Source organism: Cherax quadricarinatus, unplaced genomic scaffold (genome assembly GCF_038502225.1).
Source record: "Cherax quadricarinatus isolate ZL_2023a unplaced genomic scaffold, ASM3850222v1 Contig128, whole genome shotgun sequence".
Lineage (NCBI taxonomy): Eukaryota > Metazoa > Arthropoda > Malacostraca > Decapoda > Parastacidae > Cherax > Cherax quadricarinatus.
The window spans coordinates 164099-308277 of NW_027195154.1; the positions used below are offsets into that span (position 1 = coordinate 164099).

The 144179-nt window shown below is 43.3% G+C and overlaps 1 long non-coding RNA gene across 1 annotated transcript; it reads left to right on the forward strand.

The window, feature by feature from the left end:
- Nucleotides 1-25645: 25645 nt before the first annotated feature.
- On the forward strand, nt 25646-117859 carry LOC138851214 (uncharacterized). The gene is made up of 3 exons (XR_011391067.1): nt 25646-25771; nt 48807-48946; nt 108263-117859. It is a non-coding gene; the product is annotated as an uncharacterized lncRNA (long non-coding RNA).
- Nucleotides 117860-144179: the final 26320 nt, after the last annotated feature.

A 144179-nucleotide genomic window follows, 5' to 3' on the forward strand; every position in this document is an offset into this window, starting at 1 on the left:
TATTCAGTCTACAGTATATAACATGTTTGTTTGTTGTTTATAGTGTTTATTATACCATATTAGATCAATTCTGATAGATAAATAAGCCGTATCGTTGATATATAAGTTGATATAAGAGTAATAATGAATTGATTTCAACTGGCACTCTCTGTAGGGGGAGTACTGCCGAGTGTTCCCATATGGCTCCCGATTGGCTGGCACTCTACTGATAAGCTCCACCTACTCTTATATGATGCCAAATAATCAATTATTATATTAGAAAGAACAATGCAAAGAAAAAGCGATAAAAAACAAGAACAAATTTCCAAAAAATACATGGGTTGAGAACAGACGCGCTACCTACATCGCCGTCACCATACCTGATATAAATGACTATAATTTTTTGTAGAAACTTACTCCCAGTTCAGTACATCCACACTTACTACTGTGCAATCTACATCTACAGGGCCTTAAACTCTAATATCAACCTTGACCTAAAACGCTTTCTTGATAGTTGTGACAGAACCCACAGGCATAACACCAGACACAAACATCTCTACGACATTCCCCATGTCCGACTAAACCTTTACAAAAATTCAATGTATGTCAAAGGCCCTAAAATCTGGAATACCCTACCTGAGAACTCTAGAACTGCAGACACATTCATCACCTTCAAAACTACCAATAGAAAACATCTTATCTCCCTGATACACCCCGTCAACTAACTACACGAATACCACCTGGTGGTTCACACTTACACTCGCTCACTCATTGGACCATAAACAGAAATATTAATCTCAGTCTTAAAATAATGAATCGTATGATATTCCAATACTGAAACTATGTACTGTGCCAAAACAAAAGCATTCACATTGCTAAACTCACAAACTAGTATTTAGTCACTTAGCCATAATACCAACTTACCTCATAATTTGTAATATTTTACAATTAAGAATAAAACTAAGTATGCCCGAAATGCCTAGCCATGCTAAGCGTTCTAGTGGTACACTCTGTAATCACAATTTTACTACATGTAAACCAAACAATAACCAAATTTCTGTAAACTCAGCATTGTAATCCTTATAGAGAATAAACTTTGAATTGAATTGAATTGAATTGAATTCTTGTACCATTGTGTTGCCAAAGAGTTAAGCTATTTTTCTATATGAATAACTCATTTACATAATTTTTCGATTTTTTCTTGAGAGCGCGCTGAAAATTCCCAACTGGAGCCTAAATTTAGGAGCCAGGAACATTTTATTTAAGTTACGACATCAAAGTAGTAACACTTGTACTCACCCACGCCGCCTCTCTCTGTAGGTAGGGGCGGGAACCTCTGCTCCGACCACATTTGATTCAGCCTTTCTTTGTAGCCAGGTCCCAGCTTTCCTTGGCCTGCCTCTCACTCCCTGTGCCGGTGATGACTCCCTTCCCTCTCTACTCTCCAGTCTCCCCTCCCCTTGAATCGACCTGGAAAGGCACATCCACCTGGGCAGGGAATCTCCTCAGATGGTTGCATTTCTGTTTGTAGAGTTTTGCGCTGTCACTGTAGTGATACTGGTCCTGTGGGGAGCAGCAGCAGGATAATACTGCACCACCTCTAGGGGCCCTTAACAACAACAACAGTTTGGTGTGTGTCATGGGCACCAACACATGATGTGTGATTCTCTCCTACTTTATCCATTTATCAGCGATGCAGATTACATGGTGAGTTTAAATATGTGGCCTGTAGTTATAACTTTTCTCTTGACATATGCAAGACATCACCATCCCTGTAGAAGCCATTATTAGATGTACTAGTCATTATATTTTGTTGTTGCAGAAATACTATGAAGATTCTATGTTCAATAAAGCCTAGAGATAAGGCCTGTGTTTCTATCACAACAATTTATTGAACATAGAATCCTGGGCTACCTGGTGGTGATCCTGCGCTAGACTACATCACAACATGGAGCGTTTATTGAAACCTGAGAGACTAGACTGTGACCCCAGCTTATCAACGGCTGCTCAGGAATGGAAACACTGGTTTAAGACTTTCGAAAACTTCTTGGGAGCCCTTCCTAAAACAGATCTAGATAAACTAAGTCTGCTCATCAATTTTGTGTCACCTAAGATATATGAGGCTATTTCTGAGTGTAATACCTACGAAGATGCTATCAAAACCCTCAAGTCTCAGTATATTAAACCTACAAATGAAATCTTTGCACGCTATCGCCTTGCAACTCGCCGCCAGCAGATTGATGAATCCTTAGAGGAATACTTTCAAGCACTGAAAATCGAGAGACTGAATATAGATTTCAAAGGACCTCTACCAAGCACAAATCAGAATAGGTATTTCCTTAACATAGTAGATGAATATTCAAGGTTTCCCTTTGTATTCCCCTGTGCAAATATGACTGCTTCAACTGTTATTAGTTGTCTTTCACAGTTGTTCTCTATTTTTGGTATGCCAGCTTATATCCATTCAGACAGGGGATCCTCGTTCATGAGTAACGAACTTCAGGAGTTTTTGTCTAGCAAAGGTATTGCCTGCAGCAGAACAACAAGCTACAACCCTCAAGGCAATGGTCAAGTGGAGCGGTTCAATGGTACTATATGGAAGGCAGTTACAATGACATTGAAGTCGCGCAATCTACCTGTTCAACACTGGCAAACTGTCCTACCTGATGCTCTTCACTCTATTAGATCATTGCTGTGCACAGCTACTAATGCAACCCCTCATGAAAGACTCCTCAACTATTCACGTCGTTCTTCTACGGGAGCCTCTGTGCCCACTTGGTTATGTCATCCTGGACCCGTTCTCCTGAAGAGTCACCGTAGGATGAACAAGACGGATCCTTTAGTGGAGGAGGTAGAGCTCCTGCAAGCTAATCCACATTATGCCCACATTCGCTACCAAAATGGTGAAGAGACTACAGTATCTACAAGACATTTAGCCCCAGTTGAAATCCCCATTAGTGTGGAATCTCAAGATACACCAATAGATGTGAAAGATGCTTCGTTTTCTCCTGGAAAGCCCCTTGAGACTACCGCTACGGAAATAGAGGATTCTGCTCCAGCAGTTAGTCAAACCCCGCTGGAAAATATTGAACCTGGTGAAGAGGCTCAAGGGCTACGAAGGTCGGGACGTGTACGTCGCCCACCTAACAGTTTGGGAGATTACTGTCTCTGATATTTTAGAAGGGGGAGATTGTAGTGATACTGCTCCTGTGGGGAGCAGCAGCAGGATAATACTGCACCACCTCTCGGGGCCCTTAACAACAACAACAGTTTGGTTTGTGTCATGGGCGCCAACACTTGGTGTGTGATTCTCTTCTCTTCTACTATCCCTATATTAGTGATGCAGATTACATGGTGAGTTTAAATATGTGGCCTGAAGTTATAACTTTTCTCTTGACATATGCAAGACATCACCATCCCTGTAGAAGCCATTATTAGATGTACTAGTCATTATATTTTGTTGTTGCAGAAGTACTATGAAGATTCTATGTTCAATAAAGCCTAGAGATAAGGCCTGTGTTTTTATCACAACAAAGATCTAGATAAACTAAGTCTGCTCATCAATTTTGTGTCACCTAAGATATATGAGGCTATTTCTGAGTGTAATACCTACGAAGATGCTATCAAAACCCTCAAGTCTCAGTATATTAAACCTACAAATGAAATCTTTGCACGCTATCGCCTTGCAACTCGCCGCCAGCAGATTGATGAGTCCTTAGAGGAATACTTTCAAGCACTGAAAATTTTAGGTAAGGACTGTCACTTCCAAGCAGTGACAGCTGCTCAGTATTGTGAAGAGTCCATCAGGGATGCTTTTATCAGTGGCCTGCAATCACCAATAATAAGGCAGCGTTTATTGGAGAATAAAACTCTCGACTTAGCCGCTGCCTTTGACCAGGCAAGAGCTCTAGATTCAGCCCAGAAGAATTCTGAAGTATACAGTACCACTCAGCCTTCTCGAGTGGTAAGTGCTGCAATTCCTGACCAAGACTCTTGCAATGAAGTTACTGGGGAACCTGTCTCAGTGACAGCAGCAGCAGGTACGGTGTGTTTCTTTTGTGGTTTTTCAAGACATCCACGTCCAAAGTGTCCTGCTCGTGAAGCAATGTGCCATAAATGCCACAAGAAAGGTCACTTTGCTAAAGTATGTCGTGCTAATGCATCAACAAGAGCTAGTGCCTCCACACATTCCAGTGATCATGCGACTCTAGCAACAGTGACTTCTGCGGCTACTCCAAATTCACTGTCAAAGGCAGTTGTGAAAGTATTCATCAAAGGAACAGAAGTAGATGGTCTTATTGATAGTGGCAGCTCAGAGAGTTTCATCAACCTTGACTTAGTTAAACGGCTCTCCTTGACTGTACATCACTCATCAGGTACCGTTTCCATGGCATCAACATCTCTCTCTATTCAGACCTTAGGGTTTTGTAAGGTAAATCTCAGAGTTAATGGAAAGGATTATCAAGATGTACATTTAGCTATTCTGCCACAACTGTGCTCTGATGTTATCCTTGGTCAGGACTTTCAGAAGCTGCATGGTAGTGTCACCTTAACATATGGAGGTGAACTGCCTCCTCTTGTTGTCTGTGGACTTAGCACTTTAAGGGTAGACCCACCAAAGCTGTTTGCAAATCTTACCGCGGATTGCCATCCTATATCAGCTAAGTCACGCCGCTATTCTTATGAGGATCGGATGTTCATTGAGAAAGAAACTCAGAGGCTGCTGAAGGAGGGTATTATAGAACCGAGTGATTCCCCTTGGCGTGCACAGGTTGTTGTTGTTAAAGATGGTTATAGGAAACGGAGACTGGCTATCGATTACTCTGAGACAATCAACAAATTTACACTTCTTGATGGGTACCCTCTACCTCGAATTGACGATACAGTGAACAAAATTGCTCAGTACTACGTGTTTAGCACAATTGATCTGCAGAGTGCCTATCATCAAGTCCCTATAAGGAATGAAGATAAACCATACACAGCGTTTCAGGCTAGTGATGGCCTGTATCAGTTTACCAGAGTCCCTTTTGGAGTCACCAATGGGGTAGCCTGCTTCCAACGAATTATGGATTCACTCATTCAGGAAGAGCAACTCATGGGAACCTACGCGTATTTAGATAATGTTACCATTTGTGGCAAGACCCAGGAGGAACATGATGCAAACCTTGATAAGTTTTTGGAAGCCGCCAAGAAGAAAAATATCAGTTACAATGAGGAAAAGTGCACTTTTTCAACTAAAAGGCTTAGCATCCTTGGTTATGTAGTGGAAGGAGGTTCAATATTCCCAGACCCTGAACGACTACGACCTCTACGGGAACTTCCAATGCCTCAAGACAAAAAGTCACTCCGAAGAACTCTTGGTCTCTTTGCTTATTACTCACAATGGATCTACAACTATTCAAGTAAAGTCCGCCCATTGAGTGCTACCACATTTCCTGTGACAAAGGAAGCAGAAGCCGCTTTCCATACTCTCAAACAGGACATTGAAAACTCAGTAGTTAAAGCCATTGATGAGTCCCTACCATTCGAAGTGGAAACGGATGCATCTGACATTGCCATTGCTGCAGTCTTATCTCAGGCAGGACGACCAGTAGCCTTCTTTTCGAGAACTTTTCAAGGATCAGAGAAATGTTATGCTGCTGTAGAAAAGGAAGCCCAGGCCATCATAGAAGCAGTTCGCCACTGGAGGCATTATTTAACTGGTAGACATTTCACCATAAGGACTGACCAATGGTCCGTGATGTATATGTTCGACAAGAGGCACAAAAGTAGGATAAAGAATGACAAGATATTACGCTGGAGGATGGAACTATCGTGTTATGACTTTGATATTCTGTACCGACCGGGTCAAGAGAACATCTCACCTGATGCATTCTCTAGGTCCCACTGTGGAGCAGCATGTCATGATTTGCAATCACTCTCAGCTCTCCACAAGGCTTTGTGTCACCCAGGAGTTACACGCCTGTACCATTTTGTCAAATCAAAGAACATGCCCTACTCAGTGGAAGATGTGCGACAAGTGATCAGAGCATGCAGAGTATGTGCAGAGTGCAAGCCAAACTTTCATCAGCCAGAGAAGACTCATCTCATAAAATCCACCCAGCCTTTCGAAAGATTGAATATAGATTTCAAAGGACCTCTACCAAGCACAAATCAGAATAGGTATTTCCTTAACATAGCAGATGAATATTCAAGGTTTCCCTTTGTATTCCCCTGTGCAAATATTGCTGCTTCAACTGTTATTAGTTGTCTTTCACAGTTGTTCTCTATTTTTGGTATGCCAGCTTATATCCATTCAGACAGGGGATCCTCGTTCATGAGTAACGAACTTCAGGAGTTTTTGGCTAGCAAAGGTATTGCCTGCAGCAGAACAACAAGCTACAACCCTCAAGGCAATGGTCAAGTGGAGCGGTTCAATGGTACTATATGGAAGGCAGTTACAATGACATTAAAGTCGCGCAATCTACCTGTTCAACACTGGCAAACTGTCCTACCTGATGCTCTTCACTCTATTAGATCACTGCTGTGCACAGCTACTAATGCAACCCCTCATGAAAGACTCCTCAACTATTCACGTCGTTCCTCTACGGGAGCCTCCGTGCCCACTTGGTTATGTCATCCTGGACCCGTTCTCCTGAAGAGTCACCGTAGGATGAACAAGATGGATCCTTTAGTGGAAGAGGTAGAGCTCCTGCAAGCTAATCCACATTACGCCCACATTCGCTACCAAAATGGTGAAGAGACTACAGTATCTACAAGACATTTAGCCCCAGCTGAAATGCCTATTAGTGTGGAATCTCAAGATACACCAATAGATGTGTAAGATGCTTCGTTTTCTCCTGGAAAGCCCCTTGAGACTACCCGTATGGAAATAGAGGATTCTGCTCCAGCAGTTAATCAAACCCCGCTGGAAAATATCGAACCTGGTGAAGAGGCTCAAGGGCTATGAAGGTCGGGACGTGTACGTCGCCCACCTAACAGTTTGGGAGATTACTGTCTCTGATATTTTAGAAGGGGGAGATTGTAGTGATACTGGTCCTGTGGGGAGCAGCAGCAGGATAATACTGCACCACCTCTAGGGGCCCTTAACAACAACAACAGTTTGGTGTGTGTCATGGGCACCAACACATGATGTGTGATTCTCTCCTACTTTATCCATTTATCAGCGATGCAGATTACATGGTGAGTTTAAATATGTGGCCTGTAGTTATAACTTTTCTCTTGACATATGCAAGACATCACCATCCCTGTAGAAGCCATTATTAGATGTACTAGTCATTATATTTTGTTGTTGCAGAAATACTATGAAGATTCTATGTTCAATAAAGCCTAGAGATAAGGCCTGTGTTTCTATCACAACAGTCACACATGGTTCTTTATTCTCTACATGGACGGCTCAGCGCAAACTTCCCCTCCTTTTATGTCCTCTGCTACTTTCATCGCTGATCTTTCTCTGAGTCAAATCTGGCAGTCAGATCCCACTCACTCGGTCCTAGGTGGGGAGCTCTTCTCCATTCATCAGGATTTGATTTTCGTTCTTCCTCACTTTCCTCTTCAGTCTGTGGTTCTCTTCTCTGACTCTCAATCATCCCTGGCACTTCTTTGTTCTGCCTGTCCACAGTCCCGCCATTTCTTCGTCCGACAGATGCAATTACTTCTGCACTTCTTGTGAAGTCCGAGTTGGAGCATCTCCCTTCAGTAGGTGCCAGCTCATGTTGGTGTTTGGGGAAATAACGTGGCTGATTGAGCGGCCTTCCCTGCACACACACTTCCTTTCGTTACCCCTCTTGCACTGGGCTGCAGTGATTTCACAGAGGCTGTTTGGAGGGAAATCTGCCGTTCGTGCCAGGGGGATCTGGCAAGCTCTCTCTCTTCTTCGTCACTGAGCCCTGTCCGATCTTTCAGTGGGCCCTGCCCTTGGGCTCGCTAAGTTAATCGCTCAGTGGATGTAGCACTGACTCGCCTCAGGGATTTGCATTCAGGTATAGCAGCTCAAATGCACCACCTTCGGATGATGGACTCTCCATATTGCCCAAGGTGTCCATCTCAGCCTGAGATAGGGGCGCACTTCCTACTGTGGTGCCCCCATTACCACTCTCCTCCGTGCAGCTTTCCACACATTCGGAGTACAGTCTTTGACCTTACGTTGCCTTCCCAATGGGGAGGGGTTTGACCTTTCTGACCGTTAAGAGATCTTGGCTTGCATCTGCGCATTCTCTCTTGCTTTGGGGAGCAATTAGACATATAATACACACAGTTATTAACCCGTAAACGGTCCAAGCAGATCTACGTTCACATGCGTAGTGCTCCAAAAGTAGATCTACTTTTTTTTTTAAATATTTTTCAAATATAACAAAAAAAGAAAACGTAGATCAAAGTTTTTTCACGTTTTCAAATGTAAAAAAAAAAAGATCTAATTTTTTTACATACTATCAAATGTTGAAAAAACATATATATATACGTTTGGACCGTTTACGGGTTTTAATAACACTATGTAACACAATTTTTGTTCCTGGCAAGAAAATGTTATTTTCTAACTCCTTTTATTGTAAAAAAATAGAAAATACCCATTATTCCTTTTGAACTTTGTTTTTTTGTGGCTTACAGGATGATTTTTTTACAAAAAAAAAAATGGCTAAATTTCAGTATCTTTTGCTAGTGTTGGATGTATAACAAAAACTTATAATAAAATAAATAAAATTTATATAAAATGTCAGAGAGACATTTGGGTGAGTGTTGGTAATCCTTTATTCAGGTACAACATAATGAATGCTCCTAGCTGCAAAGAGACAAAACACACAAATTAGGATGCGCAACCTGACGTTGTGAGTACACATTGTACCTCCAAGTCCTAATATATCTTTTTCCGAGACACAACGTGAATTCCTTGAGTTTGCCTCTCACCATACCATAACTGGGTGCCTCGTTGTGCTCCCGGTTTTCTGGTGTTTTCACGGTCGCTCTTACGTGCTAGAACTTTAATTTGTGTCATCAATCCTATACGATACATCCCTCTAGCGCCTGGAACCAATCTTGGGCGGAAAACATTATATACTGAGTCAAAAAAGGAGAATTAGTGTGCATTACCTAGCAGAGTTTACTGCCAGAGGGGAATCATAGGCCTGTTTCCCGTGTGAAAAAAATAATAATAATTGAACTTTGTGTCAGAGGAAAGAAAGTCTCCCTGAAAGCATTGAGTATACATAGAAAACCTGGAAGCTTTCTACAACAGATGGGAACATAAAAAGTCTGGGCTGAATGGTACTGCCCTTGATACTGGCCATGTAGTCACAAACTGTAAGGCTGGAGGTGATGTCCTGGTAGTCAGTAAATGTGGGGCTGATAGTGCTGTCCTGGGAGACAGTAATGGTGAAGCTGGAGGTGCTGTCCTGGGAGACAGAAATGGTGAAGCTGGAGATACTGTCCTGGGAGACAGTAATGGTGAAGCTGGAGATTTTGTCCAGGTAGTCGGGAATTATACGCAGGAAGGAATACATATAAATGACCTCATAGAGGACAGGAGCCATAGTAGGGAAACAAGTGTAGTCAAAGATAAGATAAAACCAATATTGCAAACTAGAAATACCGCAGGAAATAGCAAACAAGAGGACTCCAATAGCAATAGTGAGGATAAATTACCAAAAACAACTGGTGGGAGCTCCATTGTTGGTGCTAGGGAGGATAGGAATAAGACAGGGAAACATGCACCAACAGGGAATAAAGTCACAGAAACCCAAGGCAAACGGAAACCAAGCCTGTGCACATACTATGCACTTGGTATCTGCTGGCATGGGAAATCTGGAAAAACAGATGGGACATGCAACTATGACCACCCTAGAAAATGTCATGCCCATATGACAACAGGAAAATGCAAACTCCCTTCCTGTAAGCTTTTTCACCCTGAAATGTGTACCTCTTCAGTACAGGAAAGACTGTGCTATAACTTAAATTGCCAGGCATACCATCTAAAGGGGACAAAAAGATACAAAACATCCAGGCCATGGGAAAACCTGGGTAGCCACAGCCACTCAAGAGGGAGAGGTTTTTTAGTGCCAGGAAGGAAAAAAAACTGGCAGGAAATGGCAGAAATCGTACACCAAATCCAGTCATTCCTGGAGTGGAACCACAGTCGATGGCCTCCACTCCAAACCAACAGTTACAGATACTAATGCCGGAAAAAAAATCCCCCCCCAGTACCAACAATACCACCAGTCCGATAACATTCTTCTTTGCAAATATACAGGGTCTAAAGCCAGCAACAAACAACAAAATGCCTTTCATCCGTGGACTGCTTGCAGAGGCAAAGGCAATGTTCGCGGCTTTCACTGAGACCCACATAAAGGATCACTTGGACAACGAAATATGGATCCCAGGTTACAACCTATACAGATGTGACAGAGTGAACAGGCAAAAGGGGAGGGTTGGCCTGTACATTGCAGAGTCACTTGTTAGCACAGAACTGCTTAATGCCTCAAATGACGTAGTGGAAGTTTTAGCAGTAAAGGTCGAGAACCAAAACCTAGTCATTGTGGTAGTCTACAAGCCTCCGGATGCAACATCCCAGCAATTCCAGGAACAGCTGTTAAAAATTGACCACTGTCTGGAAAATCTTCCAGCTCCTGCACCCAACATCTTGCTCCTGGGGGATTTCAACTTAAGGCACCTAAAATGGAGGAATATAGCAAATAATATTGTTGCAGTAATAACACCAGGAGGCAGCTCTGATGAAAACTCACACTCACACGAGCTTTTAAATCTCTGCACAAAATTCAATTTAAACCAGCAAATAATAGAGCCTACTAGACTGGAGAATACACTAGACCTCATATTCACTAACAATGATGATCTGATAAGAAATGTCACCATATCAAAAACAATATACTCAGATCACAACATAATTGAGGTTCAGACATGTATGCGTGGAGCCCCAGACCGACAAAATGAGACTAGTCACGAGGGAGCATTCACCAAATTCAACTTCAATAACAAAAACATAAAGTGGGACCAAGTAAACCAAGTCCTAACCGATATAAGCTGGGAAGATATACTAAGCAACACAGACCCAAACTTATGCCTAGAACAGATTAACTCGGTGGCACTCGATGTATGCACAAGGCTTATTCCTCTAAGAAAAAGGAGGAGTAGATGTAAAATAGAAAGAGACAGGCGCTCCCTTTACAGGCGACGGAAAAGAATAACAGAGCGGCTAAAAGAGGTCAATATATCTGAAATGCGCAGGGAGACACTGGTCAGAGAAATAGCAAGCATCGAACTTAAGCTAAAAGAATCCTTTAGGAGTCAGGAATCGCGGGAAGAACTAAAAGCCATAAATGAAATCGAAAGAAACCCAAAGTATTTCTTCTCCTATGCCAAATCAAAATCGAGAACAACGTCCAGTATTGGGCCTCTACTTAAACAAGATGGGTCCTACACAGATGACAGCAAGGAAATGAGTGAGCTACTCAAGTCCCAAATATGGCTCAGTTTTTAGCAAGCCGCTAACCAGACTGAGAGTCGAAGATCAAAATGAATTTTTTATGAGAGAGCCACAAAATTTGATTAACACAAGCCTATCCGATGTTATCCTGACGCCAAATGACTTCGAACAGGCGATAAATGAAATGCCCATGCACTCTGCCCCAGGGCCAGACTCATGGAACTCTGTGTTCATCAAGAACTGCAAGAAGCCCCTATCACGAGCCTTTTCCATCCTATGGAGAGGGAGCATGGACACGGGGGTCGTCCCTCAGTTACTAAAAACAACAGACATAGCCCCACTCCACAAAGGGGGCAGTAAAGCAACAGCAAAGAACTACAGACCAATAGCACTAACATCCCATATCATAAAAATCTTTGAAAGGGTCCTAAGAAGCAAGATCACCACCCATCTAGAAACCCATCAGTTACACAACCCAGGGCAACATGGGTTTAGAACAGGTCGCTCCTGTCTGTCTCAACTACTGGATCACTACGACAAGGTCCTAAATGCACTAGAAGACAAAAAGAATGCAGATGTAATATATACAGACTTTGCAAAAGCCTTCGACAAGTGTGACCATGGCGTAATAGCGCACAAAATGCGAGCTAAAGGAATAACAGGAAAAGTCGGTCGATGGATCTATAATTTCCTCACTAACAGAACACAGAGAGTAGTCGTCAACAGAGTAAAGTCCGAGGCAGCTACGGTGAAAAGCTCTGTTCCACAAGGCACAGTACTAGCTCCCATCTTGTTCCTCATCCTCATATCCGACATAGACAAGGATGTCAGCCACAGCACCGTGTCTTCCTTTGCAGATGACACCCGAATCTGCATGACAGTGTCTTCCATTGCAGACACTGCAAGGCTCCAGGCGGACATCAACCAAATCTTTCAGTGGGCTGCAGAAAACAATATGAAGTTCAACGATGAGAAATTTCAATTACTCAGATATGGTAAACATGAGGAAATTAAATCTTCATCAGAGTACAAAACAAATTCTGGCCACAAAATAGAGCGAAACACCAACGTCAAAGACCTGGGAGTGATTATGTCGGAGGATCTCACCTTCAAGGACCATAACATTGTATCAATCGCATCTGCTAGAAAAATGACAGGATGGATAATGAGAACCTTCAAAACTAGGGAGGCCAAGCCCATGATGACACTCTTCAGGTCACTTGTTCTATCTAGGCTGGAATATTGCTGCACTCTAACAGCACCTTTCAAGGCAGGTGAAATTGCCAACCTAGAAAATGTACAGAGAACTTTCACAGCGCGCATAACGGAGATAAAACACCTCAATTACTGGGAGCGCTTGAGGTTTCTAAACCTGTATTCCCTGGAACGCAGGAGGGAGAGATACATGATTATATACACCTGGAAAATCCTAGAGGGACTAGTACCGAACTTGCACACGAAAATCACTCACTACGAAAGCAAAAGACTTGGCAGACGATGCACCATCCCCTCAATGAAAAGCAGGGGTGTCACTAGCACGTTAAGAGACCATACAATAAGTGTCAGGGGCCCGAGACTGTTCAACTGCCTCCCAGCACACATAAGGGGGATTACCAACAGACCCCTGGCAGTCTTCAAGCTGGCACTGGACAAGCACCTAAAGTCAGTTCCTGATCAGCCGGGCTGTGGCTCGTACGTTGGTTTGCGTGCAGCCAGCAGCAACAGCCTGGTTGATCAGGCGCTGATCCACCAGGAGGCCTGGTCACAGACCGGGCCGCGGGGGCGTTGACCCCCGAAACTCTCTCCAGGTAAACTCCAGGTAATACCTTGCGTCTTATCTGGGCCTGCTCACCATGATCCTGTGTGGGCACTGGTGACGCCTGGCTGCAGCACCCATGAACCATCTTTTTGTAGCCACTGGCCGCCACTCATAGGTTCTCAGTCACCATGGCATGGGCGGTGGTCTCTTTGCTATCTACAAGACTGACAGTTTCACTCAGTGTCCGTGTGTCAATGCCTGTTATCCCGAGGACCTCCTTCTTGATGTCATCATCTGCCAGACCAGTTAAGAGAACCAGTTTGACAATCTCTTTGGTGTAGTCCGTGGCGACGGTGCCAGAACAGGTGGCCACCCTACAGGTCCCAGTTTTGGTCCACTGACAGACATTGGCCAACCCGCATAGTCTCGCCACACACTGCCTGACGTACTCCCCTGGTTCCTGCTTCGTCTGAAGCAGTGCTGCATGTCACACACTCAGTGCCACACTCACCACTGTGAGATGTTTCATGGCATCTAAGACCGCTGCCTCGGGACTACTGGCTATTGTTGGCGTTTTCCGGAACAATGCGGCTTCTAAATCAGGCTCGCAGCAGGCCAGGAGCTGAGCGGTGACTTGAATGGGTGTTAGGTTGGTCCCATTTCTAAACATTTCCCACCAGCGGGTAAATGCGGCCCAGTCATCTTCAACAATGCCTTGCTGTAGAGTGGGGCGGTTGATTTTGGGCAGCTTCTGTCGCATGTCCCTGGTGTCATGCACATTTTTCTGATGTAGCTGCATCAGTGCAATACATGTCGGCATGTCCTCTGCCATCTTCACCTCTGTACATCCTGCCGCCTCACAACTCAACGAGACCGCCATCACCCCCAGGTGTGCCTGGACAGGCTACCACACCAGCTCCTTAACCCGTGTAGTACATAAGGTAATACCTAGGAACATGGCCAAAGAGACATTCGGGTGAGTGTTGGTAATCCTTTATTCAGGTACAACACAATGAATGCTCCTAGCTGCAAAGAGACAAAACACACAAATTAGGATGCACAATCTGACGTTGTGAGTACACATTGTACCTCCTAGTCCTGATATATCATTAACTGGCACAGTATGGAAGGAAATCTACAGTGGGTGTGCACTGCCCTCCCCTGTATAATATGTGACTATTAACTTATGTATTTTTTTTTATATTTTATTTAGAACAATACAATACAAGAGATAGATAAAGACAATAACAGGTCTTACACAGAATAAATCATTAACAACCACACAAACATGAACTTGAGATAACACAAATATCCCTCCTCACCCATACATGAAAACCCCTACACCTATGATAACCAATAAACGACTAATTCCAATTGCATTGTTATATGAATAACAAAACACACCATAATATGCATATATTGTCACTTTGTAAATTATAAAGTAGGACACCTTATACGTTAAATACAATTAACATAATGTATTGAGAATAAGGTAAAAACAATATGTTCATCAAACACAGAATATATTAATAAACAAGGATCCAACACACTGACACCTCTACAAGCATCTAAAACATGCATATGAATAACATACATAGAACAATGTCCCACTGCAAAATCAAACACATATATTGAGTATACTCGTCACAAACCATGAATACACATCATACGCCCAAGTTCATACACATTCACTCGCTACATATCAGGAGGCAACCCCGTTTCCACCCCTGACAGCCCATCAACATAACACATTATACCATCCCTACCCTGCCCCACCCACCTAATTTACAATTTTAATAAAACCTCTAATGTAAGGTCTCTATATCCCTCAGAGAATGCCCGCTCCCACCTCCTCCCATAAAGTTCTCTATTACGGCACAACGTTTTATAAACCGTAACAGCCAATACCCTCCTCTTCACCTCACTTACCCCTTTCCCCCTCATTCCCCACATAATGTAAACATAATCTACCATAATGTACCCCACAGCCCTAATAATACTTTCATCCATACCCCCCACATCAAGACTCAATGCCCACAGAACAGAGAAGTATTGACCACTTATCTTATGCAACACCCTGCTCAACCAACCCCTGACGCTCCCCAACCCCTCACAAAAATACACTACATGGAATGCAGAATCCTCCCCGCCACATATTCCACATACCCTCCCCCCTCAACCACCCGTCTAGCTCGTAAGACCACTCCCGATGGTAAAATCCCATGCAAAAACGATACATCACCTCACGTCCACGGGGTTGTAACCTTAACCTACCAAACCTTCTCCATATACATCCCCAGTCATACATGGGGAAAATCCCCTCCACCGGAGCCACAACCCTTTCCGCTGACATCCTACACAGCCTACTTATTTTTACCTTACCCAGATCCCTAACCATCACCACTGCCCTCAAAATAGTTTCTCACTCCCTCAACTCCGTCCCAGAAAACATGCGTTTCAATTTATTGTGTACCTTAACCAACCCCCCCCCCCCACTCACACCCTCCCTCATCACCTCCCTTTTAATGAAGATACATTTGACCCTCCTCTTTAAGTTCATTAAACCCAACCCCCCCTGACGCACAGGTAACATTACTACATCCCTTTTAAGCCAATCACAACCTGAACCCCACAAAAATTTAAAAACCCCTCTAAGTATAGTTGCAATTGCCGTCCCCGTTAAAGGGAACACGGCAGCCACATGCAAAACCTTGCTATATAATAAAACGTTAATTACAATGGCACGCTGCACAAGGGTCAAATGATAAGGCCGCAATGCTCCCAATTGACCCAGAATCCTTTCTACCAACCTGACCGAATTATTAACACGTGCAACCTCAAGATCATCTGCATAGATTAGACCACAAATTTTTAATGACATCACCCGCTTCTTTACGACTGCACTACCCCACTCGACCCTCTCCCCCCAAGTTCCTAACCCCATAACCATGGACTTCTTCGAATTTACCCTCATACCAGTTGCACATGCAAACGTGTCGACCACTCCATCTAAGGCGTTTATGGACATCCCCTCTCTAACCAATACAGTGGTATCATCTACATACCCTATGAGAACAGGCCAAACGCCCCCAGTACCCCCCCAACCCCTCCACTAACGCCCATATGGCGCTCCACCATTCTATAAAAGGGGTCCTGTATGCATGCAAATAAAAGCTGTGACATAGGACACCCCTGTCTAAGACCTCTGCCCATTACAATCCTCCCCCCTAATCTTCCATTAATCTGTACTCTCACCATTGCCCCTCTATATAACGCCTCTACCCATCCCACTATTTCTTCCCCATAGCCCTATTTCCTATGGATAGCTCTCAACGCCTCTCGCTCCACCCTATCATAAGCTCCTTGCCAGTCTAGTGCAACCAAACCCCCCCCCCCTTCCCCCCTTTTTCTTCCACGAAATCCCTTAAAAGACCATGTCCCACCCCCATAGACCTACCTGGCAACCCAAACTGGGTTTCCGATACAACCCTCCCTACAACACACTTGATCCTATTTCCTAAAATTTTCGCAAATAACTTATAATCCACGCATAACAACGATATTGTTCTATAGTCCCTGAGCGAACGCTGTTCCTTACCCTTCCTGGAGTTTACCTGGAGAGAGTTCCGGGGGTCAATGCCCCCGCGGCCCGGTCTGAGACCAGGCCTCCTGGTGGATCACAGCCTGATCAACCAGGCTGTTGCTGCTGGCTGCACGCAAACCAACATACGAGCTACAGCCCGGCTGATCCGGAACTGACTTTAGGTGCTTGTCCAGTGCCAGCTTGAAGACTGCCAGGAGTCTGTTGGTAATCCCCCTTATGTGTGCTGGGAGGCAGTTGAACAGTCTCGGGCCCCTGACACTTATTGTATGGTCTCTTAACGTGCTAGTGACACCCCTGCTTTTCATTGGGGGGATGGTGCATCGTCTGCCAAGTCTTTTGCTTTCGTAATGAGTGATTTTCGTGTGCAAGTTCGGTACTAGTCCCTCTAGGATTTTCCAGGTGTATATAATCATGTATCTCTCCCTCCTGCGTTCCAGGGAATACAGGTTTAGGAACCTCAAGCGCTCCCAATAATTGAGGTGTTTTATCTCCGTTATGCGCGCCGTGAAAGTTCTCTGTACATTTTCTAGGTCGGCAATTTCACCTGCCTTGAAAGGTGCTGTTAGTGTGCAGCAATATTCCAGCCTAGATAGAACAAGTGACCTGAAGAGTGTCATCATGGGCTTGGCCTCCCTAGTTTTGAAGGTTCTCATTATCCATCCTGTCATTTTTCTAGCAGATGCGATTGATACAATGTTATGGTCCTTGAAGGTGAGATCCTCCGACATGATCACTCCCAGGTCTTTGACGTTGGTGTTTCGCTCTATTTTGTGGCCCGAATTTGTTTTGTACTCTGATGACGATTTAATTTCCTCATGTTTACCATATCTGAGTAATTGAAATTTCTCATCGTTGAACTTCATATTGTTTTCTGCAGCCCACTGAAAGATTTGGTTGATGTCTGCCTGGAGCTTTGCAGTGTCTGCAATGGAAGACACTGTCATGCAGATTCGGGTGTCATCTGCAAAGGAAGACACGGTGCTGTGGCTGACATCCTTGTCTATGTCGGATATAAGGATGAGGAACAAGATGGGAGCGAGTACTGTGCCTTGTGGAACAGAGCTTTTCACCGTAGCTGCCTCGGACTTTACTCTGTTGACGACTACTCTCTGTGTTCTGTTAGTGAGGAAATTATAGATCCATCGACCGACTTTTCCTGTTATTCCTTTAGCACGCATTTTGTGCGCTATTACGCCATGGTCACACTTGTCGAAGGCTTTTGCAAAGTCTGTATATATTACATCTGCATTCTTTTTGTCTTCTAGTGCATTTAGGACCTTGTCGTAGTGGTCCAATAGTTGAGACAGACAGGAGCGACCTGTTCTAAACCCATGTTGCCCTGGGTTGTGTAACTGATGGGTTTCTAGATGCGTGGTGATCTTGCTTCTTAGGACCCTTTCAAAGATTTTTATGATATGGGATGTTAGTGCTATTGGTCTGTAGTTCTTTGCTGTTGCTTTACTGCCCCCTTTGTGGAGTGGGGCTATGTCTGTTGTTTTTAGTAACTGTGGGACGACCCCCGTGTCCATGCTCCCTCTCCATAGGATGGAAAAGGCTCGTGATAGGGGCTTCTTGCAGTTCTTGATGAACACAGAGTTCCATGAGTCTGGCCCTGGGGCAGAGTGCATGGGCATGTCATTTATCGCCTGTTCGAAGTCATTTGGCGTCAGGATAACATCGGATAGGCTTGTGTTAATCAAATTTTGTGGCTCTCTCATAAAAAATTCATTTTGATCTTCGACTCTCAGTCTGGTTAGCGGCTTGCTAAAAACTGAGTCATATTGGGACTTGAGTAGCTCACTCATTTCCTTGCTGTCATCTGTGTAGGACCCATCTTGTTTAAGTAGGGGCCCAATACTGGACGTTGTTCTCGATTTTGATTTGGCATAGGAGAAGAAATACTTTGGGTTTCTTTCGATTTCATTTATGGCTTTTAGTTCTTCCCGCGATTCCTGACTCCTAAAGGATTCTTTTAGCTTAAGTTCGATGCTTGCTATTTCTCTGACCAGTGTCTCCCTGCGCATTTCAGATATATTGACCTCTTTTAGCCGCTCTGTTATTCTTTTCCGTCGCCTGTAAAGGGAGCGCCTGTCTCTTTCTATTTTACATCTACTCCTCCTTTTTCTTAGAGGAATAAGCCTTGTGCATACATCGAGTGCCACCGAGTTAATCTGTTCTAGGCATAAGTTTGGGTCTGTGTTGCTTAGTATATCTTCCCAGCTTATATCGGTTAGGACTTGGTTTACTTGGTCCCACTTTATGTTTTTGTTATTGAAGTTGAATTTGGTGAATGCTCCCTCGTGACTAGTCTCATTTTGTCGGTCTGGGGCTCCACGCATACATGTCTGAACCTCAATTATGTTGTGATCTGAGTATATTGTTTTTGATATGGTGACATTTCTTATCAGATCATCATTGTTAGTGAATATGAGGTCTAGTGTATTCTCCAGTCTAGTAGGCTCTATTATTTGCTGGTTTAAATTGAATTTTGTGCAGAGATTTAAAAGCTCGTGTGAGTGTGAGTTTTCATCAGAGCTGCCTCCTGGTGTTATTTCTGCAACAATATTATTTGCTATATTCCTCCATTTTAGGTGCCTTAAGTTGAAATCCCCCAGGAGCAAGATGTTGGGTGCAGGAGCTGGAAGATTTTCCAGACAGTGGTCAATTTTTAACAGCTGTTCCTGGAATTGCTGGGAAGTTGCATCCGGAGGCTTGTAGACTACCACAATGACTAGGTTTTGGTTCTCGACCTTTACTGCTAAAACTTCCACTACGTCATTTGAGGCATTAAGCAGTTCTGTGCAAACAAGTGACTCTGCAATGTACAGGCCAACCCCCCCCCCCTTTTGCCTGTTCACTCTGTCACATCTGTATAGGTTGTAACCTGGGATCCATATTTCGTTGTCCAAGTGATCCTTTATGTGGGTCTCAGTGAAAGCCGCGAACATTGCCTTTGCCTCTGCAAGCAGTCCACGGATGAAAGGTATTTTGTTGTTTGTTGCTGGCTTTAGACCCTGTATATTTGCAAAGAAGAATGTTATCGGACTGGTGGTATTGTTGGTACTGGGGGGGGATTTTTTTTCCGGCATTAGTATCTGTATCTGTTGGTTTGGAGTGGAGGCCATCGACTGTGGTTCCACTCCAGGAATGACTGGATTTGGTGTACGATTTCTGCCATTTCCTGCCAGTTTTTTTTCCTTCCTGGCACTAAAAAACCTCTCCCTCTTGAGTGGCTGTGGCTACCCAGGTTTTCCCATGGCCTGGATGTTTTGTATCTTTTTGTCCCCTTTAGATGGTATGCCTGGCAATTTAAGTTATAGCACAGTCTTTCCTGTACTGAAGAGGTACACATTTCAGGGTGAAAAAGCTTACAGGAAGGGAGTTTGCATTTTCCTGTTGTCATATGGACATGACATTTTCTAGGGTGGTCATAGTTGCATGTCCCATCTGTTTTTCCAGATTTCCCATGCCAGCAGATACCAAGTGCATAGTATGTGCACAGGCTTGGTTTCCGTTTGCCTTGGGTTTCTGTGACTGTATTCCCTGTTGGTGCATGTTTCCCTGTCTTATTCCTATCCTCCCTAGCACCAACAATGGAGCTCCCACCAGTTGTTTTTGGTAATTTATCCTCACTATTGCTATTGGAGTCCTCTTGTTTGCTATTTCCTGCGGTATTTCTAGTTTGCAATATTGGTTTTATCTTATCTTTGACTACACTTGTTTCCCTACTATGGCTCCTGTCCTCTATGAGGTCATTTATATGTATTCCTTCCTGCGTATAATTCCCGACTACCTGGACAAAATCTCCAGCTTCACCATTACTGTCTCCCAGGACAGTATCTCCAGCTTCACCATTTCTGTCTCCCAGGACAGCACCTCCAGCTTCACCATTACTGTCTCCCAGGACAGCACTATCAGCCCCACATTTACTGACTACCAGGACATCACCTCCAGCCTTACAGTTTGTGACTACATGGCCAGTATCAAGGGCAGTACCATTCAGCCCAGACTTTTTATGTTCCCATCTGTTGTAGAAAGCTTCCAGGTTTTCTATGAAAGCAGCTTTGATGTTGTCCTCTTTTAATACCCTTGTGATTTTAGTCCACAGATTTTCCTCATTTGGGCATACCCAAAAACACTTCTCTGTTTTAATACTGCTTGTAGCTAGTTCTGGGATATCTGCACAAGGAGCGTGACACCAATTTCCACAAAAATGACAATTTATTCATGTGGAAGCCCGTTTGTTTGACTGACCACAGACTACACACAGCTTCATAATGATGTGAATGGTTGATTTACTGCAATTCTACTAGCAACCTCTTGAATATTATATTAATAACCTTAAATGAAGCTCTAGCTATTTGTATTTCTGTTTCTAACTCTTTTTGTATATTGGACAGCTTACCGTCACGTTCCTGATTTTTAATGTTTGTGTTTATAAGGGCGCCTACAAACCCATCCGTTTACAGTCTGCTTTATTGTCCAACGAAACTGTTTGAAACCAGTCCCGGGTTCGGACCAGTCAAGGGTTCGGACCAGTCAAGGGTTCGGACCAGTCGATCTGCTCTGATCAGTGGGTCACTTATTTAAAACATACTGGTCGGTGATTTGAGCTAACACATGAAGGATCTACTGGAAATTATCTACCCGAGTAATATGTGATTTGACTGATACAAAAGTATAACTTGCGTGTTGAAGAGCCGGTGATATCTGGCAGCTCCTACAATGACGTACAGTCGACCTCTTTGTTTATCAATCGCTGTATCTGGCTTTTCTATTTTTGTTTTTTCCGTCTCCACCACAATAAATGCTATATTATCACTATAGTTGACTGGTGCAAATTTTGGAGGAAGGACGCTTTTTCTGTAGTAATAATTGCTTCTCGTTGTGTATATTGCGACCGCTGGTAACTACAGGTTATATGAAATTCACAGTAACGTCTGGTATTTCAAGAAAAAGAACTAATGAAAGTCACTCCACTCCACTAAGTACCATTATAATACTGGTTAGTTGCTACTACAACACTGTATTCTGCTATTCACTGGTATCACTAGATTATATGCGAGTACACTAGCAAGCCAGGATGATTATTAAAAACAGCTGACCTGTGGTAAGTTTCTGGCGACTTCTGGCACCTGCCTCTATAGGCTTATCACTTCATTTACAAATTCACCTGTTTTCAAATGACACTTTAGCCTTTATCATCAATATACTAGGGAGCCACTGTAGTATACACTATACACTATGTATACTCAATGCTTTCAGGGAGACTTTCTTTCCTCTGACACAAAGTTCAATTATTATTATTTTTTTCACACGGGAAACAGGCCTATGATTCCCCTCTGGCAGTAAACTCTGCTAGGTAATGCACACTAATTCTCCTTTTTTTACTCAGTATATAATGTTTTCCGCCCAAGATTGGTTCCAGGCGCTAGAGGGATGTATCGTATAGGATTGATGACACAAAATAAAGTTCTAGCACGTAAGAGCGACCGTGAAAACAAGAGAAAAACCGGGACAACGAAAAACCGGGACAACTACAGCTGTTGCCTGTCTTTCACCCAACCTTCCCCTTACCTTCATCAAGTTTAGTAACCTCACCAAAAAACCTTTTAATAACTCCCAATGCTGTTGATAAAACTTCGCCGACAGTCCATCGATTCCCGGTGCTTTGCCCTTTCGCATGGCACTCAAAGCTCTCCATATTTCCCCCTCAGTTATGTCCCCCCCCAAAGCTTCCCTATCACTGTGTCCTAACCTACATGGCACACTTCCACACACCCTCTCTAAATCCCCTAATCCTACCCCTTCCTCCTGCCAATACTTTTCGTACCACTTATCCGCAAACAACCCCATCCCATCCGTAGTGTGGATAACCTGTGTCTCCCTATACCCTCCCACCGACTCAAGAACCTCCAAACATGGAATAGCTGTCGCCTGCTGACGTTGTTTTTGTCTGCGCAACACACACGAGGACGGCCTATCTCCCCATAACACTTCCTCCACCCCCGCCATAACTTATGTATTAGGGAGGTAATATGTGTTCCATCGGCCTCACGCTCTCTTTGTTTACACTCACGTTTCTCCTCCTCACCTACAGGTGGCACACCGGCGCCGCCAACCCGCCAAATTTGGCTCACTCTATGTCACCCCATCTTCATCGCACAATAAATAAAATAAAATTTATACAAATTTTATTTTAAACTTTCTGAAACATATTTACAAAGTTAAAAATGAAGTTTTTTTTACACTTGCGAGCATGTAACAAATCACTTTCCCATTAAAAACCCCCAAATGCAGTCTCCCATCATGTTTTCATTATAAGATCTCTTATATCTGTGTTCAAAGTTCATTATATCTTGGTGGAAGCGCTCCCCTTGCTCCTCTAAGTATACTCTCATATTCTCCTTGAAATTGTCAAGATGAGCATCAAGAATATGGACCTTAAGGGGCATCCTACACATCATTTGGCCATAGCTTTTTGCCAAGGACTCAACAAGTTCCACATAATTGTCAGCCTTGTTGTTGCCCAGAAAGCCCTGTGCTACAACAACAAAACTCTCCCAGGCTTCCTTTTCCTTCTCTGCGAGCTTCTTTGGAGATTCTGAGCATTCCATGCTTTTCCTGACAATGCCAGCCTTCACCTTTGCCTCTGACAGCTTGGAAAGGAAGTCATGAAGATACATAAAAGCTGCAGACTCTTTGTCGAAGAGCTGTAACAAACTGTTTCATTAGCCCTAGTTTGATGTATAATGGAGGGAACAGAACCTTTTGAGAATCAACCAGTGGCTTATATCTGATATATCTTCCTACTGAGAATTCAGTTCTTGGAGGCCAGTGTTTCCTCTGGTAATGTGCTGCTCTGTCTCTACTATCCCAGTGAGAAAGATAACAGGGAAACTTTGTAGTCCTTCAAGTCCCATCATAAATGCCACCATTTTGAAGTCTCCAGTAATTTTCCAGCCATACTTATCATAGTTCAAAGCTTCCAGTAGATGTCTGACACTGTTGTAGCCAAGAGAAGAGTTGAATATTTGTTCCCATTGTGCAGAAGTAGAGCTTTTAGGCTTCTGGAGAAGCTGTCACTGAAGAGTCTTCACTCATCTGGATTGCATGCAATTCCAATTGCATCAAACAGGCCTGATGCATCATTACAGTAGCACAACATGTCTTCATTAGTGAAAAAGCTAGAGAAATGTTGGTGATGTTTTCTTTGGCTTGTCACTTGCACACTTTCATCCACCAAGTCCCACTCCTTGAGCCTTGTAATCAAAAACTCAGCATTTGACTTTATCAAACCAAGATCTCTGATAAGGTCACTGAGGTCTGTTTGGTTTGGGTAGTAAGGATTCCTCCCAACAGCTGCATCTGTGAGATCATAGTCTTGTTCATTGCACTCTTCATTTTCTGATTTGCTGCTTTCTTCTTCTGATGGTTGACTTCTTTCTGGAGGTGTAGGTACAGGAAGATCAGCACTGTGTGGTACTGGTACAATAGAAGAGGAAGAATCTGGATAAGAAATAGCAGGTGCATTTTTCCCAGTTCGGTGTTAGGAAGGATCCACCAGACAGAAGTAGCAGTTGGCTGAGTGATCAGTGGGTTCACGTCATATTCTAGCAACACCAAACTTCATGGCTCTTTTTTCTCCTATATACCATCCTGTAAAAGAACACAAAAATTAGTTTCTGTTACATACATTTCATTTAAAAAAAATGTTCCTATTCAAGATTTTACAATTCACATAACTAATGACTTTCTTACCTTCCAATGTTTTCTTACAATGTTCACAAGCAACATGAGGCGCCCAGGTCTTGTCTTGGTCCACAACTGGCATGACAAAATATGCTTCATAAGCTTCACACATTTTTTAAGATGCTGCTACAGAGAACTTCTTTGCTCTTATCTTAATGAATTAACCCCATATGTAGCAGAATGCATCTGGAGAATGACTGCAGCCTCTTGATGCCATTTCACTTCTTCCGATGTGTCTTCTCAGACAGACAGAGCTGAACTGAATGCTGGTTTGTGAGCCACTGCTTTTATATTTGCCAGCAAAACCCTAGAACATAATAGTTTAACATCAGTCGTTCTTGAAAGTGTTCCAGAAGTGTCCTGACAACAAAAGCAAAGTTCTGGGACCAAAGCTGCGTTTTTAAATTTTGTTTAGTTATAAAGAATTTAGAAATGATGTTTATTTCCCAGGAACACGACAAAAATGAAATTTTATTAAATTGTGTAATATAACAATATCTTCATTTGCATAAGTACACGTACTAGACATTCAGGCCTAGCTGACATCAGTCACATGTTCAAATATAGAAAACCGTTTGTTATGCAGAGCATTTTGGTGTTGGTCGCATCCTGCGACAAAACTGATCTAATTTGCGGGAAATACTCTGCCTAACAAATGGCTTTCTATATAGTAGTATGTCACTGATGTCTGCCAGGACTGTATACCTTGTACATGTGCATAGGTAAGTAAGTAAGTTTATTCAGGTATACACAAATACAATTACATAGATTATCATACATAGCAGCAAATGTGTAAAGAAGCTACGATAACCCAAAAAAGTCAGACAAACCATACCACGGGCGGGGATAGAACCCCGCCCGTGGTATGGTTTGTTTGCAATCGTGTCATTACGATTTCGTGAGTCAAGTCAGACAAAGTGACATTTCCATTCGGGTTATTATTATAATTTTCTTCAACCCAAATTGAAATAAATCACTTTGTTTGACTTTTTGGGTTATCCTAGGTTCTCTACATATATTGTGCTAGGTATAATAATCTATGTAACTGTATTTGGGTATAACTGAATGAACTTAATTAACTTTGGTCGAAGCTCCTTTTCAGAGCGCCGGAAGTCAGGGCTCGATACGACGTACACTGTCAGTGGCCCTATAAACAACAACAACAACAACAACAACACTTGTGTTGGTGGGTGGGTGTGACAAAGTCAACAATAAACAGTGTTTGTGGTGTCTAACACAGGTGAGTAACACCTACCTTTGTTACAATATAACATTCATGTGTTAGATGATACATAGAGAGAGTTTGACCCATGAAATATAATATATTAAGGTGACGAGGCGCCAGACATGATCATATCTCCGTCCGTCTTGTTGAGTGTTAGGTGCTCAGGTGTTGAGTGTGTTAGGTGCTCAGGTGTTGAGTGTGTTAGGTGCTCAGGTGTTGAGTGTGTTAGGTGCTCAGGTGTTGAGTGTGTTAGGTGCTCAGGTGTTGAGTGTGTTAGGTGCTCAGGTGTTGACTGTGTTAGGTGCTCAGGTGTTGAGTGCGTTAGGTGCTCAGGTGTTGAGTGTGTTAGGTGCTCAGGTGTTGAGTGTGTTAGGTGCTCAGGTGTTGAGTGTTAGGTGCTCAGGTGTTGACTGTGTTAGGTGCTCAGGTGTTGAGTGTGTTAGGTGCTCAGGTGTTGAGTGTGTTAGGTGCTCAGGTGTTGAGTGTGTTAGGTGCTCAGGTATTGACTGTGTTAGGTGCTCAGGTGTTGAGTGTTAGGTGCTCAGGTGTTGAGTGTGTTAGGTGCTCAGGTGTTGAGTGTGTTAGGTGTTGAGTGTGTTAGGTGCTCAGGTGTTGAGTGTGTTAGGTGCTCAGGTGTTGAGTGTGTTAGGTGCTCAGGTGTTGAGTGTGTTAGGTGCTCAGGTGTTGAGTGTGTTAGGTGCTCAGGTGTTGAGTGTGTTAGGTGCTCAGGTGTTGAGTGTGTTAGGTGCTCAGGTGTTGAGTGTGTTAGGTGCTCAGGTGTTGAGTGTGTTAGGTGCTCAGGTGTTGAGTGTGTTAGGTGCTCAGGTGTTGAGTGTGTTAGGTGCTCAGGTGTTGAGTGTGTTAGGTGCTCAGGTGTTGAGTGTGTTAGGTGCTCAGGTGTTGAGTGTGTTAGGTGCTCAGGTGTTGAGTGTGTTAGGTGCTCAGGTGTTGAGTGTGTTAGGTGCTCAGGTGTTGAGTGTGTTAGGTGCTCAGGTGTTGAGTGTGTTAGGTGCTCAGGTGTTGAGTATATTAGGTGCTCAGGTGTTGAGTGTGTTAGGTGCTCAGGTGTTGAGTGTGTTAGGTGCTCAGGTGTTGAGTGTGTTAGGTGCTCAGGTGTTGAGTGTGTTAGGTGCTCAGGTGTTGAGTATATTAGGTGCTCAGGTGTTGAGTGTGTCAGGTGTTGAGTGTGTTAGGTGCTCAGGTGTTGAGTGTGTTAGGTGCTCAGGTGTTGAGTGTGTTAGGTGCTCAGGTGTTGAGTGTGTTAGGTGCTCAGGTGTTGAGTATATTAGGTGCTCAGGTGTTGAGTGTGTTAGGTGCTCAGGTGTTGAGTGTGTTAGGTGCTCAGGTGTTGACTGTGTTAGGTGCTCAGGTGTTGAGTGCGTTAGGTGCTCAGGTGTTGAGTGTGTTAGGTGCTCAGGTGTTGAGTGTGTTAGGTGCTCAGGTGTTGAGTGTTAGGTGCTCAGGTGTTGACTGTGTTAGGTGCTCAGGTGTTGAGTGTGTTAGGTGCTCAGGTGTTGAGTGTGTTAGGTGCTCAGGTGTTGAGTGTGTTAGGTGCTCAGGTGTTGACTGTTAGGTGCTCAGGTGTTGAGTGTTAGGTGCTCAGGTGTTGAGTGTGTTAGGTGCTCAGGTGTTGAGTGTGTTAGGTGTTGAGTGTGTTAGGTGCTCAGGTGTTGAGTGTGTTAGGTGCTCAGGTGTTGAGTGTGTTAGGTGCTCAGGTGTTGAGTGTGTTAGGTGCTCAGGTGTTGAGTGTGTTAGGTGCTCAGGTGTTGAGTGTGTTAGGTGCTCAGGTGTTGAGTGTGTTAGGTGCTCAGGTGTTGAGTGTGTTAGGTGCTCAGGTGTTGAGTGTGTTAGGTGCTCAGGTGTTGAGTGTGTTAGGTGCTCAGGTGTTGAGTGTGTTAGGTGCTCAGGTGTTGAGTGTGTTAGGTGCTCAGGTGTTGAGTGTGTTAGGTGCTCAGGTGTTGAGTGTGTTAGGTGCTCAGGTGTTGAGTGTGTTAGGTGCTCAGGTGTTGAGTGTGTTAGGTGCTCAGGTGTTGAGTGTGTTAGGTGCTCAGGTGTTGAGTGTGTTAGGTGCTCAGGTGTTGAGTGTGTTAGGTGCTCAGGTGTTGAGTGTGTTAGGTGCTCAGGTGTTGAGTGTGTTAGGTGCTCAGGTGTTGAGTGTGTTAGGTGCTCAGGTGTTGAGTGTGTTAGGTGCTCAGGTGTTGAGTGTGTTAGGTGCTCAGGTGTTGAGTGTGTTAGGTGCTCAGGTGTTGAGTGTGTTAGGTGCTCAGGTGTTGAGTATATTAGGTGCTCAGGTGTTGAGTGTGTTAGGTGCTCAGGTGTTGAGTGTGTTAGGTGCTCAGGTGTTGAGTGTGTTAGGTGCTCAGGTGTTGAGTGTGTTAGGTGCTCAGGTGTTGAGTATATTAGGTGCTCAGGTGTTGAGTGTGTCAGGTGTTGAGTGTGTTAGGTGCTCAGGTGTTGAGTGTGTTAGGTGCTCAGGTGTTGAGTGTGTTAGGTGCTCAGGTGTTGAGTGTGTTAGGTGCTCAGGTGTTGAGTATATTAGGTGCTCAGGTGTTGAGTGTGTTAGGTGCTCAGGTGTTGAGTGTGTTAGGTGCTCAGGTGTTGACTGTGTTAGGTGCTCAGGTGTTGAGTGCGTTAGGTGCTCAGGTGTTGAGTGTGTTAGGTGCTCAGGTGTTGAGTGTGTTAGGTGCTCAGGTGTTGAGTGTGTTAGGTGCTCAGGTGTTGAGTGTGTTAGGTGCTCAGGTGTTGAGTGTGTTAGGTGCTCAGGTGTTGAGTGTGTTAGGTGCTCAGGTGTTGAGTGTGTTAGGTGCTCAGGTGTTGACTGTGTTAGGTGCTCAGGTGTTGAGTGTTAGGTGCTCAGGTGTTGAGTGTGTTAGGTGCTCAGGTGTTGAGTGTGTTAGGTGCTCAGGTGTTGAGTGTGTTAGGTGCTCAGGTGTTGAGTGTGTTAGGTGCTCAGGTGTTGAGTGTGTTAGGTGCTCAGGTGTTGAGTGTGTTAGGTGCTCAGGTGTTGAGTGTTAGGTGCTCAGGTGTTGAGTGTGTTAGGTGCTCAGGTGTTGAGTGTGTTAGGTGCTCAGGTGTTGAGTGTGTTAGGTGCTCAGGTGTTGAGTGTGTTAGGTGCTCAGGTGTTGAGTGTGTTAGGTGCTCAGGTGTTGAGTGTGTTAGGTGCTCAGGTGTTGAGTGTGTTAGGTGCTCAGGTGTTGAGTGTGTTAGGTGCTCAGGTGTTGAGTGTGTTAGGTGCTCAGGTGTTGAGTGTGTTAGGTGCTCAGGTGTTGAGTGTGTTAGGTGCTCAGGTGTTGAGTGTGTTAGGTGCTCAGGTGTTGAGTGTGTTAGGTGCTCAGGTGTTGAGTGTGTTAGGTGCTCAGGTGTTGAGTGTGTTAGGTGCTCAGGTGTTGAGTGTGTTAGGTGCTCAGGTGTTGAGTGTGTTAGGTGCTCAGGTGTTGAGTGTGTTAGGTGCTCAGGTGTTGAGTGTGTTAGGTGCTCAGGTGTTGAGTGTGTTAGGTGCTCAGGTGTTGAGTGTGTTAGGTGCTCAGGTGTTGAGTGTGTTAGGTGCTCAGGTGTTGAGTGTGTTAGGTGCTCAGGTGTTGAGTGTGTTAGGTGCTCAGGTGTTGAGTGTGTTAGGTGCTCAGGTGTTGAGTGTGTTAGGTGCTCAGGTGTTGAGTGTGTTAGGTGCTCAGGTGTTGAGTATATTAGGTGCTCAGGTGTTGAGTGTGTTAGGTGCTCAGGTGTTGAGTGTGTTAGGTGCTCAGGTGTTGAGTGTGTTAGGTGCTCAGGTGTTGAGTGTGTTAGGTGCTCAGGTGTTGAGTATATTAGGTGCTCAGGTGTTGAGTGTGTCAGGTGTTGAGTGTGTTAGGTGCTCAGGTGTTGAGTGTGTTAGGTGCTCAGGTGTTGAGTGTGTTAGGTGCTCAGGTGTTGAGTGTGTTAGGTGCTCAGGTGTTGAGTATATTAGGTGCTCAGGTGTTGAGTGTGTTAGGTGCTCAGGTGTTGAGTGTGTTAGGTGCTCAGGTGTTGACTGTGTTAGGTGCTCAGGTGTTGAGTGCGTTAGGTGCTCAGGTGTTGAGTGTGTTAGGTGCTCAGGTGTTGAGTGTGTTAGGTGCTCAGGTGTTGAGTGTTAGGTGCTCAGGTGTTGACTGTGTTAGGTGCTCAGGTGTTGAGTGTGTTAGGTGCTCAGGTGTTGAGTGTGTTAGGTGCTCAGGTGTTGAGTGTGTTAGGTGCTCAGGTGTTGACTGTGTTAGGTGCTCAGGTGTTGAGTGTTAGGTGCTCAGGTGTTGAGTGTGTTAGGTGCTCAGGTGTTGAGTGTGTTAGGTGTTGAGTGTGTTAGGTGCTCAGGTGTTGAGTGTGTTAGGTGCTCAGGTGTTGAGTGTGTTAGGTGCTCAGGTGTTGAGTGTGTTAGGTGCTCAGGTGTTGAGTGTGTTAGGTGCTCAGGTGTTGAGTGTGTTAGGTGCTCAGGTGTTGAGTGTGTTAGGTGCTCAGGTGTTGAGTGTGTTAGGTGCTCAGGTGTTGAGTGTGTTAGGTGCTCAGGTGTTGAGTGTGTTAGGTGCTCAGGTGTTGAGTGTCTTAGGTGCTCAGGTGTTGAGTGTGTTAGGTGCTCAGGTGTTGAGTGTGTTAGGTGCTCAGGTGTTGAGTGTGTTAGGTGCTCAGGTGTTGAGTGTGTTAGGTGCTCAGGTGTTGAGTGTGTTAGGTGCTCAGGTGTTGAGTGTGTTAGGTGCTCAGGTGTTGAGTGTGTCAGGTGTTGAGTGTGTTAGGTGCTCAGGTGTTGAGTGTTAGGTGCTCAGGTGTTGAGTGTGTTAGGTGCTCAGGTGTTGAGTGTGTTAGGTGCTCAGGTGTTGAGTATATTAGGTGCTCAGGTGTTGAGTGTGTTAGGTGCTCAGGTGTTGAGTGTGTTAGGTGCTCAGGTGTTGAGTGTGTTAGGTGCTCAGGTGTTGAGTGTGTTAGGTGCTCAGGTGTTGAGTGTGTTAGGTGCTCAGGTGTTGAGTGTGTTAGGTGCTCAGGTGTTGAGTGTTAGGTGCTCAGGTGTTGAGTGTGTTAGGTGCTCAGGTGTTGAGTGTGTTAGGTGCTCAGGTGTTGAGTGTGTTAGGTGTTGAGTGTGTCAAGTGCTCAGGTGTTGAGTGTGTTAGGTGCTCAGGTGTTGAGTGTGTTAGGTGTTGAGTGTGTCAGGTGTTGAGTGTGTCAAGTGCTCAGGTGTTGAGTGTTAGGTGCTCAGATGTTGAATGTGTTAGGTGCTCAGGTGTTGAGTGTGTCAGGTGTTGAGTGTGTCAAGTGCTCAGATGTTGAGTGTGTTAGGTGCTCAGGTGTTGAGTGTGTTAGGTGCTCAGGTGTTGAGTGTGTTAGGTGCTCAGGTGTTGAGTGTGTCAGGTGTTGAGTGTGTCAAGTGCTCAGGTGTTGAGTGTGTTAGGTGCTCAGGTGTTGAGTGTGTTAGGTGCTCAGGTGTTGAGTGTGTCAGGTGTTGAGTGTGTCAAGTGCTCAGGTGTTGAGTGTGTTAGGTGCTCAGGTGTTGAGTGTGTTATCATTATTAATATGGTGTGCTCTAGAATAATAAAACACTCTTAGCAATTTTAATGTGTACCTGTGAGCCAGCACATGTGTAAGTTCATTTAGGCACATGTACACATTAGTATAATTATCAGAGTACCTGGAGTTTACCTGGAGAGAGTTTCGGGGGTCAATGCCCCCGCGGCCCGGTCTGTGACCAGGCCTCCTGGTGGATCAGCGCCTGATCAACCAGGCTGTTGCTGCTGGCTGCACGCAAACCAACGTACGAGCCACAGCCCGGCTGATCAGGAACTGACTTTAGGTGCTTGTCAGTGCCAGCTTGAAGACTGCCAGGGGTCTGTTGGTAATCCCCCTTATGTGTGCTGGGAGGCAGTTGAACAGTCTCGGGCCCCTGACACTTATTGTATGGTCTCTTAACGTGCTAGTGACACCCCTGCTTTTCATTGGGGGGATGGTGCATCGTCTGCCAAGTCTTTTGCTTTCGTAGTGAGTGATTTTCGTGTGCAAGTTCGGTACTAGTCCCTCTAGGATTTTCCAGGTGTATATAATCATGTATCTCTCCCTCCTGCGTTCCAGGGAATACAGGTTTAGAAACCTCAAGCGCTCCCAGTAATTGAGGTGTTTTATCTCCGTTATGCGCGCCGTGAAAGTTCTCTGTACATTTTCTAGGTCGGCAATTTCACCTGCCTTGAAAGGTGCTGTTAGAGTGCAGCAATATTCCAGCCTAGATAGAACAAGTGACCTGAAGAGTGTCATCATGGGCTTGGCCTCCCTAGTTTTGAAGGTTCTCATTATCCATCCTGTCATTTTTCTAGCAGATGCGATTGATACAATGTTATGGTCCTTGAAGGTGAGATCCTCCGACATAATCACTCCCAGGTCTTTGACGTTTGTGTTTCGCTCTATTTTGTGGCCAGAATTTGTTTTGTACTCTGATGAAGATTTAATTTCCTCATGTTTACCATATCTGAGTAATTGAAATTTCTCATCGTTGAACTTCATATTGTTTTCTGCAGCCCACTGAAAGATTTGGTTGATGTCCGCCTGGAGCCTTGCAGTGTCTGCAATGGAAGACACTGTCATGCAGATTCGGGTGTCATCTGCAAAGGAAGACACGGTGCTGTGGCTGACATCCTTGTCTATGTCGGATATGAGGATGAGGAACAAGATGGGAGCTAGTACTGTGCCTTGTGGAACAGAGCTTTTCACCGTAGCTGCCTCGGACTTTACTCTGTTAACGACTACTCTCTGTGTTCTGTTAGTGAGGAAATTATAGATCCATCGACCGACTTTTCCTGTTATTCCTTTAGCGCGCATTTTGTGCGCTATTACGCCATGGTCACACTTGCCGAAGGCTTTTGCAAAGTCTGTATATATTACATCTGCATTCTTTTTGTCTTCTAGTGCATTTAGGACCTTGTCGTAGTGATCCAGTAGTTGAGACAGACAGGAGCGACCTGTTCTAAACCCATGTTGCCCTGGGTTGTGTAACTGATGGGTTTCTAGATGGGTGGTGATCTTGCTTCTTAGGACCCTTTCAATGATTTTTATGATATGGGATGTTAGTGCTATTGGTCTGTAGTTCTTTGCTGTTGCTTTACTGCCCCCTTTGTGGAGTGGGGCTATGTCTGTTGTTTTTAGTAACTGAGGGACGACCCCCGTGTCCATGCTCCCTCTCCATAGGATGGAAAAGGCTCGTGATAGGGGCTTCTTGCAGTTCTTGATGAACACAGAGTTCCATGAGTCTGGCCCTGGGGCAGAGTGCATGGGCATGTCATTTATCCCCTGTTCGAAGTCATTTGGCGTCAGGATAACATCGGATAGGCTTGTGTTAATCAAATTTTGTGGCTCTCTCATAAAAAATTCATTTTGATCTTCGACTCTCAGTCTGGTTAGCGGCTTGCTAAAAACTGAGTCATATTGGGACTTGAGTAGCTCACTCATTTCCTTGCTGTCATCTGTGTAGGACCCATCTTGTTTAAGTAGGGGCCCAATACTGGGCGTTGTTCTCGATTTTGATTTGGCATAGGAGAAGAAATACTTTGGGTTTCTTTCGATTTCATTTATAGCTTTTAGTTCTTCCCGCGATTCCTGACTCCTAAAGGATTCTTTTAGCTTAAGTTCGATGCTTGCTATTTCTCTGACCAGTGTCTCCCTGCGCATTTCAGATATATTGACCTCTTTTAGCCGCTCTGTTATTCTTTTCCGTCACCTGTAAAGGGAGCTCCTGTCTCTTTCTATTTTACATATACTCCTCCTTTTTCTTAGAGGAATAAGCCTTGTGCATACATCGAGTGCCACCGAGTTAATCTGTTCTAGGCATAAGTTTGGGTCTGTGTTGCTTAGTATATCTTCCCAGCTTATATCGGTTAGGACTTGGTTTACTTGGTCCCACTTTATGTTTTTGTTATTGAAGTTGAATTTGGTGAATGCTTCCTCGTGACTAGTCTCATTTTGTCGGTCTGGGGCTCCACGCATACATGTCTGAACCTCAATTATGTTGTGATCTGAGTATATTGTTTTTGATATGGTGACATTTCTTATCAGATCATCATTGTTAGTGAATATGAGGTCTAGTGTATTCTCCAGTCTAGTAGGCTCTATTATTTGCTGGTTTAAATTGAATTTTGTGCAGAGATTTAAAAGCTCGTGTGAGTGTGAGTTTTCATCAGAGCTGCCTCTTGGTGTTATTACTGCAACAATATTATTTGCTATATTCCTCCATTTTAGGTGCCTTAAGTTGAAATCCCCCAGGAGCAAGATGTTGGGTGCAGGAGCTGGAAGATTTTCCAGACAGTGGTCAATTTTTAACAGCTGTTCCTGGAATTGCTGGGATGTTGCATCCGGAGGCTTGTAGACTACCACAATGACTAGGTTTTGGTTCTCGACCTTTACTGCTAAAACTTCCACTACGTCATTTGAGGCATTAAGCAGTTCTGTGCAAACAAGTGACTCTGCAATGTACAGGCCAACCCCCCCCTTTTGCCTGTTCACTCTGTCACATCTGTATAGGTTGTAACCTGGGATCCATATTTCGTTGTCCAAGTGATCCTTTATGTGGGTCTCAGTGAAAGCCGCGAACATTGCCTTTGCCTCTGCAAGCAGTCCACGGATGAAAGGTATTTTGTTGTTTGTTGCTGGCTTTAGACCCTGTATATTTGCAAAGAAGAATGTTATCGGACTGGTGGTATTGTTGGTACTGGGGGGGGATTTTTTTTCCGGCATTAGTATCTGTATCTGTTGGTTTGGAGTGGAGGCCATCGACTGTGGTTCCACTCCAGGAATGACTGGATTTGGTGTACGATTTCTGCCATTTCCTGCCAGTTTTTTTTCCTTCCTGGCACTAAAAAACCTCTCCCTCTTGAGTGGCTGTGGCTACCCAGGTTTTCCCATGGCCTGGATGTTTTGTATCTTTTTGTCCCCTTTAGATGGTATGCCTGGCAATTTAAGTTATAGCACAGTCTTTCCTGTACTGAAGAGGTACACATTTCAGGGTGAAAAAGCTTACAGGAAGGGAGTTTGCATTTTCCTGTTGTCATATGGGCATGGCATTTTCTAGGGTGGTCATAGTTGCACGTCCCATCTGTTTTTCCAGATTTCCCATGCCAGCAGATACCAAGTGCATAGTATGTGCACAGGCTTGCTTTCCGCTTGCCTTGGGTTTCTTTGATTGTATTCCCTGTTGGTGCATGTTTCCCTGTCTTACTTCTATCCTCCCTAGCACCAACAATGGAGCTCCCACCAGTTGTTTTTGGTAATTTATCCTCACTATTGCTATTGGAGTCCTCTTGTTTGCTATTTCCTGCGGTATTTCTAGTTTGCAATATTGGTTTTATCTTATCTTTGACTACACTTGTTTCCCTACTATGGCTCCTGTCCCCTATGAGGTCATTTATATGTATTCCTTCCTGCGTATAATTCCCGACTACCTGGACAAAATCTCCAGCTTCACCATTACTGTCTCCCAGGACAGTATCTCCAGCTTCACCATTTCTGTCTCCCAGGACAGCACCTCCAGCTTCACCATTACTGTCTCCCAGGACAGCACCTCCAGCTTCACCATTACTCTCTCCCAGGACAGCACTATCAGCCCCACATTTACTGACTACCAGGACATCACCTCCAGCCTTACAGTTTGTGACTACATGGCCAGTATCAAGGGCAGTACCATTCAGCCCAGACTTTTTATGTTCCCATCTGTTGTAGAAAGCTTCCAGGTTTTCTATGAAAGCAGCTTTGATGTTGTCCTCTTTTAATACCCTTGTGGTTTTAGTCCACAGATTTTCCTCATTTGGGCATATCCAGAAACACTTCTCTGTTTTAATACTGCTTGTAGCTAGTTCTGGGATATCTGCACAAGGGGCGTGACACCAATTTCCACAAAAATGACAATTTATCCATGTGGAAGCCCGTTTGTTTGACTGACCACAGACTACACACAGCTTCATAATGATTTGAATGGTTGATTTACTGCAATTCTACTAGCAACCTCTTGAATATTATATTAATAACCTTAAATGAAGCTCTAGCTATTTGTATTTCTGTTTCTAACTCTTTTTGTATATTGGACAGCTTACCGTCACGTTCCTGATTTTTAATGTTTGTGTTTATAAGGGCGCCTACAACCCCATCCGTTTACAGTCTGCTTTATTGTCCAACGAAACTGTTTGAAACCAGTCCCGGGTTCGGACCAGTCAAGGGTTCGGACCAGTCAAGGGTTCGGACCAGTCGATCTGCTCTGATCAGTGGGTCACTTATTTAAAACATACTGGTCGGTGATTTGAGCTAACACATGAAGGATCTACTGGAAATTATCTACCCGAGTAATATGTGATTTGACTGATACAAAAGTATAACTTGCGTGTTGAAGAGCCGGTGATATCTGGCAGCTCCTACAATGACGAACGGTCACCTCCTTGTTTATCAATCGCTGTATCTGGCTTTTCTATTTTTTTTTTTTTTCCGTCTCCACCACAATAAATGCTATATTATCACTATAGTTGACTGGTGCAATTTTGGAGGAAGGACGCTTTTTCTGTAGTAATAATTGCTTCTCGTTGTGTATATTGCGACCGCTGGTAACTACAGGTTATATGAAATTCACAGTAACGTCTCGTATTTCAAGAAAGAGAAACTAATGAAAGTCACTCCACTCCAGTAAGTACCATTATAATACTGGTTAGTTGCTACTACAACACTGTATTCTGCTATTCACTGGTATCACTAGATTATATGCGAGTACACTAGCAGGCCAGTAAGATTATTAAAAACAGCTGACCTGTGGTAAGTTTCTGGCGACTTCTGGCACTTTCCTCTATAGGCTTATCACTTCATTTACAAATTCACCTGTTTTCAAATGACACTTTAGCCTTTATCATCAATATACTAGGGAGCCACTGTAGTATACACTATACACTATGTATACTCAATGTTATCAGGGAGACTTTCTTTCCTCTGACATGAAAAGTTCAATTATTATTATTTTTTTCCACACGGGACACAGGCCTATGATTCCCCTCTGGCAGTAAACTCTGCTACGTAGTGCACACTAATTCTCCTTTTTTGACTCAGTATATAATGTTTTCCGCCCAAGATTGGTTCCAGGCGCTAGAGGGATGTATCGTATAGGATTGATGACACAAATTAAAGTTCTAGCACGTAAGAGCGACCGTGAAAACACGAGAAAACCCGGAGCACAACGAGGCACACTGACACGCTGACAAGAGTACATGAAATACTCTTTAAAACATTTGAAATTTTGGAAAATTTCTAGACATAATGGAGAAATGCGATGCTCATGAAGAATGTAAACAAAGCAGGTGGGGCACGGTTGTTGTATTAGAAAGTCAGGTGAGGGGAGCCATATAGTGAGTTTTGGTCATAATTTGAAATGCCCATATTAGCAAAATGCCATAAGGCAAAATACCAAGAAGCAGGACCCTACTGTACATGTACTTGTAGAGATGAAAATATTTTTACTGTTATTTGTTTCCTTTTTCCCATTTGCACAAAAAGAGAGTTATTTTACTGACAGCTTCTAAATGTAGTTTAGTCAATATTTTACACTTTTTAATTCATACAACCAGTATACTGTACTAGCCTTTAGGTGAATTAGCCGTTAATCGAATTAATTTTCCCCATGAGAAATTATGGAAATAGAATTGATCCATTCCAGACACTCAAAAGTATTAAACAAAATAGTTTTTTTTTTTACATGATATATACATTTCCCTACACAGAAACCAATGGTACATGCAAAATAAACAATTGAATGCCACTTACCTTTATTGTGGAGTTACTGATGAATGATGAGCAAGGAGCAGGGGAGATTCAGGTGCTCTATTGTTTGGAAGGGGAATCACCTTCCATAAAGACTTCAGGTACCAAGTCCTTTGCTGGGGTTACCTCCCTTCTTGGTTTTTTAATGCCACTAGGACCAGCTTGAGAGTCACTGGACCCCTGTCGGACAAAATATCTGTCCGGAGAGCTCTGTTTCTCATGTCCCCTTAGGATTTCCCTAAAATGGGACACAACAGTGTCATTGTACATGTTGTCAATACGGCTTGCAACAGCTGTGACAGGATAAAATTCATCCATAAATGGTTTCACCTTTATAAACATTGTACAGGAGGGCCCCACTTATATGGCAGGTTAGGTTCCAGGCTACCGCCGTAAAGTGGAACACCCTTTTTTTCCACTTATAAATGCATACAAACACTAGATAACAAGTTTACACTAACATATATTAAGTTAGCAATAGAACCAGGCATCAAAAAACAATAAAAAAGTACAATACACACATAGTGCACTCATTACTTACCTTAAAATATTTATAGTCTTAATCTAGGGTGAGACAAGTAGTATTTATTGTAAGAAATCAAGTGTGGTATGTATGGTGTCAGCCAGGCTACCATACCAGGCCTCCCCACCCACACATACTATTCTATGATATTTAAGCATCCCAGAGCGATAAAATGTATATACAGTTCGCTCATTACTTACCTTAAAATATTTGTAATCTTAATGTAGGGTCAGGAGTAAGTAAATGAGATAAAACGAATAAATGAGAGAGAGAAAGAATGAGTACATGAGAGGGGACAGGCGCAGAGTTATGTAAACAAACCAGGCGAACGTAAGTTTTGTAAACAAACGAAGTGTACACGTCTGGTTTGTGTACAAGTTACATTGTGTACAGGTTGTCTCTACATTGATACGGTAGAATTAATAAAGAAGAAGACTCCCATTCTCATGTAACATCATTTTGAGAAGAAATGAAGCTCTGAGTGAAGGCAATGGAAATAAGTCACACTGACTTTTTTGGGTTATCCTAGGTTCTCTACACGTATGTTGTTATGTATGATAATCTATGTAACTGTATTTGTGTATACCTGAATAAACTTACTTACATACATACGAAAGGAATAATTTTCTACAGTTACCCCCAGTAACACATTTTCTCTTATGTTAGATTAGAGAAAATGTTATTCTTGCCGTCACTTGTACAAGTTATGTGGCTCCCACATCTTGTATTTATGTTTATTTATTCTATTGTGGGGTGTATTTATCATCTTTTTATGTTATGTATCGTGTTTATTATATAATTTTGAAAAAAAATATCATGGATGGATTAATGAAAATGTGTATATTAACGTAATATACGACATTTAATGAGACTCGGTGAGTATTGTTATTATTATTATCATTTCTAATATGGCGTCACTTGTGCAAGTCGTCTGCTACCACATCTCACATTTATGTTTATTTATTCTACTGTGGGGTGTATTTATCTTATTTATATGTTATGCATCGTGTTTATTATATAATTTTGAAAAAAATATCATGGATGGATTAATGAAAATGTGTATATTAACGTAATATACGATATTTAAATGACTCGATGATTATTATTATCATTACTAATATGACGTCTGGAGACATAAGACACTTATCAATTTTAATGTGTACCTGCATGCCAGCACAGTATGTAAGTTTATTTAGGTACAGGTATACATAAGTATAATTATCAGAGTATATATAAAATATGAAATAACTTTTAAAAACATTTGAAATTTTGGAGTTTCCAGACAAAATGGAGAGACTTAGTGCTTACTGAGCTCATGGAGAATGTAAACAAACAGGGTGGGGCACGGTGACCGTATTAGAAAGTCAGGTGGGGGGAGCCGTATAGCGTGTTTTGGTCATAATTTGAAATGTCCGTATTAGCGGAACGCCGTAAAGTGAAACGCCGTAAAGCGGGGCCTTCCTGTACACGTTTCCTTAATCCTTGATGAAGACAACTTCCTCTGTCTTTCTTCCTCCTTCTCTGAAGCACATTCCTGAGCTGTGATCTGTTGCTGTTGCACCACAAGCTCATGTAGCTCTGTAGTGGTTCTTCATCGTCGCTCTGCACCAACTCTTCCACATCCTCGCCACAAACCTCCAACCCCATGGACTTCCCCAATGACACAGTAGATTCCACAACTGGCATAGGCTCCTGAGGGTTTGCCCCAAACCCTTCAAAATCCCTCTCTTGTACACATTGTGGCCATAGTTTTTTCCAAGCAGAGTTCAAAGTCCTGCTAGTCACTCCCTCCCAAGCCTTACCTATAAGGTTTATGCAACTGAGGATACTGAAGTGATCTTTCCAAAACTCTCTTAGGGTCAATTCAGTGTCTGAGGTCACATCAAAGCACTTTTGAAACACTGCTTTTGTGTAGAGTTTTTTGAAGTTTGAAATGACCTGCTGGTCCATGGGCTGAAGGAGAGGAGTTGTATTAGGAGGCAAAAACTTCACTTTGATGAAGCTCAACTCCCCCGCAATTTGCTCTTGCAAGTTGTGAGGATGAGCAGGAGCATTGTCCAATACCAGGAGACACTTCAGTGACAATTTATTTTTCAGGAGGTAATTTTTCACAGTGGGGCCAAATACAGAATAAAACCAGTCCAGCAAAATTTCCCTAGTGATTCATGTCTTACTGTTTGCTTTCCACATCACACACAAATTAGGCTTGATGACACTGTTTTTCTTGAACACTCTGGGAGCTTCAGAGTGATACACAAGTAAAGGCTTCACTTTGCAATCCCCACTAGCATTACTACACAACATTAAAATTAGCCTGTTTTTCATAGGCTTGTGTCCTGGGAGTGCCTTTTCCTCCTGAGTAATGTAGGCCCTGTTTGGCATTTTCTTCCAAAATAAACCTGTTTCATCACAATTAAACACTTGTTAGGGTTTTAATTTTTCAGTGTCTATGTACTCCTTAACTCTTTGACTGTTTTGGTCATATACAGTGGACCCCCGCATAACGATATTAATCCGTTCATGAGAGCTCATTGTTTTGCGAAATTATCGTTATGCGAATGAATTTTCCCCATAAGAAATAATGGAAATCAAATTAATCCGTGCAAGACACCCAAAAGTATGAAAAAAAAATTTTTACCACATGAAATATACATTTTCCTACACACAAAGAGAAGGATACATGCACAATAGTAGAGTAGTACATGCACAGTATATATTGTGCATGTACTACTCTACTAAATGAAGAATAAATGACACTTACCTTTATTGAAGATGCAGCAATGACTGATGAGACAGTGTGTCCTGGGAGTGCCTTTTCCTCCTGAGTACTGTAGGTCCTGTTTGGCATTTTCTTCCAGAACAGGCCTTATCACACTGTGTATACCACTACGATTCTTAAATCTCTCAAACCAACCTTTGCTGGCTTTAAATTCACCAATATGAGCACTAGTTCCAGGCGTTTTTCCCTGTTCACCTGGGTGTTAGTCGACTGGTGTGGGTTGCATCCTGGGAGACAAGATTAAGGACCCCAATGGAAATAAGTTAGAGAGTCCTCGATGATGCACTGACTTTCTTGGGTTATCCTGGGTGGCTAACCCTCCAGGGTTAATCGTTTCTCGGTAATTGTTTCACGTTAAGCCACACCAACAACACTCTCTCCACATCTTCGAGTAATACAGCTGATGGTGGTGCAGCAACAACAGCTGTGGTGCAGCTGACCATGGTACAGCAGCAGCTGTGGTGCAGCAACAGCTGACCATGGTGCAGCTGTGGTGCAGCAGCAGCTGTGGTGCAGCAACAGCTGACTGGTCCAATTTATCAGCTGACCGTGGTGCAGCAGCAGCTGACTGTGGTACGATAGTATTTATCACCGTTTTTACCACAGGGTTGGCACTAGAAGCTTTCTTTGGGCCCATGGTGGCTTATTTAGCAGTTACAAGCACTATAAATAATGGAATAATACAAAATGTATCGAATGTATGCATGCAACCGGCCACCCTGGCTTGTAAACAATGATGGCAAGGCAGGCGCTCAGGCTGGACGGACAGGTTCGGGACAGGTTTGGGACGAGTCATGTTCAGAAACAGCTGATGGTGCAACAGCAGCTGACTGTGGTGCAGCAGCAGCTGACTGATCCAGCAACAGCTGACTGGTCCAGCAACAGCTGACTGATCCAGCAACAGCTGACTGATCCAGCAACAGCTGACTGGTCCAGCAACAGCTGACTGGTCCAGCAACAGCTGACTGATCCAGCAACAGCTGACTGATCCAGCAACAGCTGACTGGTCCAGCAATGGCTGACTGATCCAGCAACAGCTGACTGGTCCAGCAACAGCTGACTGATCCAGCAACAGCTGACTGATCCAGCAACAGCTGACTGATCCAGCAACAGCTGACTGATCCAGCAACAGCTGACTGATCCAGCAACAGTTGACTGGTCCAGCAACAGCTGACTGGTCCAGCAACAGCTGACTGATCCAGCAACAGCTGATCATGGTGCAGCAGCAGCTAACTGATCCAGCAACAGCTGACTGGTCCAGCAACAGCTGATCGTGGTGCAGCAGCAGCTGACTGATCCAGCAACAGCTGACTGGTCCAGCAACAGCTGACTGGTCCAGCAACAGCTGATCGTGGTGCAGCAGCAGCTGACTGATTCAGCAACAGCTGACTGGTCCAACAACAGCTGATCATGGTGCAGAAGCAGATGACTGATCCAGCAACAGCTGACTGGTCCAGCAACAGCTGATCGAGGTGCAACAGCAGCTGACTGATCCAGCAACAGCTGACTGGGCAAGCAACAGCTGACCGTGGTGCAGCAGCAGCTGACTGTGGTATGATAGTATTTCTCACCCTTTTTACCACTGGGTTAGCACTAGAGGCTTTCTTGGGGCCCATGGTCACTTATTTTGCAGATGAAATCACCAAAAACGCTGTAATAATACGAAATGTTCCGATTGTATGCTTGGATGTTACCACGGAGGCTGGCTTGTAAACAATGCCACCGGCGGAACATGTGAAGCTGGCTCAGGCCGCACATTAGAAGCGTCTCGGACGAACAGCGTTGAGCGAGTTTTTTAGCGGTATGCGAGGCAAAATTTTAGTGATAAAATGTATCGGTATGCGGATTTAACGTTATGTGATGCCAACGGTATGCGAGGGTCCACTGTATATACGTCTTACGAGCCACTGTTTTTGGTGTATATATGTATATGTACTCATAAATTCTAGCGGCTTCAAATCAAGCAGGAAAAAGCTGGTAGGCCCACATGTGAGAGAATGGGTCTGTGTGATCAGTGTGCACCATATAAAAAAAAAATCCTGCAGCAAGCAGTGCATAATGAGAAAAAAAACTCAGACCGTTTTTTTTTTAATTAAAATGCCGACTTTGTGGTCTATTTTCATATAGTATTTATGGTTGTATTCTCGTTTCCTTGGTCTCATTTGATACAATGGAAAGCATATTATAGAAATAGAGGTGATTTTGATTGGCTTTACTAGGAAAATAACCTTGAAATGGAGCTCAAAGTAGGGGATATGTTTGATTTTTGCCGATGTTCAAAAGTAAACAAATAATGTAATTTTCCAATAAATGTCCAAGTAGCCATTCTAATAAGCAGTCATGAATGGGTTAACATTATTTATACAATTATTACAATATTGCAGTAGTCTGCATAACAGTAAATCTTCTATTTTTTTGTTTGAATAAAAATTCAAAATAGAAAGCAAGAGTAATATCAGAGGGGCCTGGAGAGGTGACTGATGAACAAAGAAAATGTTATTTTAGAGCCAGGAATGTCTGCATTGTTCATTCTGGACCCTATTTTGAAATTGTCATATTTTTTAATGTTTGTGAAATTGGCCAAATTGCAAATTTTTGACCATCTTATTGGGTAGTTGAAATTGGTAAATGGGCAATTTCTTGTACTCAATCAATAGAAGAAATGAGTTCTAAAGAAAAAGCTATGAGTTTGGTCGACTGGAACAATGGAATTTGCCGAAAATAGGGCTCAAAGTGGGCAAAATCGCTGATTCGTAAATATTGCCGAGGTCGCTAACTTCGTGAGAGCGTAATTTCGTCAGTTTTCCATCAAATTTCGCTCTTTTGGTGTCATTACAATCGGGAAAAGATTCTCTACCATTTCATAAGAAAAACATTTTTTTTTTTCAGAAATTTTGCGACACCTGGAGACACCCCAGGATTTGGGGTTGTGACAGTCAAGGGGTTAATTGTGAAAAAACAGGCCTCTTTTGGAAGAAAATGCCAAAGAGAACTGACATCATGCAAGAGGAAAAGGCACTGCCAGAACACAAGCCTATGACACAGGCTAACTCTTGTTCTGTGCTAATGCTTGTGGGGATTTCAAAGTGAAGCCTTTACTGGTGTATCACTCTGAAAATCCCAGAGCGTTCAAGAAAAACAATGTCTTCGAGAATAAATTGTGTGTGATTTGGAAAATTAATAATAAGGCATGGGTCACAAGGCAAATTTTCAAAGAGTGGGTCCATGATGTGTTTTGGCCTGAGTGTGAAAATATACATTCCAGACAAGAAATTGCCACTCAAGTGCCTCCTGGTAATGGACAATGCTCCTGCTCATCCATCCAGGGACTTGAATTTTATAACAGTGAAGTTCTTGCCCCCTGACACTACTCCTCTCATCCAGCCCATGTACCAGCAGGTCATTTCTAATCAAAAAACTCTACACCAAAGCAATGTTTCAAAGGTGCTTTGAAGTGACCTCAGACACTGAATCGACCCTAAGAGAGTTCTGGAGGGATCGCCTCAATATCCTCCACTGCATAAGCCTTATAGGCAGGAAGTGACTTCCAGGACTCTGAACTCTTCTTAGTAAAAATTGTGGTCAGACTGTGTCCTCGAGAAGGATTTTGAAGGGGTTGAGGCCGACCCTGTTGATCCTCTGCCTGTTGTGGAATGTATTGTGTCATTTGGGATGTCCATGGGGTTGGACGTGAGTGATGAGGATGTGGAAGAGTTTGTGGAGGACCACAGGGAAGAGCTAACCGCTAAAGAGCTGCAAGACCTTCAACTCGAACAGCAACAGACTGCAGCTGAGAAATTTGCTTCAGAGGAGGAGGAAGAGAGAGGGAAGGAGGTGCCTTCTTCAGAGATTAAGGAGATATGTGCAGTGTGGAGTAGGGTGCAAGCTTTTGCTGAGAAATATCAACTTGACCAAGCTGAAACAAGCCATATCTGCAACATGTTCTGTGACAGAATCTTGTCCCATTTCAGACAAATCTTATAGAGATGCCAGAAACAGACCTCTCTGGACAGATATTTTGTGTGATAGGGGTGCAGTGACTCTCAAGCTGGTCCTAGTGGCATTAAAAAACAAAGAAGGGAAGTGACCCCAGAGAGGGACTTGTTACCTGAAGTCCTTATGGAGGGGGATTTCCCTTCCAAACAATAACCCCAACTCTCTCTCCCCTCCTCCCTGTCTTCCATAAGCCAACAAGAGTCTTCAATAAAGGTAAGTAATGTTTTTTTTTTTATTATCACACTGGCCGATTCCCACCAAGGCAGGGTGGCCCGAAAAAGAAAAACTTTCACCATCATTCACTCCATCACTGTCTTGCCAGAAGGGTGCTTTACACTACAGTTTTTAAACTGCAACATTAACACCCCTCCTTCAGAGTGCAGGCACTGTACTTCCCATCTCCAGGACTCAAGTCCGGCCTGCCGGTTTCCCTGAATCCCTTCATAAATGTTACTTTGCTCACACTCCAACAGCACGTCAAGTATTAAAAACCATTTGTCTCCATTCACTCCTATCAAACACGCTCACGCATGCCTGCTGGAAGTCCAAGCCCCTCGCACACAAAACCTCCTTTACCCCCTCCCTCCAACCCTTCCTAGGCCGACCCCTACCCCACCTTCCTTCCACTACAGACTGATACACTCTTGAAGTCATTCTGTTTCGCTCCATTCTCTCTACATGTCCGAACCACCTCAACAACCCTTCCTCAGCCCTCTGGACAACAGTTTTGGTAATCCCGCACCTCCTCCTAACTTCCAAACTACGAATTCTCTGCATTATATTCACACCACACATTGCCCTCAGACATGACATCTCCACTGCCTCCAGCCTTCTCCTCACTGCAACATTCATCACCCATGCTTCACACCCATATAAGAGCGTTGGTAAAACTATACTCTCATACATTTCCCTCTTTGCCTCCAAGGACAAAGTTCTTTGTCTCCACAGACTCCTAAGTGCACCACTCACTCTTTTTCCCTCATCAGTTCTATGATTCACCTCATCTTTCATAGACCCATCCGCTGACACGTCCACTCCCAAATATCTGAATACGTTCACCTCCTCCATACTCTCTCCCTCCAATCTGATATTCAATCTTTCATCACCTAATCTTTTTGTTATCCTCATAACCTTACTCTTTCCTGTATTCACCTTTAATTTTCTTCTTTTGCACACCCTACCAAATTCATCCACCAATCTCTGCAGCTTCTCTTCAGAATCTCCCAAGAGCACAGTGTCATCAGCAAAGAGCAGCTGTGACAACTCCCACTTTGTGTGTGATTCTTTATCTTTTAACTCCACGCCTCTTGCCAAGACCCTCGCATTTACTTCTCTTACAACCCCATCTATAAATATATTAAACAACCAAGGTGACATCACACATCCTTGTCTAAGGCCTACTTTTACTGGGAAAAAATTTCCCTCTTTCCTACATACTCTAACTTGAGCCTCACTATCCTCGTAAAAACTCTTCACTGCTTTCAGTAACCTACCTCCTACACCATATACTTGCAACATCTGCCACATTGCCCCCCTATCCACCCTGTCATACGCCTTTTCCAAATCCATAAATGCCACAAAGACCTCTTTAGCCTTATCTAAATACTGTTCACTTATATGTTTCACTGTAAACACCTGGTCCACACACCCCCTACCTTTCCTAAAGCCTCCTTGTTCATCTGCTATCCTATTCTCCGTCTTACTCTTAATTCTTTCAATTATAACTCTACCATACACTTTACCAGGTACACTCAACAGACTTATCCCCCTATAATTTTTGCACTCTCTTTTATCCCCTTTGCCTTTATACAAAGGAACTATGCATGCTCTCTGCCAATCCCTAGGTACCTTACCCTCTTCCATACATTTATTAAATAATTGCACCAACCACTCCAAAACTATATCCCCACCTGCTTTTAACATTTCTATCTTTATCCCATCAATCCCGGCTGCCTTACCCCCTTTCATTTTACCTACTGCCTCACGAACTTCCCCCACACTCACAACTGGCTCTTCCTCACTCCTACAAGATGTTATTCCTCCTTGCCCTATACACGAAATCACAGCTTCCCTATCTTCATCAACATTTAACAATTCCTCAAAATATTCCCTCCATCTTCCCAATACCTCTAACTCTCCATTTAATAACTCTCCTCTCCTATTTTTAACTGACAAATCCATTTGTTCTCTAGGCTTCCTTAACTTGTTAATCTCACTCCAAAACTTTTTCTTATTTTCAACAAAATTTGTTGATAACATCTCACCCACTCTCTCATTTGCTCTCTTTTTACATTGCTTCACCACTCTCTTAACCTCTCTCTTTTTCTCCATATACTCTTCCCTCCTTGCATCACTTCTACTTTGTAAAAACTTCTCATATGCTAACTTTTTCTCCCTTACTACTCTCTTTACATCATCATTCCACCAATCGCTCCTCTTCCCTCCTGCACCCACTTTCCTGTAACCACAAACTTCTGCTGAACACTCTAACACTACATTTTTAAACCTACCCCATTCCTCTTCGACCCCATTGCCTATGCTCTCATTAGCCCATCTATCCTCCAGTAGCTGTTTATATCTTACCCTAACTGCCTCCTCTTTTAGTTTATAAACCTTCACCTCTCTCTTCCCTGATGCTTCTATTCTCCTTGTATCCCATCTACCTTTTACTCTCAGTGTAGCTACAACTAGAAAGTGATCTGATATATCTGTGGCCCCTCTATAAATATGTACATCCTGAAGTCTACTCAACAGTCTTTTATCTACCAATACATAATCCAACAAACTACTGTCATTTCGCCCTACATCATATCGTGTATACTTATTTATCCTCTTTTTCTTAAAATATGTATTACCTATAACTAAACCCCTTTCTATACAAAGTTCAATCAAAGGGCTCCCATTATCATTTACACCTGGCACCCCAAACTTACCTACCACACCCTCTCTAAAAGTTTCTCCTACTTTAGCATTCAGGTCCCCTACCACAATTACTCTCTCACTTGGTTCAAAGGCTCCTATACATTCACTTAACATCTCCCAAAATCTCTCTCTCTCCTCTGCATTCCTCTCTTCTCCAGGTGCATACACGCTTATTATGACCCACTTCTCGCATCCAACCTTTACTTTAATCCACATAATTCTTGAATTTACACATTCATATTCTCTTTTCTCCTTCCATAACTGATCATTTAACATTACTGCTACCCCTTCCTTTGCTCTAACTCTCTCAGATACTCCAGATTTAATCCCATTTATTTCCCCCCACTGAAACTCTCCTACCCCCTTCAGCTTTGTTTCGCTTAGAGCCAGGACATCCAACTTCTTTTCATTCATAACATCAGCAATCATCTGTTTCTTGTCATCCGCACTACATCCACGCACATTTAAACAACCCAGTTTTATAAAGTTTTTCTTCTTCTCTTTTTTAGTAAATGTATACAGGAGAAGGGGTTACTAGCCCATTGCTCCCGGCATTTTAGTCGCCTCATACGACACGCATGGCTTACGGAGGAAAGATTCTTTTCCACTTCCCCATGGACAATAGAAGAAATAAAAAAGAACAAGAGCTATTTAGAAAAAGGAGAAAAACTTAGATGTATGTATATATATATATGCATGTGTGTGTCTGTGAAGTGTGACCAAAGTGTAAGTAGGAGTAGCAAGATATCCCTGTTATCTAGCGTGTTTATGAGACAGAAAAAAAAAAACCAGCAATCCTACCATCATGCAAAACAGTTACAGGTTTTTGTTTCACAGTCATCTGGCAGGACGGTAGTACTTCCCTGGGTGGTTGCTGTCTACCAACCTACTACCTACAAAGTAGTAATGTTTATATTTATTTATACTTTATTATTGTTTTGTGTATGTAAAACTCTATTCTTTAAAAAATTTATTTTTTTGTGAATATTTTTGTATGTCTGGAATGGATTAATTGTATTTACATTATTTATGTGAAAAAGTGATTCAGTTTTTGTATGTTTCAGTTTTTGAACCACCTTCTGGAATGGATTAAGTTTAAAAGCCAGGGTTCCACTGTACTACCTAAACTAACAGGCACTTCATCTGTAAAAGATCTTTACCTTGGCATTTGCATTTAATATAGAACTGCACACACAGTTTGCAGGTATGTTGCATAAACATTGAAAATATAGCAGTTAAAAATATAATTTACCCAGTGTATTTTAACTATTACTGTAATTTTAAGTCCGTTGTATTGAGGTCCATTATGTGAAGGGTTTACTGAACATTTTTCACCTGACATGCACAGATCAGAGGTCATTCCTCAGTATAGTATATCATTGAAGGCACAGTGGAACCTCTACTTGTGAGTCCATCCATGTGTGCGTTTTTCCAAATATGAGCAGTCGATGGGTTGATTGTTCGCTTCCATATGTGAGCAAAATTTCCATAAGCGAGCAGACCTCAAGGGAGGTTCCTTGATGCTGGAGAGGGGCTCTTGCTCTTGATTTAGGGAATTGTATCTCATTTGTTTGTTGGATTATCTTATTGAAACTTGGGCAATGCATGATGGAAAGATACTTCTTAACATACACCAAAAATGAAGGAAATCTGAGCATAAATAATGGAGTTCACTTCTCAGCAATTAGCCACCCCTTAGCAGTGGCAATTAGCCACCCCTTAGCAGCGGCAATTAGCCACCCCTTAGCGGCGGCCGCCGCCGCATATATAATAGCATATTTTATTCATTCTAGAGTATATATCAGGTTTCTGTGTTATTTATATTGTTTGTTATGTCATATTAGATGAACTGTGATAGATAAATAAGCCGTATAGATAATATTAGCGAAATTATTCATGAAATATTTTGTCCGGTCTCCAGACAAACTGTCGTCCACCGCCGACACTGCCCACACCACTACATGAATTACATATTTTATTCATTTTAAAGTATGTATCATGTTTCTATGTTATTTATATTGTTTATTATGTCATATTAGATCAAGTGAGATATATAAATAAGCTGTAAAGTTAATATTAGCAAAATTATTGAAGTACAGAATTCCACTGGAATGGATTAATTGCATTTCAGTTAATTTAAATGAGAAAAATTGACTCTGCAAATGAACAAATCCAGCTGTGAGCAAGGTCATGGAACGGATTAAACTCGCAAGTAGAGGTTCCTCTGTACTTTGAAAAGGAACATTTATACAGTAGGGCTCCACTTTATGGGGTTTCGCTAATATGGACATTTCAGATTACAGTGGACTCTCAGTTAACCCTTTCGGGGTTTTGGCCGTACTAGTATGGCCTACGAGCCAGGGTTTTTGACGTACTAGTACGCATAAATTCTAGCTCCCTCAGATCTAGCAAGAGAAAGCTGGTAGACCTACATAGGAAAAAAGGGGTCTATGTGGTCAGAGTGCGCAGTATAAAAAAATCCTGCAGCACACAGTGCGTAATGAGAAAAAAAAACTTTGACCGTGTTTTTGGTTTAAAACAGTGACTTTGCACTGTATTTTCGTATGGTATTTATTGTTGTATTCTAGTTTTCCTGGTCTCGTTTTATAGAATGGAAGACATATTACAGAAATTGAGATGATTTTGACTGGTTTTACAATGAAAAGTACCTTGAAATTGAGCTCAAAGTAGCAGAAATGTTCGATTTTTACCAAAGTTCAAAAGTAAATAAATCATGCAAAGCATCCAATACACGTCAATTGGTGAGTCTAATATTCTTTCACAAGTGTGCTGATATTATTTATACCATTTCTACACTAATGCATTAGTCTGCATAACAGTAAATCCTATTTTTTTTGTGAGAATAAAAAATCAAAGTGGAAAGCAAAAGAATTGTAAGAGGGACCTGGGGACGTGACTAATGAACAGAGGAAATGTTACTTTAGTGCCAGGAATGTCTTTCTTGTTTATTCTGGACCCTATTTGGAAATTGGCATCTTTTGAAATTTGTGTGAAATTGGCAAAATTGCTAAATTCTGATCACTTTAGTGGATAGTTGAAATCGGTAAATTGGTGGTTTTTTGTACTCATTCGATAGAAAAAACGGAGTTCTAGCGACATAGCTATGATTTTTGTCCACTAGTACACTGGGATTGGCCAAAAATAGGGCTCAAAATGGGCAAAATTGCCAATGCGTAAACATCGTTGAGACCGCTAACTTCGCGAGAGCATAATTCCATAAGTTTTCCATCAAATTTCATACTTTTGGTGTCATTATGATCAGGAAATTATTCTCTGTCTTTTCATAAGAAAAAATAATTTTTTTTTTTTTAAATTTTGGCGACCCTGAGAACAAGTCTCTGAGAGGGCCTGGCGACCCTCAAAGGGTTAATGATGCTATCAGATAGCGATGAAATCTGATACCAATGCATTTTTGATACAAAATATTGGGTCGGCTAACAATGAAAAACTCAGTTAAGGACATTCGCCCTGAACGTGTCCGCGTGGCCTGAGCCCATGTAAAGCCAGTGTGCCATTGTTTACAAGCCAGAGAGGATCATTCCACATGTACATGTGATATATTTTGTATTATTCCATTGTTTTTAGTGTTTGTAACTGCTAAATAAGCCACCATGGCCTAAAGAAAGTTTCTTGTGCCATTCCTGTGATAAAAAAGGAAAGAAACAATAAAATTCAAGAAAAAACTCGTAGCAAAGTACCAAAGTGGAGGAGGAAGAGAGAGGGGAGAATGTGCCTTCTGCAATGATTCAGTGATTCTACGATATTACCTGGAGTTTACCTGAAGAGAGCTCCGGGGGTCAATGCCCCCACGGCCCAGCCTGTGACCAGGCCTCATGGTGGATCAGGGCCTGATCAACCAGGCTGTTACTGCTGGCTGCACGCAAGCCAACGTACGAACCACAGCCCGGCTGGTCAGGTACCGACTTCAAGTGCTTGTCCAGTGCCTGCTTGAAGACAGCCAGGGGTCTATTGGTAATCCCCCTTATGTATGTTGGGAGGCAGTTGAACAGTCTTGGGCCCCTGACACTTACTGTGTTGTCTCTTAACGTGCTAGTGACACCCCTGCTTTTCATTGGGGGGATGTTGCATCATCTGCCGAGTCTTTTGCTTTTGTAATGAGTGATTTTCGTGTGCAAGTTTGGTACTAGTCCCTCTAGGATTTTCCTGGTGTATATAATCATGTATCTCTCCTGCCTGCATTCCAAGGAATACAGGTTCAGGTACTTCAAGCATTCCCAATAATTGAGGTGTTTTATCTCAGTTATGGGTACCATGAAGGTTCTCTGTACATTTTCTAGTTCAGCAATTTCACCTGCCTTAAAGGTGCTGTTAGTGTGCAGCAATATTCCAGTCTAGATAGAATAAGCAGCCTGGGCTTGGCATACGATATGATACTAAAGCAGCAGGTATCGATAAAGGCTATAGTGCCAGCCAGCGATAAAGTGTAGAATTAACAGTGTAGCAAGTAAGTTAAGTGAGTAAGCGATAGAAAAACGACTCGAAAGTAACTCTCCAATGTTGTTGGATGTGTATCGGGTCAATGAACATACGCCGGTCTGCTATGTATCTTCCACCACCCTAAACCTCTGCCAGCATCTCCTCCATCAAACTAATTAAACTAACATCTCCTCTAAGGTAAGTGTAAATATAAAAGTGTAAGTATAAAAGTAAATATAAGTGTAAATATAAAAGGACCCCCAATGGAAATAAGCCACTCTGACTTGTTTTGGTTATCCTAGGTACTTTACACATATGCTGCTATGTGTGATAATCTATGTACGAAACTGTATTTGTGTATACCTGATTAAACTTACTTACTTACTTACTTAGAGCCTAGAAGACTTATTTATAAATTAAAATGTAAATATTTCTTATTTGTAAATTACATACATATATTTCCTGTGGATAGTGGTGGTGGCACAAGCCTCCTCCACCACTAATATGTATGGCTTCTCTCAGTGGCTATTATAAACCCAACACCACCACCACCAATACTTACTCCTCACATATGTTATGACATATTTTATTCATTGTAGAGTATATATCATGTTTCTATGTTATTAGTATTGTTTATTATGTTATATTAGATGAATTGTGATACATAAATAAGCCGTAGAGATGATATTAGCATCATATGATTTCTTCTCCACCATAGGAACAAAACCTTGCCAATAAAATCCCAAGCTCAAATACCCCATCCAATGACTACCTCACTGGCAACTACCCAAACACACTGTTCCTAGCTCCGACTAACCCTACTGAAGTCTCCCTTATTATCAACACACTAAAAAACAAGACAGGAGATTTAAATACCTTACCACCCTTGAGTCCTGGAGATGGGAAGTACAGTGCCTGCACTCTGAAGGAGGGGTGTTAATGTTGCAGTTTAAAAACTGTAGTGTAAAGCACCCTTCTGGCAAGACAGTGATGGAGTGAATGATTTATTTATTTATTTATTTATTTATAATTTGAGCACACTTACAGAGGTACAAAAAAATACAGAAGAGCAGCATGCCAAAGCCACTTATACTATGCATAGCATTACGGGCTGGCTTAAAATTAACTTAAGATTAACTAAGCAATGATGAAATCAGTGAAAAACATTAATGTAAACTGATTACTATAAAGCTCAAGTGAGTATTACAAAGACAGGTCATATGGTTGCATGCATTGTTGTAAATTCAGTAGAATGGAGTATTCTGTTAGGTAGTGTATTTAAAAAATAATAAAGTTAGATTGGGTTTTAGGTTTAACATTTATGTGATATAATTGTGAGAAACATTTAAGATATACAATTTATAAGGTTCAGTTATTCAGTATTTATTTGGTTTTGGGTGAGTAAGTGATCTTTGAGAAGAGACTTGAATTTATAAACAGGTAGTGTTTCTTTTATATTTACAGGTAATGAATTCCAGATTTTAGGGCCTTTTATGTGCATTGAGTTTTTGCATAGCGTGAGATGGACACGAGGAGTATCAAAGAGTGATCTGTGCCTTGTGTTATGGTCATGTGTTCTGTTGAGGTTGGCAAGGAGATGTTTGAGGGGAGGGTTAATATCAGAGTTGAGTGTTCTATGTATGTAATAGGTGCAGTAATAAGTATGGATGTTTTGTATGGTGAGTAGGTTGAGTGTATTGAATATTGGTGGAGTGTGCTGCCTGTAGTGAGAATTTGTTATCATTCTAACTGCAGCCTTTTGTTGGGTAATTAGTGGTCTGAGATGGTTACTTGTTGTTGAGCCCCATGCACAAATTCCATAGGTGAGATAGGGGTAAATAAGAGAGTGATATAGGGCCAGGAGGGCTGACTGTGGAGCATAGTACCGTATCTTCGATAGTATGCCTACAGTCTTGGAAATTTTCTTAGAAATTTGTTGTATATGTGTATGAAATTTGAGTCTATTATCAAGGTGGATTCCTAAGAATTTTCCCTCTATTAGCTTTGTGATAGGTGATCCGTTTATCATTATGTTAAGAGGGACATCTGTAGCTCTGTTACCAAACTGAATGAAGTAGGTTTTGTCAATGTTTAGTGTAAGTTTGTTAGTACTCATCCAGGTAGATATTTTCTGTAATTCGGTATTTACAGTATTGGCTAGCGTGACTGGGCTCGGGTGGGAGAAGACGTATGTTGTGTCATCAGCAAATAGTGTGGGTTTGAGTAATTGAGAAGCATTTGGTAGGTCATTTATGTATAGGAGAAAGAGAAGAGGGCCAAGGACACTTCCCTGTGGGACACCAACTGTAATTGGTTGTGCAGAAGAGTTTGCCCCATTTGCGTACACATATTGGCTTCTGTTGCTGAGGTATGACTTGAGGTAGTTGAGGGAGTGCCCTCTTATACCATAGTGTGACAATTTTACGTGGAGCAAGTCATGGTCAACTGTATCAAAAGCTTTACGTAAGTCAATGAAGATCCCCAGTGGGACTTCTTTTTTCTCTATTGCAGTGTATATATGTTCTAGGATGTGTATGATAGCATCATTAGTATTTTTATTAGGCCTGAATCCAAATTGGCAGGGGTTGAGTATGTTTTGGGAGATAAGGTAGGAGTAGATTCGTTTATGGATTAATTTTTCGAAGATTTTTGAGAGAGGGTGTAAGTTGGATAATGGTGAAAGTTTTTCTTTTTCGGGCCACCCTGCCTTGGTGGGAATCGGCCAGTGTGATAATAATAAGTAAATAAATAACCACCCTTTATAAACAAAAATGCTTCACAAGTACTGTCACCAATCATTGCAACACCCTTTAACAAATCCATCGAATCCTCTACCTTCCCTACAGCTCTCAAAATAGTGAGGGTCACCCTGATCCATAAAGGAGGAGACCAAACAGACTTGAATAACTATAGGCCAATATTCAACTTACACCCTCTCTCTAAAATCTCCAAAAAACTAATTCCTAAGCGAATCTATTCCTACCTCATCTCCCACAACATACTCAATCCCTGTCAGTTTGGGTTCAGGCCTAATAAAAACACGAATGATGCTATTATACACATGAAAGAACAAATATACACTGCAATAGAGAAAAAAGAAGTCCCACTGGAGATCTTCATTGACTTACATAAAGCTTTTGATACAGTTGACCATGACTTGCTCAACATAAAATTGTCGCACTATGGTATAAGAGGGCATTCCCTCAACTACCTAAAGTCATACCTTAGCAACAGAAGCCATTATGTGTACACAAATGGAGCAAACTCTTCTGCACAGCCAATTACAGTTGGTGTTCCACAGGGAAGTGTCCTTGGCCTTCTTCTCTTTCTCGTTTACATAGATGACCTACCAAATGCATTGCAACTGCTTAAACCCACACTATTTGCAGATGACACTACATACGTTTTCTCTCACCTGAGCCCAGTCATGCTAGCCAATACTGTGAATACCAAATTACAGAAAATATCTACCTGGATGAGGACTAACAAATTTACTCTCAACATTGACAAAACCTACTTCATTCAGTTTGGTAACAGAGCTACAGATGTCCCTCTTAACATAATGATAAACGTATCACCTATCACAAAGCTCACAGAGGGAAAATTCTTAGGAATCCACCTTGATAATAGACACATATACAACATATACATATACAACAAATTTCCAAGAAAATTTTCAAGACCGTAGGCATACTATCGAAGATACGGTACTATGTTCCACAGTCAGCCCTCCTGGCCCTATATCACTCACTCATTTGCCCCTATCTCACCTATGGAATTTGTGCATGGGGCTCAACAACAATAAATCATCTCAGACCATTAATTACCCAACAAAAGGCTGCAGTCAGAATGATAACAAATTCCCACTACAGGCAGCACTCTCCACCAATATTCAAAACTCTAAACGTACTCACCATACAAAACATCCATACTTATTATTGTGCCCACTACATACATAGAACACTTAACCTCGGATATAAACCCTCCCCTCAAACGTCTCCTTACCAACCTCAACAGAACACATGACCATAACACAAGGCACAGATCACTCTTTGATGTTCCTCATGTCCATCTCACACTATGCAAAAACTCAGTGCACATAAAAGGCCCAAAAATCTGGAATTCATTACCTGTGAATATAAAAGAAACACTATCTGTTTATAAATTCAAGTCTCTACTTAAAAATCACAACTTAATAAATACTGAATAATTGTATCTCATAAATGTTTAACCTGTGACCCAATCGAACTTTGTTATTTTTAATTACATTACCTAACAGAATACTCCATTATACTGAATGCTCAGCAACACAGTAAATGACCATATGACCTGTCTTTGTAATACTCATTTGTGCTTAATTGTTATATGTTTACAATAATGTTTTTACCACTGAATATATCATTGCTTAGTTAATCTTAAGTTAATTTTAAGCCTGCCCATAATGCTCTGCATACAAGGGGCTTTGGCATGTTACACTTAACCACTGTATTTTTTTGTACTTCAATGTGTCATGTTCAAATTAATTAATAAATAAATAATAAACTCGCCTTCCTCTCGCCTCCTACATGCCTGCTACACTTCCTGCATGCCTGCTACACTCCCTGCATGTCTGCTACACTTCCTGCATGCCTGCTACACTCCCTGCATGCCTGCTACACTTCCTGCATGCCTGCTACACTCCCTGCATGTCTGCTACACTCCCTGCATGCCTGCTACACTCCCTGCATGTCTGCTACACTTCCTGCATGCCTGCTACACTCCCTGCATGTCTGCTACACTCCCTGCATGCCTGCTACACTCCACCATTATTTGGCACATTATTAGCCATATCAGGACATATTTTTCGGCATGTAACATGTCGTGATAAACCTCCTAATTATATAAACAGGCCATGAATTATAAAATCCAAAACAAAAGAAAAGCCTTTCACACTAAAAGAAGGCACGTCATCACCCTACCATAATCGCATACACCCCACCCCATCCATTCACTCTTTCGCGAAAAACCTTCGAACACTCACACCAATACCACCTTAACCCTTGAAAAACCGACTACGAAAGGAAACCAGTCCCCTACAGTGTTATCCCTATGCTAAAATGAAGGAGACGACTGACTGTAAGGTCACGGTAGGTCTCCGGAAAACAAACTCCCCACTGTCCCCTGTAAACAATTTTATTCCTACCAACAGTCCTGTATATGCCCGCCACTGTTGCCTTAATCCGAATTCCGTCCCCAACATCCCTCATTCACCAAGAAATATACAGAAAATCCACTACCACATACATGATCTCCCTTTTCACCTCCCTTGGGACCCCTCTCACATCAAATGTTAAAGCCCGAAGAGTCGAAACAGTACCCCCACCCATTAGACGAAAAACCCTCGCCAACCACGACCTTACCTCCCTCAATGCCTCACAAAAATAAACTGCATGAAATGCTGTTTTGATTTCACCACACTGTATGCAGTATGGTTCCCTCACCAAGCCCATTAAACTCAATACTGATTTCGACGCTAAGATCTCCATCATGAATCTGTATACACGGCATCAACTTAAGCTTCCAGAAGTCTTCTCATATCATCCCCCAGTCATACAAGGGGAAACCCCATACACCTTGTAGGATCTCCAGCCTCCTACTCATCGACACCAAATGCTCCACTTCAAGTCGTGCAACCTCCCAAACCAGTAACAAAACCCTCAGCATATCTTCACACTCAATTAACTCCTTGCCACCCCACCATTTACGCACATCACCCATCGCCTTCCCTACTCTAACCCCTCTTTCCCCTCCAGCCCTGACGAATCTCTGTTTTACATACATGGCTTTCACTCTTCGCCCCAACGCTGAAAGACCCACACCCCCACTGCATACATGGGACATCACCATCTCCTTACTTAACCATGCCCTCCCAAAACCCCAGACATAATGTAATACCTGACGCTGGATCTCCTGCATGTCTTTTGTCCTCAAAGGATACACTTCAGTCATACTCCACACTTTACTATAAACAAGCAAATTAACTATTACTGCTGTAAGGTGACATCTCCCACCCATAAACCATATAATCTACTTAATGCTGACCTCACCAAGTGGCTAACGCGACGGGCTGGAGTTTTGAGACTCTATGACCGCGGGTTCAATTCCGGCCGGGGGTATGGTTTACTTAATGCTTTATGGGCGCCTAGCTAACCTCAGAACAGCATTCCGACATCTTAATAAGGAATCGTTCAGGACTCTGTACGCTGTCTACGTTAGGCCCATATTGGAGTACGTGGCACCAGTTTGGAACCCACACCTAGCCAAGCACTTCCAAGGCATTATTTACCAGTACCCTGTTCATGTCTTGACAGACCATGCATCACTGATACCTTTATTCTTGAACAAACAACCTACTGGAAGGCTACCCAGATGGACCTTGACTATCCAAGAGTTCAATCCTACTTTTGAACATTTACCTGGCAAGTCCAATGGAGTCGCAGATGCTTTATTGCGACATATTAGTATAGTAACTGCAGACCCTCCATTTACTGCAGAGGATGTAAAGAATGCCCAAAGAACAGATCCCATGTGGTCTGGTGTGATTCGATTCCTGCTCCAGGAAGACCTTATTCTGACTGTGAAGCCACCAGCACCCATTAGTGACTTTGTCATGAGTCAAGAATTACTGTATTGAACAGCTGAGTTGGGTACTCCAAGCAAAAGAGTGTACCAATTAGTAATTCCACAGTCACTAATGAATAGCTCTACAGCTAGTTCATGATGCACCAGGTGTTGCACACCCTGGTATAGATCATTCTGTGAAACAAGCCAGAATGAAATACTTTTGGCCACGTATGGCAACTGACATTTCCGATTATGTTTAGAAATGTAGTGTCTGTATGCAGCATAAAGGAAATGTCAATGGTCCTAATCCAATCCAGGTGTATCCAACTACTAGCGAACCATGGGAAAGAGTTGCGCTAGATTTGTTAACCAATTTTAAATGTCCCCTCCAAGGCAACAAACATCTGTGTGTTATGGAACACAGTAGGGATGTTGATACATTAGACACATGTGCAACACTTGGGTATCTTTATTGAGGAAACGTTTCACCACACAGTGGCTTCATCAGTCCATACAAAGAAGAAACTTGAAGAACAGGAGGAGAATGAGGTAATCAGTCCCTCAACCTTGAGTCAATGTGGTCAGTCCATCAGTCTTGAATAGAATACGGCATAAGTGTGGAAAAGGAGCTTATAAACCGTAGGCATGAGAGGTGCAGCAGTCGTAGGTGGTGTCACATTTGTTCAATGTGGAAGTAGGTCATGCCCAAGAGTTAGGCAAGCGAAGAATTCCCAAGTATTTATCAACATGTCGGTTCTCTCAACCATTCATCTACAGTTGGGATGTTTACCTGGAGTTTACCTGGAGAGAGTTCCGGGGGTCAACGCCCCCGCGGCCCTGTCTGTGACCAGGCCTCCTGGTGGATCAGAGCCTGATCAACCAGGCTGTTGCTGCTGGCTGCACGCAAACCAACGTGCAAGCCACAGCCTGGCTGATCAGAAACCGACTTTAGGTGCTTGTCCAGTGCCAGCTTGAAGACTGCCAGGGGTCTGTTGGTAATCCCCCTTATGTATGCTGGGAGGCAGTTGAACAGTCTCGGGCCCATGACACTTACTGTATGGTCTCTTAACGTGCTAGTGGCATCCCTGCTTTTCATTGGGGGGATGTTGCATCGTCTGCCAAGTCTTTTGCTTTCGTAGTGAGTGATTTTTGTGTGCAAGTTCGGTACTAGTCCCTCTAGGATTTTCCAGGTGTATATAATCATGTATCTCTCCTGCCTGTGTTCCAGGGAATACAGGTTTAGGAACCTCAAGCGCTCCCAGTAATTGAGGTGTTTTATCTCCGTTATGCGCACCGTGAAGGTTCTCTGTACATTTTCTAGGTCAGCAATTTCACCTGCCTTGAAAGGTGCTGTTAGTGTGCAGCAATATTCCAGCCTAGATAGAACAAGTGACGTGAAGAGTGTCATCATGGGCTTGGCCTCCCTAGTTTTGAAGGTTCTCATTATCCATCCTGTCATTTTTCTAGCAGATGCGATTGATACAATGTTATGGTCCTTGAAGGTGAGATCCTCCGACATGATCACTCCCAATTCAATTCAATTCAAAGTTTATTCTCTATAAAGATTACAATGTTGAATTTACAGAATTTGGTTGTTGTGTGGTTTACATGTAGTTAAATAATGATTACAGAGTGTACCACTAGAACGCCTAGCATGGCTAGGCATTTCGGGCAGACTTAGTTTAATTCTTTATTTTAAAATATTACAAATTATGAGGTAAGTTGGTATTATTGCTAAGTGACTAAATACTAGTTTGTGAGTTTACCAATGTGAATGCTTTTGTTTTGGCACAGTACATAGTTTCAGTATTGGAGTATCATAGGATTCATTATTTTAGGATTGAGATTAATATTTCTGTTTATGGTCAAATGGGTGAGTGAGTGTAAGTGTGAACCACCAGGTGGTATTCGTGTAGTTAGTTGATGGGGTGTATCAGGGAGATAAGATGTTTTCTAATGGTAGTTTTGAAGGTGATGAATGTGTCTGCAGTTCTAGAGTTCTCAGGTAGGGTGTTCCAGATTTTAGGGCCTTTGACATACATTGAATTTTTGTAAAGGTTTAGTCGGACACGGGGAATGTCGTAGAGATGTTTGTGTCTGGTGTTATGCCTGTGGGTTCTGTCACAACTATCAAGAAAGCGTTTGAGGTCAAGGTTGATATTGGAGTTTAAGGTCCTGTAGATGTAGATTGCACAGTAGTAAGTGTGGATGTACTGAACAGGGAGTAAGTTTAGATCTATGAAGAGTGGGGGGGGGTGTTGCCAGGGATGGGATTTAGTGATTATTCTTACTGCAGCTTTTTGTTGGGTTATTATTGGCTTTAGGTGTGTTGCTGCAGTTGATCCCCAAGCACAAATAGCATAGGTGAGGTATGGATAAATAAGTGAGTGGTATAGTGTGAGAAGGGCATTTTGCGGCACGTAGTATCATATCTTGGAGAGGATCCCAACCGTTTTGGATACTTTTTTGGTTATGTGTTGGATATGGGTGCTGAAATTAAGGTTGTTGTCAAGGTATAGGCCTAGGAATTTGCCCTCATTATGTCTGGTAATTAGAGTGTTGTCGATCCTAATGTTAATTTGTGCATCTCCTGCTCTGCTACCAAACATAATATAGTAGGTTTTGTCAGTGTTAAGCGTAAGTTTATTGGCTGTCATCCAAGTCGATATTTTGATCAGCTCCTCGTTAACAATGGTGTTGAGGGTGGCAAGATTAGGGTGAGAGTCTTTGACGTTGGTGTTTCGCTCTATTTTGTGGCCAGAATTTGTTTTGTACTCTGATGAAGATTTAATTTCCTCGTGTTTACCATATCTGAGTAATTGAAATTTCTCATCGTTGAACTTCATATTGTTTTCTGCAGCCCACTGAAAGATTTGGTTGATGTCCGCCTGGAGCCTTGCAGTGTCTGCAATGGAAGACACTGTCATGCATATTCTGGTGTCATCTGCAAAGGAAGACACGGTGCTGTGGCTGACATCCTTGTCTATGTCAGATATGAGGATGAGGAACAAGATGGGAGCGAGTACTGTGCCTTGTGGAACATAGCTTTTCACCGTAGCTGCCTCGGACTTTACTCTGTTGACGACTACTCTTTGTGTTCTGTTAGTGAAGAAATTATAGATCCATCAACTGACTTTTCCTGTTATTCCTTTAGCATGCATTTTGTGCGCTATTACGCCATGGTCACACTTGTCGAAGGCTTTTGCAAAGTCTGTATATATTACATCTGCATTCTTTTTGTCTTCTAGTGCATTTAGGACCTTGTCGTAGTGATCCAATAGTTGAGACAGACAGGAGCGACCTGTTCTAAACCCATGTTGCCCTGGGTTGTGTAACTGATGGGTTTCTAGATGGGTGGTGATCTTGCTTCTTAGGACCCTTCCAAAGATTTTTATGATGTGGGATGTTAGTGCTATTGGTCTGTAGTTCTTTGCTGTTGCTTTACTGCCCCCTTTGTGGAGTGGGGCTATGTCTGTTGTTTTTAGCAACTGTGGGACAACCCTCGTGTCCATGCTCCCTCTCCATAGGATGGAAAAGGCTCGTGATAGGGGCTTCTTGCAGTTCTTGATGAGCACGGAGTTTCATGAGTCTGGCCCTGGGGCAGAGTGCATGGGCATGTCATTTATCGCCTGTTCGAAGTCATTTGGCGTCAGGATAACATCGGATAGGCTTGTGTTAATCAAATTTTGTGGCTCTCATAAAAAATTCATTTTGATCTTCGACTCTCAGTCTGGTTAGCGGCTTGCTAAAAACTGAGTCATATTGGGACTTGAGTAGCTCACTCATTTCCTTGCTGTCATCTGTGTAGGACCCATCTTGTTTAAGTAGGGGCCCAATACTGGACGTTGTTCTCGACTTTGATTTGGCATAGGAGAAGAAATACTTTGGGTTTCTTTCGATTTCATTTATGGCTTTTAGTTCTTCCAGCGATTCCTGACTCCTATAAGATTCCTTTAGCTTAAGTTCGATGCTTGCTATTTCTCTGACCAGTGTCTCCCTACGCATTTCAGATATATTGACCTCTTTTAGCCGGTCTGTTATTCTTTTCCATCGCCTGTAAAGGGAGCGCCTGTCTCTTCCTATTTTACATCTACTCCTCCTTTTTCTTAGAGGAATAAGCCTTGCGCATACATCGAGTGCCACCAAGTTAATCTGTTCTAGGCATAAGTTTGGGTCTGTGTTGCTTAGTATATCTTCCCAGCTTATATCGGTTAGGACTTGGTTTACTTGGTCCCACTTTATGTTTTTGTTATTGAAGTTGAATTTGGTGAATGCTCCCTCGTGACTAGTCTCATTTTGTCGGTCTGGGGCTCCACGCATACATGTCTGAACCTCAATTATGTTGTGATCTGAGTATATTGTTTTTGATATGGTGACATTTCTTATCAGATCATCATTGTTAGTGAAGATGAGGTCTAGTGTATTCTCCAGTCTAGTAGGCTCTACTATTTGCTGGTTTAAATTGAATTTTGTGCAGAGATTTAAAAGCTCGTGTGAGTGTGAGTTTTCATCAGAGCTGCCTCCTGGTGTTATTACTGCAACAATATTATTTGCTATATTCCTCCATTTTAGGTGCCTTAAGTAATTCAAATAATATATTGTTATCTACTCATCTTAATATTTTACACTGAGGTGTGTAATTATGTTTGTACGTGTAAGTGCGTACATATATGTACGTACGTGTGATTAAGAAGTTGTAATTACGTAGTTGAGATTGCTAGCCCGTGTGCCAGTACTCCCTTAGCTGATGTGACCTGTTACTGTCATATCTGCTCTTGATGTGGTGTACTCTTCTAGCATATCTGCTACACTCCATGCATGCCTGCTACACTCCCTGCATGCCTGCTACACTCCCTGCATGCCTGCTACACACCCTGCATGCCTGCTACACTCCCTGCATGCCTGCTACACTCCCTGCATGCCTGCTACACTCCCTGCATGCCTGCTACACACCCTGCATGCCTCCTACACTCCCTGCATGCCTCCTACACTCCCTGCATGCCTCCTACACTCCCTGCATGCCTGCTACACTCCCTGCATGCCTCCTACACTCCCTGCATGCCTGTTACACTCCCTGCATGCCTGCTACACTCCTTGCATGTCTGCTACACTCCCTGCATGTCTGCTACAAACCCTGCATGTCTGCTACACTCCCTGCATGCCTCCTACACTCCCTGCATGCCTGTTACACTCCCTGCATGCCTGCTACACTCCTTGCATGTCTGCTACACTCCCTGCATGTCTGCTACAAACCCTGCATGTCTGCTACACTCCCTGCATACCTGCTACACTCACTGCATGCCTGTTACACTCCCTGCATGTCTGCTACACTCCCTGCATGTCTGCTACACTCCCTGCATGCCTCCTACACTCCCTGCATGCCTGTTACACTCCCTGCATGCCTGCTACACTCCTTGCATGTCTGCTACACTCCCTGCATGTCTGCTACAAACCCTGCATGTCTGCTACACTCCCTGCATACCTGCTACACTCACTGCATGTCTGCTACACTCCCTGCATGTCTGCTACACTCCCTGTATGCCTGCTACACTCCCTGCATGCCTGCTACACTCCCTGCATGTCTGCTTCACTTTCTGCATTCCTGCTACACTCCCTGCATGTCTGCTACACTCTCTGCATGCCTGCTACACTCCCTGCATGTCTGCTACTTTCCCTGCATGTCTGCTACACTCCCTGCATGTCTGCTACACTCCCTGCATGTCTGCTACACTCCCTGCATGCCTGCTACACTCCCTGCATGCCTGCTACACTCCCTGCATGTCTGCTTCACTTTCTGCATTAATGCTACACTCCCTGCATGTCTGCTACACTCTCTGCATGCCTGCTACACTCCCAGCTTGCCTGATACACTCCCTGCATGCCTGCTAAACTTCCTTCTTGCCTGCTACACTTCCTGCATGCCTGCTACACATCTTGCATTCCTGCTACACTCCCAGCATGCCTGATACACTCTCAGCTTGCCTGATACATTCCCTACATCCCTGCTACACTTCTTGGATGCCTGCTACACTTCCTGCATTCGTGCTACACTCCATGCATGTCTGCTACACTTCCTGCATGCTTGCTACACTCCCTGCATGCCTGATTCACTCCCAACATGCCTGATACACTCCCTGCATGCCTGCTACACTTCCAGCATGCCTGCTACACTCCTTGCATGTCTGCTACACTCCCTACGTGCCTGCTACACTTTCTCCATGCCTTCTATATTCCCTGCATGCCTGCTACACTCCTTGCATGACTGCTACACTCCCTGCATGTCTGCTACACTCCCTACATATCTGCTACACACCCTACATGTCTGCTACACTCCTCTCACTCCTGCTACACTCCCTGCACGTCTGCTACACTCCCTGCACTTCTGCTACATTCCTAGCATGCCTCCTGCACTTCCTGCACGTCTGTTTCACTCCTTGCACGTCTGCTGCACTCCCTGCATGCCTGCTACCCTCCCTGCATGCATGCTACACTCCCTGCATGCATGGTACACTCCCTGCATGTCTGCTATATTCCCAGCATGCCTGCTACACTTCCTGCATGTCTGGTGGTACACTCCCTGCACGTCTGCTACATTCCCAGCATGCCTGTTACACTTCCTGCATGTCTGCTACACTCCCTGCATGTCTGCTACATTCCCAGCATGCCTGCTACACTTCCTGCATGCCTGCTACACTCCCTGCATGCCTGCTACACTCCCTGCATGCCTGCTACACTCCCTGCATGCCTGCTACACTCTCAGCATGCCTGCTGCACTCCCTGCATGCCTGCTACCCTCCCTGCATGCATGCTACACTCCCTGCATGCATGCTGCACTCCATCTTATCTTGTCTTAGCACCACTTGCTTTAGTGATGAATATGGGGAATACATTTTTGCTAATTTTACTGTAAAAAACCTTAAGACGCCTATAACAATCGGTGCCATTTACCGGATACCTCACACAAACATCCCAAATTTCAGTGAGAAATTAAAGTCACTAATAACAAACAGACAGATGAATAAGCACCACCTTCTCTTAGCTGGAGACTTCAACATCAACCTTGGCTTACTAGATGATCAGCCTGTAACTGATTTCATCAACAATATGAACAACACACTTCTCATACCAACAATAACTAAACCAACCAGGCTCACTGAGACAAGTGCAACCATAATAGACCACATATGGACCAATATACTAGCCCCCTTTAAATCAGGGATAATCACAGATAGTACTACAGACCACTACCCTACCTTCCTCCTGACAAACATTAGTAAACCACCACTTGAATACAACAAAGTCTCATTTAGACTCCATGACGAGGCCTCAGTAAGGAAGTTCACAGCTGACCTAGAGACTGTTGATTGGCCTACAGTATTCTCCAAGGCCAATGGTATTGATGACTGGACAGACATTTTTCTTAACAAATTACTTAGACTATACAACAAACATTGTCCTATAAAAACAAAACAGATCACAAACAAACGGCTTGGTTGCCCATGGCTAACCAGCACCATTCTGAAATCCATTGACAAGAAACACCAATATGAAAAGCAATATAGACAGGGCTTAATACACAAAGATACTCTTAAACACTATTCATCAGCTCTCACCAAAGTGATAAAAAAAGCCAAACAACTATACTACTCCAGTAGATTCACAGACACTAGAGGAGATATAAAAAAGACCTGGAAAACACTCTCTCAGATTCTAGGGACCCACAAACTGAGAAAAACCAAGAATATTGTCCTAACTAAACCTAATGAAACACCACTACATCCCGCTGACACAGCTAACAAGATAAACAACTTCTTCTCAAACATAGGATCTAATCTTGCCAGTAAAATCCCACATACCAATGCCCATGCCTGGGACTACCAAATGGAAATTTCCCTAATTCCTTCTATCTTGCACCAACTGAGCCCACGGAAGTCATTGAAATCATAAAGTCACTTAAAAATAACTCGGGGAATCTGTCTCATGTCCCACCATTACTGTACAAGCGAGCGGCCCATGTCCTTTCGCATGCTATTTCATTACTTTTTAACAAGTCAATAGAGACTAGCACCTTCCCGAAACTACTCAAGATGGCAAGGGTTACACCAATACATAAAGGTGGTGATCCTACAGACTTAAACAACTATAGGCCAATATCTAACTTACCATTGCTATCCAAAATCTTTGAGAAACTCGTGCACAGGAGACTGTATTCATTTATAACGGCTCAAAACATACTCAACCCCTGCCAGTTTGGATTCAGGAAAAATAAAAGCACTAATGATGCAATCATAAAAATGCTAGATCCGCTTTACACAGCATTGGAAAATAAGGAATATCCACTAGGAATTTTTATTGACCTAAGAAAAGCTTTTGACACAGTAGACCACGACATCCTACTCCACAAACTTGATCATTACGGTATAAGAGGCCATGCGCTTGCTTATTTCAAATCTTACATTACTAATAGGTATCAGTACGTCACCATTAAAGACACAGCATCAGCAACACGGCCACTTGATACTGGAGTTCCGCAGGGAAGTGTCCTTGGTCCCCTGCTCTTCCTCATATACATCAATGACCTTCCAAACGTATTCCAACACCTGAAACCCATTCTCTTTGCCGATGACACGACTTATGTCATCTCTCACCCTAATCTTGCCACCCTCAACACCATTGTGAATGAGGAGCTGATTAAAATATCGACTTGGATGACAGCCAATAAACTTACGCTTAACACTGACAAAACCTACTATATTATGTTTGGTAGCAGAGCAGGAGATGCACAAATTAACATTAAGATTGACAACACTCTAATTAAAAGAAATAATGGGGGAAAATTCCTAGGCTTATACCTTGACAACAACCTGAATTTCAGCACCCATATCCAGCATATAGCCAAAAAAGTATCCAAAACGGTTGGGATCCTCTCCAAGATACGATACTACGTGCCGCAAAATGCCCTTCTCATACTATACCACTCACTTATTTATCCATACCTCACCTATGCTATTTGTGCTTGGGGATCAACTGCAGCAACACACCTAAAGCCAATAATAACCCAACAAAAAGCTGCAGTAAGAATAATCACTAAATCCCATCCCTGGCAACCCCCCCCCACTCTTCATAGATCTAAACTTACTCCCAGTTCAGTACATCCACACTTACTACTGTGCAATCTACATCTACAGGGCCTTAAACTCTAATATCAACCTTGACCTAAAACGCTTTCTTGATAGTTGTGACAGAACCCACAGGCATAACACCAGACACAAACATCTCTACGACATTCCCCGTGTCCGACTAAACCTTTACAAAAATTCAATGTATGTCAAAGGCCCTAAAATCTGGAATACCCTACCTGAGAACTCTAGAACTGCAGACACATTCATCACCTTCAAAACTACCATTAGAAAACATCTTATCTCCCTGATACACCCCGTCAACTAACTACACGAATACCACCTGGTGGTTCACACTTACACTCACTCACTCATTTGACCATAAACAGAAATATTAATCTCAGTCTTAAAATAATGAATCCTGTGATACTCCAATACTGAAACTATGTACTGTGCCAAAACAAAAGCATTCACATTGCTAAACTCACAAACTAGTATTTAGTCACTTAGCCATAATACCAACTTACCTCATAATTTGTAATATTTTACAATTAAGAATAAAACTAAGTATGCCCGAAATGCCTAGCCATGCTAAGCGTTCTAGTGGTACACTCTGTAATCACAATTTTACTACATGTAAACCAAACAATAACCAAATTTCTGTAAACTCAGCGTTGTAATCCTTATAGAGAATAAACTTTGAATGCATGTCTGCTATATTCCCAGCATGCCTGCTACACTTCCTGCATGTCTGGTACACTCCCTGCACGTCTGCTACATTCCCAGCATGCCTGCTACACTTCCTGCATGCCTGCTACACTCCCTGCATGTCTGCTACACTTCCTGCATTCCTTCTACACTCCCTGCATGTCTGCTACACTCCCTGCATGCCTGCTACACTCCCTGCATGTCTGCTTCACTTTCTGCATTCCTGCTACACTCCCTGCATGTCTGCTACTTTCCCAGCATGCCTGCTACACTTCCTGCTTGCCTGCTACACTTCCTGCATGCCTGCTACACATCTTGCATTCCTGCTACACTCCCAGCATACATGATACACTCCCAGCTTGCCTGATACACTCCCTACATGCCTGCTACACTTCCTGGATGCCTGCTACACTTCCTGCATTCGTGCTACACTCCATGCATGTCTGCTACACTGCCTGCATGCTTGTTACACTCCCTGCATGTCTGCTACACTCCCTGCATGCTTGCTTCACTCCCTGCATGCCTGATTCACTCCCAACATGCCTGATACACTGCCTGCATGCTTGCTACACTCCCTGCATGCCTGCTGCAATTCCTGCTTGCCTGCTACACTTCCTGCATTCGTGCTACACTCCATGCATGTCTGCTACACTCCCTGCATGCCTGCTACACTTCCTGCATGCCTGCTACACTCCCAGCATGCCTGCTACACTTCCTGCATGCCTGCTACACTCCCAGCATGCCTGATACACTCCCTGCATGCATGCTACACTCCCTGCATGTCTGCTACACTTCCTGCATTCCAGGTACACTCCCTGCATCTCTGCTACACTCCCTGCATGCTTGCTACACTCCCTGCATGCCTGCTTCACTCCCTGCATACCTGCTACTCTCCCTGCATGCCTGCTACACTCCCTGCATGCCTGATTCACTCCCAGCATGCCTAATGCTTTCCCAGCATTCCTGATACACTCCCTGTATGCCTGCTACTCTCCCTGCATGCATTCTGCACTCCCTGCATGTCTGCTAGACTCCCTGCTGCATTCTCTGCATGCCTGCTACATTCCCTGCATTCATGCTACTTTCCCTGCACGCCTGCTGCACTCCTTGCATGCCTGCTTCTCTCCCTGCATGTCTGCTACACTCCTTGCTACATTCTTTGCATTCCTGCTACTTTCCCTGCATGCCTGCTACACTCCCTGCATGTCTGCTACATTTCCTGCATGCCTGCTACACTCCCTGTATGCCTGCTACACTCCCTGCACGTTTGCTACGATCCCTGCATGTCTGCTACACTTCCTGCATGCCTGCTACACTTCCAGCATGCCTGCTACACTCCTTGCATGTCTGCTACACTCCCTACGTGCCTGCTACACATTCTCCATGCCTTCTATATTCCCTGCATGTCTGCTATACTCCCTACATGCCTGCTACTGTTCCTCCATACCTGCTACACTCCCTGCATGCCTGCTACACTCCTCGCATCCTGGGGGACAAGATTAAGGACCCCAATGGAAATAAGTTAGACAGTCCTCGATGACGCACTGACTTTCTTGGGTTATCCTGGGTGGCTAACCCTCCGGGGTTAAAAATCCGAACGAAATCTTATCTTATCTTATCTTACATGTCTGCTTCACTCCTCTCATTCCTGCTACACTCCCTGCATGTCTGCTACACTCCCTGCACTTCTGCTACATTTCCAGCATGCCTGCTGCACTTCCTGCACGTCTGTTACACTCCTTGCACGTCTGCTACACTCCCTGCATGCCTGCTACACTCCCTGCATGCCTGCTACACTCCCTGCATGCCTGCTACACTCCCTACATATCTGCTACACTCCCTGCATGCCTGCTACTCTCTCAGCACGCCTGCTACACTCCCTGCATGCCTGCTACCCTCCCTGCATACATGCTACACTCCCTGCATGCATGCTACACTCCCTGCATGTCTGCTATATTCCCAGCATGCCTGCTACACTTCCTGCATGTCTGGTACACTCCCTGCACGTCTGCTACATTCCCAGCATGCCTGCTACACTTCCTGCATGTCTGCTGCACTCCCTGCATGTCTGCTTCACTTTCTGCATTCCTGCTACACTCCCTGCATGTCTGCTATATTCCCAGCATGCCTGCTACACTTCCTGCATGCCTGCTACCCTCCCTGCATGCATGCTACACTCCCTGCATGCATGCTACACTCCCTGCATGTCTGCTATATTCCCAGCATGCCTGCTACACTTCCTGCATGTCTGGTACACTCCCTGCACGTCTGCTACATTCCCAGCATGCCTGCTACACTTCCTGCATGTCTGCTACACTCCCTGCATGTCTGCTTCACTTTCTGCATTCCTGCTACACTCCCTGCGTCTCTGCTACACTCTGCATGCCTGCTACTTTCCCTGCATGTCTGCTACACTCCCTGCATGTCTGCTACACTCCCTGCATGTCTGCTACACTCTCTGCATGTCTGCTACGCTCCCAGCATGCCTGATACACTCCCAGCGTGCCTGATACACTCCCTGCATGCCTGGTAAACTTCCTTCTTGCCTGCTACACTTCCTGCATGCCTGCTACACATCTTGCATTCCTGCTACACTCACAGCATGCCTGATACACTCCCAGCTTGTCTGATACACTCCCTACATGCCTGCTACACTGCCTGCATGCTTGCTACACTCCCTGCATGTCTGCTACACTCCCTGCATGCTTGCTACACTCCCTGCATGTCTTATTCACTCCCAACATGCCTGATACACTCCCTGCATGCCTGCTACACTTCCTGCTTGCCTGCTTCACTTCCTGCTTGCCTGCTACACTTCCTGCATGCCTGCTACACATCTTGCATTCCTGCTACACTCCCAGCATGCCTGATACACTCCCAGCATGCCTGATACACTCCCTACATGCCTGCTACACTTTCTGCATGCCTGCTACACTTCCTGCATTCGTGCTACACTCCATGCATGTCTGCTACACTCCCTGCATGCCTGCTACACTTCCTGCATGCCTGCTACACTCCCAGCATGCCTGATACACTCCCTGCATGCATGGTGCACTCCCTGCATGTCTGCTACACTTCCTGCATTCCAGGTACACTCCCTGCATCTCTGCTACACTCCCTGCATGCTTGCTACACTCCCTGCATGCCTGCTTCACTCCCTGCATACCTGCTACTCTCCCTGCATGCCTGCTACACTCCCTGCATGCCTGCTACACTCCCTACATGCCTGCTACACTTTCTGCATGCCTGCTACACTTCCTGCATTCGTGCTACACTCCATGCATGTCTGCTACACTCCCTGCATGCCTGCTACACTTCCTGCATGCCTGCTACACTCCCAGCATGCCTGATACACTCCCTGCATGCATGCTGCACTCCCTGCATGTCTGCTACACTTCCTGCATTCCAGGTACACTCCCTGCATCTCTGCTACACTCCCTGCATGCTTGCTACACTCCCTGCATGCCTGCTTCACTCCCTGCATACCTGCTACTCTCCCTGCATGCCTGCTACACTCCCTGCATGCCTGATATACTCCCTGCATGCCTGATATACTCCCAGCATGCCTAATACTTTCCCAGCATTCCTGATACACTCCCTGTATGCCTGCTACACTCCCTGCATGCATTTTACACTCCTTGCATGCCTGCTACTCTCCCTGCTTGTCTGCTACGCTCCTTGCTACATTCCCTGCTTTCCTTCTACTTTCCCTGCATGCCTGCTACACTCCCTTCATGCCTGCTACACTCCCGGCATACCTGCTACACTCTCTGCATGCCTGCTACACTCCCTGCATGCCTGCTACACTCCCTGCATGTGTGCTACACTCTCTGCATGCATACTACACTCCCCGCATGCCTGCTACACTCCCCGCATGCCTGCTACACTCTCTGCATGCCTGCTACACTCTCTGCATGCCTACTACACTCTCTGCATGTCTGCTACACTTCCTGCATGCCTGCTACACTATCTGCATGGCTGCTACTCTCTCTGCATATCTGGTACACTCTGCATGGCTGCTATTCTCCCTGCATGCCTGCTACTCTCCCTGCATGCCTGCTACACTCTCTGCATGCCTGCTACACTCTCTGCATGCCTACTACACTCTCTGCATGCCTACTGCACTCTCTGCTTGTCTGCTACACTCCCTGCATGCCTGCTACACTCTCTGCTTGGCTGCTACACTCCCTGCATGCCTGCTACACTCTCTGCATGCCTGCTATACTCCCTGCATGTCTGCTACACTCTCTGCATGTCTGCTATACTCCCTGCATGCCTGCTTCACTCCATGCATGCATGCTACACTCATTGCATGCCTGCTACACTCTCTGCATGCCTGCTACACTCCCTGCTTGCCTGCTACACTCTGCATGCCTGCTACTCTCCCTGCATGCCTGCTACACTCTCTGCATGCCTGCTACACTCCCTGCATGCCTGTTACACTCCTTGCATGCCTGCTACATTCCTTGCATGCCTGCTACAATCCCTGCATGCCTGCTACACTCTCTGCATGCCTGCTACACACTCTGCATACCTGCTACACTCCCTGCATGCCTGCTACACTCTCTGCATGCCTGCTACACTCCCTGCATGCCTGCTACTCTCTCTGCATACCTGCTACACTCCCTGCATGCCTGCTGCACTCCCTGCATGCCTGCTTCACTCCCTGCATGCCTGCTACACTCCCTGCATGCCTGCTACACTCCCTGCATGCTTGCTACACTCCCTGCATGCCTGCTACACTCCCTGCATGCCTGCTACACTACCTGCATGCTTGCTACACTCCCTGCATGCCTGCTACACTCCCTGCATGCTTGCTACACTCCCTGCATGTCTGCTACACTCCCTGCATGCCTGCTACACTCCCTGCATGCTTGCTACACTCCCTGCATGCCTGCTACACTCCCTGCATGCTTGCTGCACTCCCTGCATGCCTGCTACACTCTCTGCTACACTCTCTGCATGCTTGCTACACTCCCTGCATGCCTGCTACACTCCCTGCATGCTTGCTACACTCCCTGCATGCCTGCTACACTCCCTGCTACACTCTCTGCATGCTTGCTACACTCCCTGCATGCCTGCTACACTCCCTGCATGCTTGCTACACTCCCTGCATGCCTGCTACACTCCCTGCATGCTTGCTACACTCCCTGCATGCCTGCTACACTCCCTGCTACACTCTCTGCATGCTTGCTACACTCCCTGCATGCCTGCTACACTCCCTGCATGCTTGCTACACTCCCTGCATGCCTGCTACACTCCCTGCATGCCTGCTACACTCTCTACATGCCTGCTACACTCTTTGCATACCTAGTAGACTCCCTGCATGCCTGCTACACTCCCTGCATGCCTGCTACACTTCATCAAACTATCTAATTAAAGTGACTTCTCCTCCAAGGTAAGTACAGATATTTCTTTTTGATAAATTAAGATGTAAATATTTGTTATTTATAAATTACGTCCATATATTGTTTGTGGATAGTGGTGGTGGCAGAAGCCTCCTCCTCCACTAGTATGTACGGCTTCTCTCAGTGGCTATTATAAACCCAACAAAAACACCACCAACACTTACTCTTCTCCTAGATTATGACATATTTTATTAATTCTAGAGTATATATCATGTTTCTATGTTATTAATACTGTTTTTGTCTTATTAGATGAATTGTGATAGATAAATTAGCCGTTCAGTTGATAATAGCATTATATTGAAGTACTATTCTGTCATGCCTCCTGACAGCAGGAACGGATTAATTGGATTTCCATTATTTCTTATGGGAAAATTTAATCGGATAACGCTAAAATTGGTTAAGGACGAGCTCTCTTGAACGGATTAATATCGTTAACTCAGTGTTCACTGTATGACCGAAACTTGCTGTACGGCCCCCCCTTCTAACCTGACTTGCTAATATGGTCATCTCGTGCCACCCAGCTTGTTTATATTCTCAGTGAGATCCATGTCTCCATTATGGCTGTAAACTTTCAAAAATTTAAAGCGTTTTAAATTTACTGCATATTTTATATGTACTCTAATTGTGCTAATGTGTATCTGTACCTAAATACACTTGCATACTGTGCTGGCATTTAGGTACACATTGAAATCACCAAGAGTGTCTTGAAGATGCCATATAATGATGATAATAATACAATAATAATCATTGAAGCGCATTAAATATCATATATTGCGTTAATGTAAACATTTGCATTAATCCATCTATGATATTTTCATCAAAATTATATAAGAAACATGTTGCATATCATATAAACATGATACATACATCCACAGTGCAATAAATTTCACATGAAAGTGAAATGTAGCTGGGCAGAGGAAAAGAATACAGTGGACCCCCGCATAACGATATTAATCCATTCCTGAGAGCTCATTGTTATGCGAAATTATTGTTATGCGAATGAATTTTCCCCATAAGAAATAATGGAAATCAAATTAATCTGTGCAAGACACCCCAAAGTATGAAAAAAAAAAATTTTTACCACATGAAATATTAATTTTAATACACACAAACTGAAAAAGACATGCACAGTTACATGACACTTACCTTTATTGAAGATCTGGTGATGATTGATGGGATGGGAGGAGGAGAGAGTCTTAGTGTTTAGAAGGGGAATCCCCTTCCATTAAGACTTGAGGTGTTAAGTCCTTTTCTGGGGTTACTTCCCTTCTTCTTTTAATGCCACTAGGACCAGCTTCAGAGTCACTGGGCTTCTGTCACAAAACATATCTGTCCATAGTGGCCTGTACCTCTCGTTCCTTTATGACTTTCCTAAAGTGCTTCACAACAGTGTCAGTGTAATAGTCACCAGCACGGCTTGTAATAGCTGTGTTAGGGTGATTGTCATCAAAAAAGGTTTGCACTTTAAGCCACATTCCACACATTTCCTTAATCTTTGAAGTAGGCAACTTCAATTTCTCTCTGCCCTCCTCCGAAGCAGTTTCGTCAGGTCTGGCCTCTTGCTGTTGAAGTTGATCTAGCAGCTCATCAGTGGTTAGTTCTTTACCGACCGGAGCAGCGGTGGAGTCCGGCAGCCGTCTGAGTGACTGAGCCAGCCCTCTTCAGGAATGCACTGCTCACCTCCGTGGCATGAGGAACGGACTAGAAAAGGTGTCCCAAACATTGCCTGCTCCACGAAACCCTAGCCAGCTTACCGCGGTTGGCGGGCACCCTTCTACATGCGGTCGAAACTACAAGACATCAAAGAAGAAAACCAAGATCACACCTCTCAACCTTGCCACTTGGAACGTCCGTACGCTTCTCGACAGGGACGACTCAGACCTCAGAGACATACAGCACTCATTGCGAACAAACTCGCCAGATACAGCATTGACATCGCTGCCATAAGTGAGACTAGACTTGCTGGCGAGGGCGAACTCTGCGAAAGAGGAGCAGGCTATACCTTCTTTTGGTCCGGACGAGGAGCCGAGGAGAGACGGGAGGCAGGAGTTGGCTTTGTAGTGAAGTCATTCCTCATTGGCAAGCTGGCTGGCCCACCAAAAGGAGTGAACGATCGCCTTATGACAATGAGAATCCCCTTGTCCTGCGGACAGAAGTTTGCCACTATTGTCAGTGCCTATGCCCCCACCATGACCAACCCAGACGAGGTTAAGGACAAGTTTTATGAAGACCTGAACGCCATCATCACCACTGTCCCCAGTGCAGATAAGCTCATCATCCTTGGTGACTTTAATGTGAGAGTCGGTCGTGACAGCACCGCCTGGGAAGGCGTGATCGGAAAGCATGGGGTGGGCAGCTGCAATAGCAATGGCCTGCTGCTCCTTCAGACCTGCGCCGAACACGACCTTCTGATCACCAATACTGTCTTCAGCCTCCCTACCCGCAACAGGACATCATGGATGCACCCGTGTTCCAAACACTGGCATCTCATTGATTATGTCATCGTCAGGAAGAGGGACAGGCAGGATGTATGAGTCACGAAGGCCATGTGTGGTGCGGAATACTGGACAGACCATCGCCTCATCATCTCGAAACTCAAGCTCCGTGTCCAGCCCAGGAGATGCCCTCAGGGCGCGAAACCACCAAAACGCCTGAACGTTGGCAAGCTGAAGGCCCACAACGTCAAGCAGTCCTTTGCAGAAATCCTGGAAACCCGCTTGGAGTCCGTCGTGCTGGACGTTCAGAACGTCGAAGCAGCATGGATCGCACTCCGCGATACAGTGTACAGCACAGCCATGGAGTGTCTAGGACCCGTCACCAGGAAGCACAAGGACTGGTTCGACGAACACTGCACAGAAATCCAGCAGCTGCTGGAAGAGAAACGAAAGGCCTACATGGCCCACATCAATGATCCAAAGTCCACAGCGAAGCAAGATGCACCGAGAAACATACACAGCAATACCCAGCGAAAAATGCGTGAAATGCAAGACTCTTGGCTAAGCAACAAAGCCGATGAGATTCAGGGCTTTGCAGACAGAAACGATATGAAGAACTTCTATGACGGCCTGAAAGAAATCTACGGCCCTACCACCTCTGGCACATCACCACTCCTCAGCGCAGATGGGTCAACGCTGCTCACAGACAAGGAGAAAATTCTAGAGAGATGGGCAGAACATTTTGACAGCGTGCTGAACTGTCCATCCACCATCAACGATGAAGCCATCGAACGTCTACCTCAGATTCCGACCAACGAGACACTGAATGCCATCCCCATTTTGGAGGAGACTCAGCAAGCAATACGTCAACTGTCCAGTGGCAAAGCTCCTGGGTCTGACGCCATCCCAGCTGAAGTCTACAAAGAAGGCGGAATGGCACTGGTAGAGAAACTTCACCAACTCTTCCAGCTTGTATGGCAGTACGAGACAGTTCCTCAGGACTTTAAAGATGCTTCCATTGTGCATCTCTACAAACGAAAAGGAAACCGCCAGGCATGCGACAACCACCGTTGTATCTCCCTGCTCTCCATCACAGGCAAAACCCTGGCTAGAGTTCTACTCAATCGGCTCAATGAACATCTAGAGCAAGGACTCCTACCTGAAAGCCGGTGCGGCTTCCGGAAAGATCGCGGGACTATCGACATGGTGTTCGCTGCTAGACAGCTACAGGAGAAATGTCAGGAACAGAACACTGACTTGTACTCCACCTACGTCGATTTGACCAAGGCCTTCAACACCATTAGTAGTGAGGGCCTTTGGAGAATTATGGCAAAGTACGGCTGCCCAAAGATGTTTATCGCCATCATACGCCAACTTCACGATGGAATGCTGGCCAGAGTCCAAGACAACGGAGAGACGTCTAAACCATTCCCAGTCTCAAATGGAGTTAAACAAGGCTGCGTGCTTGCTCCCACCCTGTTCAGCCTGATGTTCTCGGCCATGCTTACAGACGCATTCAGGGACACAGACGCAGGGATCGGCATCAGGTACCGTACAGATGGGTCTGTCTTCAACCTCAGGAGGCTTCAAGCAAAAACCAAGGCTGCAACTGACACTATCAATGATCTGTTATTTGCTGATGACTGCGCCCTCAACGCTGCTTCAGAAGCCGCCATGCAGCACAGTGTTGATAAGTTCTCTGTCGCCTGCAACAACTTCGGGCTGACAATCAGTACAACGAAGACTGAAGTGATGCACCAGCCTGCTCCGGGAAAGATGTATGTTGAGCCAAACATCACCATCAATGGGCAGTGACTGAACGCCATAGACAAATTCACCTACCTCGGCAGTACCCTTTCCAGAAATGTTGTCATCGATGACAAGGTGAATGCCAGACTTGCCAAAGCCAGTGCCACCTTCGGCAGGCTCCACAAAAATGTATGGAACCGAAGAGGCATCACCACATGCACCAAGATCAAGGTGTACAGAGCCATAGTCCTCACCACACTTCTCTATGGCTGCGAAACCTGGACTGTCTACAAACGTCACGCCAGAAAGTTGAACCACTTTCACACCACACGGCTCAGAAAAATTCTTGGCATCAAATGGCAAGATAAGATCCCAGACACAGAAGTACTGACTACAGCTGGCCTGCCTAGCATCTACACAATCCTAATCTCACTCTTTACCTATATCTCTCTCTCTACCTATCACTCTCTACCTATCTCTCTCTCTTCCCTCTCCCATCTCTCCCCTCTAACATCTCTTACCTCTAACACCTCCCCCCCTCTAACATCTCTCCCCCTCTAACATCTGTCCCCTCCCATTATCTCTCCCCTCTCCCTTTCCCCATCTCTCTCCCATCCTCCCCTCCCTCTCCCCCTAGCCTCTCTCCCCTCTCGCTCTCCCATCTCCCCCCTCTTTCCCCCTTCTCCCCCTCTCTGCCCCCTCTCTCTCCCCCTCTTTGCCTTCTCTTTCTCTCTCTCTCTCCCTCTCTCTCTCTCTCTCTCTCTCTCTCTCTCTCTCTCTCTCTCTCTCTCTCTCTCTCTCTCTCTCTCTCTCTCTCTCTCTCTCTCTCTCTCTCTCTCTCTCTCTCTCTCTTGCTCTCTCTCTCTTGCTCTCTCTCTCTTGCTCTCTCTCGTCCCCATTTTCCCTTCTAACTCTCCCCTCTCCTACTCTTCCCGTCACTCTCTCTCCCCCTCTACCTTTCCCTTCTCTCTTCTCTCACAAAAAAAAAAAATGGTGGGGACTCGCAGGAACCAAGGATCAGATGAGAATGGTTCTGGTAGGGAGGAGTGGATGGAGGAGCAGTGGAAAAGGATGGAACAAGAGTGGGAGAGAAAATTAGGAGAGCTTTCTGAAAAAATGGAGAAAGAGCTCTCTGTGAAATTGGAAAAGAGGTTGGAGAAGGAGACAAAGAATTGGGAGGCACAAGTCGAAACTGCAGTAGCCAAGATAAGGGTCCTAGAAGTTGAGATAAATAGGCTGAAGCGAGTTACAGGGGCAGTGACCAGAGAAGACACAGCATATGAAGCTGCGAGGCCGAACAGGAAGGAAGGAATTATGAATTATGCTAAGGTCATATCAGTCTGCCAAGGAGGACCAAGGAGTGAAAGGGAAGATCAGCTGGTTGCAGATGGAGAGGGTGATAGGTCGAATGCTGAGGCACAACCAGGCTATCAAGAGCCACTGGAAAAATCAAGGGAGAAACTGACCACATACAGGCAGGATCCAGAGTCACAGAGGGTGAGGCAATGGGAGGAAGAAAGGGCAAAATCAGTGTTTATCCATGGGCTTCAGGAGAGAGAGGAAAGGACACACACTGAAAGGCAGCAGGAAGAAAGAAAGGAGATTGAGAAAATCATCACGGAAATAGGTGAAGAGATGAACGAGATTGTAAATTTTCAGAGAATAGGGGGGTACTCGAAGGGGAGAAACCGACCAATCAAGCTGAATCTCAGGACGGAAACAGTGTGGAACAGGATCCTCCAAGAGAAACCACGATTGAAATACTCGGAAGAGTACAAGAGGTTGTTCCTAGACAGAGACAGAACAAAATCAGAACGACAGCAGCTGAGGGAGAGGACAAAAAAGCGAAAGGAGCTAGGAAAAGAGACAAGGAGGGAACCAGCAGAGGTCAGTCAGAGCAGAACGGAACAGCAAGGGCAAGCACACACACAACTATTCTCAGAACCATACAACCTATCACACCATCCCAACACACACTACAATCCATACCCACAGCCTCCACCCAACACCGAGCTATAGAATCCCACAGTATGCCACCAGGTCTCCCACCCTCACAGGCCCCCCAAACCACAGTGTTGGAAAGGAAACTGAAGGTATGGTACACAAACGCTGATGGAATAACAAATAAGTGGGAGGAGTGGCATGAAAGAATCAAAGAAGCATCATCGGACATCATAGCTCTCACAGAAACCAAGCTTACAGGTATGATAACAGATGCCATCTTTACAACGGGATACCAAATCCTGAGGAAAGACAGAGGGAACAGAGGGTGTGGAGGAGTGGCGTTGCTGATCAAAAATCGCTGGAATTTTGATGAGCTGGAGAGAGGAGACAGCAGAGAAGAAAGTGATTACATAGTGGGAAAACTTCACTCTGGAGGTCCCAAGGTGGTAATAGCAGTGATGTATAACCCACCACAGAACAGCAGGAGGCCAAGGCAAGAGTACGACGAGAGCAATAGAGCGATGGTTGACACACTGGCTAGAGTGGCCAGAAGAGCTCATGCATGCAGGGCAAAGCTCCTGATCATGGGTGACTTTAACCACAAGGAGATCAATTGGGAGAACTTGGACCCACATGGGGGCCAAGATACATGGAGGGCTAAGATGATGGAGGTGGTACTGGAAAACTTCATGTGCCAACACATAAGGGACACTACAAGAGAGAGAGGAGAGGATGAACCAGCAAGGCTGGACTTAGTATTCACCTTGAGTAGTACAGATATCGAGGACATCACATATGAAAGACCCCTTGGGGCCAGTGACCATGTGGTTTTAAGCTTCGAATACACAGTAGAGCTACAAGTGGAGGGAGAAGCAGGAAGGCCAGGACGAATGAAGCCAAACTACAAGAAAGGGGACTACACAGGAATGAGGAACTACCTGAACGGGGTTCAGTGGGACAGAGAACTGGCAGGGAAGCCAGTTAATGAGATGATGGAATATGTAGCAACAAAATGCAAGGAGGCTGAGGAGAGGTTTGTACCCAAGGGTAACAGGATTAATGAAAAAGCCAGGGTGAGCCCATGGTTTACCCAAAGGTGCAGGGAGGCAAAAACCAAGTGTGCTAGGGAATGGAAGAAATATAGAAGGCAAAGGACCCAGGAGAATAAGGAGAACAGTCATAGAGCCAGAAACGAATATGCACAGATAAGAAGGGAGGCCCAAAGACAATATGAAAATGACATAGCAGCGAAAGCCAAATCTGACCCGAAACTGTTGTACAGCCACATCAGGAGGAAAACAACAGTCAAGGACCAGGTAATCAGACTAAGGAAGGAAGGAGGAGAGACAACAAGAAATGACCGTGAAGTATGTGAAGAACTCAACAAGAGATTCAAAGAAGTGTTCACAGAGGAGACAGAAGGGACTCCAGAAAGACGGAGAGGTGGGGCACACCACCAAGTGCTGGACACAGTACACACAACCGAGGAAGAAGTGAAGAGGCTTCTGAGTGAGCTAGATACCTCAAAGGCAATGGGGCCAGATAACATCTCCCCATGGGTATTGAGAGAGGGAGCAGAGGCGCTATGTGTACCCCTAACAACAATATTCAATACATCTATCGAAACAGGGAGATTGCCTGAGGCATGGAAGACAGCAAATGTAGTCCCAATCTTTAAAAAAGGAGACAGACATGAAGCATTAAACTACAGACCAGTGTCACTGACATGTATAGTATGCAAAATCATGGAGAAGAGTGGTGGAACACCTAGAAAGGAATGATCTCATCAACAGCAGCCAACATGGTTTCAGGGACGGGAAATCCTGTGTCACAAACCTACTGGAGTTCTATGACATGGTGACAGCAGTAAGACAAGAGAGAGAGGGGTGGGTGGATTGCATTTTCTTGGACTGCAAGAAGGCGTTTGACACAGTTCCACACAAGAGATTGGTGCAAAAACTGGAGGACCAAGCAGGGATAACAGGGAAGGCACTACAATGGATCAGGGAATACTTGTCAGGAAGACAGCAGCGAGTCATGGTACGTGGCGAGGTGTCAGAGTGGGCACCTGTGACCAGCGGGGTCCCGCAGGGGTCAGTCCTAGGACCAGTGCTGTTTCTGGTATTTGTGAACGACATGACGGAAGGAATAGACTCTGAGGTGTCCCTGTTTGCAGATGACGTGAAGTTGATGAGAAGAATTCACTCGATCGAAGACCAGGCAGAACTACAAAGGGATCTGGACAGGCTGCAGACCTGGTCCAGCAATTGGCTCCTGGAGTTCAATCCCACCAAGTGCAAAGTCATGAAGATTGGGGAAGGGCAAAGAAGGCCGCAGACGGAGTACAGTCTAGGGGGTCAGAGACTACAAACCTCACTCAGGGAAAAAGATCTTGGGGTGAGTATAACACCAGGCACATCTCCTGAAGCGCACATCAACCAAATAACTGCTGCAGCATATGGGCGCCTAGCAAACCTCAGAACAGCATTCTGACATCTTAATAAGGAATCATTCAGGACCCTGTACACCGTGTACGTTAGGCCCATATTGGAGTATGCGGCACCAGTTTGGAACCCACACCTAGCCAAGCACGTGAAGAAACTAGAGAAAGTGCAAAGGTTTGCAACAAGACTAGTCCCAGAGCTAAGAGGTATGTCCTACGAGGAGAGGTTAAGGGAAATCAACCTGACGACACTGGAGGACAGGAGAGATAGGGGGGACATGATAACAACATACAAAATACTGAGAGGAATTGACAAGGTGGACAAAGACAGGATGTTCCAGAGATTGGACACAGTAACAAGGGGACACAGTTGGAAGCTGAAGACACAGATGAATCACAGGGATGTAAGGAAGTATTTCTTCAGCCACAGAGTAGTCAGTAAGTGGAATAGTTTGGGAAGCGATGTAGTGGAGGCAGGATCCATACATAGCTTTAAGCAGAGGTATGATAAAGCTCACGGCTCAGGGAGAGTGACCTAGTAGCGATCAGTGAAGAGGCGGGGCCAGGAGCTCGGACTCGACCCCTGCAACCTCAACTAGGTGAGTACAACTAGGTGAGTACAGCTTCGCTGGGCAGGTCACGTTGCTCGCATGCCAGACCACCGGCTGCCAAAGAAACTCTTGTTTGGCGAACTGCAGCATGGAAAGCGCTCTCAAGGAGGCCAAAAGAAGCGCTATAAGGACACCCTTAAGACTGCTCCGAAAGCTTTCAACATCAACCACACCATGTGGGAGCTGATAGCTCAGGACAGGAATGACTGGTGAGCAGTTGTCCAGAAAGGGGCAACATCCTGTGAGGCAAGCAGAATCTCACTAGCTGAGCAGCACAGGCAGGCGAGGAAGACCAGAGCCATCAGACCCCTAGATGCCGCCACCCTTCCCTGTCCACACTGCCAGAGAACGTTTCGTGCGCGGATTGGCCTGACAAGTCATCTGCGTACCCACCAACTTCGACCCCAGGATGACTAGATGGTCCTCGTCGAATCGACGGACAAACAACAACAGTTCTTCATTGTCCTCCTCCACCAACTTTTCCACATCATCCCCACTCACCTCCAACCCCAAGGACTTTCCCAATGCCACAATGGATTCCTCAACTGACATAGGATTCCCAGGGTTAGCCTCAAACCCTTCAAAATCCCTTTGGTCTACACATTCTGGCCACAGTTTCTTCCAAGCAGAGTTCAAGGTCCTCTTAGTCACTCCCTCCCAAGCCTTACCTATAAGGTTTACACAATTGAGGATATTAAAGTGATCTCTCCAAAACTCTCTTAGAGTCAGTTGAGTTTCTGAGGTCACTACAAAGCACCTTTCAAACAGAGCTTTTGTGTTCAGTTTTTTGAAGTTTGCAATAACCTGCTGGTCCATGGGCTGCAGGAGAGGAGTGGTATTAGGAGGCAAAAACTTCACCTTAATGAAGCTCATGTCCCCATAAAGTCACTCTGCCACGTCTGTAGGATGACCAGGGGCATTGTCTAACACCAGGAGGCACTTAGGGTCTAATTTCTTTTCAGTTAGGCAATCTTTCACATTGGGGGCAAGTGCTTGGTGTAACCAGTCATAGAAAAAGTCCCTAGTGACCCATGCCTTACTGTTTGCCCTCCACAGCACACACAAATTAGCCTCGAGGATATTCTTTTGCCTGAACGCTCTGGGAGTTTCTGAGTGATACACTAATAAAGGCTTCACTTTGCAATCACCACTAGCATTGGAACACATCAACAGAGTAAGCCTGTCTTTCATAGGCTTATGTCCTGGGAGTGCCTTTTCCTCCTGAGTAATGTAGGTCCTGCTTGGCATTTTCTTCCAAAACAGGCCTGTTTCATCACAATTAAACACTTGTTCAGGTTTCAGTCCTTCACTGCCTATGTACTCCTTGAATTCCTGCACATATTTTTCAGCTGCTTTGTTGTCCGAACTGGCAGCCTCACCATGCCTTATCACACTATGTATGCCACTACGCTTCTTAAATCTCTCAAACCAACCTTTGCTGGCCTTAAATTCACTCACATCATCACTAGTTGCATGCATTTTTTTAATTAAATCCTCATGCAACTTCCTAGCCTTTTCACTTATGATCACTTGAGAGATGCTATCTCCTGCTATCTGTTTTTCATTTATCCACACCAATAAGAGTCTCTCAACATCTTCCATCACTTGCGATCTCTGTTTCGAAAGCACAGTTGAACCTTTGGCAAGAACAGCTTCCTTGATTGCCGTTTTGTTGGACACAATAGTAGCGATGGTTGATTGGGGTTTACTATACAACCTGGCCAGCTCGGAGACACGCACTCCACTTTCATACTTAGCAATGATCTCTTTCTTCATCTCTATAGTAATTCTCACCCTTATTCCTGTAGGGTTGGCACTAGAAGCTTTCTTGGGGCCCATGGTCACTTATTTTGCAGATAAAATCACCAAAAACACTGTAATAATACGAAATGTTCGATTGTATGCTTGGATGTTACCGCGGAGGCTGGCTTGTAAACAATGCCACCGGCGGAACATGTGAGGCTGGCTCAGGCCGCACATTAGACGCGTCTCGGACGAATAGCGTTGAGCGGGTTTTTTAGCGGTATGCGAGGCAAAATCTTAGCGATAAAATGTATCGGTATGCGGATTTAACGTTATGTGATGCCAACGGTATGCGGGGGTCCACTGTATTGTTTTCCTTGGTCCAGCATCAGAGAAAATGTGTAACAATGCACGTTTAGCCCAGTGACTCCCCTTAATGTATGCAGCTTACTTTACAGTTGTCGGCGTGACCTCTGATCGCTTCTCTATCAAACTTCACCTTACCAACCTCAACAGAACACATGACCATAACACAAGGCACAGATCACTCTTTGATGTTCCTCGTGTCGATCTCACACTATGTAAAAATTCAGTTCACATAAAAGGCCCAAAAATCTGGAATTTATTACCTGTGAATATAAAAGAAATACTGTCTGTTTATCATTTCAAGACTCTTCTTAAAAACCACTTACTCAACCACAACTAAATAAATACCGAATAATTGTATTTCATAAAAGTGTAACCTGTGACCCTATCAAACTATGTTTTTTTTTTTTAATTACATTACCTAATAGAATACTACATTCACTTGAATGCACAGTAACTCATCTAATGACCATATGGCCTGTTTCTGCACTACAAATCATTGATTTTACTCTTTCTGGTTCGATTATATTATACATTGTTATGCTACAAATTTGTACAACTTTAATGCATCTTATTTGAAATACTCATTTGTACTTCATATTGTAATTTGTTTACTGTAATTTTTACCGCTGAATATATTTATTTATTTATTTATTTATTAATTTGGACATGATACAGAGAAGTACAAAGGAATATCATTATTAAAGTGCAGCATGCCAAAGCCCCTTGTATACAGAGCATTATGGGCAGGCTTCAAATTAACTTAAGATTAACTAAGCAATGATATATTCAGTTGTAAAAACATTATTGTAAACAGATAACAATTTAGCACAAATGAGTATTACAAAGACAGGTCATATAGACATTTACTGTGTTGCTGAGCATTCAATAGAATGGAGTATTCTGTTAGGTAATGTAATTAAAAAATAACAAAGTTTGATTGAGTCACAGGTTAGACATTGATGAGATACAATAATGAGAAACATTTATGAAATACAATTTATGAGATACAATTTCAGTATTTATTTAGTTGTGGGTGAGTAAGTGATTTTTGAGAAGAGACTTGAATTTATAAACAGACAGTGTTTCTTTTATATTCACAGGTAATGAATTCCAGATTTTAGGGCCTTTTATGTGCACTGAGTTTTTGCATAGCGTGAGGTAGACACGAGGAACATCAAAGAGTGATCTGTGCCTTGTGTTATGGTCTTGTGTTCTGTTGAGGTTGGTAAGGAGACGTTTGAGGGGAGGGTTTATATCAGAGTTAAGTGTTCTATGTATGTAGTAAGTGCAGTAAAAAGTATGGATGTTTTGTATGGTAAGTAGGTTTAGAGTTTTGAATATTGGTGGAGTGTGCTGCCTGTAGTGGGAATTTGTTATCATTCTGACTGCAGCCTTTTGTTGGGTAATTAATGGTCTGAGATGGTTTATTGTTGTTGAGCCCCATGCACAAATTCCATAGGTGAGATAGGGGTCAATAAGTGAGTGATATAGGGCCAGGAGGGCTGACTGTGGAACATAGTACCGTATCTTCGATAGTATACCTACGGTCTTGGAAATTTTTTGGGAAATTTGTTGTATGTGTGTTTGAAATTTGTGTCTATTATCAAGGTGGATTCCTAAGAATTTTCCCTCTGTGAGTTTTGTGATAGGTGATACATTTATCATTATGTTAAGAGGGACGTCTGTTGCTCTGTTACCAAACTGAATGAAGTAGGTTTTGTCAATGTTTAGAGTAAGCTTGTTAGTCCTCATCCAGGTAGATATTTTCTGTAATTCGGTATTTACAGTATTTGCTAGCGTGACTGGGGCTCAGGTGAGAGAAGACGTATGTAGTGTCATCTGCAAATAGTGTGGGTTTGAGTAGTTGTAATGCATTTGGTAGGTCATTTATGTATATGAGAAAGAGAAGAGGGCCTAAGACACTTCCCTGTGGGACTCCAACTGTAATTGGCTCTGCAGAAGAGTTTGCCTTGTTTGTGTACACATATTGGCTTCTGTTGCTGAGGTAAGACTTTAGGTAGTTGAGGGAGTCCCCTCTTATATCATAGTGCGACAATTTTGTATGGAGCAAGTCATGGTCAACTGTATCAAAAGCTTTACGTTTGTCAATGAAGATCCCCAGTGGGACTTTTTTTCTCTATTGCAGTGTATATGTGTTCTAGCATGTGTATAATAGGATCATTAGTATTTTTATTAGGCCTGAACCCAAATTGACAGGGTTTGAGTATGTTGTGGGAGATGAGGTAGGAATAGATTCACTTATTACCTGGAGTTTACCTGGAGAGAGTTCCGGGGGTCAATGCCCCCGCGGCCCGGTCTGTGACCAGGCCTCCTGGTGAGAGAGAGGGTGTAAGTTGGATATTGGCCTATAGTTATACAAGTCTGTTTGGTCTCCTCCTTTATGGATCGGGGTGACCCTTGCTATTTTGAGAACTGTAGGGAAGGTAGAGGATTCTATGGATTTGTTAAAGAGTGTTACAATGATTGGTGATAGCACTTGTGACGCTTTTTTGTATATAAAGGGTGGTCAGGTATTTAAATCTCCTGTCTTGTTTTTTAGTGTGTTGATAATAAGAGAGACTTCAGTAGGGTTAGTCGGAGCTAGGAACAGTGTGTTCGGGTAGTTGCCAGTGAGATAGTCATTGGGTGGGGTATCTGAGCTTGGGATTTTAGTGGCAAGGTTTTTTCCTATAGTGGAGAAGAAATTATTGAGTCTGTTGGTGGGAGTTGGGGTTCATCTGGTTTTGTTAATTCAATTTTGCTATTTCGTGATATCTTTTTTGTTCCTAGAATTTCTGATAGGGTTTTCCAGGTCTTTTTTATATCACCTCGTAAGTTGGATAATCTGTTCTCATAATACAATTTTTTTGCCATTCTTATCAGTCTGGTTAGGACTGACTAGTAATGTTTTGTTTGGTCTCTGGTTATGTGACCCATTCGGTACTGTTTTTCGTATAGGTGCTTTGTATTTATGGATTTGAGGATGCTGGATGTTAGACAGGGACTGTTCAGTTTCTTAGCTGTCATCTGTTTAGTTTTTTGGGGGCAGTGCTTGTTATAGAGGTATTGGGTCTTTTTTAGAAAATTATTAATACATTTATCAATATCTGTATAGATTTCTAGCTCAGTGTGCCATTCAATGTTTGTCACTGCTGCTGTGAAGTTATTAATGGCTGCCTCATTGTGAAGTCTGAAAGTGACTTTAGTAGTGTCTTGGGGTAATTTGCCAAGATTTGTTATGAGGAAGGTAGGGTAGTGATCTGTGGTATTATCTGTGATTATGCTTGATTTTAAAGGGGATATGGTGTTGGTCCAGATGTGGTCTAGTAGTTCACTAGTCTCTGTAACTCTTGTAGGTTTTGTTACAGTCTGTTGGTAGCAACATGCAGTTACTCATAGTATTTGTGAATTCAGTAACTTGTGGGTCCTGGTCTTGCAGGAGATTTATATTGAAGTCACCTGAGAGTAGTAAGTGATCTTTGTTCATGCATGCATCAGTTATCATACTTCCTAGGTTTTCACTAAAACGGCTAATGTTTGACTGTGGAACTCTGTAGATGTTTATCACTGTGAGAGGTTTTTGTAGGTATTTGGATTTGAATTTAGCTATTATATATTTCCCATGTTCATCCCTTGTGCAAATATTAGTGATACATTCTAGTTGGTCTGAGTAGTATATAGCTGTGCCACCCCCTTGTTGATCTGGCCTACAGTTGTGTATGGCTGTGTAACCAGGAATGGCATAGACATCTGTAGTATCAGGCTTTAGCCAGGTTTCTGTGAGAGTAATGATGGATATACTTACATGCAGGGAATTTAGTAATGCTATGAAGTCATCATAATGTTTACTTAAAGATCTGATGTTGTAGTTAAAGACAGTTATGTTGTTGTTGGCTCTGAGAAGTGCCTTTGATTGTTCTGCTGTGTATTAATTACAGTAACTGTTTGATTCATTTAAGTCATTCAGTAAGAGGTTGGTATCAGGATCAATGCTTGTTGTTATAAGATTTATAGTGAATCTATAGTTAGAAATAAGTACAAGACAAAGTAAATATTCTAAAGCTATAAAATAGCACCCGAAGGTAGTTCATTAAAGCTAAAATAAAGGAGACAATATAAAAGGGACTAAAAAGAATTTGTGGTGAACAAATAGTGGTAATCAAATAAATGAGCTAGGGAATATAATGGTAAAATAGTGAACTTGTCTCACTTTAGCACCTGAGAATAGCACCTTGGTTATTTTAACAATTGTGAATATATGAACTAAGGTTATGTAAACCTAAAATAAAGCTAAAATAAAGGAGAAAATATATAATGGACTATATTAAATAATGGTAAACAAAGTTATATTGGCAGATAGTAACTATGATATGATATTGATTTGGGAGTAAGATCTGATTTGTTATATATAATAAGTTGAGCAATTTATTGTGCTATAAAAAATAAAAAAAATATGAAGTAGTTGGTAGTAGCAGCAAAAGATAGTTGTGGGCCTGGAACAATAATGTAATTGAAATATACACTAATTGCACACACAATATAGTCACTAAGATATGAAAATAATCTGAGAGTAGGATTTGCCTTATAGCATAAAGTTTGAGCAATTAATATCACTATAGGAATAAATATTATTTGAGGTAGTTGATACTAGCTAGTGAGGGAAGGTTCAAGGTATTGCACAGTAGTGTAGTGGGAACATACTCTAGTTTGTTATTTGTAGTTTGGGAGAAAAGGGAAAATTAGGTATGATTATAAGAGAATTTTAACAGTGCTTAAGTAGGAAAGAAAAGGGTAATACAGATATTATTAAAGAGTAAATATCCTGTGTGGGACACCTGGGATAATGAGGTAGTAAATACTATCTAGGTGATAGTACAAGGATTAGTTGAATAATGACATAATACCACACACTAACGTAGTAAGGATTTGGTCACTAATATCAGTCAGACTCTGTAATGTTTGCATCATGAAGGAAGTTTGCTAGTTCATTTTCATTTGTAATGTAGTACACACGACCTACATTAGTTTTTCTTACTAGAATTTGTCCATCATGTACAAAGCACTGGTGAATTTTATCATTATTCTCATGTTTTAGTTTTCTCACTCTGTACAGGAGGTTCTGTCGTTTTTTTGTGAGACTCATTTATGTATATATCTTTTTTTGCTTTAATAGATGAAATTATTAGATCTTTTTTCCTTTTTTACTTAGTTAATCTTAAGTTAATTGTAAGCCTGCCCATAATGCTCTGCATACAAGGGGCTTTTGGCATGTACACCCAATCACTATATTTCTTTGTACAACTATGTACAGTACAGTGCCTGCACTCTGAAGGAGGGGTGTTAATGTTGCAGTTTAAAAACTGTAGTGTAAAACACCCTTCTGGCAAGACAGTGATGGAGTGAATGATGGTGAAAGTTTTTCTTTTTCGGGCCACCCTGCCTTGGTGGGAATCGGCCAGTGTGATAATAAAAAAAAAAAATAACTATGTATCATGTCAAAATAAAACATTTAATAAATCTAAGGGTAGTTGTTTGAAATTATTTAACCCTTTCAGGGTCCGTCCCGTAGATCTACGACTTTACGGTGAGTGTCCAAACCGTAGATCTACGCCATGAGCTCAGCCCACTCTGATAAACTGTGAGTGGTACATTTGGGCCTAGATATGAGAGAATACATCTATGTGGTATGTGTGCACCACATAAAACAGATCCTGCAGCACACTGTGTATAATGAGAGAGAAAAACTGAAATCATGATTTTTCGATTAAAACAGCGACTTTGCAGTGTTTTTTCGTATGTTTTTTATAGTTGTATTTGCGATTTCTTGGTCTCATTTGATAGAATGGAAGACATATTGCAGAAATAGAGATGATTTTGATTGGTTTTAGCACTGGAAATGGCTTGAAACTGAGCTCAAAGTAGCGGAAATGTTAAATTTTTGCCGATATTCAAGAGTAAACAAACGACCTCACACATCTATTACACGTCAGCTGGTGGGTCTAATATACATTCACAAATTTGATGATGATATTTATACAATTATTACAGTATTGCATAACAGTAAATCTTCTATTTTTTGGTGTGAATAAAAATTCATTATGTGAATAAAAAATCAAAATGGAATTTATTTGTAAAGCCTCAAAATGTAACTAATGAACAGAGGAAATGTTAGTTTAGTTCCAGGAATACCTACATTGTTTATTCTGGAACCTATTTTGAAATTGGAATATTTTGAACTTTGTGTTAAATTGGCCAAATTAACAATTTCCGATCACTTTATTTTGTAGTTGAAACAGTTGATTTGGCGATTTCTTGTGCTCAATCGATAGAATAGAAGTAATACTAGTGAAATAGCTAAGAATTTGGTTGATTGGAATAAGGTAATTGGCCTAAAATGGGAGTCAAAGTCGGCAAAATCGCCGACTCGTAAATATCGCTGACACATCAAAATTCGCGAGAGCATAATTTCGTCAATTTTCCACCAAATTTCGTACTTTTTGTTTTATTACCTTCACAAAAAGATTCTCTACGATTTCATAAGAAAAAATAACAAATTTTTTTTTTGAAAATTCTTGGACACTGGTGCGTGACTTCAGATTTTGGCCTTGGACCCTGAAAGGGTTAAATCAGTGAACAGTGTCGATGGCAATAAAAATATTAATAATAAAATTGCCCTGGGGCACTTGAAATATTGTATACAGCCTCTCTTTGCTTAACAGTGGTGTTCCGCTCCAAAGACCATGTCAGTAAATGAATTCGCCCCTAAGCAAGGAGCATACTATAATGGTAGTGAGTTTGTGTCAGTCATCTTTGATATTGTTTTAATGTCACCTTTGCACCATTTATGACATTTTTAGTAAATTTTTAAATGTTTATATTGTAGTGTACTGTATACAGTGGACCCTCGGTTAACGCCTGCATTGGATAACGCCAAAATTGGATAATGCCTTGCTTTGGCCTAAAAAAAATTGGCTTGGATAACACCTAAAAACTCAGTTAGGAGCTTTTGTCCCAAACGTGTCCTCACAGCGCCCTGAGAGGGCCCGGCCACTCGCCCAGTGTACCAGCGAGTGTGCCATTGTTTACAAGCGATATATTTTGTATTATTCCATTGTTTTTAGTGCTCGTAACTGCTAAATAGGCCACCATGGGCCCAAAGAAAGCTTCAAATGCCAACCCTGTGGTTAAAAGGGTGAGGTGTACTATTGAATTAAAAAATGAGATAATAGAAAAGTATGAGAGTGGAGTGCATATCTTGGAGTTGGAAAAATTATTCAACAATCCCCATTCAATCATCACTACTATCTTGCACAACAAAAAGTTAATCAAGGAAGTTGTTGTTGCAAAAGGTGCAAGTGTACTTACAAAACGGAGATCACAAATACTCAATGATGTGGAGAGACTGTCGTTGGTGCGGATAAACAAGAAACAATTATCAGGAGATAGTATTTCTCAGTCAGTAATATGTGAAAAGGCAAGGCAGTTGCATGAGGATCTCATTAAGAAAATGCCTCCAAATAGTGCTGCTGTTGATGAATTTAAGGCCAGCAAAGGCTGGTTTAAGAGATTTAAGAATCATAGTGGCATACACAGTGTGATAAGGCATGGTGAGGCTGCCAGTATTGACAAAAAAAGCAGCTAAAGAATATGTGCAGAACTTTAAGGAGTACAGAGACACTGAAAAATTAAAACCCCAACAAATGTTTAATTGTGACAAAACAGGCCTGTTTTGGAAGAAAATGCCGAACAGGACCAACATTACTCAGGAGGAAAAGGCACTCCCAGGACACAAGCCTATGAAAGACAGGTTAACTCTAGTGTTGTGTAGTAATGCTATTGGGGATTGCAAAATGAAGTCTTTACTTGTGTATCACTCTGAAACTCCTAGAGTGTTCAAGAAAAACAATATTGTCGAGACTAAATTGTGTGTGATGTGGAGAGCAAACAGTAAGGCATGGGTCACTAGAGACATGTTTATTGACTGGTTCTATGACATGTTTGGCCTCACTGTGAAACAGTACCTCCTGGAAAATAAATTGTCACTCAAGTGCCTCCTGTTAATAGACAGTGCTCCTGCTCTTCCTCCAGACTTGTCAGAATGAATTGCAGGGGAGTTGAGCTTCATAAAAGTGAAGTTTTTGCCTCCTAATACAACTCCTCTCCTCCAGCCCATGGACCAGCAGGTCATTTCAATTTTCAAAAAATTGTACACCAGTGTTTCAAAAGTGCTTTAAAGTGACCTCAGACACTGAATTGACCCTAAGAGAGTTCTGGAAAGATCACTTCAGTATCCTCAGTTGCATAAACCTTATAGGTAAGGCTTGGGAGGGAGTGACTTGCAGGACATTGAATTCTGCTTGGAGAAAATTGTGGCCAGAATGTGTACAAGAGAGGGATTTTGAAAGGTTTGGGGCTAGCGCTGAGGAGCCTATGCCAGTTGTGGAATCTATTGTGGCATTGGGGAAGTCCATGGGGTTGGAGGTTAGTGGCGAGGATGTGGAAGAGTTGGTGGAGGACAACAATGAAGAGCTAACCACTACAGAGCTGCAAGAGCTTCAGGTGCAACAGCAACAAATCACAGCTCAGGAATGTGCTTCAGAGGAGGAAGAAGAGAGACGGAGGAAGTTGCCTTCATCAAAGATTAAGACTTTCAGGGTTTCTGACATACTAGTACGGCTTACACACCAGGGTTATTGACGTACCAGTACGCCTAAATTCTAGCACCTTCAAATCTAGGAAGAGAATGGGTCTGTGGTCAGTGTGCGCAGTATAAAAAAAATCCTGCAGCACACAGTGTGTAATGAGAAAAAAAAAACTTTGACCGTGTTTTTTATTTAAAACAGCGACTTTGCACTGTATTTTCGTCTGGTATTTATGGTTGTATTCTAGCTTTACTGGTCTCATTTTATAGAATGAGAGACATATTACAGAAATTGAGATGATTCTGATTGGTTTCACAGAGGAAAGTTCCTTGAAATTGAGCTCAAAGTAGCAGAAATGTTCCATTTTTGCCAAAGTTCAAAAGTAAACAAATCATGCCATGCATGCAATGCACACCAACTGCTGAGTCTGATATTCTTTCACAAATGTGCTGATATTATTTATACCATTTCTACACTAATGCAGTAGTCTGCATAATGTAAATCTTCTATTTTTTGTATAAGCCTTATCTGTAAGGCTTATGCAATGGAGGATAGTGAAGTGACTCCTCCAGAACTCTCTTAGAGTCAACTGAGTGTCTGAGGTCACTTCAAAACACTTTGAAACACTGCTTTTGTGTAGAGTTTTTTGAAGTTAGAAATGACCTGCTGGTCCATGGGCTGGAGGAGAGTAGTGGTGTTAGGAGGCAAGAACTTCACTATGATGAAATTGAAGTCCCTAAACACTTGGTCTTGCAAGTCTGGAGGATGTGCAGGAGCATTGTCCAGTAATAGGAAGCACTTGAGTGGCAATTTCTTTTCCAGGAGGCATTTTTTTACGCTTGGACCAAACAAATCATTAACCCACTCTTTGAAAATTTGCCTTGTGACCCATGCCTTATGATTAGCTTTCCACATCATACCCAATCTATTCTTCATGACATTGTTTTTCTTGAACACTAGGATTTTCTGAGTGATACACAAGTAAAGGCTTCAGTTTGAAATTCCCACTAGCATTACTACACAACAAAAGAGTAAGCCTGTCTTTCATAGGCTTGTGTCCTTGGAGTGCCTTTGCCTCCTGAGTAATGTAGGTCCTGTTTGGCATTTTCTTCCAAAACAGGCTTGTTTTTGTTTTGTCACAATTGAACACTTGTTGAGGTTCGAATCCTTCAGCCATTACATAGTCCTGGAATTCATGAACATACTTTTCAGCCACACATTTGTCAGAACTTGCAGCCTCACCATGCCTTACAACACTGTGTATGCCACTTATTTTATTTTTATTAGCACACTGGCCGATTCCCACCAAGGCAGGGTGGCCCGAAAAAGAAAAACTTTCACCATCATACACTCCATCACTGTCTTGCCAGAAGGGTGCTTTACACTACGGTTTTTAAACTGCAACATTAACACCCCTCCTTCAGAGTGCAGGCACTGTACTTCCCATCTCCAGGACCTGGGCTGCCGGTTTTCCTGAATCCCTTCATAAATGTTAGTTTGCTCACACTCCAACAGCACGTCAAGTACTAAAAATCATTTGTCTCCATTCATTCCTATCAAACACGCTCACGCATGCCTGCTGGAAGTCCAAGCCCCTCGTACACAAAACCTCTTTTACCCCCTCCCTCCAACCTTTCCTAGGCCAACCCCTACCCCGCCTTCCTTCCACTACAGACTGATACACTCTTGAAGTCATTCTGTTTCACTCCATTCTCTCTACATGTCCGAACCACCTCAACAACCCTTCCTCAGCCCTCTGGACAACAGTTTTGGCAATCCTGCACCTCCTAACTTCCAAACTACGAATTCTCTGCATTATATTCACACCACACATTGCCCTCAGACATGACATCTCCCCTGCCTCCAGCCTTCTCCTCGCTGCAACATTCATCACCCATGCTTCACAATCATATAAGAGCATTGGTAAAACTATACTCTCGTACATTCCCCTCTTTGCCTCCAAGGACAAAGTTCTTTGTCTCCACAAAGGGGGCAGTAAAGCAACAGCAAAGAACTACAGACCAATAGCACTAACATCCCATATCATAAAAATCTTTGAAAGGGTCCTAAGAAGCAAGATCACCACCCATCTAGAAACCCATCAGTTACACAACCCAGGGCAACATGGGTTTAGAACAGGTCGCTCCTGTCTGTCTCAACTATTGGATCACTACGACAAGGTCCTAAATGCACTAGAAGACAAAAAGAATGCAGATGTAATATATACAGACTTTGCAAAAGCCTTCGACAAGTGTGACCATGGACCATAACATTGTATCAATCGCATCTGCTAGAAAAATGACAGGATGGATAATGAGAACCTTCAAAACTAGGGAGGCCAAGCCCATGATGACACTCTTCAGGTCACTTGTTCTATCTAGGCTGGAGTATTGCTGCACACTAACAGCACCTTTCAAGGCAGGTGAAATTGCCGACCTAGAAAATGTACAGAGAACTTTCACGGCGCGCATAACGGAGATAAAACACCTCAATTACTGGGAGCGCTTGAGGTTCCTAAACCTGTATTCCCTGGAATGCAGGAGGGAGAGATACATGATTATATACACCTGGAAAATCCTAGAGGGACTAGTACCGAACTTGCACACGAAAATCACTCACTACGAAAGCAAAAGACTTGGCAGGCGATGCACCATCCCCCCAATGAAAAACAGGGGTGTCACTAGCACGTTAAGAGACCATACAATAAGTGTCAGGGGCCCGAGACTGTTCAACTGCCTCCCAGCACACATAAGGGGGATTACCAACAGACCCCTGGCAGTCTTCAAGCTGGCACTGGACAAGCACCTAAAGTCAGTTCCTGATCAGCCGGGCTGTGGCTCATACATTGGTTTGCATGCAGCCAGCAGCAACAGCCTGGTTGATCAGGCTCTGATCCACCAGGAGGCCTGGTCACAGACCGGGCCGTGGGGGCGTTGACCCCCGGAACTCTCTCCAGGTAAACTCCAGACTCCTAAGTGCACCGCTCACCCTTTTCCCCTCATCAATTCTATGATTCACCTCATCTTTCATAGACCCATCTGCTGACACGTCCACTCCCAAATATCTGAACACATTCACCTCCTCCATACTCTCTCCCTCCAATCTGATATCCAATCTTTCATCACTTAATCTTTTTGTTATCCTCATAACCGTACTCTTTCCTGTATTCACTTTTAATTTTCTTCTTTTACATACCCTATGTGAAGGCTTACTCAGCCCTGTAACAACTTCAGTCAGTATTACTAAGGCTGGCTCCTCCTCAGGAAAATTAATGCATAGAAAAAGAACAAAAACTGACAAACATAAACACTTTATTATTTAGAAAATACAAAATATAAAACACTTAAATATGAAATATTGATCCTACATTAAAGAAAATGAAAAATGAAAAATATAAATGATATCTGAATTCAATGCTAATATATATAAAACTTGGGTGTCTGGTGTTGGTGACACTGCGTGTTGTTGAAATCGTAGCCATTGCTGATGATGGGGGGGGGGGTCGCAGAGCAGTATCATCTGTTTCCACCCCCAAATGAACAGTACGAGACAATGCAGCTTCCGGTGCGGAATTGTTAAGGGGCTTATTTAACTTGCAAGGAGGAAGAGCTGGAAAACTTAGATCCACGGGTGGTGATGAAAGATCCGCCTCTGAAGGAAGAACGGCACCTTTAATGTTACCCACTATTATAGAACAAGTAATTGGGGCTAGTACCGCATTAGTCCAACCGGTGAACCATTTAGTTTTCAAGTAACAACGTATTGTAGGGAAAGTATTTTCACGACCCAAGTAATCTGAAAGAATAGAGGACACATGAGAGGTTTTAAAGTAAGGGAACAGTTTGTCCGAAATTATGATGCATGTACATCCAGTGTCACGTAATATGTCTGAGACTTTTATACCATTAACTGCTTCTGAACAGAAGGGTGCTTGGTCATTACCATCAACAAAACATCTTCCAACTTTCTCTATTTTCTTGGAAGAACAATCTGGACGTTTACGTCCGATACCACCACACCGATAACATGTTGGTATAATAGCTGGTGACTTTGCTTCTACTGTAGGCTTCTTAACCCTTTGAGGGTCGACAGGCCCTCTCCGAAACTCGTTCTCAGGGTCGGCCAAATTTAAAAAAAAAAAAATGATTTTTTCTTATGAAAAGATAGAGAATCTTTTCCCGATCATAAAGACACCAAAAGTTTGAAATTTGATAGAAAACTTACGGAATTATGCTCTCGCAAAGTTAGCGGTCTCGGCGATGTTTACGCATCGGCGATTTTGCCCACTTTGAGCCCCATTTTCGGCCAATTTCACTGTACTAGTCGACAACAAACATGAATATTTCGCTAGAACTCCATTTTTTCTATCGAATGGGTGCAAGAAACCACTCATTTATGAAATTCAACTATCCAGTACAGTGGTCAGAATTTAGCAATTTTGCCAATTTCACACAAATTTCAAAAGATGCCAATTTCCGAATAGGGTCCAGAATAAACAAGAAAGACATTCCTGGCACTAAAATGACATTTCCTCTAGTCATTATTCACGTCTCAAGGCCCCTCTTATATTCTTTTGCTTTCCACTTTGAATTTTTATTTTCACAAAAAATATAAGATTTACTGTTATGCAGACTACTGCATTAGTGTAAAAAATTGTATAAATATTATTGGTGCACTTGTGAAAGAATATTAGACTCACCAGTTGACGTGTATTGCACGCTTGGCACGATTTGTTTACTTTTGAAGTTTGGTAATAATCGAACATTTCTGCTACTTTGAGCTCAATTTCAAGGCACCTTTCTTTGTAAAACCAGTCAAAATCATCTCTATTTCTGTAATATGTCTTCCATTCTATAAAATGAGACCAAGAAAACTAGAATACAACAATAAATACCATACGAAAATGCACTGCAAAGTCGCTGATTTATTCAAAAAAAATGGTCAAAGTTTTTTTTTTCTCATTATGCACTGTGTGCTGCAGGATTTTTTTTAGACTGTGCACACTGACCACATAGACCCATTCTTTCATATGAAGGCCTACCAGCTTTCTCCCACTAGATTTGAGGCCGCTAGAATTTATGAGTACTAGTACGTCAAAAACCCCTACGCGTAAGACGTACTAGTACGACGAAAACCCTCAAAGGGTTAATCTTTGGTTCAGGTGAACCATTGCTCTTAAGGTTTGATCCCTTTAGGTCTTTATAGGAATTGTGAGCCTCAGCATACAAGTCAGCAGCCTCAGCAACTTCCTCAGTTTTAATCAGGTTACGTTCTCTGATGAATGTTCTTATCTGGTAGGGAAGAGCTGTCAGGAACTGGTCAGCAACCATGAAGTCTCTAAGAGATTCATAACTGTGATCAGTTCCTGAACTCTCTATCCAAAAGTCGAACAAACGAAAGAGTATTACTTGTAACTGCTGAAAGTTTTGGCCATGCTGTAAGAATTTGTGGTTTTTTGATATGCTTTAAGGATTGCCTTCTTCAGTAGGTTATAATTACATATGATATCCTGCGACAAAGTTGCATAGATATCAAAGCTGTACCAGAAAATAACATTCCTAACCTGGTAGCCCAGGTGTCAGCAGGCCATTCACAGAGGGTAGCGGTATTTTCAAACCTGATAATGCATGAAGTAATATCTTCACCCTCTGTGAAGGTAGGTAAATTAGGTGTTGGAATATGTGCACTAGCTGCATGATGTTCAATTACTCCTTCCTCTAATTGTTGTTGTGTAAGAGTTAACTTTTTATTCTCTAATTCAAGGCGAGCTTTTTCGAGCTCGCGATCTTTTTCTCTCTCTCTTAATTCATGTTCTCTAGCTTTTTCCTCATGTTCTCTAGCTCTTTCCTCACGTTCTCTAGCTCTCTCCTCACGATCAAGTCTATCACGCTCCTTTTTGTCTTCTCTCTCTCTTTCTAACTCTCTATCTTGGTATTCTCTTTCAATTCTCTCTCCTTTTTCTCTTCTCTTTCGATTTTCTCTCTCTCCTTTTCTTCTTCTCTTTCGATTTTCTCTCCTTTTCCTCCTGTCTTTCCCTTTCTAACTGTCTCTCTTCTCTCTCAATTCTCTCTCTTTCAATTCTTTCCTGGATCTTAGCACTAATGAAAGATTCTAAATTTTTCCCTGTTATTCCTAACTTCCAGTGTTCATCCAAAACTGGTATTCCTCCATACTTGCAAGAACAACTTAAACTATCAGGGGAAAATGAAACGGGTATCAAAGAAAACAGAGGGTTCAATTCCTGCTCCACTCAAACTGTAAGTAAACCAGAGGGCTCGATCCCTGCTTCAATTAAACAATATGTATTAATGAAAACGAAGGGTTCTATGCCGGCTCCGAGCAAACAGTAAGTAGATGGGGTCCCTTGACCATCCAATCTTCTCACCAACAAATCAAGAGTGTCCTACGACAGTTCCCGTGATATAATAAAGAGCTCAATGAAACAAATTGTCACTGGAAAATCTCGGGCCCCTAGAGTCTAATCCTCCAAAGTGTTTCAAGCTCACACAAAAATAGGTGGCAGAATTAACTAGTATTCTTGCCTTGACTTGACTTACAATAAATTGAGACTATAACAATCACCAAATCTTTTAACCCTTTCAAGGTCCGTCCCGTAGATCTACGGCTTTTCGGCGAGTGTCCAAATCATAGATCTACGCCAAAATTCTAGCGCCGTCAAATTTAGCGCGAAAGCGCTCATAGGCCTACATGTGAGAGAATGGGTCTGCGCCGTGGGTGTGCGCCATAAACAAAAAATCTAGGTGCCTGCATAGCATTGGGGAACGCCGGCTCAGTCACCCTTGTTCACCATGCCTCGTCGCAAGTCAGCTCTCACTCCCCGGAAAATTGGGACTCTCCTCTTCCTGTCTGATAGTTCTGACACTGATGGAAGTGCAAATGAAGACGAATTCTACGGCTTTGATAAGTTAGTGACCGAAAATAATGACCAGGATATCGATAATAGTGCAGAAAACCCCGACGATCCTCGACCTTCTACCTCTGGTGTGGGCACTCGTGACTCACGGTCGGGTGTTCCTAAACGTAAGAGAAAACTAATATTTTCGCTTGGCCAGGCCTCTGACTTCAGTAATGATGATGATTCTGACGTGGATTGTGATTTTATTGCGCTCGACGATCATTCGAGTAGTGATAGTGAGGAATCATATTCACCAGTGAAGCGTTGGTATGTTCGCCGCCGCATGCGCTCGGGTAGTGTCCCCTATGCTGTGCCCAGGGGACGGAGTACATCCCGGAGTACATCCCGTGGCCCTACACCCGTTTTAGGTAGTGGTAGTGAGGATGATGTGGCTACACTTGGCATGGATGGGCCACAGGCATCAGTGGATGGTGTTAGTGGTGCTGGTGGTGGTAGTGGCACCGCCATGCGTGACTCACCGTGCCACGCGGGGACCCACGCTGCTGACTCGTCAGTTCAAGGACAAAGCGGAGCGTCAGCCACCAGCCCGCCACAACCACAACCACCCGTACAACCAGCCTATGATGTCCAGTATCCACCACAAAACCGTATGTGGGATTGGCAGCAAAATCCCAATTTTGTTCCAAAGCCTCACCACTTTGATGACTCTCAAAGTGGAATTCTACCTACCTGTCCCCTTGGAACCACGGCCAATGAACTGGAATTCTTTGAATTATTCTTTGACCAGCCATTGATGGAAATTATTGCCAGGGAAAGTAATAAGTATTTTCAGTACACCATGGCAAATACGATCTTATCACCACAGTCAAGACTACACAGGTGGAAAGAGACGACTGTTGCAGAAATGTATTTGCTTTTTGCAACAATAATGCTTATGCCTCACGTCTATAAGCATAATATAAAAGCATACTGGTCCACAGATCGGCTAATTTCTACCCCATCCTTCAGTGAAATAATACCAGTGAACAGGTTTATCTTACTGTTACGTATGTTGCACTTCTCTGATAAAACCAGGCTTGACAGAAGTGACAGGTTATACAAGATTAGAAATGTTTTCATGTATCTCAAACAAAAGTTCAGGATATACTTTTATCCATTCAAGAATCTTGTAATTGACGAGTCTTTGATTTTGTTCAAAGGTAGACTGTCATTCAAGCAGTATATACCGAGCAAGAGGAACCGCTTTGGTATAAAATTGTTTGTACTCTGTGATTGTGACAGTGGCCTGGTGTTGGATATTGTTGTATACACGGGTAGTAAAACATTGAAAGATACCAAGATGTTATTGAGTATCTCAGGTGACGTAGTGAGAAACATGATGGCACCTTATCTTGGTAAGGTGTACCGATAACTGGTACACAAGCCCATTACTCAGTGATTTCATGCGAGTGAACAAGACAGATGTGTGTGGCACAGTGCGTTCTAATTGTAAACATATGCCCAGGCTCAACGCAGGTGTTCGTGGTGATGACGTGCAGGTGTTTACTGCCAATGACATCATGGCATTACGGTGGCATGACAAACGAGATGTCACATTGTTGACAACCATTCACCGTAATGAAATGCAAGACAGTGGCAAAGTTGATCGAGTGACTAATGAACGTATTCGAAAACCAGTGTCATTGATTGATTATACACAAAACATGCGCTTGGTTGACAAGTGTGACATGCAGATTGGTTTTGTTGACTGTGTTCGTAAGAGTTACAAGTGGTACATGAAACTTTTCTTCCATCTCATGGACATTTCAATGCTGAATGCATACAATATGTACCAAATAAAGACTGGTAACAGACCACCGTATGGTGAATTTTGTTTGTCTGTTGTCAGACAACTCATGATGAAGTACCAGGTAACAACACCTGCAGTACAACATGGTCCTCGAATTCTTCACGATATACCCAAGCGTTTGAGGAGAGAAGGTGATCATTTCATAATACAGCTTCCTTCAACTCAAAAGAAATTTGCTCAGAAGAGATGCATTGTCTGTGCACAAACAAAACGACGGCAACAAAGACGCAAAGACACTCGGTTTATGTGTGAGGAATGTAAGGTGCCTCTGTGCATGGTGCCTTGTTTCAAGGAGTTCCACAAGCTCCAGCAGTTCTAAAACCATGTCCAGTGATTGTAAATATGTAAATATATGATAGAACATTAGTATTATACAATATTTGTGCATGTTTATTGTAATAAACAACAGTGGTAAACAATAATGTGATAATAACTTTAGTGCGGTTATTGTGTTCAATACAGTGAGTTTATATATATCAATTATATACAGTATTGGTCTCTCAGGCCCCAAATGTTAGTAGGAATAGAAAAAAATTGGAAAAGAAAAGAAAAAACAACTAAAACAACAAAATAAAATAATACGAGTATGTGGAATTCGTCGATGTTGCCACCACCACATTATTTTCTATAAACTTCTTGGCACTGTATCTTGGTAAGTACTGATCAGATTCTAATTTTTTTTGTTTTATTACCTTCACAAAAATATGCTCTTTAATTCTGTTAGAAAAAATATTTTTTTTTTTTCAAAATTTCTTGGACACTGGTGCGTGACTTCAGATTTTGGCCTTGGACCCTGAAAGGGTTGAATACCTGTACTGTAGTCCTACCATAGAGAATGATTACTCATGGCTGGTGGTAACCGTCTGTGGTATGCGGCGTTGAAGTTCCAATGGTAGATTCGAGATGGAGTTGAATCTTGATTCAGTCGAGTTGATCCTGGCAAGGTCGCCACTTGTGAAGGCTTACTCAGCCCTGTAACAACTTCAGTCAGTATTACTAAGGCTGGCTCCTCCTCAGGAAAATTAATGCATAGAAAAAGAACAAAAACTGACAAACATAAACACTTTATTATTTAGAAAATACAAAATATAAAACACTTAAATATGAAATATTGATCTTACATTAAAGAAAATGAAAAATGAAAAATATAAATGATATCTGAATTCAATGCTAATATATATAAAACTTGGGTGTCTGGTGTTGGTGACACTGCGTGTTGTTGAAATCGTGCCGTTGCTGATGATGGGGGGGGGGGTCGCAGGTGTTGGTGACAACCCACCGGCTCGTTCTTCACAGACTCTATAGCCATAAAATAATCTATCCAGATGACAGGAAAGCAGGTTCTTTACCGCTGCAATGATGAGGGGTTACGTCCTGCAACTTCATACAAGTGCACAGGTAAGTAGATAAAACATGGGACATCTCAGGGTGTTAGTCTGTCTCCTTCAGTTCTACTCGTTGGTTGGCAGGTGACCCATTCTGTCATTCCAAGCTGGAAAGAGACAGGTTACCCACTGCTTAAGAAATCACTCTCCATGATAAGCACAATACCTAAAAGACGTGGTGATTATTAAGACATTTAACATAGAGCAAGGCTGAAAGGACTGAGTTTATTATTGGTCAAATGTGAAGCTTTCAACCAATAAGTCCACTAGAATATGAGCAGGCATGTACTTACAGTAGTGCTGGGGAGCTGTGAGTCGCGTGATCACTGTTTGGCCGGAGCCCCACACGTCACCTTTTGGGGGGGGGGAAGAGGGAGGGGAAGGGATAGCGGGAGCTAGACTGACCCTACCTTAACAAGCAGCCGGCAATCAAACTATCACTTTCAGGGACGGGGAAAAGGGGGGTATAGCGGGAGCTGGACTTACCCTACCTTAACAAGTAGCCGGCAATGAAACTATTGTTACTATATACTCCCTCGCTACTCCTATCTATTGAACTTTTCCCTCACACCCTACCAAATTCATCCACCAACCTCTGCAACTTCTCTTCAGAATCTCCCAAGAGCACAGTGTCATCAGCAAAGAGCAACTGTGACAACTCCCACTTTATGTGTGATTCTTTATCTTTCAACTCCACGCCTCTTGCCAAGACCCTCGCATTTACTTCTCTTACAACCCCATCTATAAATATATTAAACAACCACGGTGACATCACACATCCTTGTCTAAGGCCTACTTTTACTGGGAAATAATCTCCCTCTTTCCTATATACTCTAACTTGAGCCTCACTATCCTCGTAAAAACTCTTCACTGCTTTCAGTAACCTACATCCTATACCATATACCTGCAACATCTACCACATTGCTCCCCTATCCACCCTGTCATATGCCTTTTCCAAATCCATAAATGCCACAAAAACCTCCTTAGCCTTATCTAAATACTGCTCACTTATATGTTTTACTGTAAACACCTGGTCCACACACCCCCTACCTTTCCTAAAGTCTCCTTGTTCATCTGCTATCCTATTCTCCGTCTTACTCTTAATTCTTTCAATAATAGCTCTACCGTACACTTTACCAGGTATACTCAACAGACTTATCCCCCTATAATTTTTGCATCCTCTTTTGTCCCCTTTGCCTTTATATAAAGGAATTAGGCATGCTCTCTGCCAATCTCTAGGTACCTTACCCTCTTCCATACATTTATTAAATAGTAGCACCAACCACTCCAAAACTATATCCCCACCTGCTTTTAACATTTCTATCTTTATTCCATCAATCCCAGCTGCCTTAATCCCTTTCATTTTACCTACTGCCTTACGAACTTCACCCACACTCACAACTGACTCTTCCTCACTCCTACAAGATGTTATTCCTTCTTGCTCTACACATGAAATCTCAGCTTCCCTGTCTTCATCAACATTTAACAATTCTTCAAAATATTCCCTCCATCTTCTCAATACCTCTAACTCTCCATTTAATAACTCTCCTCTCCTATTTTTAACTGACAAATCCATTTGTTCTCTAGGCTTCCTCAACTTGTTAATCTCACTCCAAAACTTTTTCTTATTTTCAACAAAATTTGTTGATAACATCTCACCCACTCTCATTTGCTCTTTTTTTACATTGCTTCACCACTCTCTTAACCTCTCTCTTTTTCTCCATATACTCTTCCCTCCTTGCATCACTTCTACTTTGTAAAAACTTCTCATATGCTAACTTTTTCTCCCTTACTACTCTCTTAACATCATCATTCCACCAATCGCTCCTCTTCCCTCCCGCACCCACTTTCCTGTAACCACAAACTTCTGCTGAACACTCTAACACTACATTTTTAAACCTACCCCATGCCTCTTTGACCCCATTGCCTATGCTCTCATTAGCCCATCTATCCTCCAGTAGCTGTTTATATCTTACCCTAACTGCCTCCTCATTTAGTTTATAAACCTTCACCTCTCTCTTCCCTGATGCTTCTATTCCCCTTGTATCCCATCTACCTTTTACTCTCAGTGTAGCTACAACTGATATATCTGTGGCCCCTTTATAAACATATACATCCTGAAGTCTACTTAACAGTCTTTTATCTACTAATACATAATCCAACAAACTTCTGTCATTTCGCCCTACATCATATCTTGTATACTTATTTATCCTCTTTTTTTCTTAAAATATGTATTACCTATAACTAAACCCCTTTCTATACAAAGTTCAATCAGAGGGCTCCCATTTTCATTTACACCTGGCACCCCATACTTACCTACCACACCCTCTAAAAGTTTCTCCTATTTTAGCATTCAGGTCCCCTACCACAATTACTCTCTCACTTGGTTCAAAGGTTCCTATACATTCACTTAACATCTCCCAAAATCTCTCTCTCTCTCCTCTACATTCCTCTCTTCTCCAGGTGCATACACGCTTATTATGACCCACTTTTCGCATCCAACCTTTACTTTAATCCACATAATCCTTGAATTTACACATTCATATTCTCTTTTCACCCTCCATAACTGATCCTTCAACATTACTGCTACCCCTTCCTTAGCTCTAACTCTCTCAGATACTCCAGATTTAATCCCATTTATTTCCCCCCACCGAAACTCCCCTACCCCCTTCAGCTTTGTTTCGCTTAGGGCCAGGAGATCCAACTTCTTTTCATAACATCAGCAGTCATCTGTTTCTTGTCATCTGCACTACATTCACACACATTCAAGCATCCCAGTTTTATAAAATTTTTCTTCTCTCTCTCTCTCTCTCTTTTTTTTTTTAGTAAATGTTTACAGGAGAAGGGGTTACTAGCCCATTGCTCCCGGCATTTTAGTCACCTCATGCGACACGCATGGCTTACGGAGGAAGGATTCTTTTCCACTTCCCCATGGACAATAGAAGAAATAAAGAAGAACACGAGCTATTTAGAAAAAGGAGAAAAACCTAGATGTATGTATATATGTATACATATGCGTGTCTGTGAAGTGTGACCAAAGTGTAAGTAGGAGTAGCAAGATATCCCTGTTATCTAGCGTGTTTATGAGACAGAAAGAGACACCAGCAATCCTACCATCATGTAAAACAGGTACAGGTTTCTGTTTCACAGTCTTCTGGCAGGTCGGTAGTACTTCCCTGGGTGGCTGCTGTCTACCAACCTACTACCTATGCCACTATGCTTCTTAAATCTATCAAACCATCCTTTGCTGGCTCTAAATTCACAAATTGCAGCACTTGTTCCAGGCATTTTCTTTGCAAGATCCTCGTGCAACTGCCTTGCCTTCTCACAAATAATCGACTCTACAACACTGTCTCCCACTCATTCTTTTTTCTTAATCCACAATAATAATAACTTTTCCATCTCTTCCATTGGTGGCCTTTGTTTAGCTAGAAAAGTTACTCCTTTCGCAACATTAGTGTCCTTGATTTGTTCTTTCTTTGCCAAGATGAATGTAATTGTTGATTTATTCTTGCTGTACATCCTGGCAAGTTCCAGCACCCTCATACCACTCTCATATTTTTTGATCACTTCACGTTTAAATTCCATGGTGTTTCTCACTTTCTTTAGAACAAGAACTTTATTTGGAGCCATAGTTACTTATTTCACAGTTACACTGCAAAAATAACACCAACTACAATGGGAAATAAGCAAAATATTTGGATGTATGAGCAGAAGTTTCCTCAGCCACTGAGAGAGACAGCCAAACTGACGTGCAAGTGGCCCCATCTGGTGGACGGATGCATCCCAAATGGCTGATCACCAAATTAATGAATGGTCGATAACCAGGCGCCAAAAAACCGGCTGCTCACCGAGTTGGCCGATAACAGAAGCGGCTGGGGTCCACTGTATTTATTTTATTTATTATCACACTGGCCGATTCCCACCAAGGCAGGGTGGCCCGAAAAAGAAAAACTTTCACCATCATTCACTCCATCACTGTCTTGCCAGAAGGGTGCTTTACACTACAGTTTTTAAACTGCAACATTAACACTCCTCCTTCAGAGTGCAGGCACTCTGAAGTGATAATTTTATTTAGTGAAACTTGTGATAATAGAGACAAAATTCTTTTCTAGTTCTGTAAGTTGTGCTGGTAATTGTAAAAATTGTACTATACTGACTCATGTTTCTGTTTCAGAAGTATTTTGTGGAAGACTACCAGGTTGTGTCTTGCCAGACACTATATCTTCAGTACTTCAAGAAGCACCAGTGTGTCTTGAACAACAACTGATATTGCAGAAGTATTTTGTGGAAGACTACCATGTTGTGTCTTGCCAGACACTATATCTTCAGTACTTCATAAAGGCTAATGCCTGTTATTCTTGTTAATTTTTAACTAGCTAAATATTACTAATCAAACAATTTTGCTTTTGATATTGGGAATTCTATCTAAAAATGCATGGCAATTAATAAAAAAATACTAGTCAGTATTACTGTAATTAAAAATTCTCAGAAAAATCTGTTGAAAAACAAGACAAAATAATAAAAATGTTGTTGAGTGTATCTGCACTGTTCTAGTACATATATTACTATTTTAACACAAAAAAAAATTATGATAGTCTTTAAACACACAATATAAACTTTATTAGTGCTCATAAGTAGGGAAAGTTTTGCCTAAATAAATCTTGACATGAGAATATGTTCATATGGAAAACTGTGTTTGGTGTCCAAAATAATAAAGAAAAAATCTTGAAATAAACATGTGAGTACATGAGGAAGATTAACTATTCCACTGTTGTATAACTAAAATATTTTAAATAAAATACCTTTGTTTAAAAAATATGGAAAAACACATGGAACATAAACCATATGAATGCTCAGAGTGTCTGAAATGTTTCAGCAGAAAAGGCAATCTTGTGAGACATATGAGAGTACATATAGGAGATAAACCATATCAATGTTCAGAGTGTCTGCAATGTTTCAGTGTAAAAGGCAGTCTTGTGAGACATATGAGAGTACATACAGGAGATAAACCATATCAGTGTTTAGAGTGTCTGAAATGTTTTAGCAGAAAAGGCAGTCTTGTGACACATATGAGAGTACATACAGGAGATAAACCATATCAATGTTCAGAGTGTCTGAAATGTTTTAGTGTAAAAAACAAACTTGTGACACATATGAGAGTGCATACAGGAGATAAACCATATCAATGTTCAGAGTGTCTGAAATGTTTTAGTGTAAAAAGCAAACTTGTGACACATATGAGAATACATACAGGAGATAAACCATATCAATGTTCAGAGTGTCTGAAATGTTTTAGTGTAAAAAGCAAACTTGTGAAACATATGAGAGTACATACAGGAGATAAACCATATCAGTGTTCAGATTGTCTGAAATGTTTTACTGAAAAAGGTAGTCTTGTGACACATATGAGAGTGCATACAGGAGATAAACCATATCAATGTTCAGAGTGTCTGAAATGTTTTAGTGTAAAATGCAGTCTTGTAAAACATACACAAGTACATTGAAGAGATAAAACATATTGGTGTTTAATGTTTCAGGAATATTTTAGTTATAAACTCATCAGAATATATAATAGAGATATACCATAACAGTGTTGAGAGTGAAATATTTTAATAAAATGTCAATCATATAAGTTCACAGAGGAGATAAGTTGCATTAATGTTCAGAGTATCTTATATATTTTATAAAAAGATCAATCTTGAGTACTCATGAGAGCTAATATACAGTATAAACAATATTTATATTTGGAAAATACTGTAAGGTCAAGTCTGTAATCTGCTTACTGCAGTAACCAAGAATTCTGCAGTGAAGTATTCAGTGAACAACAGTAGTGAAATATTCAGTGAACAACAATAGTGAAATATTCAGTGAAGAACACTAGTGAAATATTCAATGAAGAACACTAGTGAAATATTCAGTTAAGAACACTAGTGAAATATTCAGTGAAGAACACTAGTGAAATATTCAGTGAAGAATACTAGTGAAATATTCTGTAAGGGATTGGTAGCATTAAGACAAGCAAATAAATGAACTGTACTAAGCTACTTATCTTATGACAGCTCAACGTCCTGCAGCCACCTCTGGAATATTCTTTGGAGCCGTCAATGTTACCGCCCTTGGGCTGTGGGAATTAAATAATTGTAAACACATAATTGCCCCAAAGGAGCATTATATCAACATTTCATGTTAATGCTGAAATGATGATTTCTTACAATTTTGGGCTCAATGGCCCTCCAATGACAGGTTAGTAATGGCAATTCCAGATAAGGCATGAACTAGCTATCTGCTGTGCAGCCGACCTAACTAGGTTCATAACTTGCTAGATGTACCTGGGTATTGTAACCTACCCACAACTTTATCCCTGGCTTTTGGCATGGATGTAACCTGGTATTGGTGTCTTGATTGAAGCAGAAGTGTCCCTTGAGGAATATCACACTCGTACTATTTCACTACTGTTCTTCAAGATTTGGTTTTTACTTCATGGTAATTTCACAATAGTTCTACCACGAATTATTGAGATTGTCACCGAGGAACAGAAAGGTGTGGACAACTAGTGTTCATTGTTATCCCGGCATTAAGCATGTTTTCCCTGGCAGGTTTTAAAGAAATCTGCCCCTGGAGAGGGCTTTGCCTTGGGGTGTTTACCTGGAGATTATGTGGAGAAGGTTTTGGAGGTCAATGCCACCCGGTCTGAAACCAGGCCTCATGGTGGATCAGGGTCTGATAAACCAGGCTGTTACTGCTGGCCGCACACAAGCTGACATGCGAACTATAGCCCAGTTGGTCAGGTACTGGCCCCAAAATCGCAGAGTTCAGCATAATTTCCTTACTTGCTTGACATCGTCACAGTTTCATTGCCAATGATAGATTTCTTGATATCTATCGATTGCTGACATCTTCAAGGGGGGCTCCTTGGTGTGGTGAAGAGCCTCTTGGTCTGAGGAATTAGACCTGTCAGTCTCCTTCCTCAGATCAAACCTAATTACCCCCAATCTCACCTTCCCTATCCCATCCTCCCCTTTTTCCTTTCCTCCTCCTCCTCCCCACCCCTCCCTTTTGCCCTTCCTCTTTTTGGCCTTCGGGATTTTTCCCACAGACGCACTAGTTCCTAGGTAGGGGAAAGGGTACCGGGGTCCATCCCATTCCGTTGAGGTTCTTGGCAGTGGTGTAGTTTGCCATGGATCCTGGATCGCCTGAGGATGTCCCAATCCCTCTCCGGTATCCCGGAGAGTAGCTTTGGGTGGCTTTCGGGCGATGGGTGTATCTCTGGAAGCCATCTTTTGGATTCCGGGGGTGGTGGCCGAAGGAGGTATGCTTTGTGGCTGATATACGGCCACACTCTCTTTTGTCCACCTAGGTAGCTCGGCAGATGTGATGTTGCTATCCCAGATTGCTGGTTTACTGGCATGAAGGGTAGGGTATGGCATGGGTTCCATGCTGCATCTGCGCTACTTGCGGTGCTGAGGTCCTCTTGGGTGCAGAGGGAGATTTCTGACCCTTTCATGCCTCCTAGGAACTATCTCTCCCCCTTTTTTTCTTTTTCCTTTTTTTCTTTTCTTTCTTTTTTTTTCTTAAAAACAAAAAGAAAGAAGTAACCTAATCATGGAGTTCCCAATCCATGACCCCACTACCCCCGGGCCCCTTCTTGTTATCACACCCCGTTCTGACCTCGCCTCATCTTTAAACCACTCTTTGGACACTCCTAAGGCCCCTGTACCTCTTGCTGGTGCTGTTTTGTCACCCGCTTCAGGTGCCGAGGTTTCGACTGACTCCTTTGATTTGTCTGACCTCCGCTCTCCTTTGACTATGCTTCCGGCCTCTCCATCTACGGTGCGGCAATTTTCGAATCGCCAGCCCGTCCCACGTCAGACCAACTCCGGTCCCACTCCTAAATGCGAACGACAATTACCCGATGATACTTCTTTGCCACCTTCTCGTTCTACTCAGAAAAGACTGACACATTGTACTCTCCCTTTCTATGCGCAGTTTCAGAATACACGATGGACTAAATTCATTACTTTACGGCCAACTTCCTCTATTGCCTATTTTCCGACCATAGTATTGGCAAGGCACTCCTACGCCATGTTGGTAGAGATATTTCCTTTCACACTCTCAACAGCGGTACTCGCATCATCACTGTCCAGAATGCCACCCAAGCTCGTGATCTTTCTCTTCTTTCACATATCGATACTATTCCTGTCATTATCGAAAAACATCATTCCCTCAATTCTTGTAGTGGTACTGTTATTCTTCCCCATACGATAATCAAACAGAATTTCCAGACATGTGGTACTGACATTCTTGAACAGCTGGAACTCCAAGATCTCCCAATCCTCAAAGTAGACACGTCCTTCCTGCCTGCGGGTGGAGACGTTACCCTTGCAATGTGGCTCGATTAACTTTTGAGAACTGTGAACTCTCATCCTCTGTTTATGTAGCAGGACATCATTTACACGTTCGAAAGGTGATCCCTACACCACAACAGTGTAGAAACTGCTGGCGATTTGGTCACCCTGCAAAATATTGCAGATCTATAGCGGAATGCCCAGTCTGTGGTGCTGATGACCATTCTAATACGTCTTGTAGTCGACCTCTCTCTTGCCTTAATTGTCATGAGGCTCACCCTTCTTACTCTCACCGTTGCCAGGTCTACTTAAATGAACGAGAAATCCATTGCCTCAAAGAAGCTGAAGGCCTCCCTTATTCTATGGCAGTTAGTCAACTGTGCCTCCAAGGGAGACTGCCCTGTATTTCTTATTCTCGTGTTTCTAAACATCCCCCCACTTCTGCGGTCATATCTTCTGCACCTTCCTCTGTGGTTGCCCCTCCCATAGTCACTTCTGTCTCTAATTCTTTTGCTGTCCTGGGCTCAGAAGTCCCTACTTCAACATCTCAGTCTGTTCTCACTTCGTGTCCTCCCTCACAAGCCCCGGTATCAACAAGACTTTGTACGACACCTCCTCCCAATTGTCCCTCTACTTCTCAGAAGTCCAAAAAATCTCCATTGCCCAACTCTCATTTAACCCCTCCTTCCCTTCTTCCACCTCCAAATTTTTACCTTCCCAGTCTCTGTACCTAGTTCTTCCCCTCTCACTGGCTCTGTTACAAGTGTGGAGGTTCACCCTCCTCCTCATGCTGTGCCTTCCTCCTCTGTCCCCTCCCCAATTTCTTCCTCTTCTGCCACCTCCCAGGTTTCTACCTCTTCAGTCCCCTCCCACACTTCTTCTCCAGTTCCCTCCACCCTTTCGTCCACCCCTACTTTGGTACAGTCCATTACGGTTCCAATCTTTACTCACCCTCCTTCCATCTCCAATATTGTCTCCCATGTGACGTCTTTGAATTCCGAAACACTTGAAGCTATCTCTGAATATATTGCAGAGACCAAACCATCAATGGACACTGATCCACCCTGTGTTCCTTCTCTTCCCTCTCCTCCATCTGCGCATCTCCTTTCTTCACAGCGCACCGTTCCTTCGCTGCTTGAATGTTTTCCGCTACCACCGCATGTTTACTTTTCTAACCCCTCTAGTCCGTAGGTACCCTTCCCTATGGATTCCTGGTATTTTCCTCATTGCCAGTCATGGCCTATTTACAGTGGAATATCTGCGGCCTCAGGGGTAATCGAGGTGAGCTTCAGATGTTGCTTTCCAGGTGTTCCCCTGTTGGTATTTGCTTACAAGAACCAAAATTACACTCAGCTGTTTTCCAACCTATCTCAGGCTATAATTTATTGTCTTCTTCGGATTCTTTCTCAGATGGGAAGTTTAATGAAAGTGCCCTTCTATGCAATCATATTCTGTAATGTCAACTATTTGTCCATACCGCGCTGCATTATACTGCAGCCCGTATCCACTTGAATAAGTGGTTTACAATATATTCTTTATATCTCTCTCCTTCTCAGGCATTTTCTATCCCAGATTTTGCCTTTCTTGTTTCTTCCGTACCACCACCACTTCTGTTATTTGGCGATTTTAATGCCCACCATTTCCTCTGGGGGGTCTCATTGTGACTCATGTGGCATCCAGTTGGAGGCTTTTCTCGCCTCTCACCCCCTCCATGTTTTAAATATGGGTTCTCCCACCCATTTTGATCCTCGTACTCATTCACTTCCATCGATCTATCGGTCTGCTCTTCCTCCACTGCACTAGACTTCGCCTGGTCTGTTCTACCAGACGTACATGACAGTGATCATTTTCCAATCATTCTTCTCCTTCATATTCACCACCTTTCCATAGCCCTCGCTGGCAATTTGATCTGGCAAGTTGGGACCTTTACTCACAACTCACTGCTTTTAGTGAGGTTCCTTCTTCATCCTCCATTGATGAGCTCCTACACCTCTTCTCGACGTTAGTTTTAACCACAGCTTCTCATTCTATACCCCAAACCTCAGGCAGGCATTCTTAGAAGTGCGTGCCTTGGTGGTCTCCTGCTTATGCTCATGCAGTACACTTAAAATGCACTGCATGGGGCAGGTACCAGTACAATAGAACTGCTGAGAGACTTCTTGAGTTTAAGCAGAAGTGTGCAGTCGCTTGCCATGTCATTTGTGATGCTAAACGCACTTGCTGGCGAGATTGTTTCCACCATCACCTCTGCTTCCTCTATGAGTGCAGTCTGGAAAAAAGTGCAGAAATTGAGTGGTAAATACTCTCCTGACCCGGCTCCTGTTTTGCACTTTGCTGGTGTTGATGTAGCAAACCCTCTTGATGTTGCCATCGAAATTGGCAATCATCTGGTCTGTATTTCTTAGGGGCTCCATCTATGCCCCTCGTTTCTTTCCTCAAAGTCTGCCAGAGAGTTAGTACCTTGGACTTTTCTTCTCTCAAAGAAGAACCATATAATGTGCCTTTTACACTTCAAGAACTAGAGGCAACACTCTCAGCTTGCCGATCATCACCGCTGGGCCGGACGACATTCATATTCGGATGTTACAACGTTTACATCAGTCAGCCCTTGCAGTCCTCTTACACCTCTTCAATCTTATTTGGTCACAAGGAGTTCTTCCCCAGCTGTGGAAATCTGCCATTGTTCTCCCATTCCGTGAACCGGGTACTACGGGACATGATGCCTCCCACTATCGTCCCATTGCTCTTACTAGTGCAGTTTGCAAAGTGATGGAACATCTGGTAAATCAACATTTAATGCAGTATTTAGAGACACAACAGTCTCTCCACTAGTCAATATGGCTTTTGTAAGGGCCAATCTACCATAGACCCCTTACTACACTTGGATACATATGTTCGTAATGCCTTTGCAAATCACCACTCAGTTACTGCCATATTTTTTGACCTTGAGAAGGCATATGACACAACTTGGAGGTATAATATTTTGGCCCAAGCCCACTCCTTAGGCCTCCGAGGCAATCTACCATCCTTCCTTAAGTACTTTTTAACTGACAGACATTTCCATGTTCGAGTCAATAATGTGCTCTCCTCGGACTTTGTCCAAGCTGTAGGTGTCCCTCAGGGATGTGTTCTGAGCACAACACTTTCTCCTTGCTATAAATGATTTGCCCTCTGTTCTTCCATCCAATATTTGGTCATTACTCTATGTAGATGACTTCGCCATTCCTTGTGCAAGCCCTGACTATCACCTCATTACAGTTTCTCTCCAGCATTCAGTTGACCGTGTTTCCAGTTGGGCCACCACACATGGGTTTAAATTTTTCAGTACCAAAACTCACCAAATTACTTTCACTAGACGCTCTGTCATCTCCGATCATCCTTTGTACCTCTATGGCTCCCATATCCCTGAATGTGATACAGTCAGGTTTCTAGGCCTTCTCTTTGACCGTAGGTTATCCTGGAAACCTCACATTACCTCTCTGAAGGCAACTTGTGACAGCCGGCTGAACCATCTTAAAACCCTTGCTCATCTTTCATGGGGAGCTGATCATCGAACTCTCCTTCGCCTACATTCAGCCCTCATTTTATTGAAACTCGATTATGGTGACCAGGTCTATTCAGCGGCCTCTCCTGCTACTCTCTCTAGCCTTAACCCCATCCATCACCAAGGATTACGTTTATGCCTTGGTGCTTTTCGCTCTTCCCCTGTTGAGAGCCTCTATGCTGAAGTGAATGTTCCATCCTTGTCTGATCGCCATGATGCCCATTGCCTTCGCTACTATGTACGCTCTCATGATCTCTGCAGTCCCTCCATTTATAGAATGGTCACCAGTATTAGTAGATATTATTTGTTTGCTACCCCTGTTTGCTCCTTCCCTTCTCTCTTCGCCTACATTCGCTCTTGTCATCCCTTCAGTTACCACCTTTATATGTTCATGTACTTCTTCAAGGGGGCTCCTAGGTGTGGTGAAGAGGCTCTTGGTCTGAGGAATTAGACCTGTCGGTCTCCTTCCTCAGACCGAACCTAATTACCCCCCAATCCCCCCTTCTTTATCCCATCCTCCCCTTTTTCCTTTCCTCCTCCTCCTCCCCACCCCTCCCTTTTGCCCTTCCTCTTTTTGGCCTTTGGGATTTTTCCCACAGGCGCGCTAGTTCCTAGGTAGGAGAAAGGGTCCCGGGGTCCATCCCATTCCATTGAGGTTCTTGGTGGTGGCGTAGTTTGCCGTGGAATCTGGATTGCCTGGGGATGTCCCGATCCCCCTCTGGTATCCTGGAGGGCGGCTTTGGGTGTCTTTTGGGGGATGGGTGTATCTCTGCAAGCCACCTTTCGGATTCCGGGGGTGATGGCCGAAGGAGGTATGCTTTGTGGTGGATGTCCGGCCGTCCTCTCTTTTGTCCACTGAGGTAGCTCAGCAGATGTGAGGTTGCTATCTTGGATTGCTGGTTTACTGGCATGAAGGGTAGGGTATGGCAAGGGTTCCATGCTGCATCTGCGCTACTTGCGGTGCTGAGGTCCTCTTGGGTGCAGAGGGAGATTTCTGGTCCTTTCATTCCTCCTAGGAACTATCCCTCTCTGGTCCCCCCTTTTTTATTCTTTTTTTTATTTTTCTTTCTTTTTTTACTTAAAAACAAAAAGAAAGAAGTAACCTAACCATGGAGTTCCCAATCGATGATCCCACTACCCCTGGACCCCTTCTTGTTACCGTTCCCCGTTCTGACCTAGCCTCGTCTTTTGACCACTCTTCCAACACTCCTAAAGCCCCTGTACCTCTTGCTGGTGCTGTTTCATCACCCGCTTCAGGTGCCGGGGTTTCGACTGACTCCTTCGATTTGTCTGACCTCTGCTCTCCTTTGACTGTGCTTCCGGCCTCTCCCTCTACGGTGCAGCAATTGCCAGCCTGTCCCACGTCAGACCAACTCTGGTCCCACTCCTAAACGCCAATGATGCTCAGTTTCAGAATGCACAATGGACTAAATTCTTTACAACCGACTTCCTCTATTGCTTATCTTTCCGACCATAGTACGTATTGGCTAGGCACTCCTCCGCCACGTTGGTAGAGATATTTCCTTTCATGCTCTTAAGAGTGGTATTCGCATCATCACAATCCAGAATGCTACCCAAGCTCATGATCTGTCTCTTCTTTCTCATATCGATACTATTCCTATCACTATCAAAAAACATCATTCCCTCAATTCTTGTAGTGGTACTGTCATTCTGCCCCATACCATAGTCCTACAGAATTTCCAGACATGTGGCAATGACATTCTCGAACAGCTGGAACTCCAAGATCTCCCAATTCTCAAGGTAGACACTCATGTTCTTCCTACCCGCGGGTGGAGACGATACCCATGCAATGTGGCTCATTTAACTTTTGACAGCCGTGAACTCCCATCCTCTGTTTATGCAGTATGACATCAGTTACAAGTTTGAACTCATTTTACCTTCCCAGTCTCTGTACCTGGGTCTACCCCTCTCACTGGCTCTGTTACAAGTGTGGAGGTTCACCCTCCTCCTCGTACTGTGCCTTCCTCCTCTGTCCCCTCCCAAGTTTCTTCCCCTTCTGCCACCCAGGTTTCTGCTTATGTCCCCTCCCACGCTTCTCCAGTTCCCTCCAACCTTTCGCCCCCCCCTACCTTGGTACAGTCCATTACAGTTCCAATCTTTACTCAAACTCCTCCTCCTTCCATCTCCAATATTGTCTCCCATATGATGTCTCTGAACTCTGAAACACTTGAAGCAATCTCTGAATATATTGCAGACACCAAACCATCAGTGGACACTGATCCACCCTCTGGTCCTTCTCTTTCCTCTTTCCATCAGCACAACTCCTTTCTTCACAGCCCACCGTTCCTTCGCTGCTTGAACATTTTCCGCTGCCACCGCATGTGGACTTTTCTAACCCCTCTAGTCCGTAGGTACCCTTACCTGCGGATTTCTAGTATCTATATCATTGACAATGATGACCTATTTGCAGTGGAATATATGCAGCCTCAGGGGTAATCTGGGTGAGCTTCACATGTTGCTTTTCCAGTTTTCCCCTGTTGGTGTTTGCTTACAAGAACCAAAATTACATTCTGCTGTTATCTATCCCATCTCAGGCTATAATTTATTGTATTCTTCGAATCCTTTTCCTGTTGGGACCTTTAATGAAAGTGCCCTTCTTATACGCACTGATATTCCATACCGTCAGCTATTTGTTGGTACTCTGCTGCATTACACAGCAGCCCGTATCCACTTGCATAGGTGGTATACACTCTGTTCTTTGTATCTCTCTCCTTGGGCATTATCTATTCCAGATATTGCCTTTGTTGTTTCGCCATTACCGCCACCACTTCTGTTACTTTGACGATTTTAATGCCCATCATTTCCTCTTGGGGGGTCTCACTGTGATTCCCGTGGCATTCAGTTAGACTAGAGGCTTTTCTTGCTTCCCACCCCCTCCATCTTTTAAATATAGGTACTCACACCCATTTTGATTCTCGTACTCATACTCTCTCTTACATCGATCTCTCAGTCTGCTCTTCCTCTGCCGCACTAGACTTCACCTGGTCTGTTCTCCCAGAGTTACATGACCGATCATTTTCCAATGATTCTTACTTCTCCCTCATATTCACTACCTCTTCATAACCCCGCTGGCAATTTGATCAGGCAAATTGGGACCTTTACTCACAACTAACTGTTTTTAATGAGGTTCCTTCATCCTCCATTGGTGAGCTTTTACACCTCTTCTCATCCTCAATCTTAACTGCAGCTTCTCATTCTATTCCCCAAACCTCGGGCAGGCATTCTCAGAAATGCGTGCCTTGGTAGTCTCCTGCTTGTGCTCGTGCAGTACATTTGAAACATGCTTTGTGGGGCAGGTACCGGTACAATAGAACCACTGAGAGACATCTTGATTTTAAGCAGAAGCGTGCGATCGCTCGCCATGTCATCTGTGATGCTAAACGCACTTGCTGGCGAGATTATGTCTCCACAGTCACCTCTGCTTCCTCTATGAGTGCAGTCTGGAAAAAAATATGGAAACTGAGTGGTAAATATTCTCCTGAACCGGCTCCAGTTCTGTGGGTTGCTGGTGTTGATATAGAAAACCCTCTAGATGTTGCCATTGAAATTGGGAATCATCTGGTCTGTATTTCTCTGGGGCTCCATCTATGCCCCTCGTTTCTTTCCTCAAAGTCTGCCAGAGAGTTAGCACCCTTGGACTTTTCTTCTCTCAGAGAGGAACAGTGTAATGTGCCTTTTACACTTGAGGAACTGGAGGCAACACTCTCAGCTTGCTGATCATCGACAGCTGGGCCCGATGACATTCATATTCTTATGTTACAACATTTACATCAGTCAGCCCTTGCAGTCCTCTTATGCCTTTTCAATCTTATTTGGTCACAAGGAGTTCTTCCACAGCTGTGGAAATCTGCCATTTTTCTCCCTTTCCCCTCTTCTAGGGGGGCTCCTTGGCATGGTGAAGAGGCACTTGGTCTGAGGAATTAGACCTATCGGTCTTCTTCCTCAGACCGAACCTAATTACCCCCCAATCTCCCCTCCCCTATCCCATCCTCCCCTTTTTCCTTTCCTCCTCCTCCTCCCCACCCCTCCCTTTTGCCCTTCCTCTTTTTGTCCTTTGGGATTTCTCCCACAGGCGCGCTAGTTCCTAGGTAGGGGAAAGGATACCGGGGTCCATCCCATTCCGTTGAGGTTCTTAGTGGTGGCGTAGTTTGCCGCGGAATCTGGATCGCCTGGGGATGTCCCGATCCCTCTCCGGTATCCCGGAGTAGCTTTGGGTGTCTTTCGGGCGACGAGTGTATCTCTGGAAGCCACCTTTCGGATTCCGGGGGTGGTGGCCGAAGGAGATAGGCTTTGTGGCGGATATCCGGCCGCCCTCTCTTTTGTCCACCGAGGTAGCTCGGCAGATGTGAGGTTGCTATCCCGGATTGTTAGTTTACTAGCATGATGGGTAGGGTATGGCACGGGTTCCATGCTGCATCTGCGCTACTTGCGGTGCTGAGGTCCTCTTGGGTGCAGAGGGAGATTGCTGGCCCTTTCATTCCTCCTAGGAACTATCCCTCCCCGGTCCCCCCTTTTTTTATTCTTTTTATTTTTATTTTCTTTTCTTTCTTTTTTTTTCTTAAAAACAAAAAGAAAGAAGTAACCTAACCATGACAGCCCTAGTCCATGAACCTGGTACCCCTGGGCCCCTTCTTGATACCGCACCCCGTTCTGACCCCGCCTCGTCTTTGGACCACTCTTCAGACATTCCTCATGCCTCTGTACCTATTGCCGGTGCTGTTTCCTCACCCGCTTCAGGTATTGAGGCCTCGACTGACTCCTTCGATTTATCGGACCTTCACTCTCCTCTGACTATGCTTCCGGCCTCTCCCTCTACGGTGCGGCAATTTTCAAATCGCCGACCCGTTCCACGTCGGACCAACTCTGGTCCCACGCCTAAACGCCAACGACAATTACCTACTGATGATACTTCTCCACCTTCTCGTTCTTCTCAGAAACGATCGACACGTCCTTCACTACCTTTCCACGCTCAGTTTCAGACTGAACAATGGACTAAATTCTTCACTTTACGACCAACTTTCTCTACTGCCTATCTTTCTGACCATAGTATTGGCAAGGCACTCCTACGCCATGTTGGTAAAGATATTTCTTTTCATGCTCTTAAGAGCGGTACGCGCATCATTACCGTACAGAATGCTGCCCAGGCTCATGAGCTCTCTCGTCTTTCCCATATCGATACTGTTCCTGTCACTCTTGAAAAACATCATTCCCTCAATTCTTGTAGTGGTACCGTCATTCTGCCCCATACCATAGTTCAACAAAATTTCCAGACATGTGGCACTGACATTCTTGAACAGCTGGAACTTCAAGATCTCCCAATCCTCAAGGTAGACACTTACGTTCTTCCTGCCTGTGGGCGGAGACGATACCCTAGCAATGTGGCTCGTTTAACTTTTGACAGCCGAGAACTCCCATCCTCAGTTTATATAGCAGGACATGGGTTACAAGTTCGAAAGGTGATCCCTACACCACAACAGTGTAGAAATTGCTGGCGATTTGGCCATCCAGCGAAATATTGCAGATCTATCGCCGAATACCCAGTCTGTGGTGCCGATGACCATTCTAATACATCTTGCAATCGATCTCCCTCTTGCCTTAACTGTCATGAGGCTCACCCTTCATACTCTCGCCGTTGTCAGGTCTATTTAAATGAGCGGGAAATCCGTTACCTCAAAGAGACAGAAGGTCTCCCTTATGCCATGGCAGTTTCTCATCTCCGCCTCCAAGGGAGACTCCCATGTGTTTCTTATTCCCATGTTTCAAAACATCCCCCCACTTCTGGTATCCCATCTTCTACACCCACCTCTGTGGTTACCTCTCCCATAATCACTCCTGTATCTAATCCTTTTGCTGTCCTCGGCTCAGACGTCCCTACTTCAACACCTCAGTCTAATCTCGCTTCTTCGAGTTCTCTCTCACAAGCCTCAGTATCGACGAGACATCGTACGACACCTCCTCCCAATCGTCCCTCTACTTCTCGAAAGTCAAAAAAAGGTCCATTAACACCTCCTACCCATCTTCCACCTCCTCATTTTACCCTCCCTGTCTCTGTCCCTGGTTCTTCCCCTCTCACTGGCTCAGTTACAAGTGTAGAGGTTCACCCTCCTCCTCGTACTGTACCTTCCTCCCCTGTTCCCTCCCAAGTTTCTTCCTCTTCTGCCACCTCCCAGGTTCCTGCCTCTTCTGTCCCCTGCCACGCTTCTCCAGTTCCCTCCACCCTTTCGCCCCCCCCTACCTTGGTACAGTCCAATACAGTTCCAATCTTTACTCATCCTCCCCCTACCATTCCCAATATTGTCTCCCATATGACATCTCTCAATTCCGAAACACTTGAAGCAATCTCTGAATATATTGCAGAGACCAAACCATCAATGGACACTGATCCACCTTCCGCTCTTTCTCTCTCCTCTGCTCCATCTGTGCAACTCCTTTCTTCACAGCGCACCGTTCCTTCGCTGCTTGAACGTTTTCCACTGCCTCCGCATGTGGACTTTTCTAACCCTTCTAGTCCGTAGGAACCCTTACCTGCGGATTTCAAGTATCTTTATCATTGCCAATCATGGCCTATTTACAGTGGAATATACGCAGCCTCAGGGGTAATCGGGGTGAGCTTCAGATGTTACTCTCCCAGTTTGCCCCTGTTGGTGTTTGCTTACAGGAACCAAAATTACACTCTGCTGTTATTTCTCACATCTCAGGCTATAATTTATTGTATTCTTCAGATCCTTTTCCTGATGGGACCTTTAATGAAAGTGCCCTTCTTCTCCGCACTGATATTCCGTACCATCAGCTATTTGTTCATACTTCGCTGCATTACACAGCAGCCCGTATCCACTTACATAGGTGGAATACGCTCTGTTCTTTATATCTCTCTCCTTCTCGGGCATTATCTATTCCGGATATTGCCTTCCTTATTTCGTCATTACCGCCACCGATTCTGTTACTTGGTGATTTTAATGCCCACCATTTCCTCTGGGGGGGGTCTCACTGTGATTCCCATGGAATTCAGTTAGAGGCTTTTCTTGCCACCCACCCCCTCCATGTTTTAAATACAGGTACTCACACCCATTTTGATCCTCGGACTCATACTCTCTCTTGCATCGATCTCTCAGTCTGCTCTTCCTCCACCGCATTAGACTTCACTTGGTCTGTTCTCCCGGACTTACATGACAGTGATCATTTCCCAATCATTCTTACTTCCCCTTCATATTCGCCACCTCTTCGCACCCCACGCTGGCAATTTAATCGGGCAAATTGGAACCTTTACTCACACCTGACTGTTTTTAAAGAGGTTCCTTCTTTGTCCTCCATCGATGAGCTTTTACACCTCTTCTCGTCCTCCGTTTTCACCGCAGCTTCTCATTCTATACCCCAAACTTCGGGCAGGCATTCTCAGAAATGCGTGCCTTGATGGTCTCCTGCTTGTGCTCGTGCAGTACGTTTGAAACGCGCCGCATGGGGCAGGTACCGGTACAATAGAACCACAGAGCGACTCCTTGATTTTAAACAGAAGCGTGCGATCGCTCGCCGTGTCATCCGTGATGCTAAACGCACTTGCTGGCGAGATTATGTCTCCACCATCACCTCTGCTTCCTCTATGAGTGCAGTCTGGAAAAAAGTACGAAAACTGAGTGGTAAATATTCTCCTGACCCGGCTCCTGTTCTGCGGGTTGCCGGTGTTGATATAGCAAACCCACTAGATGTTGCCAATGAAATTGGCAATCATCTGGTCCATATTTCTCAGGGACTCCATCTATGCCCCTCATTTCTTTCCTCAAAGTCTGCCAGAGAGTTAGCACCCTTGGACTTTTCTTCTCTCAGAGAAGAACAGTATAATGTGCCTTTTACACTTCAAGAACTGGAGGCAACACTCTCAGCTTGTCGATCATCGGCAGCTGGGCCCGACGACATTCATATTCGTATGCTACAACATTTACATCAGCCAGCCCTTGCAGTCCTATTACGCCTTTACAATCTTATTTGGTCACAAGGAGTTCTTCCACAGCTGTGGAAATCCGCCATTGTTCTCCCTTTCCGCAAACCAGGCACTACGTGACATGAAAGCTCCCACTATCGTCCCATTGCTCTTACCAGTGCAGTTTGCAAAGTAATGGAACGCCTAGTAAATAGACGTTTAGTGTGGTATTTAGAGACACACAACAGTCTCTCCATTCGTCAATATGGCTTTCGTAAGGGACGTTCTACCATAGACCCCTTACTACGCTTGGATACGTATGTTCGTAATGCCTTTGCGAATAACCACTCAGTTATTGCCATATTTTTTGACCTTGAGAAGGCATATGACACAACTTGGAGGTATAATATTTTAGCCCAAGCCCACTCCTTAGGCCTTCGAGGCAATCTACCATCCTTCCTTAAGAACTTTTTAACTGACAGGCATTTCCATGTTCGGGTTAATAATGTGCTCTCCCCGGACTTTATCCAAGCTGAAGGTGTCCCCCAGGGATGTGTTCTGAGCACAACACTTTTTCTCCTTGCTATTAATGATTTGGCCTCTAGTCTTCCATCAAATATTTGGTCATCACTCTATGTTGATGACTTCGCTATTGCCTGTGCAGGCGCTGACTGTCACCTCATTACAGTTTCTCTCCAACATGCAGTCGACCGTGTTTCCAATTGGGCCACCACACGTGGGTTTAAATTTTCCAGCACTAAAACCCACCAAATCACTTTCACTAGATGCTCTGTCATCTCCGATCATTCTTTGTACCTCTATGGCTCCCGTATCCCTGAACGTGATACAGTCAAGTTTTTGGGCCTCCTCTTTGATCGTAGGTTATCCTGGAAACCTCACATTACCTCTCTGAAGGCAACTTGTCACAGCCGGCTGAACCTTCTTAAAACCCTTGCTCATCTTTCATGGGGAGCTGATCGTCGAACCCTCCTTCGCTTACATTCCACCCTTATTTTATCGAAACTTGATTATGGTGACCAGATCTATTCAGCGGCATCTCCTGCTACTCTCTCTAGCCTTAACCCCATTTATCACCAAGGATTACGTTTATGCCTTGGTGCTTTTCGCTCTTCCCCTGTCGAGAGCCTCTATGCAGAAGCGAACGTTCCATCCATATCCGATCGCCGTGATGCCCATTGCCTGCGCTACTATGTACGCTCTCATGATCTCCGCAATCCTTCCATTTATAGAATGGTCACTGATATTAGTAGACATTCTTTATTTGTTCGCCGCCCCTGTTTACTCCGTCCCTTCTCTCTTCGCCTTCATTCGCTCTTGTCTTCTCTTCAACTACCACCTTTCTATGTACATGTAGCATCTCACTTTTCCCTACCCCCCTGGGAAGTTCCAGCTGTTCGAGTCTGTTCTTTCTCCCTCCCTTGCTCGAAAGCCCAACTGTCTACGGTCGCTTCCCGCTCTCTTTTTCTTGACCACTTTCACTCATTCTCATGCCATTGCTGTGTACACAGATGGCTCTAAGTCTTCTGACGGCGTAGGATTCGCAGCAGTGTTTCCGGACAGCGTCGTACAAGGGCATTTACTATCTACGGCTAGTATTTTTACTGCTGAATTATATGCCATCCTTACAGCACTTATCCGTATTGCATCTATGCCTGTGTCATCATTTGTGGTTGTCTCAGACTCCCTTAGTGCTTTACAGGCTATACAAAAATTTGATTCACCTCACCCCTTAGTCCTCCGTATCCAACTTTGGCTACGCCGCATCTTTACCAAGCATAAAGATATTGTTTTTTGTTGGGTCCCTGGTCATGTTGACATACAGGGCAATGAACAGGCAGACACTGCTGCGCGGTCAGCAGTACATGACCTACCAGTTTCTTATAGAGGTATTCCATTTACGGACTATTTTACTGCAATATCTTCCCACCTTCACACCCGTTAGCAACAACGTTGGTCTACTATGCTTGGCAACAAACTTCAATCTATTAAACCGAGTATAGGTTACTGGCCGTCTTCTTATCACCAGTGTCGAGGTTGGGAGACTACTCTCTCCCGTCTTCGCATTGGCCATACTCGTCTTACTCATGGATATCTCATGGAGAGGCGTCTTGCTCCTCTCTGTGAGAATTGCCAAGCTCCATTATCAGTCAGCCACATTCTGTTGGACTGCCCACTTTATCAACGAGCACGCAGAATTTACCTCTGTCGTTGTCTTCGCTCCGCTGCTCTCTCTTTACCTTCCCTTCTCGCTGATGGACCCACCTTTCATCCGGACTCTCTCATTGACTTTTTGACAACAACTGACTTCACAAATTCTGATACCTTCAGCCCTTTCTACTTCAATCTCTTGCTACCCTCTACCCCCGTACTATCCCCTGCCCCGCTGTTTTCTGTAACCTGCTGATCATCCCCCCTCCCTTCTGCCATCCAGTTCCCTTGCTTCCTTCCCTACCCTGCAGCGCTGTATAGCCCTTGTGGCTTAGCGCTTCTTTTTGATTATAATAATAATTTCTCCCTTTCCACAAACCGGGTACTACGGGACATGAAGCCTCCCACTATCATCCTATTGCTCTTACCAGTGCAGTTTGCAAAGTGATGAAATGTCTGGTAAATAGACGTCTAATGTGGTATTTATAGATACACAACAGTCTCTCCACTCGTCAATATGGCTTTCATAAGGGCCCTTCTACCATAGACCCCTTACTACGCTTGGATACGTATGTTCGTAATGCCTTTGCGAATAACCACTCAGTTATTGCCATATTTTTTGACCTTGAGAAGGCATATGACAGGACTTGGAGGTATAATATTTTGGCCCAAGCCCACTCCTTAGGCCTCCGAGGCAATCTACCATCTTTTCTCAAGAACTTTTTAACTGACAGACATTTCCATGTTTGAGTCAATAATGTGCTTCCCCGGACTTTGTCCAAGCTGAAGGTGTCCCTCAGGAATGTGTTCTGAGCACAACACTTTTTCTCCTTGCTATAAATGATTTGACCTCTGTTCTTCCACCCAATATTTGGTCATCACTATGTAGATGGTTTGGCTATTGCTTGTGCAGGCGCTGACTATCACCTCATTACAGTTTCTCTCCAGCATGCGGTCGACTGTGTTTCCAATTGGGCCACTACGCATGGGTTTAAATTTTCCAGTACCAAAACTCACCAAATTACTTTCACTAGACGCTCTGTCATCTCCGATCATCCTTTGTACCTCTATGGCTCCCATATCTTTGAACATGATACAGTCAGGTTTTTAGGCCTTTTCTTTGATCGTAGGTTATCCTGGAAACCCCACATTACCTCTCTGAAGGCAACTTGTCACAGCCGGCTGAACCTTCTTAAAACTCTTGCTCATCTTTTATGGGGAGCTGATCGTCGAACTCTCCTTCGCCTACATTCAGCCCTCATTTTATCGAAACTCGATTATGGTGACCAGATCTATTCAGCGGCCTCTCCTGCTACTCTCTCTAGCCTTAACCCCATCCATCACCAAGGATTATGTTTATGCCTTGGTGCTTTTCGCTCTTCCCCTGTTGAGAGCCTCTATGCAGAAGCGAATGTTCCATCCTCGTCTGATCGCCGTGATGCCCATTGCCTTTGCTACTATGTATGCTCTCATGATCTCTGCAATCCTTCTATTTATAGAATGGTCACCGATATTAGTAGACATTATTTGTTCGCCGCCCCTGTTTGCTCCTTCCCTTCTCTCTTCGCCTACATTCGCTCTTGTCTTCCCTTCATTTCCACCTTTATATGTTCATGTAGCATCTCACTTTTCCCTACCTGCTTGGGAAGTTCCAGCTGTTCGGGTCTGTTCTTTCTCACTCCCTTGCTCGAAAGCCCAACTGCCTACGGTGGTTTCCCGCTCTCTTTTTCTTGACCACTTCCACTCTCATTCTCATGCCATCACAGTGTACACAAATGGCTCTAAGTCTTCTGACTGTGTCGGATTCGCAGCAGTGTTTCCGGACAGTGTCGTGCGAGGGCATTCACTATCTTCGGCTAGCATTTTTCCTGCTGAATTGTATGCCATTCTTGCAGCACTTATTGGTATCGCATCTGTGCCTGTGTCATCATTTGTGGTTGTCTCAGACTCCTTTTGTGCTCTACAGGCTATATGGAAATTTGATACACCTCACCCCCTAGTTCTCCGTATCCATCTTTGGCTGCGCCATATCTCTACCAAGCATAAAGATATTGTTTTTTGTTGGGTCCCTGGTCATGTTGAGGTACAGGGCAATGAACAGGCAGACACTGCTTCATGGTCAGCAGTACGTGACCTACCAATTTCATATAGAGGTGTTCCATTTCCGGACTATTTTGCTGTAATAGCTACCCACCTTCACACCCGTTGGCAATAACGTTGGTCAACTCTACTTGGTAACAAACTTCATTCTATTAAACTGAGCATAGGTTACTGGCCGTCTTCTTGTCATCAGTGCCGAGGTTGGGAGACTGCTCTCTCCCGCCTTTGCATTGGCCACACTCGTCTTACTGATGGGCATCTCATGGAGAGGCACCCTGTTCCTCTCTGTAAGAAGTGTCAAGTTCCATTATCGATTAGCCACATTCTGTTAGACTGCCCTTTCTATCAATGAGCACGCAGAATTTACCTCCAATGTCGTCTCCGCTCTCCTCTCTCTTTACCTTCCCTTCTTGCTGAGGGACCCTCCTTTAATCCTGACTCTCTCATTGACTTCTTAACAATGATTGATTTACTCCACAAACTCTGATAATGATACATTTTGCACTCCCCTTAGCCCTTTCTACCTCAATCTCTTGGTGCCCTCTACCCTTTCACCATCCACTGCCCCACTGTTCTCCGTAACCTATTACTCATCCATCTCCCTTTTACCACCTGATACCCTTGCTTCCTTCCTGCCCTGCAGTGCTGTATAGCCCTTTTGGTTTAGTGCTTCTTTTTTATAATAATAATATCGATTGCTGAGAGTGCAATATTGTCCCACATTATGAATAAAGTGATACAGGGTTTTTTCTTACAAATTTTCCTGTTACAGAGAGTATTTGCTCTCATTAACCCACACTATGGTTGCAACACTGGTCTCTTGCAAGTAGAGTGGTGTGACTATGACACACTTTGGCACTGCATCTGCTTCCAATTAAATTGTTGATTGGAAGCAAGCAAGATGCCATTTGCCCTTTCTGAGAGGATGAAAGGGCTGAAGGAGCTGATACCCCCCCTTTCTGGAGAAATTTTCTCCACATAATCAGAGAACAATAGTAATGAAATATTCATTGTAAAACTGTAGTGAAATACTCAGTGAACAACAGTAGTGAAATACTCAGTGAATAACAGTAGTGAAATAGTGAACAACAGTAGTGAAATATTTAGTGAACAACAGTAGTGAAATAAGTGCAGTAAGAGAACACTGGTGTCAGTACTATAAGTCTAAGACTAATCATTCTTTTAACAGTATTAGAAATATTCCCACAACTATGGTAGAACTTAACACTTTAACCCTTAAACTGTCCAAATGTAGATCTTCGTTCACTCGTGTAGAACTCCAAATGTAAATCCACGTTTTATTTTTCCTGCCTCCAAATTTGGCATGATTGTCCTGAGATGCCTGGTCAGTATAGATTGGGTCTTAACACTCAGTGTGCACAGTATTAAAAACAATCTGGGACCACTGAGTACCTTGTGGGAGCACCAGTTCAATTGAGCACCAGCTAGAACAAATAGCGTGGCATACACCAGGGATTCACTGATGTCATGTCTTATTAACACTCCCTCTTTAAGAGGAAAGTGATGGATGTGGCCACAAGTGGTCAAGGAAAAATATCAAAAACCTCGATAATAACCCATAGGTAACATTTGTGAAGCATCCTTTCATTTTTGACACCACTGGTAGTGTCATCCTGCCAGAATGTCCTACAACCTATGCCCTTTGTAAAGAGATATGATTCTGGAAAATGTGTAATTCGTATTTGGCAGGCTGGCTGTCGGGCTTTGGCTGCCTCTCTGTATCTGTCTGTCTGTCTAGCTCTCTGTTTATATCTCTGTCTCTCACATGTACACATAAGTACAGTTATTATAATGTAAATTACCTATGATAACCCAAAAATTCCAGTCAAAGGGCTATACAATGTTTGTTGATATAAGACATAATAAGCATGACTGGCAAGTAATACACATTGTCACTTCTGCATCGTTTGTAATACAAGCTTCTCTCTGAGACTGAGAGACAAGCAGATGGAAAGACACACACACAGGCAGACAGAAGAACAGAGAGACACAGGCAGATAGAAAAACAGAGGCAGACAGAAAAACAGAGGCAGACAGATAGACATACCTGTTTGTGTGTAACAGTGACAACAAATAAAGCCAGGGTTCCCTGCAGCAGTGCACTATCATTGTGTCACTCCACTGCTTACCCTGTCAGCAGTTTAGTGACACTCGTCATAAATACCATGCTTCAAGAAGTTTCATATATACTCCAGCATGTCTAAAACAATGCTGAGACCTCTAAATACTATGTATATATTTCTAGACAATAGTAAATGACCAAGGCAGGTGAAAATGTTCACCTGTCAATGTGTTTGTGACTATTTGAGTACTATTTCAGTACATAATATTAGTGTCAGAACAAAGATTGGCTATGAAATCACAAGAACTATTATAAATTGTAATTATCAGAACATAAAAAATTATATAAATTAAAATAAAAACCAGAAAATAAGGAATATCGGCAGCACTTCTGCAAGCTGCAGGACTTGATGTTGCCATCAGGTGAGCATCCAGCACCAACTTCCAAGACTTATATTTCAATAGTTACTGGGCTTTTTTTTTTTTTTTTTTTTTTTCTTTTTGTCTTATAACACAAAATTTCCTCTTTAATTTAAAAAACAATTTTTTTTTTTTTCAAAATATTTGGAGCACTGCACGAGTGAATGTAGATCTATGTTTGGACAGTTTAAGGGTTAATTATATCTATGCAGTCATTTTGCTTTTCTCTTGTTCAAATGTGTGTAACTGAGTTGTTTGAAACTTCTGTTGTCTTGTTAAGGTTATCAATAACAGAGGTGCTGTGGTTGAGAAGAATGCACTGCTGCTCCCATCTTTGTATTAAATATATGTGGTTAGCCAGACTTGAGTCCTGGAGGTAAAAGGTACAGTGACTGCACTCTGAAGGAGGGGCTCAGGTATTTTCAGTTTTGAACTATAGTATCGGCGAGCCTTTGATAGAACAGCGATGAAGTGAGTGATGGCGAGCGTGTTTCTTCTTTTTGGGTTACCCTGCTTTGGTAGGAGACAGCTGATGTGCTAATAAACAAAGTACAGTGGAACCTCTGCTTACAAATTTAATCCATTCCTTGACCTTGGTCGCATCTCGATTTGCTCGTTTGTAGTCAGTTTTTCTCATTTAAATTAATTGAAATGGAATTAATCCATTCGAGGAATTCCAGGCACAACAAAATACTTTAAGTGTTTCCCTAATATCAACTCTATGGCTTATTTATCTATCACAAATCATCTAATATGACATAAACAATATTAATAACATAGAAACATGATAAATGCACTAGAATGAATGAAATATGGCATTACATATGTGAGGAGTGGTAGTGTGCAGCGATGACATAGCAGCCATTATGGTTGTTGGGGTGTATAGGGCCACCACAGCAGCCATTCCTGCTTGACTACATACCTTCCCATGCTTTTATTATAACAGAAAATGGAGTGCTTGTAAGACAAACTCCAATAGATCACACTCTTAATTGCTACACTCTTAATGCTACACTCTTAATGGCACACTCCTAATGCTACTCTCGCTACTCTCTTGATGCTTTAATTCCATGGAAACCACCCTCTTTTTCTTCTCAGCACTGTCCTTTGCACTTGCTTTCTTAGGACCCATGGTTAGAAACAAGAAATTTACAAAATAACTGCACGAAATTTAAACAAATCACGAGAATTATCTCCACCACCAGTTGAAGCACACGTGACTGAGTGTTGTTTTGATGCACGTACTGCCATCTCGTGGTGGGGTTCTCAAACTCACTTATATGTAGTATTATTTGGTATTATTAGTATATGTATGTATTTTTTTTTATTATCACACTGGCCGATTCCCACCAAGGCAGGTATTATTATAATAATTTATATTATGTACGTATATATAATTATATTATACGTATTATTATCGTTATTATTATTATTTATTAGTACCTATGTATTCTGATAATAATGCTCTTGCTTACCATTTGGAATTTTTATTCACACACAAAGAAGATTTACTGTTACGCAGGATACTACATTATTGTAATTGTATAAATAATGTCAACCCATTTGTGACTTGCGTATTTGAATGGCCCAGTCAGACAGGTATTGGACAGTGACAGTCATTTATTTACTCTTGAACTTTGCCAAAGAATTGAACATTTCTGCTACTTTGAGCTCAGTTTCAAGGTACTTTTCGTTGGGAAACCAATCAAAATCATGTCTATTTCTGTAATATATCTTCCATTCTATCAAATGAGACCAAAAAAACGAGAATACAACCAAAAAATCCATACGAAAACACAGCTGAGGTGCGGCTAATGGCTCTGAAGTGAACTCTGTTATTTATGGTCCAATTTCTTTCATTTTTCACATACATTAAGAAGCATCTTTCCATCATGCATTGCCCAAGTTTTAATAAGATATCCCAACAAACAACTGAGAAAAAAATATTTACCAAAAATAATTTATTGTTATAATTACAGTGGACCCTCATTTTTCGTAATTAATTCATTCCAGAGAGTATGACTATTATCGAAATTGACGATTTGCAAAGCCATTTGCCCCATAAGAAATTATGTAAATTCAATTAATTCATTACAGACACCCAGAAGTGTTAAAAGAGATTTTTTTTCACATGAAATATAGATATACATTCACAGAAAAGCAGGTGGAGATATAGTTTTGGAGTGGTTAGTGCTATTATTTAATAAATGTATGGAACAGGGTAAGGTACCTAGGGATTAGCAGAGAGCATGCATAGTTCCTTTGTATAAAGGCAAAGGGGACAAAAGAGAGTGCAAAAATTATAGGGGGATAAGACGGAGAATAGGATAGCAGATGAACAAGGAGGCTTTAGGAAAGGTAGGGGGTGTGTGGACCAGGTGTTCACAGTGAAACATATAAGTGAACAGTATTTAGATAAGGCTAAAGAGGTCTTTGTGGCATTTATGGATTTGGAAAAGGTGTATGACAGGGTGGATAGGGGGGCAATGTGGCAGATGTTGCAAGTGTATGGTGTAGGAGGTAGGTTACTGAAAGCAGTGAAGAGTTTTTACGAGGATAGTGAGACTCAAGTTAGAGTATGTAGGAAAGAGGGAAATTTTTTCCCAGTAAAAGTAGGCCTTAGACAAGGATGTGTGATGTCAACGTGGTTGTTTAATATATTTATAGATGGGGTTGTAAGAGAAGTAAATGCGAGGGTCTTGGCAAGAGGCGTGGAGTTAAAAGATAAAGAATCACACACAAAGTGGGAGTTGTCACAGCTGCTCTTTGCTGATGACACTGTGCTCTTGGGAGATTCTGAAGAGAAGTTGCAGAGATTGGTGGATGAATTTGGTAGGGCGTGCAAAAGAAGAAAATTAAAGGTGAATACAGGAAAGAGTAAGGTTATGAGGATAACAAAAAGATTAGGTGATGAAAGATTGGATATCAGATTGGAGGGAGAGAGTATGGAGGAGGTGAACGTATTCAGATATTTGGGAGTGGACGTGTCAGCGGATGGGTCTATGAAAGATGAGGTGAATCATAGAATTGATGAGGGAAAAAGAGTGAGTGGTGCACTTAGGAGTCTGTGGAGACAAAGAACTTTGTCCTTGGAGGCAAAGAGGGGAATGTATGAGAGTTTAGTTTTACCAACGCTCTTATATGGGTGTGAAGCGTGGGTGATGAATGTTGCAGCGAGGAGAAGGCTGGAGGCAGTGGAGATGTCATGTCTGAGGGCGATGTGTGGTGTGAATATAATGCAGAGAATTCGTAGTTTGGAAGTTAGAAGGAGGTGCGGGATTACCAAAACTGTTGTCCAGAGGGCTGAGGAAGGGTTGTTGAGGTGGTTCGGACATGTAGAGAGAATGGAGCGAAACAGAATGACTTCAAGAGTGTATCAGTCTGTAGTGGAAGGAAGGCGGGGTAGGGGTCGGCCTAGGAAAGGTTGGAGGGAGGGGGTAAAGGAGGTTTTGTGTGCGAGGGGCTTGGACTTCCAGCAGGCATGCGTGAGCGTGTTTGATAGGAGTGAATGGAGACAAATGGTTTTTAATACTTGACGTGCTGTTGGAGTGTGAGCAAAGTAACATTTATGAAGGGATTCAGGGAAACCAGCAGGCCGGACTTGAGTCCTGGAGATGGGAAGTACAGTGCCTGCACTCTGAAGGAGGGGTGTTAATGTTGCAGTTTAAAAACTGTAGTGTAAAGCACCCTTCTGGCAAGACAGTGATGGAGTGAATAATGGTGAAAGTTTTTCTTTTTCGGGCCACCCTGCCTTGGTGGGAATCGGCCAGTGTGATAATAAAATAAAAAATAAAATAAGTCTGTTGGGTATACCTGGTGAAGTGTATAGTAGAGTTATTATTGAAAGAATTAAGAGTAAGACGGAGAATAGGATAGTAGATGAACACGGAGGCTTTAGGAAAGGTAGGGGGTGTGTGGACCAGGTGTTTACAGTGAAACATATAAGTGAACAGCATTTAGATAAGGCTAAAGAGGTTTTTGTGGCATTTATGGATTTGAAAAATGCATATGACAGGGTGGATAGGGGGGCAATGTGGTATGGTATAGGAGATAGGTTACTGAAAGCAGTGAAGAGTTTTTACGAGGATAGTGAGACTCAAGTTAGAGTATGTAGGAAAGAGGGGGATTATTTCCCAGTAAAAGTAGGCCTTAGACAAGGATGTGTGATGTCACCGTGGTTGTTTAATATATTTATAGATGGGGTTGTAAGAGAAGTAAATGCGAGGGCCTTGGCAAGAGGTGTGGAGTTAAAAGATGAAGAATCACACATAAAGTGGGAGTTGTCACAGTTGCTCTTCGCTGATGACACTGTGCTCTTGGGAGATTCTGAAGAGAAGTTGCAGAGGTTGGTGGATGAATTTGGTAGGGTATGTAAAAGAAGAAAATTAAAAGTGAATACAGGAAAGAGTAAGGTTATGAGGATAACAAAAAGATTAGGTGATGAAAGATTGGATATCAGATTAGAGGGAGAGAGTATGGAGGAGGTGAATGTATTCAGATATTTGGGAGTGGACGTGTCAGCAGATGGGTCTATGAAAGATGAGGTGAATCATAGAATTGATGAGGGGAAAAGGGTGAGCAGTGCACTTAGAAGTCAGTGGAGACAAAGAACTTTGTCCTTGGAGGCAAAGAGGGGAATGTATGAGAGTATAGTTTTACCAACGCTCTTGTATGGGTGTGAAGCATGGGTGATGAATGTTGCAGCGAGGAGAAGGCTGGAGGCAGTGGAGATGTCATGTCTGAGGGCAATGTGTGGTGTGAATATAATGCAGAGAATCTGTAGTTTGGAAGTTAGGAGGAGGTGCGGGATTGCCAAAACAGAATGACTTCAAGAGTGTATCAGTCTGTAGTGGAAGGAATGTGGGATAGGGGTCGGCCTAGGAAAGGTTGGAGGGAGGGGTAAAGGAGGTTTTGTGTGCGAGGGGCTTTGACTTCCAGCGGGCATGCGTGAGTGTGTTTGATAGGAGTGAATGGAGACAAATGGTTTTTAATACTTGACGTGCTGTTGGAGTGTGAGCAAAGTAACATTTATGAAGGGATTCAGGGAAACCGGCAGGCCGGACTTGAGTCCTGGAGATGGGAAGTACAGTGCCTGCACTCTGAAGGAGGGGTGTTAATGTTGCAGTTTAAAAACTGTAGTGTAAAGCACCCTTCTGGCAAGACAGTGATGGAGTGAATGATGGTGAAAGTCTCTTTTTCGGGCCACCCTGCCTTGGTGGGAATCAGCCAGTGTGCTAATAAAATAAATACACAGAAAACACTGAAACATGAATAATGAAACATTAACAGCATAACACCTTTATTGACGATTTTTCTTAGTGTATGGAAGACTGCAGAAGGGGAGAGGATGGGTTAATTACTGTGTGGAAGGGGAATCCCCTTCCATAAAGACTTCAAGTACCAAGTGTTTTTCCAGGGTTACTTTCCTTTTTTTTTTTTTTAATGCTACGAGGACCGGCACTAAATATTTGTCCAGAGAGCTCTGTTTCTGGCGTCTCTTGAAAATTTCCCTAAAATGGTACAAGACATTGTCATTGTGCATGTTGCCGACACGGCTTGCAAGAGCTTTGTCAAGGTGATGTTCCTCCACAAATCTTTCCATCCTACTTCACATTGCAGAAATCTCTTTAATCTCTGAAGAAGGCACCTTCTTCCATCTCTCTCCCTCCTCCTCTGAAGCAATTTCCTGATCTGTGGTCTCTTGATGTTGCAGATGAAGCTCTTGCAGCTCTTCAGTGTTTAGCTCTTCCTTGTGGTCCTCCACCAACTCTTCCACAGCCTTGCCACTCACATCCAACCCCATGGAATTCCCCAATGTTACAATAAATTCCACAACTGGCATAGAGTCCCTAGGGTCAGCCCCAAACACTTCAAAATCCCTCTTTTACCTGGAGAGAGTTCCGGGGGTCAACGCCCCCGCGGCCCGGTCTGTGACCAGGCCTGGTGGATCAGCGCCTGATCAACCAGGCTGTTGCTGCTGGCTGCACGCAAACCAACATACGAGCCACAGTCCGGCTGATCAGGAACTGACTTTAGGTGCTTGTCCAGTGCCAGCTTGAAGACTGCCAGGGGTCTGTTGGTAATCCCCCTTATGTGTGCTGGGAGGCAGTTGAACAGTCTCGGGCCCCTGACACTTATTGTATGGTCTCTTAACGTGCTAGTGACACCCCTGCTTTTCATTGGGGGGATGGTGCATCGTCTGCCAAGTCTTTTGCTTTCGTAGTGAGTGATTTTCGTGTGCAAGTTCGGTACTAGTCCCTCTAGGATTTTCCAGGTGTATATAATCATGTATCTCTCCCTCCTGCGTTCCAGGGAATACAGGTTTAGGAACCTCAAGCGCTCCCAGTAATTGAGGTGTTTTATCTCCGTTATGCGCGCCGTGAAAGTTCTCTGTACATTTTCTAGGTCGGCAATTTCACCTGCCTTGAAAGGTGCTGTTAGTGTGCAGCAATATTCCAGCCTAGATAGAACAAGTGACCTGAAGAGTGTCATCATGCGCTTGGCCTCCCTAGTTTTGAAGGTTCTCATTATCCATCCTGTCATTTTTCTAGCAGATGCGATTGATACAATGTTATGGTCCTTGAAGGTGAGATCCTCCGACATGATCACTCCCAGGTCTTTGACGTTGGTGTTTCGCTCTATTTTGTGGCCAGAATTTCTTTTGTACTCTGATGAAGATTTAATTTCCTCATGTTTACCATATCTGAGTAATTGAAATTTCTCATCGTTGAACTTCATATTGTTTTCTGCAGCCCACTGAAAGATTTGGTTGATGTCCGCCTGGAGCTTTGCAGTGTCTGCAATGGAAGACACTGTCATGCAGATTCGGGTGTCATCTGCAAAGGAAGACACGGTGCTGTGGCTGACATCCTTTTCTATGTCGGATATGAGGATAAGGAACAAGATGGGAGCGAGTACTGTGCCTTGTGGAACAGAGCTTTTCACCGTAGCTGCCTCGGACTTTACTCTGTTGACGACTACTCTCTGTGTTCTGTTAGTGAGGAAATTATAGATCCATCGACCGACTTTTCCTGTTATTCCTTTAGCACGCATTTTGTGCGTTATTACGCCATGGTCACACTCGTCGAAGGCTTTTGCAAAGTCTGTATATATTACATCTGCATTCTTTTTGTCTTCTAGTGCATTTAGGACCTTGTCGTAGTGATCCAATAGTTGAGACAGACAGGAGCGACCTGTTCTAAACCCATGTTGCCCTGGGTTGTGTAACTGATGGGTTTCTTGATGGGTGGTGATCTTGCTTCTTAGGACCCTTTCAAAGATTTTTATGATATGGGATGTTAGTGCTATTGGTCTGTAGTTCTTTGCTGTTGCTTTACTGCCCCCTTTGTGGAGTGGGGCTATGTCTGTTGTTTTTAGTAACTGTGGGATGACCCCCGTGTCCATGCTCCCTCTCCATAGGATGGAAAAGGCTCGTGATAGGGGCTTCTTGCAGTTCTTGATGAACACAGAGTTCCATGAGTCTGGCCCTGGGGCAGAGTGCATGGGCATGTCATTTATCGCCTGTTCGAAGTCATCTGGCGTCAGGATAACATCGGATAGGCTTGTGTTAATCAAATTTTGTGGCTCATAAAAAATTCATTTTGATCTTCGACTCTCAGTCTGGTTAGCGGCTTGCTAAAAACTGAGTCATATTGGGACTTGAGTAGCTCACTCATTTCCTTGCTGTCATCTGTGTAGGACCCATCTTGTTTAAGTAGGGGCCCAATACTGGACGTTGTTCTCGATTTTGATTTGGCATAGGAGAAGAAATACTTTGGGTTTCTTTCGATTTCATTTATGGCTTTTAGTTCTTCCCGCGATTCCTGACTCCTAAAGGATTCTTTTAGCTTAAGTTCGATGCTTGCTATTTCTCTGACCAGTGTCTCCCTATGCATTTCAGATATATTGACCTCTTTTAGCCGCTCTGTTATTCTTTTCCGTCGCCTGTAAAGGGAGCGCCTGTCTCTTTCTATTTTACATCTACTCCTCCTTTTTCTTAGAGGAATAAGCCTTGTGCATACATCGAGTGCCACCGAGTTAATCTGTTCTAGGCATAAGTTGGGGTCTGTGTTGCTTAGTATATCTTCCCAGCTTATATCGGTTAGGACTTGGTTTACTTGATCCCACTTTATGTTTTTGTTATTGAAGTTGAATTTGGTGAATGCTCCCTCGTGACTAATCTCATTATCTCGGTCTGGGGCTCCGCGCATACATGACTGAACCTCAATTATGTTGTGATCTGAGTATATTGTTTTTGATATGGTGACATTTCTTATCAGATCATCATTGTTAGTGAAGATGAGGTCTAGTGTATTCTCCAGTCTAGTAATCTGGCCACAATTTTCTACAAGCAGAGTTGAAAGTCCTGGAAGTCACTCCTCCCAAGCCTTAGCTCTAAGGTTTATGCAGTGGAGGACTCTGAAGTGATCTTTCCAAAACTCTTAGAGTCAGTTGAGTGTCTGAGGTCACATCAAGCCGCCTTTGAAACATTGCTTTAGTGTAGAGTTTTTTGAAGTTTGAAGTGATCTGCTGGTCCATGGGCTGAATGAGAGGAGTGGTATTAGGGGGCAAGAACTTCACTACAATGAAATGAAACTCCTCCACCATTTGGTCATCTAAGTCTGGAGGATGAGCAGATGCATTATTCACTGGCAGGAGGCACTTGAGTTCCAATTTATTTTCCTGGAGGTATTTCTTCATACTGAGGTCAAACACTTCATTGAACCAATCAAGGAAAATTTCTCGTGTGTCCCATGCCCTACTGTTAGCCTTCCACATCACACACAATTTACTCTTGATGACACTGATTTTCTTGAAAACACTGGAATTTTCATAGTGATAAACTAGTAAAGGCTTCACTTTGCAATCCCCACTAGTATTACTACAGAACAGAAGAGTAAGCCAGTCTTTCATAAGCTTGTGTCCTGGGAGTGCCTTTTCCTCCTGCGTGATGTAGGTCCTCCTTGGCATTTTCTTCCCAGAGAGGCCTGTTTCGTCACAATTGAACACTTATTGGGGTTTGAATTCTTCAGCCTTTACATTGTCCATAAATTAACGCATATATTTTTCAGCCGCATATATGTCAGAACTGGCAGCCTCATCATGCCTTACCACACTATATATACCACTACATTTCTTAAATCTCTCAAACCAGCCTTCGTTGGCCTTAAATTCACATATATCAGCTCTTGTTGCAGGCATTTTCTTTACAAGATCGTCATGCAACTGCCTTGCCTTTAAACAAATTATCGACTCCATAACACTATCTTCTGCTAATTGTTTCTCGTTGATCCACACCAACAATTACTTCTCAACATCTTTGAGTACTTGTGATCTCATTTTTGTGATCATATTTACCCCTTTGCAACAACAGCTTCCATTATGTGTACTAGTGCTATACTCTACATGACCAAAATGCTAGAGCTTTACACTTGTCCAAACTTCCCACCACTACAGATATCAGTACTAAAACTCAACCCAAAACTCAGGATATAAATAACCATAATTTAAACCTAGAAGACGATTGATCATGTTGACCCTGATCTAAACCTCCATAATCTGACACACAATCAAAACCTATTGGAAAGTAACTGCCTTTACTACACAGCATCACAAGCCAGCACTCTACTAAACAATCCTAAAAGTCTATCAGTACTTAACTACAACATTAGGTGCTGTATAGCCCTTGTGGCTTAGCGCTTCTTTTTGATTATAATAATAATACAACATTAGGTCCTTAAGCAAACACTATGATGACTTCGTGGCACTCCTTGAATCACTAAAGACACCCTTCTCCTGCATTATTCTTACTGAGACCTGGCTTAAGCAGGACATAATAGATATCTACCCTCTACCAGGATACACAGCAATCCACAACTGCAGACCATACCAAGTTGGGGGTGGTATTGCAATCTATTACTCTAACCAATTAACTTGTATTAGCACCACTTGCATTAGTGATGAATATGGAGAATACATTTTTGCTAATTTTTCTTAAAAAAACCTTAAGATGCCTATAACAATCAGTGCCATTTACCGGATACCCCACACAAACATCCCAAATTTCAGTGAGAAACTAAAGGCACTAATAACAAACAGACAAATGAATAAGCACCACCTTCTCTTAGCTGGAGACTTCAACATCAACCTTGGCCTACTAGATGATCAGCCTGTAACTGATTTCATCAACAATATGAACAACACACTTCTCATACCAACAATAACTAAACCAACCAGGCTCACTGAAACAAGTGCAACCATAATAGACCACATATGGACCAATATACTAGCCCCCCTTAAATCAGGGATAATCACAGATAGCACTACAGACCACTACCCTACCTTCCTCTTGACAAACATTAGTAAACCACCACTTGAATACAACAAAGTTTCATTTAGACTCCATGATGAGGCCTCAATAAGGAAGTTCACAGCTGACCTAGAGACTGTTGACTGGCCTACAGAATTCTCCAAGGCCAGTGGTATTGATGACTGGACAGACATTTTTCTTAACAAATTACTTAGACTATACAACAAACATTGTCCTATAAAAATGAAACAGATCACAAACAAACGGCTTGGTTGCCCATGGCTAACCAGCACCATTCTGAAATCCATTGATAAGAAACACCAATATGAAAAGCAATATAGGCACAAAGATATTCTTAAACACTATTCATCAGTCCTCACCAAAGTAATAAAGCCTAACAACTATACTACTCCAGTAGATTCACTGACACAAGAGGATATATAAAAAAAGACCTTGAAAACACTCTCTCAGATTCTAGGGACCCACAAACTGAAAAAAAACAAGAATATTGCCCTAACTAAACCTAATGAAACACCACTGCATCCCACTGACACAGCTAACAAGATAAACGACTTCTTCTCAACCATAGGTTCTAATCTCGCCAATAAAATCCCACGCACCAATGCCCATGCCGGGGACTACCTAGATGGGAATTTCCCAAATTCCTTCTATCTTGCTCCAACTGAGCCCATGGAAGTCACTGAGATTATAGTCACTTAAAAATAACTCAGGGAATCTGTCTCATGTCCCACCATTATTGTACAAGAGAGCCTATGTCCTCTCGCATGCTATCTCATTACTTTTTAACAAGTCACTAGAAACTAGCACCTTCCCGAAACTACTCAAGACAGCAAGGGTTACACCAATACATAAAGGTGGTGACCCTACAGATTTAAACAACTATAGGCCAATATCAAACTTACCATTGCTATCCAAAATCTTTGAGAAACTCATGCACAGGAGACTATATTCATTTATAATGGCACAAAACATACTCAACCCCTGCCAATTTGGATTCAGGAAAAATAAAAGCACTAACGATGCAATCATAAAAATGCTAGATCTGCTTTACACAGCATTGGAAAATAAGGAATATCCACTAGTAATTTTTATTGACCCAAGAAAAGCTTTTGACGCAGTAGACCACAGCATCCTACTCCACAAACTTGACCATTATGGTATAAGAGGCCATGCACTTGCATATTTAAAATCTTACCTTACTAATAGGTATCAGTATGTCACCATTAAAGACACAGCATCAACAACACAGCCACTTGATACTGGAGTTCCGCAGGGAAGTGTCCTTGGTCCCCTGCTCTTCCTCATATACATCAATGATCTTCCAAACATATCTCAACACCTGAACCCCATTCTCTTTGCTGACGACACGACTTATGTCATCTCACCCTAATCTTGCCACCCTCAACACCATTGTTAATGAGGAGCTGATCAAAATATCGACTTGGATGACAGCCAATAAACTTACGCTTAACACTGACAAAACCTACTACATTATGTTTGGTAGCAGAGCAGGAGATGCGCAAATTAACATTAAGATCGACAACACTCTAATTGCCAGGCATAATGAGGGCAAATTCCTAGGCCTATACCTCGACAACAACCTGAACTTCAGCACCCATATCCAACACATAACCAAAAAAGTATCCAAAACGGTTGGGATCCTCTCCAAGATATGATACTACGTGCCGCAAGCTGCCCTTCTCACACTATACCATTCACTTATATATCCATACCTCACCTATGTTATCTGTGCTTGGGGTTCAACTGCAGCAACACACCTAAAGCCAATAATAACCCAACAAAAAGCTGCAGTAAGAATAATTAATAAATCCCATCCCTGGCAACACACCCCCCCCCACTCTTCATAGATCTAAACTTACTCCCTGTTCAGTACATCCACACTTACTACTGTGCAGTCTACATCTACAGGACCTTAAATTCCAATATTAACCTTGACCTAAAACGCTTTCTTGATAGTTGCGACAGAACCCACAGGCACTACACCAGACACAAACATCTCTTTGACATTCCCCGTGTCCGACTAAACCTTTACAAAAATTCAATGTTTGTCAAAGGCCCTAAAATCTGGAACACCCTTCCTGAAAATTCTAAAACTGCAGACACATTCATCACCTTCAAAACTACCATCAGAAAACATCTTATCTCCCTGATACACCCTGTCAACTAATTACACGAATACCACCTGGTGGTTAACACTTACACTCACTCACCCATTTGACCATAAACAGAAATATCAATCTCAATCTCAAAATAATGAATCTTAACTAGTCATAAGTTGGCCTGTGATACTACAATACTGAAACTATGTATAGTGCCAAAACAAAAGCATTCACATTGCTAAACTCACAAACTCGTATTTAATTTAAGTCTGCCCGAAATGCCTAGCCATGCTAGGAGTTCTAGTGGTACACTCTGTAATTATTATTTTACTACATGTAAACCACACAATAACCAAATTCTGTAAACTCAGCATTGTAATTCTTATAGAGAATAAACTTTGAATTTGAACTGAATTTGAATTTTCTCTGCCGCGATGGTTGTATGGGGTTTCTTATACATCCTGGCCAGCTCTTCGACATGTATGCCACTTTCATATTTTTCAATGATGTCCTTCTTGAATTCTATCACATTTCTCACCTTTACCAAAGGCCTGACACTAGGAGCTTTCTTTGGAGTCATGGTGGCTTATTTAGCAGCTGCAAGCACTACAACGAATGGAATATCATGGAATGCATTGTATGAACTCATGAGAATGTCCACACTCACTGATAAACAGTGGCACACTGGCTGGGAATGAAATGTAGGGGCCACTCGGGGCCATGTGTATGCATCTGGGACAAACGACGATTTGCGAGTCAATGTTTTGACAAAAGCGTTGTGATTTTCGAAAATTATGACTTCCGATGCTGACGAAAAATGAGGGTCTACTGCATAATAATATAATTATCATTATTATTATTAATTTTGGGAACTGGAGCACAAATCTAGTTCCCTAGATCAAGAGGAAGAGCCCCTTCACAAGTGTCAAGTAACCTCCCGTGAGGCCCGCTCTCATCTCGAAATTTCGCTCGCATCTGGAAGCAAAACATCGAGCGAGTGACTGCTTGTATCTCAAAAAACTAGCATGTTGGGGCACTTGTAAGT